This window comes from Solanum stenotomum, chromosome 2 (genome assembly GCF_019186545.1).
Source record: "Solanum stenotomum isolate F172 chromosome 2, ASM1918654v1, whole genome shotgun sequence".
Classification (NCBI taxonomy): Eukaryota; Viridiplantae; Streptophyta; class Magnoliopsida; order Solanales; family Solanaceae; genus Solanum; species Solanum stenotomum.
The window spans coordinates 148,778-285,648 of NC_064283.1; the positions used below are offsets into that span (position 1 = coordinate 148,778).

The 136,871-nt window shown below is 35.1% G+C and overlaps 23 protein-coding genes across 27 annotated transcripts; 14 read left to right on the forward strand and 9 right to left on the reverse strand.

The window, feature by feature from the left end:
• Window positions 1-1,768: 1,768 nt before the first annotated feature.
• Window positions 1,769-2,657, reverse strand: LOC125855266 (uncharacterized). Its single transcript, XM_049534972.1, has one exon. It carries the CDS (start codon window positions 2,558-2,560, stop codon window positions 1,970-1,972), a length of 591 nt encoding a protein of 196 aa, XP_049390929.1. The 5' UTR covers window positions 2,561-2,657; the 3' UTR covers window positions 1,769-1,969.
• Window positions 2,658-9,534: 6,877 nt separating this feature from the next.
• LOC125856384 (protein RGF1 INDUCIBLE TRANSCRIPTION FACTOR 1) lies at window positions 9,535-12,283 on the reverse strand. Its single transcript, XM_049535916.1, has 5 exons — window positions 12,184-12,283; window positions 10,612-10,640; window positions 10,319-10,504; window positions 10,000-10,215; window positions 9,535-9,822 (listed from the first exon to the last, which is right to left on the reverse strand). Exons 1-5 carry the CDS (start codon window positions 12,221-12,223, stop codon window positions 9,595-9,597), a joined length of 699 nt encoding a protein of 232 aa, XP_049391873.1. The 5' UTR covers window positions 12,224-12,283; the 3' UTR covers window positions 9,535-9,594.
• Window positions 12,218-14,631, reverse strand: LOC125856382 (galactan beta-1,4-galactosyltransferase GALS1). The gene is made up of 2 exons (XM_049535914.1): window positions 13,441-14,631; window positions 12,218-12,861 (listed from the first exon to the last, which is right to left on the reverse strand). Exons 1-2 carry the CDS (start codon window positions 14,460-14,462, stop codon window positions 12,501-12,503), a joined length of 1,383 nt encoding a protein of 460 aa, XP_049391871.1. The 5' UTR covers window positions 14,463-14,631; the 3' UTR covers window positions 12,218-12,500.
• Window positions 14,632-16,360: 1,729 nt separating this feature from the next.
• LOC125855146 (uncharacterized) lies at window positions 16,361-17,879 on the forward strand. Its single transcript, XM_049534828.1, has 2 exons — window positions 16,361-17,019; window positions 17,172-17,879. Exons 1-2 carry the CDS (start codon window positions 16,551-16,553, stop codon window positions 17,687-17,689), a joined length of 987 nt encoding a protein of 328 aa, XP_049390785.1. The 5' UTR covers window positions 16,361-16,550; the 3' UTR covers window positions 17,690-17,879.
• Window positions 17,880-17,928: 49 nt separating this feature from the next.
• On the reverse strand, window positions 17,929-21,724 carry LOC125855147 (chlorophyll a-b binding protein 7, chloroplastic). The gene is made up of 6 exons (XM_049534829.1): window positions 21,477-21,724; window positions 21,246-21,412; window positions 20,922-21,068; window positions 20,188-20,320; window positions 19,359-19,451; window positions 17,929-18,541 (listed from the first exon to the last, which is right to left on the reverse strand). The coding sequence occupies exons 1-6, from the start codon at window positions 21,588-21,590 to the stop codon at window positions 18,239-18,241; spliced, it is 957 nt and encodes a 318-aa protein (XP_049390786.1). The 5' UTR covers window positions 21,591-21,724; the 3' UTR covers window positions 17,929-18,238.
• Window positions 21,725-22,630: 906 nt separating this feature from the next.
• LOC125855179 (calvin cycle protein CP12-3, chloroplastic) lies at window positions 22,631-23,211 on the reverse strand. Its single transcript, XM_049534863.1, has one exon. It carries the CDS (start codon window positions 23,099-23,101, stop codon window positions 22,727-22,729), a length of 375 nt encoding a protein of 124 aa, XP_049390820.1. The 5' UTR covers window positions 23,102-23,211; the 3' UTR covers window positions 22,631-22,726.
• Window positions 23,212-25,451: 2,240 nt separating this feature from the next.
• Window positions 25,452-30,705, forward strand: LOC125855012 (mitotic spindle checkpoint protein BUBR1). The gene is made up of 11 exons (XM_049534641.1): window positions 25,452-25,803; window positions 26,013-26,072; window positions 26,196-26,340; window positions 26,435-26,592; window positions 29,059-29,140; window positions 29,227-29,293; window positions 29,365-29,419; window positions 29,660-29,828; window positions 29,925-30,010; window positions 30,203-30,283; window positions 30,364-30,705. The coding sequence occupies exons 1-11, from the start codon at window positions 25,607-25,609 to the stop codon at window positions 30,425-30,427; spliced, it is 1,164 nt and encodes a 387-aa protein (XP_049390598.1). The 5' UTR covers window positions 25,452-25,606; the 3' UTR covers window positions 30,428-30,705.
• A 2,070-nt stretch (window positions 30,706-32,775) lies between these two features.
• Window positions 32,776-34,980, forward strand: LOC125855560 (bZIP transcription factor 60). Its single transcript, XM_049535291.1, has 3 exons — window positions 32,776-33,315; window positions 34,119-34,342; window positions 34,563-34,980. Exons 1-3 carry the CDS (start codon window positions 32,918-32,920, stop codon window positions 34,808-34,810), a joined length of 870 nt encoding a protein of 289 aa, XP_049391248.1. The 5' UTR covers window positions 32,776-32,917; the 3' UTR covers window positions 34,811-34,980.
• Window positions 34,981-36,062: 1,082 nt separating this feature from the next.
• LOC125855194 (pyrophosphate--fructose 6-phosphate 1-phosphotransferase subunit alpha) lies at window positions 36,063-42,032 on the forward strand. Its single transcript, XM_049534879.1, has 19 exons — window positions 36,063-36,274; window positions 36,987-37,159; window positions 37,504-37,616; window positions 37,901-37,975; window positions 38,061-38,174; window positions 38,271-38,338; window positions 38,495-38,578; window positions 39,036-39,089; window positions 39,302-39,382; window positions 39,487-39,580; window positions 39,662-39,735; window positions 39,836-39,946; window positions 40,029-40,073; window positions 40,159-40,215; window positions 40,732-40,836; window positions 40,914-41,030; window positions 41,139-41,242; window positions 41,452-41,617; window positions 41,724-42,032. The coding sequence occupies exons 1-19, from the start codon at window positions 36,185-36,187 to the stop codon at window positions 41,847-41,849; spliced, it is 1,851 nt and encodes a 616-aa protein (XP_049390836.1). The 5' UTR covers window positions 36,063-36,184; the 3' UTR covers window positions 41,850-42,032.
• A 604-nt stretch (window positions 42,033-42,636) lies between these two features.
• On the forward strand, window positions 42,637-46,809 carry LOC125856312 (pentatricopeptide repeat-containing protein At1g25360). Its single transcript, XM_049535822.1, has 2 exons — window positions 42,637-45,512; window positions 46,044-46,809. Exon 1 carries the CDS (start codon window positions 42,647-42,649, stop codon window positions 45,059-45,061), a length of 2,415 nt encoding a protein of 804 aa, XP_049391779.1. The 5' UTR covers window positions 42,637-42,646; the 3' UTR covers window positions 45,062-45,512; window positions 46,044-46,809.
• A 325-nt stretch (window positions 46,810-47,134) lies between these two features.
• LOC125854579 (UDP-glycosyltransferase 74F2-like) lies at window positions 47,135-48,072 on the forward strand. The gene is made up of 3 exons (XM_049534159.1): window positions 47,135-47,785; window positions 47,828-47,889; window positions 48,000-48,072. The coding sequence occupies exons 1-3, from the start codon at window positions 47,135-47,137 to the stop codon at window positions 48,070-48,072; spliced, it is 786 nt and encodes a 261-aa protein (XP_049390116.1).
• Window positions 47,649-49,115, forward strand: LOC125856313 (mogroside IE synthase-like). The gene has a single exon (XM_049535823.1). It carries the CDS (start codon window positions 48,222-48,224, stop codon window positions 48,969-48,971), a length of 750 nt encoding a protein of 249 aa, XP_049391780.1. The 5' UTR covers window positions 47,649-48,221; the 3' UTR covers window positions 48,972-49,115.
• A 498-nt stretch (window positions 49,116-49,613) lies between these two features.
• On the forward strand, window positions 49,614-53,822 carry LOC125856406 (protein FAR1-RELATED SEQUENCE 5-like). The gene is made up of 2 exons (XM_049535935.1): window positions 49,614-51,936; window positions 53,410-53,822. The coding sequence occupies exons 1-2, from the start codon at window positions 49,852-49,854 to the stop codon at window positions 53,572-53,574; spliced, it is 2,250 nt and encodes a 749-aa protein (XP_049391892.1). The 5' UTR covers window positions 49,614-49,851; the 3' UTR covers window positions 53,575-53,822.
• Window positions 53,823-54,579: 757 nt separating this feature from the next.
• LOC125856861 (cell division control protein 2 homolog D) lies at window positions 54,580-56,575 on the forward strand. The gene is made up of 8 exons (XM_049536507.1): window positions 54,580-54,870; window positions 55,074-55,215; window positions 55,311-55,372; window positions 55,467-55,578; window positions 55,668-55,761; window positions 55,880-55,949; window positions 56,034-56,172; window positions 56,267-56,575. Exons 1-8 carry the CDS (start codon window positions 54,635-54,637, stop codon window positions 56,357-56,359), a joined length of 948 nt encoding a protein of 315 aa, XP_049392464.1. The 5' UTR covers window positions 54,580-54,634; the 3' UTR covers window positions 56,360-56,575.
• A 344-nt stretch (window positions 56,576-56,919) lies between these two features.
• LOC125856794 (protein PIN-LIKES 3-like) lies at window positions 56,920-61,813 on the reverse strand. 2 transcript variants are annotated; one of them, XM_049536421.1, is made up of 9 exons: window positions 61,618-61,813; window positions 61,178-61,257; window positions 60,981-61,105; window positions 59,590-59,711; window positions 59,220-59,423; window positions 58,516-58,608; window positions 57,798-57,898; window positions 57,294-57,532; window positions 56,920-57,080 (listed from the first exon to the last, which is right to left on the reverse strand). In XM_049536421.1, exons 1-9 carry the CDS (start codon window positions 61,750-61,752, stop codon window positions 56,956-56,958), a joined length of 1,224 nt encoding a protein of 407 aa, XP_049392378.1. In that variant the 5' UTR covers window positions 61,753-61,813; the 3' UTR covers window positions 56,920-56,955. The 2 variants fall into 2 exon arrangements, with proteins under 2 accessions (XP_049392378.1, XP_049392379.1); XM_049536422.1 differs by having other exon boundaries at window positions 61,178-61,232; window positions 61,618-61,761.
• A 6,689-nt stretch (window positions 61,814-68,502) lies between these two features.
• Window positions 68,503-78,470, forward strand: LOC125856374 (kinetochore protein NUF2 homolog). Its single transcript, XM_049535906.1, has 11 exons — window positions 68,503-68,755; window positions 68,836-69,054; window positions 69,621-69,711; window positions 69,794-69,973; window positions 71,379-71,468; window positions 71,885-71,992; window positions 72,636-72,689; window positions 77,219-77,333; window positions 77,409-77,566; window positions 77,648-77,743; window positions 78,247-78,470. The coding sequence occupies exons 1-11, from the start codon at window positions 68,595-68,597 to the stop codon at window positions 78,325-78,327; spliced, it is 1,353 nt and encodes a 450-aa protein (XP_049391863.1). The 5' UTR covers window positions 68,503-68,594; the 3' UTR covers window positions 78,328-78,470.
• Window positions 78,471-81,401: 2,931 nt separating this feature from the next.
• On the forward strand, window positions 81,402-93,341 carry LOC125854911 (AT-rich interactive domain-containing protein 5-like). Of its 2 annotated transcripts, none has more exons than XM_049534511.1 (14): window positions 81,402-81,714; window positions 82,122-83,008; window positions 83,110-83,264; window positions 83,351-83,390; window positions 83,876-83,928; window positions 87,706-87,751; window positions 88,502-88,591; window positions 90,035-90,157; window positions 90,261-90,312; window positions 90,512-90,584; window positions 91,059-91,125; window positions 91,209-91,259; window positions 92,282-92,374; window positions 92,950-93,341. In XM_049534511.1, the coding sequence occupies exons 2-14, from the start codon at window positions 82,130-82,132 to the stop codon at window positions 93,040-93,042; spliced, it is 1,815 nt and encodes a 604-aa protein (XP_049390468.1). In that variant the 5' UTR covers window positions 81,402-81,714; window positions 82,122-82,129; the 3' UTR covers window positions 93,043-93,341. The 2 variants fall into 2 exon arrangements, with proteins under 2 accessions (XP_049390468.1, XP_049390469.1); XM_049534512.1 differs by having other exon boundaries at window positions 81,413-81,544.
• Window positions 93,342-94,965: 1,624 nt separating this feature from the next.
• LOC125854912 (AT-hook motif nuclear-localized protein 29-like) lies at window positions 94,966-96,945 on the reverse strand. 2 transcript variants are annotated; one of them, XM_049534513.1, is made up of 2 exons: window positions 95,916-96,945; window positions 94,966-95,566 (listed from the first exon to the last, which is right to left on the reverse strand). In XM_049534513.1, exons 1-2 carry the CDS (start codon window positions 96,546-96,548, stop codon window positions 95,411-95,413), a joined length of 789 nt encoding a protein of 262 aa, XP_049390470.1. In that variant the 5' UTR covers window positions 96,549-96,945; the 3' UTR covers window positions 94,966-95,410. The 2 variants fall into 2 exon arrangements, with proteins under 2 accessions (XP_049390470.1, XP_049390471.1); XM_049534514.1 differs by having other exon boundaries at window positions 95,448-95,581.
• A 7,070-nt stretch (window positions 96,946-104,015) lies between these two features.
• LOC125855326 (uncharacterized) lies at window positions 104,016-105,045 on the reverse strand. Its single transcript, XM_049535045.1, has 3 exons — window positions 104,790-105,045; window positions 104,587-104,652; window positions 104,016-104,504 (listed from the first exon to the last, which is right to left on the reverse strand). Exons 1-3 carry the CDS (start codon window positions 104,949-104,951, stop codon window positions 104,451-104,453), a joined length of 282 nt encoding a protein of 93 aa, XP_049391002.1. The 5' UTR covers window positions 104,952-105,045; the 3' UTR covers window positions 104,016-104,450.
• A 1,895-nt stretch (window positions 105,046-106,940) lies between these two features.
• Window positions 106,941-110,326, reverse strand: LOC125856126 (3-hydroxy-3-methylglutaryl coenzyme A reductase 1-like). The gene is made up of 4 exons (XM_049535688.1): window positions 109,241-110,326; window positions 108,309-108,490; window positions 107,704-108,050; window positions 106,941-107,552 (listed from the first exon to the last, which is right to left on the reverse strand). Exons 1-4 carry the CDS (start codon window positions 110,209-110,211, stop codon window positions 107,310-107,312), a joined length of 1,743 nt encoding a protein of 580 aa, XP_049391645.1. The 5' UTR covers window positions 110,212-110,326; the 3' UTR covers window positions 106,941-107,309.
• Window positions 110,327-118,214: 7,888 nt separating this feature from the next.
• Window positions 118,215-122,358, forward strand: LOC125856753 (cinnamoyl-CoA reductase 1-like). The gene is made up of 6 exons (XM_049536374.1): window positions 118,215-118,382; window positions 118,532-118,701; window positions 119,463-119,648; window positions 119,907-120,069; window positions 121,462-121,651; window positions 122,112-122,358. The coding sequence occupies exons 1-6, from the start codon at window positions 118,259-118,261 to the stop codon at window positions 122,242-122,244; spliced, it is 966 nt and encodes a 321-aa protein (XP_049392331.1). The 5' UTR covers window positions 118,215-118,258; the 3' UTR covers window positions 122,245-122,358.
• Window positions 122,359-123,097: 739 nt separating this feature from the next.
• LOC125854723 (uncharacterized) lies at window positions 123,098-129,246 on the forward strand. Of its 2 annotated transcripts, none has more exons than XM_049534304.1 (8): window positions 123,098-124,035; window positions 124,355-124,478; window positions 125,856-125,985; window positions 126,528-126,564; window positions 126,832-126,934; window positions 127,263-127,372; window positions 127,482-127,577; window positions 128,525-129,246. In XM_049534304.1, the coding sequence occupies exons 1-6, from the start codon at window positions 123,799-123,801 to the stop codon at window positions 127,358-127,360; spliced, it is 729 nt and encodes a 242-aa protein (XP_049390261.1). In that variant the 5' UTR covers window positions 123,098-123,798; the 3' UTR covers window positions 127,361-127,372; window positions 127,482-127,577; window positions 128,525-129,246. The 2 variants fall into 2 exon arrangements, with proteins under 2 accessions (XP_049390261.1, XP_049390260.1); XM_049534303.1 differs by having other exon boundaries at window positions 123,105-124,035; window positions 126,697-126,934.
• A 1,078-nt stretch (window positions 129,247-130,324) lies between these two features.
• LOC125855604 (SWI/SNF complex subunit SWI3B) lies at window positions 130,325-134,568 on the forward strand. The gene is made up of 6 exons (XM_049535343.1): window positions 130,325-130,661; window positions 130,793-131,217; window positions 131,536-131,907; window positions 133,077-133,215; window positions 133,973-134,079; window positions 134,184-134,568. Exons 1-6 carry the CDS (start codon window positions 130,397-130,399, stop codon window positions 134,373-134,375), a joined length of 1,500 nt encoding a protein of 499 aa, XP_049391300.1. The 5' UTR covers window positions 130,325-130,396; the 3' UTR covers window positions 134,376-134,568.
• Window positions 134,569-136,871: the final 2,303 nt, after the last annotated feature.

Genomic DNA, 136,871 nt, shown 5'->3' on the forward strand with positions numbered 1-136,871 from the left:
CGGGCGATGCGTTCAAACTGATGGCATAGAGAGACAGAGGGAAAAAAATCGGTATAAAAATAAATAGTTTTTATAATTTTTTTATGGGTAGAGTTCATAATTACATGACATAAAAATAATTTAATTTGTCATTTAAAATTTATTTTATTGATAAATGTAATTGAGTGATTTTTTAAGATAAAAGTCTTAAGTTGAGTGATTCTATTGATACAAAACAAAGTTCAATAACTTTGTTAGATAATTTCTCATGGTTCAATGACCTTTTAAGATATTAACTCCATTTTTATTGAGTAAAAACACTTCAATTTTTTAAAAAAGAAAAAGTAACTTGTCCCTCAGGCTGATCGAACTTCCGATATGAAAAGTTTGTCCTGGCTCTTAACTTTTAAACTTTATTTCAAATAATTAAATTTTAATTTTAGACTTTTGAGTTTGAAGTAATTAGTAATTAGTAATTAGGATGGCATGATGAATTTTTAACCTTAAATACATGCATTGTAGTATGGTTAATTAGAAATAGGAGGGGTCCTGACTCCTAAGCATTTATTTGTGCCGCTTACAGTCGGGTCGAGACTTGTACATAATAGATTAGTAAGCCAAAGCAGCAGCTCCGCTAGGCGCTAGACTTGTACCCACGAAGAAGAATCAACAAAAAACTGTACGTTTTGATTTCTGTACTAGATTTGTCCAAACACAGATCAATAAGTTTAGATTTGAAAATCGTTGCATATTTTAATTTTAGTACTAGCTAGCTTAATTTAATTTAAAGAGCTAGACGTACGTATACGCAGGAAGAAATGACAGTACGTACTATGTCATTTTGCATAATGTTGGCAGTAGAAGAAATACTAACTGCATTCCAGAAACGGTGATCAAGTCAAACAATAATTAAAATAAAGGAGGCATGCAAAAAAAAAAAATTAAATAAGGAAAGAGGAAGTTCAAAGAAATCGGACATTATTATTCTAACGAAAGTGAAGAGCTTCTGTTAAAAATCCAGAGAATATAGTGGTATGTGATTTTTCCTCTTACAAAGCCTAATGGGTGCAAACATGTACTTGTAAAAGGATATTATTGTTTTAAAAAAGCAATGAGTCAGTTGGGTATATATAAATGTATATATATTTCAAATCGACACTCAACTATAAACTTTTCTTTAAAAAAAATCACTCATCATCTATAAAAAAAATCTTTAATATTATGCAAAAAAAAATTATATAAATTAAATTTAACTCCCAAGAATTTACTAATTGTGTAAGTTCATATAAAATACATGTTTTTCCTATCCCACCTAAACAGTTTTTCAATGGAATTGATGGAGGTATGCTGGACCACGCCAATTGCTTTAGGGTGTGAACAAATTAAATACAAAATTGAGAAACCGTTATCCTAAATTTTCAATTATATTTAATTAGCCAACCTCACCACTTTGAACGTTTTGTTCTGTTTTTGGCCCCAATACGATTCCTCATTCCCATTTATATTTAATTAGAATTATAGTAAGCGACGACTTCTCCACACGTTAATTTCTTTCTACTCCATTCCCCTTAAAATCTTCATCCATACATTGACTTGTGATAAATATGCCATGTCACATGACTCAAAAATATTTTATTTTTGATTATTTTTTATACAACGTCCAACTTTGTTTACCATTCAAACATATATATGTTGTTTCTATCATTTTCTATTTACAGATTAAATTGTGGGCATGTCTTTTCGACAATTTAATTTTGATCACCCGAAAGTCAGCAATTGCACAAAAAGGTTGATTAATAAGTAATACATAGTTGTTGTTGTACAAGCTAATTAAGTACAATTTACATACAAACGAAATTTGATCTTATGCTCTGCAACTCCCACATATATATATATTTTTGTTTTGTATTTACTATATACGTGTAGAGCGAGAGAATAGCATGTTACTCATATCTGGCAAAAGAATATATAAAATGAAGTTGCTCATTAATTAAAAAAGAACGAATCCTTCTTGAATGGTGATAAGTTTACGGAAGGATCGCACAGCCATCTTTGCCCGGCGTGAAGATAATCGCTGCAATTTTCTGACAGATGCGGATCTCATGGAAATCCCAAGTCCGACAGTGGACTTATTATTGGTTTGAGTATAATCATCTTCTTCTACTTGAAGAAGCATGGGTGAAATCCGCTTTTTACTCATGATCTTCCTAGACTTGCGGCTTTTGTTTTTGTTTTTGTTTTTGTTGAGGTCCTCAAGAGCAGCGCTAGCCTTTACGGCAAGAGCTGCCATGTCAGAAGCACTGAGTCGATACTTAAGCTTGGAGGCAGGAAGCATGAAGTAGATCTGACCGGGAAGAAGCTGATATTGGGAATCGAGTGAAGGTATGAAATCGTCGAAGTAAAGACGGTCGGAACTGCATAGGAAGCTGGAAGCATAATCAGAAGAGATGTCAGATTGAAGAACTTGAGAGACGTTGATGGGAACGCTATATTGACGGAGCTCTCCACTAATTGAGATGACGTAGCTGATCAGCTGCTTTTGATCGACGATAGTGGAGGAGGAAGACAAGCAAGCACCCATAATATACCCTTGAATTAATTAAAGCTGGAGGAGGAAGAAGAAGAGAATAATAAATCAAAATGATGTTTGTGTTGTGGACTTGTGGGTGCAAATGAGGCGGTGACCGGCCTTTTTATAAACAATTGTAGCGTTTTCCTATCTTTTTCTTAAAAGTGGGAGTGGGGTCCACGACGACTCATTCATTTTTGAATTGCTTCAACAAGGCTACAACGAGGGGGGCTGACGGAAGTGACGCCGTCATTGCCTACTGGCCAAGGATAGATTTATGATTGTTTGTGTCAGCTCCTACGCAGAAACACCATAGCCTTGAAACCCAAGCAAATAGTATATATAGGTAACCGAGTGGACAATATTTAATAGAGATAATATCACAATTCACATATTGATTCACTTAACTATCACTTAACTATCACTCATTCATTTTGATTTTTAATTCAAAAATAATTCAAATATGAGTTTTTCTCACAAAAATCACTTAACATTGATATTTAATTCAAAACTTTTTCAACTAAGAATAGTTTTTCTAATAAAATCATTTAACTATAAAGTTTTTACTTACAAAGTCACTTTATCTATTTAATTAATTTTTTATTAAAATTTGTTGATATGTAAATTTTATTTTAAACCAAAATTTTAAGAAATTAATTAAATCATTTTTAAGAAATTAAATCCCTCTGCACACCGTTGATTTTTCTATCATTTCAAATTAATACCAGTTATTGTTGTTGTTTTTTTTTTTTTTTTTTTTTTGTGGTTAAGAATCAGCATCACGTCGATCTTGGAACAATTAATAAATATCTAAATTTAAAAGCTACACACTGCTGATTAATCATGCACAAATATAAGGCCAATTGATTTAAATAGACATCTTTTTAGTGGGTTGGATTATTAAAATAATTTAAATAGATATAGTTTTATTTTTTCAGATTTAGTTTTAAATAAAAATTAAATATCAACAAATTTTAATGAAAAATCAATTAAATAGATAGAGTGACTTTATAAGTAAAAGAATTTCATAGTTGAGTGATTTTCTAATATAAAAACTTACCGTTGAATGACTTTTGAGTTACAAATTAAAGTTGAGTGATTTTCTAAGAAAAAAAATCATAGTTACATAATTTTTGAGTTAATTATTACATTTTACTAATTATATCCATTAAGCTAAAATGTAATCTACTTATTTATATACAGTACTATTTAAACTTAATTTAGAATTGTTTAAAATATTGTATAGTGCATCTATCTATCAAATAAAAATAAATATATATGGGAGTATATTAATTTTGCATTAACAAAGAGAAACAACAAAATATATAGTGATGGATTGAGTATGAGCTGTTGAATTCGTTTCCATTCCAACAACAGTTTTGAAACCAGGTAATAATTAATTACAAGAGAAAATTAATTAGGAGTTGGGTCATTTTACTCAAAAACTGTTCAAAAGGAAAGAAATCATATTCAATTTTATACAGCTACCATTTGGTGTTCTTGTCAACTCCGCCATTCACATTTGGTATACTCGATCCTCATTGAAGCAGTAAACAAGTTTAATATCAATTACGATTACGTGGCTAACGAATTACATATCTTGGGGTCCTACGCCTAATTTAGGTCAATAATCATGTGTCCTTTTTTTTTTTTTTTCTCTACGTTATTTATGAATTAAAAAAGGAAATGAAAATTAACTGTAACGAGAAAAGGTATAATTGACCTATGTAATCATTGATGACGCTCAATCCTAGTATCTTTTTTTTTTTAATCCTAATATAAAAAATAAGTGTAATTACTCAAATAGTAATCTTCTACTCTTATTAAACGCAGATTTTGGGATAGTTCACTTTTTTGTTTCCATCAATGAAATGTAGTCATGCACTCTTTCAACATATTAATTACTATCATCTTATGGTTATCTAATTTACAAAATATGCATAAATAAATATACAAATTTATATGTATAGCGCATAATATACTTGGACATGTTAATAAACTAGTTGACGGAGGGTACATTAATTTTGAAACACTTTACTTTGCATATGGGACAAATATGAATCATCAAAGGGTTGCTGCGGTTTGAACGGTTCCGTTTGGTGTTGCGAATCCCACGATATGCTGCTTGTTCTTGTCCCTTAACGCCCACCCTTAATGTTCTCTTCTTTGCACAGCTCCTTCACATGTTAGGTTTGAACAGCCGCTTACAAATTAATACTTCTTCATCAAATAACTCTTTATACATGGTTGCCACATATAATATTCATAATTAATAGCTACGACACAACTTGAATATCTAATTCATAAAAAAAAAATTAAAAAAATGCCATTTCGATTTTCCCAATCCTACAATATATCATAACGTACTGGTAACGAATTGTTATATATTGTCGGAATTGTTTTATTTCGGTCAACTCACTGTACTATCACATCATTCTGTATTTTGGGTACCAAACAATTAGTCTCAAAAATCTAGCACTACACCAAAAATGATCAACAATAATGGTTTAATTGATGCTAAATATGTTTTTTTTAGAGGTAATTAACATTTTTTATAAATGTTCATAAAGTCTATAGCAATATATGATCTAATAACAATTAACTAACGTTAACACTTTTTGTTATTCTGCTTATTTATTGAGGTTAAAAATTACCCCCCCTGTCCCAATTTATGTGACTTACTTTCCTTTTAGTCTGTCCCAAAATGAATGACATATTTATATATTAAGTAACAATTTAACTATAAAATGTTTATTTTGCTACCTTTAATGAAATGATTTATAGCCACACAAATTTCTATCATTCATTTTGGACCACAAGTTTTAAAAGTCTTCATTTCTTTTTTAAAGTCTATATCGAGTCAAACTATCTCACATAAAATGGGACGGAGAGAGTATTTTTATTGTAATGTAGTTCTCTCCTCTCTCTTCTTCAAATTACAGGACGGTAGTTGAATCATACAAATATATAATATGGATCTCTTCTACTAAATTGCATTAATTGACAGTACTCTTTTAATTTATGAAAGCCGCACGATGGCCTGTAAAATGGGAAGAGACTCCTCTCGAGTGATAATCTTTCTAGTTTCTCTCAGTGCTATTTCATATAGTTGACATGTGTTTATTTAATTTTTAATGGATCAGATTAATTTTTTTGATCAAATATTCTTAACTATGGTTATTAGTAATTCTCTCTCCTCTTATTCTTTTCTCAATCAGCAAAGAAACACTTCTTCCCCCTCCAAAACTCTCCGAAAAACAGAACAATCAAACAATTGAAGATTAAAATTATATCAATATTTTAATATTTTTACATTTATACATGAACAACTAGGGAGAGTCTCAAAAGAGAAAGACTGAAATGGAGTGATCAGCCCCAATTAAAGATTACAGTTATAAATACCACAAGAAAAGAAGACCCAAAAAATAAATGGAGAATTTCACCAAAAAAAAAATATATATGAAAAAATATTTTCCTACCCATTTTTCGTGCCATTTTCAGATCATTTAGTTGGCTTTTGTAGGCTTTTGCATAAACTCCAAATTGAAAAAATTGATGTTACGAAGAAGACTGCAGAGTTTTGTGGATCACCATTGTGACCGAACCAAACTTCAAAGAAAAGCGATTTGTTGTTAACAAAACAAATTCTTTGCTTATTGAGAAAAGATTTGTTGCAGAATTAAATGAGAAAGAAAGAGAGGAGAGAGGAGAGAGAAAGAGAAATAGTAATAACCATGGTTAATGATATTTGATCATAGTTTAAAGACTACTTTATTTAAATGAATATGAATCATTAAATTTTAAAATTGACAGATGTCATTAAATTAAATATACACTGAACCAACTGAAGAGATTAATGTACTGGAGAGGAACCTCTTCCTGTAAAGTGTAATCTACTTATTTATATACAGTACTATTTATACTTAATTCAGAATTGTTTAAAATATTGTATAGTGCATCTATCTATCAAATAAATATATATGGGAGTATATTAATTTTGCATTAACAATGAGAAATAACAAAATATATAGTGATGGATTGAGTATCAATTCCATTCCAACAATAGTAATTTTCTTCTACTCTTATTAAACACTGATTTTGGGATCATACAATTTCGTTCACTCTTTTGTTTCCATTGATTTTTAAAAAGTTATATATTAATTTCATTATAGAAATGAAATGTAGTCGTGCATTCTTTGAACATATTAATTACTACTACCATCTTACCATCATCTAATTTATAAAATATGTATAGATAAATATACAAAATTATATAATATATAAAACAATCAAAGCGTATATACTAGGACATGCTGATAAACTAGTTGACAGAGGGTACATTAATTTTGAAACACTTTACTTTGCATATGGGACAAATATGAATCATCAAGGGTTGCTGCGGTTTGGACGGTTCCGTTTGGTGTTGCGAGATCTACCCACGATATGCTGCTTGTTCTTGTCCCCTAACACACACCCTTATTGTTCTCTTCTTTGCACAACTCCTTCACATGTTAGGTTTGAAGAGCCGGTTACATCAAATAATTATTTATACGTGGTTGCCACATATACATATTCATAATTAATAGCTACCACACAAGTTGAATATTCTAATTCATAAAATTAAAATACCATTTCGATATTCCCAATCCCACAATATATCATAACGTACTAGTAACGAATTGTTATATATTGTCGGAATTGTTTTATTTCGGTCAACTCACACTATCACATTATTTTTGTATTTTGGGTACCAAACAATTAGTCTCAAGAATCTAGCACTTCACCAAAAATGATCAACAACAATAGTTTAATTGATGCTAAATATGTTTTTTTCTAGAGGCAATTAGCACTTTTTATAAATGTTCATAAAGTCTATAGCAATATATGATCCAAAAACAATTAACTAATGTCAATAAGACTTTAACACTTTTTATTATTCTGTTTATTTATTGCCATTAAAAATTATTTTTATTGTAATGTAGCTCGCTCCTCTCTCTTCTTCAAATTACAGGCTGGTAGTTGAATCATACAAATATATAATATGGATCTCTTCTACTAAATTGCATTAATTGACAGTACTCTTTTAATTTATGAAAGCCGCACGATGGCCTGGTCCAATATGTATATTTTTTTATTGGAATTCCATATTTTATTGGTACCCACTTGATTTGGTGGTTTCATAGAGAGATTGCGTATACTTAACTCTTATATATCATAAACAATGGTAATGTGCTAAATTATATGTTGATAGAATATTAATGAAGAGGACACAAATTAATTTAAAATCCTTATTCCTAACAGGGGTTTATATCATCAAATAAGCTTTGGAATGTATCTTTTTGTGTCACTTAAACCTTAAATTACAAAAAATTCTAATGTTTGTAAGAGGAGAGTTCTTCTTTTTAAGAATATTTGGTAGTTTCGACTATATATAATGTTATTTTCAGATGTTGATCACTAAGTCTTGTTTAAATGTAAAGTAGATATTTACATGGTTTGTTTATTTTAATCATATGGTTTGACATTTCACAGGGAGGGAGAGTCCCTCCAGTGAGTAACACTTGATCCAAAGCCCATCAACTGGCCCGACATCACAATTATATTGGGCTCATTAGGGAAGAGGCAAGCGATCCCTATATACCGGGATAGACCTTACACTTTTATTTAATATATATATATATATATATATATAGCACCCAATTTTCCTATCTTCCGTTGGTCAAATATTTAATTTCTTAAAACGAAATGAGATAAGTAACTCTAAGTAGTAAAGATAAGTGGTTTCAAAATGATTCTGTCCTTTAATACACCGTATTTTTACTCCATAGCAATACTTTTATAATAGTAGTTATATTATTGCTCCCCTACCATAGTTATGTATATTCAAAACAATTAATTAGACGCATGCAACCTGTGACCAAAGCTAGAAATATGGAATAAGCTGATTTTGGGGTCATCCTAATTACTAATTTTTATCCAAAATGAACTTCAACGCTTCTTCATCTAGAAATTCCGAATGTGTGATTATCAACCTTTCAATTTTTTTTAAAGAAAGAAAAGAGAGAGCAGATTCCTCACGGTCCTTATTTTCCAATTTTATTTCTAAAGAAAGATTCCAATCATGTAGCTTGTTCGTTTGTGTATATATATATATATATATATATAGTATTCTTTCTAGTTTGTGACTTGCATTATTTATATGCTTATAAATTATTTTTATTAATTGAAAGAGAAAAAAATTGGGTTTTTTAAGGGCTAGCTAGAGATAGAGAAAGGGAGAGGAGAAATTAAAGCGGCAAGTCTCTATCGAGAGTCCACCTCCGTGGCTTAATAACAGTTTTACGTGTCCTCCAAGCTTCTCTCAATTTGACATGGATGCAAAGCACTAGGCCCCACCCTCTTCTACTACTTTCTTCTTCTTTTTATTTATTATTATTCCTATTTGCTTCCCTATATAGAAGATATTAGTATGACCATGCATGGTTGGCAATATTTATATTATCTTAAAATTACTACTCCTTGTCAATTAATTAACTCTTGTCTTGTAATCTAGCTACGGTCAAACGGTTCAGTTGCACGTGCACTAGCTGTAGCGTTTAAATATTTTTTCCATTCAGGTCAAAACCCGTTTCAACATTCAACAAAGCTATTGAGGCCTGAGGATTTTGTTAATGCTTTTTTTGCCATTTATTCAACAGAGCTATTGAGGCCTGAGGATCCTTTTTTTGCCATTTAACGTTAATGGAGTAATATACCAAGTTATAGCTATAGCTAGTTAATATTATATCCACTAAAAATATCGTATTCTCAAACACATCATAAACTACGTACGTACGTATACCATTTTCTTCCCCTCTCCTTGTTTAATTACACAGCTTGTAAGTAAATTAACATATACAAAAGGATTCATTAAAACATAAATATCGATCTAGCATAGTACTCTCCTCCCTAATGCACATGTTTGTATGTATATACTATAGATATATATGTGTGACGACGGAACCGTATTGTTGTAATTTGATGAGCCGGCCGGCCTTAATGAATTATCAAAAAGGGGCACGATGTGGAATGCCTTTCCTCCTGTTTGAATTGTTGTGGTTGTAGTCAGGAGACATATTGTATGCCTCAATATTCAGATGACGAAACCCAAACGTTACTTTCTCGTCCCTGCGCTGCTTCTTCTTTGGGGTCGATGATTCATCATCCCAATATTCATTCGTCTTCGCCTTCAATGTAAATGTCAACTCTTCATCGCCTCGCCTAATACCATTCAGCTGCAATTCCAATTAATTTACCCCATCCAAAAACAATTCTTAATTAATCAATCAATATGCTCGTAAAAACTGAACATATATATATACTTGGAAAACAAAGTAAAATAGAGAGCATATATAGTTGATTTGGTTTAACCAAAATTGCATATTTCTAATTTCGAATACATACTTACGTACCTTGCAGCCGAGGGAGCAAAATCTGAAAGTGTCAAGTAGGCTGCGGCCGCAGATTTCACAAGTATTGGTAACCCCCTTTCCTGGTCTGGGCTGGGGACGCTCATTCAGAAACACAATCTTGGCGCTATTGATAATGTATGTTTGAATGCAAGATATGTCTAGGTATCTTTGAATTTCACTCACCCTCACCACATTATGGTATGACGATCTTCTTATCTATACATATAATAATAAAAACAGAGGCAGACACATATATATTATAATTATGGCTGATCATGACATATATATACGTACTACTGAATTAAGTAGAGCAACTGACTTGTACAAGGCGATGGTGTTTGTGATTGGCCAAACAGTAAGAGCAAAGAGCATTACTTCCCATGCAATCCAAACAATACATGTTGCATTCGCTCTTATTTGAATCACCGTGAATTGTGCAAGTATCGAAGTAGTTAGCCTTGAGCAGCGGCTTCAACCATGCCGGCCCAATTTCATCCTGACTCACCTATATATTAATTCAGACACAGCGAGCCCATTAATTTAATATATATATATATATATATAAACACACAATTATCTAATTTAATTTGTGGGGTTGAAAATGAAGATTACCATTATCTTACGAGTGCTAGTGATATATTCTGCAAGAGAGATCTACTTAGTTAGAAGAAATCAGATATAAGGAAATATCGGAAGAAGAAAAGTATAAGGAAATGAAAGGTAGAGGGTGAAGTGACAACTACTTACAAGGAAAGTGACACACATTTCTAAGGCGGTCACTTTTTATTAATTCAGCACACAATAATTAAAAGGATAATCATCCTCTCACTCATAACAAAATAATAATAATAATAATAATAATAATAATAATAATAATAAAAGGAAGAGGAAGATAAACATATATTATTGCTCCCTCGTATGTAAGAGTAAGTAAATGTTTTGTTGCTTAAAACAGAGAGGAGAAGAAGAGTTTTCTGTTGACCTCCTTTACTCTACATTCCTATGACTCAACAAACTTCATTTTTTTCTCTCCTTGTAAGTCTTAACTTCTGCAATAGAAAGACAGATAGATAGATAGATACCCCATCCCAGCTGCTTTCATATATTCTAAGAATAATATTTGCAATCCAACGTCAATTAATAGGTACTTTAATTCTCCCACTATACAATTTATGTGTCAACAAATATAAAAATATTTTTAAAAATTGGTTCATACTTGAGAGGATTTGTTTTTTCTTCCAACCACAAAAAATGGATAAATCATTTGAACCATGCGTTTGAATAGTTGGGCAGCAGAAGACGTTCAACACAACAGTGGATCCAATCCAAACCCCTTTCGGGCTTTAAGTAAATGAAATGGGCTTTGTTCTCTTTCACTATGCCACCGCCCATCTTATATTGCCCCCATTCATTTTTGATGGTTTAGACTCTCAATATGTTTTCTTTCTAGCTTTTGTGAATCTAACCCCATTTCATGGGTCACTATTGCAAAACTCACTTTAACTAGTCTGTCCCTCAATAATTCGCCCAACTTGCTATGGGTAAGATATACCCCAACTCATCCATTGGAAGAGATATAATAATAATAATAATGTCCAGAATACAATTAAAATATGTTCACTCAAAGGACACATACTTCACCATGGTATGAAATTTTAAAAATCAAATCTTATTGCTACCTATTATGAAAAAGAACTACGGATACAATTAAACGATAATAGTATCATTTTAAGTGGAAGGTACTAGAGAACTAATTATGCAAAAGGCAAGAGATAAGACATGTGCTCCTTCATCATTTGTTGGACGCATATAGTTATTATTACTAGTATGTATATTTTATAGTACCTATATTAAAAAGGAGCAAATTGCACCGTTGGCAAGCAGTTGTACATTGTTAATGTTGCAATATATTTATATCCACGTCAATAGAAATAATACGCCCTTTATTGCTAACAGACAAAAAACCAACTGGTGAGAGCTCGGGGTTTCTTTAATTATATATAAATTGTATAGCAGTGACATTTGATTTTATTTTATTTTAAAAAATGTCTAGTCACAAACTGCTTCTTAAATGAGTGAAAGACAACCACTAGACTCTAGAGTAACAAATGAAAAGCAGGGATTGGAATGAACATGAAAAGGAAAGAAGTGAATTGTAGTCGTAAAAGAAAATGTAACGATTACCATTTACAGACAAATCCTGGTGGGGAGTGGGGACCCTCATCTCTCTCTTTTCCCAAATCAACCAATAAACCTAACTTGGCAATTTGTGGATACAAATGAATGATTTGATATTACTAACCAAATCGAGCCAGCAGAAGTAAAGTGTGGTGACCCTGCAGGAGTTGGACGTGTTGCTTTAATTTGCTGCCAAGAATTATGAGTAGGGCACACTACAAATTAAAGATGAACACTACTCCTAAAACACTTGTTCACCAGTTCCTTCTCTTCACTGTGGTGACTGGTGAATAAAATTCTCGGTAGAATACTGTACACTGATCCTATGAGTTGTTGGTATGGTCGGGAGCTGCATTGATAGTATTTCGCTCAAAATCCTTGATGGTTTGGGTGAGTTTCTTCATGTTGTCATCATATTCGTAGGGTACCTTATCGAACCAGGTTATGTTATGCTTAGCGGATATGGGTAAAAACTCACGACACAGCTCCTCATGTACCGTGATAGAGTTGTGATAATGATAGTAGCGGATCTTGGTTTCTGTCTGGTGCAAAGTCCCTCCTACTACATTTTCCGACATGTGTACGCCTGTTGCATATGCATTTTTTGCCTGTATGGCGTACTTCCGATCTCTCCTAATGTTACTTCTCGAGTCTCTAAACAACAACTTCTCAAAGCCCCACAGCCTGTAATTAATAACAAATGGAGAGTATGAAAGGAAGATGTAAAAAGATGCTGATTTGATGGTCAGTACCTAAAAACTTTACAACAACATAACCGGGAGTTTGGATGTATGCAAACCTTATCTCTACCTTTGTCCATCCTAAACCGTCACTAACATGCCTTATATACACTAGCGTGAACGATGCTAGGGCATCTTTGACTGCATTCTTTGTAAATACAAACACAACATGCATTGAAAATTGAAGGAAAGCTTCAGAAACTTGTACATTCGTCCTTAACGTTAAAGAGAAGCTCAAATTCAACAGAAGAGGCATTGATGGTACGGAACTTAGATCAGCAACCCCTAAATGCGTCTCAAGTATCAACTACTAATAAGCCAATAGGTATTAAAAGATCAATCAATCAAGTTTTAGTTAATAAATAAATGAATGCCTTGTATAAGAGAGAAAATTAATGACAAAAAAATTGTTAAGATGAATGCCTTTATCTTTATCAAATTAATGACGAAGCAGTTATTAGGTTAACAAGAAGAGCAGTGAAAACAATTAATCAGTACAAATAGAGAAATTACGGAGAGTAACCTGGAATAGTTTTGAGAGGAATCGTTCAAGCAGAGGATGCTGGACATGGCATTTTGCTCAATGGTGAACTGAGTATTGTTGGAGAAGTCTCTTAACACAGATTCCAGAGTAGTGTTGGCATCAGGAAGATAGATGTACTCGTCCACATCAAAGTAGAAGGTCCAATTGGCAGCGTGTCGGTAGCGATGGAGGCAATCATTCACCACCAAAAACTGGTTATAATAGTAGCCATCGAACTCGGACTGGTCCCTTATATCCTGAAGCGTGACCTTACCAGTCTGTACCCACGGCTCCAGCACCGCCCTTACCTCGGATGACACCCCGCCAGCGTCGTGAAACACGAAATGGGAGCTGGGCCCGAAAAACCAGGCGTGATAGGCCATCCACTCCCTCATCCTAGAGGCACTCAAATTCCCATACAAGGAAGAACCGCAATACAAATACTCGTAGGGATATGGCGGGCTGAACTTGGACTGGTTGTAAGACCCTGGTGCTTCCTCCAATGCTGTGATTTTCTCGTATCTCTTGGGTGACTCACTATAGTAAGCGTAGAGAATGAGCTTCCCTCCCTTATTATCAAGGTTAGGATTCACAGCAAATGTGCAGTTCACAACCACCACAGTGTAGACACGTCCGTAACCCCAGTCAGGGAGGATCTTATAGGCCTTGGCCTTGAGGTTGTTAGAGGAGTTGGTATTGGTATTGGGGATCCACTGGCATTTATACCAGGGGCGGCCAAAGACGTGAAGGGGCTTGGAAGCGAGACCCACGACGGCGAAAGTAGTGGGACCACCACGATAGGCTCCCATCTGGACGAAGAGAGAGGCGGCATTGCCGTAGGTAAGGAAGGTTCGTTTGTTAGGGTCGGTAATATTAATGGAGAGTTTAGACGGATTAAGGATGGTATCGTAGTAAGGTTGGAGATTCCAAATGAGCATGACAAGAGTGAAGGCGAGCAATGTCGCTACCAATGGCCTCGTGTCCAACATTTTTCCGGCTGTATTACTTGGATTTTTAGCCATTGGGTAGCTGAAAACAGAGTGAAGAGACACCAAGACAAGACTCTATGGACCGACACTTAATTGAGACTCTGAGTTGTCGTCCGTCAATGCAATCAAATTTCTCCTTCTCCTACAACAACGCACTTGGATCTTTTCTTTATTACCAATATTGCCATCATCATCTTTTACCAACCGTAAAATATTACAGTAGCGTGATTCTAAAGAGATAAATCTATGTTATTGAATCAATTTTCACTTTTCAGTCACTACATCAAACAGGTTATCTTCTTCGCCTGCTCCCTTAATTTTAGTTTTTGTGTTGGATTTTAATTATTATTTTCTGTCAATAAAATGTATTCAATCTGCATGTGTTATAAATTGAAGAATATAGTTTTGCCAAAAGAAAAATCAGTTAGGAGCATTCTAGAGCGTGATGATCTCCCTAAAAAATTTAAATAGGATTCTGATTGACCACAAAAGTTGAGGAAGATGTAGATGACGAAACATTAGAATTCTCCTGAGAGGTTAGGGAACAAATGATGCGTTTTACTTATTACGGAAACAAATTTTCTGTTTGCTTAATCCAGGGGAAAAGATGGAAATTATGGATTGACCCCTAACTCTAGTTTAAAACATTTAATTTAATAGGGGATGTTTTCCTTGTCAAACTAGGTTTTTAAGAACAAATGTCCATATTTTTTCTTCTTCTATTACTATTACAATTAAAAAAATAATTACAATAATATTTTTGACTTGGTACTAAATTAGTGTCACGTCAAAATAGGGCATTAATGAGAAATAGAGAATGAAAATAGTACTATTAATACATAACCAAGGTGGAAAGAGGAAGAAGCAAAAGATTAATATTCAAGTTCCTGATCCTTACAGTAACGTTGTGCATATATATTGATAGTAACAAGACATAGTTAAATGTCTTAGTTACTTGAATCAAATAAACTAAAACTAGAAGGGAAAATGAATTAAAAAAAAAGCTACGGATACGCTGTAGTAGTTAAATATCCACAATTGGAATTAGCAATAATTGGGTATCATTAAGGAACACAAAGTCCAACCAACTACAGTAAATCATTAATCATATAGAATTATAGATTCGACAGCAGAGAAGGGGAATGCTCAACATCTACCATCATCTACAGTAGTAGTATTTAGTTTTTATGCAAATTGGAATAGGATAAAGATCTTCATCTTTAATTTACAATCTACACGAAGCCACTTATTGAATGTGGCAAACTCTTTTTTTTTTTTTTAATAAATAATTGTGGTGTCCAAGCCAAGCTTGCACACACTTGGACAACATATTTTGTCACCTCCTACTAGTAATGGATATCAAGTAACTTTGTCCATCAAGACTAGAACAAATGGAAAACAATCACTTAGTGTTTTCCACTGCTGAAATCCAAATTTGAGCCCTTAGGGTGCTTAACCCACTTTTTTAACCATTGCCCCACACCCTTGGGTTGAATGTGGCAAACTCTTTTAAGCAATTTCCAAAAAGAAAAATAAGATTGTGGGCATGTTAACATTTTCTACGCCTCTACTTTATACCGGAATAAGTATCTTCCCAGAAAGTGATTTTGATTCGTGCCATGGCTTTTATTGTCTATTGGGGTGTAGTAAAAAAGAGAGAGAAGGGAAAAAAGAAGACAGACTTGGTTGGAAAATACTGCTCCTTGTTATTGCAGAGAATAAAGGTTACCAAGGAGAGGGGCCTCATTCTCCCTCAAAAATCAAACTTGTCCACTAGCAAAGAAATCCTTAAAAGCTAATCTTTGACTTTATCGAGCAAATACAATTGCTTTGTGTTGGTTTCATTGATAAATCAATCAATAGTTAGTTATGCCTCAATTCCAGATTAGTTGTATCAACAACTTTATGAATTCATCTATATATCTATTCATTCAAAAGATTCGATGTAATTAGATTATTTTTACATTATCAATCAACCTACTGTTTCCGTGATTAATTTAACTTGATAATTTAGATTAAATTCTCTGTAGCCACGCATCCAAAGCAAGCATAAATATATGAGCTACCTCACACTCAACTCAATAAGGTTCTGCAGACTCTCTTTTCGAACCAAACTAAAACATGATGAACAGCACCAGCATAAAACCCCTCAGGAGATCAGGGACATCTATAGTAGCAATGAAAAGATTGAACAACACCTCATCGTTCCCGTTGGCACAAGCTCCACTCTCAGCTATCTCTGCTCTTTCCTCAGCCGCAAAGACCAAGGGTGGTAACCAGCCATCTCCCACTCCAAACTACATAGAGTTCCCAACATCGCCCCAGCCACCTGATGATCACACCGGGTATCATGCTAATCACAATGGAACCATTGTTCATCATACTCACTCAAAGCACCCGCTTGCAGAGATCACTCTCTCAGAACTATTTACCTGCTCAGGTTGCAAAGAGTTTGGCACTGGCCGTAGGTATGCATGCCAAAATTGTGATTTTCAGCTTCATCACTTCTGTGCCTTAGCTCCGCCCTCTCTTAAGGCACATCCTTTCCATGGACAGCACCAACTTGTCTTCCATGCTAAACCTAAACAAGGTACACTTGATTCCTACACAAAGTGGTACATTTTTTGGCAAGATATATGCTTCTACAAGCTTAAATGCATATATACGTTGTCTGGCATAAGTTCTGTGATCTGTATTTCCCATCTCCAGAATTTTCACATGTTCTTTTCCTAAACAAATCAGTTAAAGCTGGAATAGCGTGGCCAAGGTGTGATGTCTGCTGCAAGTCCACCAAAGGATTCACATTTAGATGCAGAGTCAACTCCTGTAATTTCCAGATGCATCCTTGTTGTGCCATGCTTTCCACCGAGATTAAATTTCCCAATCATCCGCACCTACTAAAAGTCTTACCCCCAGGAAACACTTTACTAGGTGGTGCTGGTGGTGGTAATGATCAACCAGGAATGGTATGCAGTGAGTGCAAGAAGAAAAGGTCATCAGGTCGAGTGTACAGCTGCACAGTCTGTGACTACCATCTTCATGCACTGTGTGCTAAGTCCATGATCAATGGCCTCCAAGAATATGGAATCAAGCCTCCTGAAAAGCCCAATATGCTTGGGACTGCTGCTCGTCTCGCATCTCAGGTTGTTATTGAATTTATTGGCGGTCTTATTGAAGGATTTGGAGAAGGGGTCGGAGAGGTTCTGGTTCAGAATATTGGGAGAGGAAGAAGAAGCACTAACGGAAGAAGAATTGCATGAAGCATACCCCAATGCACGGGGAGCACCATTCCCTCCCAATTAATATTTCCAAACCCCTTCCACTCCATTTTTTTTCACTAAAGAAAGTGAAACAAAATGCAAATTAAATATTCCTTATTATTATTCTTAAAGGACATGAGAATTTCCTTGTTAAATTGTTTAATATGATAACTTCCTGAAGCTTTTATGATGCATAATGAATAAATTTCTAGATATAACAAAAAGGATGCGTGTCACACAATAAATAACAACATACTTGCTTCCTTATTATTTACATCCCATCATAATCGGAAGTTTAAACAATAACAATAGTCATTTTACATCCCATTATAAACAAGACCATATAAGGTTCATTGCCATTGGTATGGACAACCTCAAATACTCTTCTGGGCACAACATGTCTTCACCTTTTCTAGGTATGACATTATTTTCAGAAGAGTTTCATATGAATTAGGAGTTCACATATTACAGCCTTAAAGATAAAGAAGACAGAACAATTATACCTGGGAGGCTTAAACCCCATTGTCAACTTTGGATAAGTGAATTCTCTTACAGAGACTTTAGAATGGAGAGCAAGTTATTGTGGAATGGATCTGAGACATGCTCCAGAAGGTTTTGCACAGGGCCTTTACCCGTAAGAGTGGCTTGGACATAAAAGCCTAACCAGGCAACCATAGCAAGGCGCCCATTTTTTATTTCTTTCACCTTTAGCTCTTCAAAAGCCATTGGATCTTTAGAGAGATTCAGTGGATCAAAAAGAACACCTCCAGGATAATTGATGTCACCAGGCAAGTAAATTCCTAACGGTTCCAAAGCCTCAATCCCACAATACCTTGCATATTCTGGTCCAACCTATGCACAGAAAAGTATGAAAGAACAGTAATTGCAAGAACAGAAGAAATCAAGTAAAATTCCCTCATTGTTCATGTGAAAAAAGCCATTTCCAAAGTCAAGTTCCAACTAGATGGTGGTTTCTTTTGTGTAGAAATGGCCAAATTATATACTACAGTTACAGAATACTGTCCTATTTCTTCTCTAGGCATGGGATTATCTCTATGAGAATTGTTTCAACATGTTCACCAGCTATAGCACACAAGCAATTATTCAATATGTCATTAGGCACTAGGATTTTAAGAGGAATAAGTAGCAAACTGTCCCTTGAATGCAAAAACAGACATTTAATTCGAACTTAAGATCAACATTTGCACTCTATCCCAATGGACCATTAAAAGTTTTTCAACAAAATCATCACTCTCAAATGCATTGCTCGATCGGCACAGTTAAATTATTATGACAAAAATGGCAGAAGGAAGCAGCCATCTATTGATCATATCCAACCAATCAAGCATCAGCTGTATGGACACATTTGAACACAAAACTACATTGTACTTCTTTTCTAGAAAGGGATTGATCTATAGAGTCACTATCTTAATCTTGGAGAACTGTATCTTGAGCTAAAAGCATTACTTCAGCTCATAGATTCACTGTACTTGCAACCATCTCCATGACTGCAAAATGCCTACCTTGTCACACAATGAGTGTATTGCAAGAGATAAAATGCACCTTTTACAAGAAGAATTCAAATAACCAGAAAGTGTTTCACACTCAACACATTCATCATTGAAATAATTACTGGAAGGATACACATAGAGCAAGTGTTTACACTCACCATCAAAAGGATTTGGCAAATGGCTATGACAATGACTCCTTGACTTCCAGCTAAATGGAGTCCAGGGATCCCTAAATAGTCAAGTGTATCTCCCTTGAAAAAATGAAAGAAATAAATAAGATAAAAAAAAGACACCTGCAATAAGCGCTGGATACTGAATTCATAAGGTCATTAGGATGTCAATAATCAAGTGGAACAACACTCTGATAAGAATATGAAATAGGTGGGTGATAGTGATACAAATTAATTATTGAAAGGAATACTTGCATGTTAAACACTGGATTCCAAGAATGAAATCTCATAAGAAAATCATATCAGAATTTAAAAATTGAAATTTTGTACGACAATTTTCGTAAAATCAATCCAAATTATGTTTACTCGGAAACCTGAGAACAAGGAAGCAACAACAACAAACCCAGTGTAATCCCACAAGTGGAGTCTTGGGAGGGTAGGATTTACACAGAACAAGGAAGTGTTGGATAATAGCTTTGCCAAGAAATAGAATTCTAGTGGATGTTTGGCTCATCATAAAACAAATCCATTTTGTACAAATAGTTGGAAGATATCAAGTTACTTTTGGAGTATTTTACTATAGTTATTTATCTTACTTGTAGCATTATCAACTCATCCGATTCTCACCTACTTGCACATTTGACATGAGTTGTTTGGGTCAACAGACAAGGTTCCGCTGAGTCGATAACTGGAGAGGTGAGATTGGAGGAAAGAACAAGCATGGGAGTTTTTGGACTCGTAATATCAATAGCTAAGGGAAGCAGCATCTATCAACCAAGGGAAGTCAAGCAACAGCGCATATATGAAAGCTACCAACCTTAAGCTTTGAGTAGCCCACTCGCCACCAAACAGGTTCCACAAACTGGAAAAGTCCTGTCAGGTTTAACAGTTCTGGAATCAAAGCACCAAGAGCAGCCAGCATAGCCCAACGTCCATGCAATATTTCATAACTGTGAGTAACCATGACAACTGAAATAAGTTCGAATAGAATTTAATAGAGCTTCTGCGCGGTTTCTGAACAAATAGTTTGTATGAATGTGTGTTTGTTGCTATTTTGAGAATGTCAAAAGATTACACAATGGGATCTCTGAACAACCACGCTGGAAAATGTTCAATCTCTCATCCCAAACATGTTTGGGAGTAGAACAACTTTCATGTCTATGTGTGGTCCTAAACCCTGACCAGATATGAATTTCGCAACTCTTTGCTCTCTTCCCCTCAAATACCAATTTATAAATTTTTTTTGGCTACATTTATGCTCAAGAAACATGTCTGCTTTTATTCCAACTAAAAGAGGATGGAATCATGTCACCAATCACCTAATCCTAACTCTCGTATTTATTTCTCACTAGGTTATCGAAAGCCCTGACTCTGTTCATTTCTTTAGTGGGAAGCTCGTCTTTAAAAGGATACATGTGCTGAAGAAGCATAAAAGGTCACAAATAATTTAATGACATATGATGTTGCATTGTTTGGGAAAATACTATACATTATCTACTCAGAACAAAAGAAATTTTGAACGAGTTAATAGAAGCAAAATCCAATCCATACTTAAAGTAGTTTTGAAGGGCCACGGGATCCTTGCTCAACCCGCAGATATCAAATCCATAGTCCCCGGGTAGCTCCCCATTAAGATAAGCAGGATAGTCATAAGAAATTGGACCAAGCCAGCGGGGGCGATCTTCTCCATACCAGATACTGCAAAGAACACAAACAAATGATAATAGTGAAAACAAAAGTGGATATGCATTACTGTATAATGTAGCAAAATTGTGAATGGATTAACATATTGATAGTGGTGGAAAGTAGACGGATGCATTACAGAGGAGAAAACAAGGGGCATGGCTTACCACGTGATAGGGATAGGATGATTACCTATCGTTTCTTGCCATTTGTGCAAGTGCTTTGAACTTTGCAGAATTCTCTACAGCAACCTTCTTTCTCTCTTCCAATCGTTTACGGAGTGTTTCGCCGAAGGTACTGTTGGCAATAGCTTTGACAGCAGTGAAAGGAATCGCTGAGAATACCAGAACGCCGGCAAGCTGAATAAAATTGATTAGTTAAGTTAAGTGGTATTGATGGCAACCAGAAGAAGCAAAAACGCACCTCTTGCCATGAAGCCTTGTGACGCGAAAAGGGATCGAGTGCACTTGCATTGCCATACAACCTTTGGTCTTTAGGGACGGAGGACGATGGATGGGGAAGCTGAAGCAGTGTCATGACTCATGACCACTTGTACAATCTCCTTTGCCCTTTCTTCTTCAGATTCACTACTTTGCGCCAAAAGTTATGACGTGGTTCCTTTCCAGCCTCAAAACCCAAAAGTAATCTCTTCATAAATATACATAGTAACTATTAGAAGAGATTCAAGTAGTTTTTAAGTTATCACACTAGGTTATTTAACTCCAAAATTTTAAAATATACTAGTACTACTATTTTTTGTTAAGTTGAAAAATGTGATTGTAGTAAATTGCTTTTTAAAATTTTTTTATAAGCGGTGTGACTTGAATGGCTAAGAGGAAAACAATCAAATCTTCTCACGTATGTGACTTTCATTTAACAAAAAGCTTGCACATTTGTTTGCCTTCTCCGGGTGGATACAATAGCAGCCTTGGTGGCTTTCCGAGGAGGGTGATAATATATTCCCCTATGTGATGTGATGAAACAAACTCCATTCCAACGCAAGCACTCTTATATATATTTATCGTTGAACACAAGTTACAGCTAGAATACACACAACAAAGTAAGAACGCACTAACTAAGGAGAGAATAACATAGAAGAGGGTAACTAGAAGGGGATGAGATACTAAAATACAGAAAGGGGATGAGAGATAACTGACAGCCAAAACTTCGACATAAAATTCTTTCTAATCCCTAGACCTTTTTAATAATAACTTACTGAACTTGAATCCCAAATAAGACCATCCAATATTTTACTCGACCCAATGATATCAACTTGACCCGTATACCCTTACAGGTTCACAACAAGTGATATGCTTGAAAACAAGTTTGCTTCATGTTTTTACCATTGATTTTTGTATATACCTTATATTTCTTTTGCTATGATTAGTGTTCCAGAGCTTTATAATGAGGCTTGAATTTAACTTCATAGTAGCTCAATATATCTACTAGTTTTGTTCGTCTTTATATGGACATGACATTTGCACTTACCTAATGCTTCATATAGCAGTGAAGACATAATTAATATAACAAACCTGAAATGCTAGTAAGTTGGAGAAGCTTGATACGCAGATGGAGGGTTTTGTACTAGTAATTAACTTTAATCATACTAAATTGGAGAGAAATACAGTAGAGGAGTAGAAGTACAACAACAGTGAAATCCGAATAATAATTAATTAATGGTCATAGGTGCGGCACTCGTCGGCGTCAGGGTTATCTTGACAGTAAGGTTCAAGGGGATCTTGATTGAGCTGAAGCTTGATACGCAGATGGGCCTTAGCCTGGCTTACTTCTTCCACCTCATCCCATGCCACCTTGCACTCGTCCGACCTGGCGTCTTCACCGCACACCTTCTTAGCTTCCTTCACTTTCTTCTCTATCATTTCCGTCAGCTGTTTCTCTCTCATCTGCGTCCCCTTATACTTTGGTACTCCTGCTGATCCTGATCCTGATCCACTCATCATCACCTTTTGCACTCCTTTCCTCGTGGATCCAGTTACACTAGCAACATGGATTGGGAATTTTGATGCCTGCTTCAAGTTCAGCGCCATCACAATTAAGTTGGAAATGAGATGAAGTTTTTGGGATCAAATTTAAGGTCTGTTGATTTCTGGGGAAAAAAAAATGTGCAGATTTCTTGTGAAATTATAACAACAATGTCATATCTCTATCACAGTCAGGGCATCATTTAGTACTGCTCAACTAACATAAATCGACATCGTGGAGTATTTCTGTGTTAGGAGATAAGGTTCCATCTTCAGTTTGGGGCCCATGGGAACACTTCTTCCACCTTTGGCTAAAAGTGGACGTGCGGTCCTTCGGTTTGATTTTATCAAATTTCAATTTGATTCTTTAGTTTTTGATTTTAGAAAAATGTGTACTATATTTCGAACTAAATTAATTCGGTTCGATTTGGTTTTTCTACTTCAATTCGATTTAATTCGGTATTTTTAAATTAATTTTTCGATATGAATGAAAAATAAAATGAGGAAAAATCAAAGTATAAGATAATTAAAAATTTAAAATTATGTTAATGAATGACGTGTCTCGTATATAACACTTATTGTGCTAACTAAAGACTATATTTATTTTTGTTAAGAACATTGTGCCTCCAACTACTTCTCTAATAAAATAAGGACAAAGACGGATTCATTTACATAATGTACATCGATAAAAACGTGTTTGGGTTCCTTTTGAAAAATCATATTTAAAGTTAATTATTGAATTGTACATTTATTGCTACTTTGATTTGTTCATGAATGATTTAATTGTTAGTTGACTTTTTATTTTTAGTTAAGAGAATGTATATATTATTTTTAAAAATTTTAATTTTTTTTTATAAAAGTTCGGTTCTTTGGTGCACCGAAGTTCTAAGACCCTTACACCGAGCACCAAATCAAAAAACTGTACTTTTAAAAAAATAACATCGACACCAAATCGAAGAATCGAATTAGTTTGATTCAATTCGATTTTTCCGTTTTTTGATATTTATGCCCACCCTACTTCTCACCAGGCTTTTAGGAGGTGTTTGGATTGGCTTGACTTATAAGTGAAAAGTTAAAAATCATAAATAGAGAATCCCAATTTTTGACTTTTGCCTTTCTTTTTTCTCAATCCAAACACCCCCTAAATCATCTTTCTCCCTCGTTTAGACGTAAGAAGTATGATTTCAAATTTCAATTCATCATTTTAAATTAAATTTATTTTTAAGTTAAACTTTTTTCACGAACATAATTTTTTTTTATATAATCTTACAAAATGACCATTATGAATATAAAAATTTTACACGTTCAAATTTTTTAATTTTTAATTTTTTATATAATCTTACAAAATGAGCAAATCATAGTTTATAAACAAAATATCAAAATATTTTATGACGATGTATAATCTATTGATACTTACATATCTTTGTATTTCTTTTACAAATAAATGTTTGAGATTATCTTCGTATTTCTTTTACAAATAAATGTTTGAGATTACAAATTTGTATTAATTTTATAATTAACCACTAGTCAATAATCGTATTAATTGATACAACCTCTTCAATTTTACAAAATATAAATATATGGAGCAAATGTTAGGAAAGGACAATTTTATATAATTGAAGATAAATATACAAATTTAATAAGTATTTATTAGTTGATCAATCTAATCGTTAAGTATATTCAAAGAATCGATAAATCAGATCACTAGGCAAATATTAAAAGATTATTTAAGAATCGCAACTTAATAAGTCAATATCAACAACATTTTTTCTAATTTGTTCTATCGATTAAATCAAATCTTATAGGAACCGAATTAGATCACTACTAATTCGGGCTTACTACTTGAAGAGGAAGATTACTCTTTGACACCATTAGAATACATATATATAATTTGATGATATCAAAGAGGAAAATTCGGTAAAAACATTACTCAATTATATATATATATATATATACACACACTCTAATGGTATCAAGAAGAAAAAATGGTGTTTTAGTGAAAAAAAATTGCTCAATTATTGTTTGATCAGAATATATAGATACCATCAAAATGAAAAAAACTTACATGCACCGTGTATACATCAAATTAATGCAATTTCCATTATTATGTGATTTGATGAAGTAAAACACATGTTAATTAATTAAGGTTAAGTAAAATAAACTATAAATTTAAACACATGACTTACATGTATTGAATTGGTGTGTACATCCGATGATATCCTATCAAAATATATAGATACCATCAAAGAATATAGATATACTTTGATGATATTATCAGTAATTCAGTGAATAGAATAAGGGACAGCCAATTAAATTGAATTGGGTCCAAGTTAATTAAATATTTTACCTAATAAGTCATATTTGTAGTAGCGCACTTGTTAAAAAACATTATCTTATATTCATGGTGGGACCAAAAATATTGGGAAAATCTGGAATTTAAAGGAGGGTGGTCGGTCCTAAACTCCAACGGCTATGAAAGGAAGGGTTTAGGGATTCATCAACACAATTTCAAATTTGAAAGAAGGCGCTCACGAAAACACCACCACAAGGAAGCAGGAAGAAGAAGAAGGAATGGAGAAGGTAGGAGATTACGTATTGGATCCAGAGACAGAGTTCTTAGCGTCGAAGCAAGAGACTGGTCACGAGTGGGAACTCTTCAAGGAAAATGTCAGACCTTTGAAGAGAGGACGCAACGTTAATCTTCTCAATGATGCTCTTAAGTCTAGTACCGATTATCAACTCAAGAAATCTCTTCTTGACAAACGAAGGTTCCTCTATTACTTTTTCTTCTTCTTCTTCTTCGCATTTTCATGACATTTACTCCTGAGGTTGATCGGAAATGAAACCACTCTGGCCATTGATCATTCCATCCCACACTAGATTTTGATTCAGATGTACACGCTAGTTGTAGAATAGTAGTAGTTGCTGCATTTTCAAAATCCCTTAATAATTTTTGAATTCAACTCTTTCTGATTAGGGCGTTGATTGGAGCAATTGACCAGTACAAAGGTGAAGATCCTCTTCTGCCATGGCTCCAGTGAGTGCTCTGCTTTTGGGATGCAAATAATTTTTCAACTCTTATATCTTCTAGTAGTATTTAATGAGTCAATCTCTGTTAATGAATAAGCTGCTGACATAAATTTTCATTAAAATTGTGAAGGTGCATCAAGTGGGTGCAAGAGGCTTTCCCTCCCGGTGGGGACAGTTCTGGACTTATAGTTATTTATGAGCAATGTGTCCGCACCTTTTGGCACGATGAACGATACAAGGATGACCTCCGTTACTTGAAAGTGTGGCTGGAATATGTGCGTTTGCTTTCTCAACATCCACTCTTTTGCCCCTAAATCTTCTCATCATGCAATTTGGTACATCAGTTTTCTTATTGATGGCTCTTTGCAGGCTGAAAATTGTATGGATGCTGAAGTCATTTATAGCTTTCTGGAGGCTAACAAAATTGGACTGACGCATTCTTCATTCTACATAGCCTATGCTTTGCACATGGAATCTCATAATAAAATTAAAACAGCAAACGAGATCTTCAATCGGGGGCTATCTATGTAAGTTGTGTTCCCATTGTGTTTCACCTGGCACTAGGCAAGTGAACATGGCTTGGTTCCAGAGATTATGCATATATGTTGTCTATGATGTGAGATGAATCATTCAAATGGGTTATTGAATTGCTGTCTGATATTTCCGTTTAAGTAGCTTTTGATATGTTAAGTCTAATTATGTCTATGGAAGTTGCATCAATTGTATGCTATCAAGTCTAATGATGTCTACGGAAATTGCATTAATTGTGAAATGATTGGTTCCTATATATGAGTAATATGATTATGAAGAACTCCTTATATCTTTTTGAATTATGAAATGATTGGTTCCTATATATGAAATATAAATCTAGGCATCAAAATATTGCTAGGATGTCACAGTGCAATTGAATCAGATAGTACCATGTCACACGATTATGTTAAGCATTTGTATATGCAAGACAGAGAAAAGAAATCAACATTTTCAACAACCTGGAAGTGTTTGAGATGTTATCATTGAGAAAGTTGTGCTCTGGATTTAATCATTTATTTAGCTAATATAGATATTTTAGGTATGGCAACATGGAAAATAGCCGCAGCCACTGTTGGGTTTTTTAAAGGTGTGAATGGAAAATGAAGAGTTGCGACTTTTATGAAGAGTTGTGACTTTAATGAAGAGTTGCGACTTTTATGAAGAGTTGTGACTTTGATGAAAAGTTGCGACTTTTATGAAGAGTTGTGACTTTTATGAAAAGTTGCGACTTTTATGAAAAGTTGTGACTTTTATGAAAGGTGGTGACCTTTCCGAAAGATTGTGACTTTTCCAAAGGTTTGTGACCTTTCCGGTAAGGCACATTAAGAACCTTTTCACACTACCCTTTGTTTTCTATAAATTGAGGGATTTCCTCTCATTTTATGAACGAATTTTCTGAACTTCTTCTTCTACTACTAAATCTAGTATTCTAAGTGTACTTTACTGCCGTTGAGTGGCTCCCTGACACCAGGGTTTTGGGTATCAATACACTGGTGATTGAGATCATTCTATCCTGGGAGGACATATTCCAAATCAAACCTCGGATACTAGAGGGGAATAATTTCCTTAAGGGGACACTGTGCATTTAGTGGGCTTGATCTTCTTTCTGCTTTTCCAGATTCTGGTATGTGTTACAGATTTTAGATTTGTGAATTAATTTATGTTCTTTTGTTCTTCACTGGTTCATTAAACTTTGGTAACTTCGTGTTTCTGTAAAGTTTGTTGGAATCAGTAAGATTCTTTAAACACAGATTGACAACAATTTTTCTTTAAGGAAAAAAAAAATATCGTATATTTTATCTAATTTGTTTCTGATTCTAGTTTCTCTACTAGTTTTAAATTTCTAGTTGTGAAAATGTTTTTAAAGGATATTGTGTCTTATCAAGTTCTTCAAAGTTTTGTTCTAAGTATCTTGGGAATACAAGACGAACAACATACACAACCTAATCATGTTAGTTTGTAACTTGTATAGCATGATTTTCTACTAAGTGCATTTCATGCCTTCAAAACAGCAAGTCTCTATGTGTTTCTAATAAAATGCTCTAGCTATCAACTGATGACATAAGAATATATTGACATCTTTTTTTCTTGTTGGCATTTACCTCATTCTTGAGGGACCTTTTATATTCTCTCTCTACTTGTTTTAACTTCTGATGGGATGTGAATGCTATGATACTGACCGAACTTGCTGGCAGAATAATGCTATAGCAAGGTGAAGAATTTAATATATTTGGCATGATATTATTGTGGATGCTCAATTGGTTTTAAAAATTACTTGACCCCCAATACCTTTAGGGGTAGTTTGGTTGTTGGATATAGAGTTATGCAGGTATTAGTTATGCAAAGATTTCAACCCTACATAAAATAATACATAGATTGACTCCTAACTTATACATGTTTTAGTTATGCGAGATTGTAAACCGGTAAGCAAAGCACCATACTTGATGTGCTGAGTTTTATACATAGCAACTAAAATGCTGCCAAAAATGGTACTAGTTATGCAGATTTTAATATGTGAATAATTCACTTCCTTACCAACAACTAAACGACCCCTTAGGCATTAGCTGCCTCAACAAGATTGTGTACGCTCTTTTTTCAAGCTTTCCTTAGCCACTACTGAGTCTTTTCCATTAAAGATACAGTTAATATAAGTACAAAACACTGGTTACACCAAGTAACCTTCCTCCTGCCTGTTCTCATCCATTTATATGCCTATTTACTGACACTCTCAGCTGATTTATGATTTAAATTTCCTCGTCTCCTCCTGAGTTTTGTATACGCTCTTTTTTCAAGCTTTCCTTTGCCACTACTGAGTCTTTTCCATTAAAGATACAGTTAATACAAGTACAAAACACTGGTTACACCAAGTAACCTTCCTCCTGCTTGTTCTCATCCATTTATAAGCCTATTTACTGACACTCTCAGCTAGTTTATGATTTAAATTTCCTTCTCCTATGAATCAGGAATGCAGAACCCGAAGAGAAATTGAAAGCATCCTACAAGAAGTTTCTCAGTCGTTCAATGGGTCGCCCCAAAGCAGCAGAGGTATCAATTATTTCAGACTGATCCTCTTCTAAAGTCCATTGTCGTTTGCTTTGATTTGAATTTGCGGCGACTTTCTTGTATTTCAGGAGGAGCTAACTGAACATCAGCTTCCAATGAGAAGCTTTGGCACACTGTTGGCTAGGGGGGAAGCTCGTAAGTGCATTTCTATATCGAAGCTTCAGGGTGTCTGCTGGCTTTGGCTAACATTGTTTTTGCCTTCGCAGGAAACCAAACAACAGGAACTTCTGAATTGTCCCGGAAGAAAATGAAACTAGATAGGTAAGTGTGAGTCACTATTCTTTTCTCCCAAGTTATGTTCTTGTGTCCCTGCATTTTTTCATAGTAACACTATGCGTTAACCAAATCTAAGTCGTTATTACTTATTCTTATCATCACATGGTTAAGCTGCTATGTCAGGCAAGAGATCAGATTCTGATGAGTTAAGGTTGCAGGAAATATTTTACTTTGTGCATGCCCAGTTCTAGTAGAAACACTGGCTCATTCTTATCCATTTTGCAGAGCTCAGGGGAGCCTATTTTCCATTTACAAAGATGCAAATGCCGGAATGTCATCAACTCTTCAATCAGAAATACCAAAGCTAGAGAACACATCATGGCACTGTCTTGGTGCCCGAGCAGATAGGAACAAGGAGAATCAGGCAATCCCTTCAAAGTGGACATCTAATAAGGTCCGTTTGAGTCCAGAGAGTTCTAAATAGAATATTTGATTTTTTGTCCAGACAGATAGGAACAAGAAAACTCATTAACAAAAATATTTCTTACAGATTCCTCAAAGACACGGGCTTAGAAATCGAGGAGCTACTACCACCACTCCGTGCCTAGAGATCTTTGTGGATGAGGAATGTGCCAAGTGAGTACATAGATACAATGGTATTTTCAGTGTGAACAACAAACACATGGTTAACAGTGTGTGTACATGCATCAAGCATATATAATAACGAGGAGATTTTCAGCTATTGTAGTAGTGTTAGTTTCTAAGATTTTCAGCACAATAGCAGGGATCCTGGATTGACTTTCTTTGTTGGCCCTTCATCTTTGGCAGAGCACAGGAGAAGGACTCTGCTGCTGGTGTAAAGGCTTCTAGTCTGCAGCTTAGACGAGGAGATGACAAAGACATAAAAAAGTAAGTATCAAGTTGGTTTCATTTTGTTTCTTCACTTCAATAAAAAGAATGCACTTTTTTGACAATGCACTTGTTTGCAGGGAGACTGAGTTGCTGAGGGAGAATCCCCTGCGTTATTTTCCACCAAGCTCATTACCAAGATGATCTCACAGAAGAAAGTCATCATTGTGTGCTGGGATTTCTCATCTCAAAGTTACTCAACTTGTATCTTAAAAAGTGTATGGAGACAATTCCTCTTTGCCAAGTGCAAGAACGTTACAGATGTTCTAAATATAGTTGAGTGGATAAAAGGAGACATTGTATATTTGGTTATGGCAGGCTTGAGCCAAATCCTCCAGTATTTTGTTATTTGGATGGAATGATTTTATATGATTGCAACAGTTATGGATGTAGTTTACAATTGTGCTTTATCATAATTAGCTCTTGGTTAAAGAGTTCTGCTTCACTTTGGTTTTTCTTTTTCTTATTTTTTATTTTGTTTTATGTTTATATAAGATGATTAATTGTGTTGTTAAAAATCCTTCTTAAATCACAGCCCCATCCAACAATTTAAAAGGGTTAAGGGTGTGTACACCGTGAATTATTTCCTTCTATTGAAAGAGTAATTTACTAGTTAGGGGTCGTTTGGTTTGAAAATGAGTTATGATGGGATAAGTTATGTTGGGATAAGTTATGTTGGGATTAGTTATGATGGGATAAGTTGTATTGGGATTATTTTTGGCATAATACATAAATTGGACCCTAAACTTGACTTCGAATGTTAAGTATGACCTCTAACTTTCAAAGTGCACAAGTAGGCACTTTAACTATCCAATTCTTAAACAAAAAAACACACGAATCCAACCTGGCATGACGCGTGGTTGAGACGCAATTCAGGCGCGTCAGGGGTATTTTTCGAGGCCCACAACAGTAAAAAAAAAGCGAAAATGACAATTTTACCCTTAATGAATCCTTTTTAAATATATCTTTATTTTTTTTCAAATCAAAATCCCATTTTTCTTCTTCTTCTTCCTAATTCTAGTACTCAAGCTTTTTTTCTCATTTTGTGCACAATTTCTGGTCGTTTTTTATGTAATGGCTTCTCATTTTTTTTTGTCATTGTGTAAAAAGAGCTATAATATGACCCTACCCTTTTGTATTTTAATTTTTTATTATTATTATAAAATACGTGTAATTTTTTAATTACGTGGCAGCCACTGAGTGGCTCAATAAGCCACGTAGGAGCGTTTGTATATCACACAATTTGGCTGTTGGATTCGCGTGTTTTTTTGTTTAAGAATTGGATAGTTAAAGTGCCTACTTGTGCACTATGAAAGTTAGAGGTCATACTTAAAATTTGAAGTCAAGTTTAGGGTCCAATTTATGTATTATGCCATTATTTTTTATTGAGTGTTTGGTTTGTTGTATTCAAAATAATAAATTTTAAGAACAATTTATTTGTTTACAAAAATGCCCTTCATTAATGTAAAAAGTGATATAACAAAAGGGTTGAAAGAGACATTTTTGTCATTTACCTATTTTATCCCGGGATTACTATACCACCCAAGGAGAGGGATAACTTATCCCGGTACTAATTATTAATCCCGGGATAAGTTATCCCGAACTTGCCAACCAAACAACAAAATAAGCGATACTATAATTTAATCCCGGGACTATTTGTTATTATACCTCACACCAAACGAGCCCTTAGAGTTTATGGACTTCAAAAGCCTGCCTTTAAAACCTTGTCATTTAATCACAAATTCCAAAAATCTTTTTATTTTTTAATTTTTTTATATCAAGGCAAATATTAATTGAACCACGGATGAAGTATATAATTTAAGAATCTTAAATAGGTACTACCTCTGTGTCTAATTACTTATCCACTTTTAAATTGATACATCTATTAAGAAAATAATTATTGGCATAGTGAATTTATTATTTTATCCCTATTAATTATGAAGTAGATGAATTAAAAACTTAAGATTTTCAAGAAGTTTTACTTTTTTTCAAAGTAATTAATTGGTATAATAGGTAAAAGTATTTTGTCCTATCTTGATTTGTCAAAATAGACAAATAATTAGGGACAACTAAAAAAGGAAAAGTGGATAAGTAATTAGGGACAAAGGGAGTAATACTTATTAGTTTAAGGATATATATTATTTTTTTCTAGAAAGAAAATCAATGAGGATTCCCATCAGTTGTTAATACTCCCTAATTACTTGATTGAAGGTATAACAGGATTTTTTTTGGTTATTTCTTGATTTATCAAAATGAATAAGTAATTAGTGATAACTAAAAAAAGGAAAAGTAGATAAGTATTCATTTATCATTTTTTTTAAAGGTCGTGTAAACGAAAATGTGGCATATTTTTAAATTTAAATTTATAATATTTATAGAAAAGGAAGGAGGTGTAATTTTCTTTTAATGGGAAAAGGGGTGCAAATAGTAATTAGTGAGGTGAGTTGTAGCGAAGTCGAATTCTTATTGGGTGGATGACGAAGTAATAAACTCGTAATTTCGTTGAAAGTGTTTGTTGCCTTAACCTCTAAGACACCTAACGTGATTATTAAATTGGGGACATCCAGAGGTCGGGTCCCAAATAGTAAGTCGGGCCCTAGTTTCTTCGCCCCCACAATCTCCGTCGAACTGGCGATGGTCGATAACTTCGATGATATCATCAACTGGGACGATGTAGATCACATCTTCCACAACGTTCTAGACAATCCCCACGATGATGATCAATTCACTCTTCATGATTCCTCCCCACAGACATTCCAGCAGATCGAGCAGCTTCTTATGAACGATGACGATGTCGGTCTTGTCTCTTTTGAAGACGCTGATCCTCAATTTGCTGCCGACTTTCTCTCGGACGTCCTCGTCGATTCCCCTCTTCACTCCGATCATTCTCACTCTCCTGCTGAGCAAGCCATTGGATTCACCGATTCCAAGGTTTCTAGTGGATCCGACGCCGATCAGGACAAACACAAGTCGCCTTCTGACGGGGACGACGAACTAAACAACCATGACCCTGTCGATAAGAAGCGCAAGAGGTATCTTTGCCCTTTTTACTTTTTAGTTTATTCAATTTAATTATTCTGCTTATTCAGATAAATAATACTACCTCTTCTGCGCTTCTCGTGCTGTATCTTGGTTGACGTACTAGCAGAAACAAATCCTAGTTTTGATAACTTATTTAGTTTAACTCATGCTTATTAAATTAAAAAATACGTCTGATACAGCTTGATCTAAATTATTGATAACCAGAAAAATCTTTGCAGTTTCTGTGTATGCAAAAACCAAATCCACATTGTGCCTTCTCAGCCAAATCGTGAATCAGTATTTCCAAGGAGTTCCTCTCTATAAGATTACCTTAATTTGACATCACACATTGACTGCATTAGCCATTCATTTCATGATTTGATTTGTGCTGTGTTAGAACATAATGTTCATTCTCTATTGATTATGAAACAAAAATATGATTCTTTTTTCCAAAGACATACAGATTTTATCAAAGCACATGATGGTGCAACTTTTCCATTAGTTTGCGATCATGAGACACCCCCCCGAAGTGGGGAACTTTCCTGAATAGAAAACTACTTCTGGACTTCTTCTTAGAAGAAGCAACCATTTTCTTAAAAGATTGCACTTATTCAATGTGTGATGTATATATTATGGAATGTGCGCATTTATCATACTTAAAATTGCATAACATCGTGTGCATTTATTTAGAGTAGTTTAATACAACCCTCTCCTCTTCTATTTCAAAATGGTGAGAGGATTGTATTTATCTAATCTGTATGTAAATAGCAGCTTAAAGAAAATCTTAGTCACAAACTTAATTTTTGGTCTCCAGGCAATTGAGGAACAGAGATGCAGCTGTGAGGTCACGAGAGAGGAAGAAGTTGTACGTTAGGGATCTTGAGTTGAAGAGTAGATACTTTGAATCAGAATGCAAAAGGCTGGGGTTTGTTCTCCAGTGTTGTCTTGCTGAAAATCAAGCTTTACGCTTCTCTTTGCAGAATAGCAGTGCTAATGGTGTTTCTATGACCAAGCAGGAGTCTGCCGTGCTCTTGTTGGGTAAGTGCATAAGAAACATTCTTGTCATTTGGCTAAAATACATTCTTTATACCACTTTTTGCTACTAAAATTTTCTGGACTTTGCTTTAGTTGATGTTTGAAGCAAGAAATAGATGGGGAATGTCTGACATTTTTCCAGTTTGCCATCTTTATGTTGAATAGAAAGATGCATTATGTTCTCTCAAATGCCTATATTAATAGATGCAATATGAATTTGCAGAATCCCTGCTGTTGGGTTCCCTGCTTTGGTTCCTGGGCATCACATGCCTGCTCATTCTACCCAGCCAAACCTGGTCAGTTCCAGAAGAAAATCAGGGAAGCAGAAACCACGGGCTTCTCCTTCCAATAAAGGAAGGAAAAAAGACTAGTCGGATTTTGTTGTTCCTGTCCTTCATGATGGGCAAAAGATGCAAAGCTTCAAGATCGAGGATGAGGTTCAACCCCCATTCCTTGGGAGTTGTGATGTGACTCGTTGTGATCAAATCCATTCCCTTAGGTGGATCATGGTTCCTTTTGAGTTCTTTAGTTTTGTGTCAGAGATTCTCTGTATGTGTCTTGCTTTGACATCTGAAGGATGTAGTTCACTGTTATTAGTTAATGACTTTTGAGCTATATATATTATCTATGCAACTTTTTAACAGTTCCAACCGAAATTCGGTTGTCTTTATTTTTGCTTTTCCTTATCTCAATATCCTTTTTGCCCATAGTGGTAGTTAGGAGCGGGACTACCAGGCCACCATTTCATCCTCCTTGCTGAATTTCCAGTACTATGAAATCATGTGAAAATGGATGATGGGATCTCTATTAATTTGGAATAACATTCAGCATCTTTAAATTATGTTCAAACTTTGATGGTGGATCAAACCACCAGCTCTATAAGGTTGCAGACAGTGATCTGTTTCTATTATTTTCCCTTCAAAGGGGGATTGAGCAATGCAAAAAGGAGGTTTGACGAGATAATAAAGACTAAGAAAGCGTATGTACTTGGGGGAGCATATTCCGCAAATGTCTGCACGCCCTCTTGTGCGTGGGCAGCATTGGAGAAAGAAGGAAATGTGCATTTTGCAATGTTTAAGATATTAAACTGGGGGCGCTGTTGGAAAATTAAAATAGAAACTGGCTCCTGATGCCATCAAAAAAGATCAAATTTTGTTGTCAAATAAGAAAAAAGCCCTGAGAAAGTTTTGTCATTGTCCCCACTCCCCATCGAGAAGTTAGGTGAGGGTATTCTAGGTGAACTCTGAATTTACGTAACTATCCTCAAGGGAATATTCCTATCTGGACTTTCAATACTCAAACCTCTTGGCTCTTTCACTAGGGTGCAAGAAACTAGAACTTCTTTTTGCAACAGAAATTGTTTATAAGTGTAAACACAACCGACAGAAGTAAAGGAAAAATCAAGTTTGACGTGGTAACATTTGTTAATACTTTTCAACACAACACAAAATATTGAAGGATTAAAAAGTAGAATATTGAGAGTAATCGATTTATGCATATTCCTTATGTTAAAACAAATTATGCTTTGGTTTATCTCTTTTTCTTTCCGCAACATACATATATATTTGCTTAATAACAGCATAAAGAGAAAGGGGGCATTTTGGTCATTGCGCAGTGGCTGTATGGTGATATAGTGGGAAATGGAAGGGCATTGATACAGAGAGTTAGAAAACTGGTTGCTGTGTTTGTTGGTTGTATCGCCCCCACTATTTATTTTTTTTATATATAAACGGAGGGAGGGACGGTCTTTTCAGAGTTAGAAACTGACAAAGAGTGAGTGTGTAGTACATTATATTGAAAACACCAAAAAGTGAGTGTGTACTGCGTAGGTGCCAAGCATCAACAATGGATGCAGATTACGGCATACCTCGAGAACTCTCTGATTTGCAGAAGCTTCGATCTCACTACCACCCTGAACTTCCTCCTTGTCTTCAGGTACAACTCTTCTATTTTTCCACTCCTTTTGCTAGATCTAACCTGCTAGATCACACTGTTTTCTATCGTCATACTACTATTTTCTTCATATCACATGTATTCTCCCATCAATCTAATTCATCTCTCTTATTACACCATTTGTTTGTTCAAGTTACTAGTAATTTGATCGATTATTTGGGAGAGTAAAAGACTATTTGAGAAAGTTGGCGTCACAGGACTTTCTACTTGTAACAAGTAATATAAATATCTTTTTCCATTTTATTCTGAAAGAGTTCACTACTGGACTTCACTCTGCTCCTGTTCCTGTTCCTGCTCCACCATATATATATATATATATATATATCCTTGCAGCCGGCTGAAAAATCATGTCTTTACATTTTCATCTGAAAAAAAGTCACCTCTTTACTTCAACTGAAGTAAACAACACATATAAACTGTCTCTGTTGCCCTTTTTGAAATAAATTATCAGCAAAAAACGCTGCTAAACTTTGACAAAATAAAACTTACAAGTTACTCAGATGTTTGCCTGACTGTCCCCAGACATTCATGGCTGTCCAACTTTTGTAGTTAAATGCATCACCACTTTGTTTGATTGTTTACATTTAGGAATTTTATCTATGATATTTAAGACCCTTAAGCAATTTGTCCTTCAGTGTTATTGTTTTAACATATTCAATCTTGACTGTATCCCGAATTGTTCTGACTTATACAGGGTACTACTGTCCGGGTAGAACTCCGTGATGCAACCACTGCAGCAGATCCCTCTGGTGAACACACAATTAAACGGTTCTTCCCACACACTTATGGTCAACCATTAGCCCATTTTCTTAGGGCAACTGCCAAGGTCCCTGATGCTCAGATAATTACTGAACATCCTGCAATTAGGTATTGCGTCAGACCATTGCTCTATAATTGTGCAGTTTACTCACAAACTAGATCAGGATTGTGATCACTGATCAGGAGATGTTTTCTAACATATTCTATGTTGATTTTATTTAGGTTTATGGATCTACCTCTGTTTTCTTGATAACATTCCTTTTGTTTTGTCTGTGATTGAAATCCTTTTCTATTTATATCCTCAAAATCTAAACCCAAGGGAAATAATAGAAAATATTGGTTTATGCATTAGAAGCTAATTCACATATAGGTTACAATAAAATGAGTGTTATCCCTAATCTCTTTGATAGGACTCAAAACTGTGCTCACTGATTATCCTCTTCTTTTCTTAGGGTTGGGGTGCTATTTTGTGGTAGACAATCTCCTGGAGGACACAATGTCATATGGGGTCTTCATGATGCTCTTAAGGTTCACAACCCCAAAAATATCTTGCTTGGGTTTTTAGGTAAGCATTTCCTTTACGTGACACATTTTCCATTTGAGAACTTTTTTATGACAATTGTTGGGACACTACAGTAATAGTTGACACAAGTGTCTATTTGCATATCTACTTTACCACCATTACCATGAGTGTCTCTTTGCATGTGTCATGTTCAATATTTCGAGGGTCATGCCCTAACGTCGAACAATATTTTTCCTTTCATACTCTAATGTTTTCAGTTTTTTAGAAACTTGATTCTCCGTAGAGAAGGCTAATGTGTTGAAGGTCTCTTTTCCAAATCTCAACAGGTGGTTCTGAAGGTTTATTTGCACAAAAAACTCTAGAGATCACCGATGATGTTCTTGCTACCTATAAGAATCAAGGTAATTCACATCTGAATGAAGTTTGCTCTTTATATTTTCGTTTGGCCTTTTTTGGCTTATTTTTGTTGCCTTTTTCCTTATTAAGGTGGATATGACATGCTGGGACGGACAAAAGATCAGATTAGAACGACTGAGCAAGTAAATGCTGCAATGGCTGCATGCAAAGCTTTGAAATTGGATGGCCTTGTCATCATTGGAGGTATTGATACTGCTACAGTTATTAATGGTATATGATGAATCTAAAAGTACATTATTCCACTTCATCTAAAGTCTAACAGTATGCATTGGCTTGAAGGAGTGACATCAAACACCGATGCTGCTCATCTGGCAGAAAAATTTGCAGAAACAAAATGCCTTACAAAAGTATGTGTTATTCCCCTTATGACATGTAAAGCAATGAATATTCTATTCTATTTTTTCTGATTTTTCCTGCTTCTAATCCAAACTTTGCATCTTATATCCGCCATATTGTCTTATTGCATTAGTATCACACCAAATTAATGTCTTTATCTTCTTTAGGTGGTTGGTGTTCCTGTTACATTAAATGGGGATCTCAAGAATCAGTTTGTTGAAGCGAACGTTGGTTTTGACACAATCTGCAAGGTATTAATACAATCACCACATAGAATTAGCTCGTAACTAACTTTCTTTTTTTCCTTGAAATGCATTGCCGTGGAGATTCTTCTTCTTCATGCTTCCCACTCCTTGGTTTAGGGTTGGTTTTTTGGTTTCTAGGTGGGCTGAGGGTTTGATTGGACCTCCTGCTTCAGTCTTCTTCTTCTTTCTTCTTGTTGTTCTTTGTAGTGGAATTGGTGGCATCATTCCTCGTTTAATGGTATATTCCCTTGGGTAGATGTAGGTTTTGCAGTGTTATATTGCACTTCAATGGACTTTTAGATGGGGAGTAGCTCTTCTTCTTCTCTTTGTGATGTTGTGGATGTTAATTGAGTTATACAAGCCTTGGACTAGCTGATGTGTCTTTTGACTTCTTGATTTCTGGAATTCTATCCAATTGTGATTTAGATCAGGGAAAAGCTAATTATATGTGGTTCCACCTCAGGTAAACTCCCAACTAATTAGCAATGTATGCACTGATGCACTCTCAGCTGAGAAGGTACCAACTCTATTCATATCCTGAAATGTTTTTCGTTGTTGCTTCTGATGTAGTAGGGTGCTGAAAATACAACATAGAATACTAATCTGGTTGTACGAAATCCTGATGGGGGATTGTCCTCACTAGTTGATTATGATTTACAGCACATGTTTCTTGTTACACCTTTGTTTTTGTCTTTCTATTAACGTACTGTGGGGATATTTCCTTTTCAGTATTACTATTTCGTTAGACTCATGGGGCGAAAGGCATCACATGTTGCATTAGAGTGCACTCTGCAGTCACATCCTAATATGGTTAGTTTTATCTCTGAGATGTTAAGCTGGTGCTGCACCTTGGACATGGTGCTTCTTATATATTGCGAGTGTTCTTGCTTAATAAATGTTGAGCGATCTTGCAGGTGATTCTTGGAGAGGAGGTAGCTGCATCAAAGCTTACTATTTTTGACATCACACAACAAATTTGTGATGCGGTTCAGGCTAGGGCTGAACATGGTATTGAAGCTACTAGGTTATCATTTTCCTTTAGAGTCATTTTTGAGTTTTCCGGTCAGCTGACTAAGGTTTTGCATTCAGATAAAAATCATGGTGTTATCCTGTTGCCTGAGGGGCTTATTGAAAGTATTCCTGAAGTATATGCTCTATTGCAGGTATGATGCAAAATAAATTGTTTAATAAGATATCTTAGCTGCTTTGTTGGAATGTGGATTTGTTATGACATTGCCTTTTCTGATTGACTATGAATTCCAGGAAATTCATGGTTTACTCAGGCAAGGTGTTTCTGCTGATAAGATTTCCTCTCAACTATCACCGTGGGCTTCTGCACTTTTCGAATTTTTGCCGCATTTTATCAGAAAGCAGGTGCAGTTTCTGTACGTGTATAAATTGACTGACTGAAGTTCCATAGGACAGAGCTTACACCCCTAGACTTGTGATTTTGCAGCTTCTCCTACACCCAGAATCAGATGACTCTGCTCAGCTATCACAGGTTACTACACTTGCTGTTTGGACGATGCTGCTTGATGATATATGAACTATCTATCAGTTGATTGTCTTTAATGTTTTCCTTACAGATTGAGACCGAGAAACTTATAGCTCATCTCGTGGAAACAGAAATGAACAAGCGATTGGTAGGTTAATGAAATCAATTAAGTATGTTGTATCTAATGATTCTTTGGGATTGCTAACAAGAGATTGAGTGTAAGTTAGAAGTACAATGTCCCGTAATGATTGAGGATGATGTTTGTGCAGATAAAGATATTTTGAACCCGAGAGTTCTAGGAAGTTACTCAAATTGTCTCTTTCTCCTATTCATGAAAAAAGATTACTTTTTTCCGTTCTGCTTGTTAACTTCAATGGGATGATGTATGATCTGCAAAGGCTCAAACATCAGGTGGATAAATTTCCCCATTGCACAAAATTTTCATATTCAGTAATTCTTTAGTTTTCCTCTGATGGAAGTCAGTCCCTGACGATCAATCATTCTTTTCTCTTTTTATTTTCATCAAGATGTTTCTTGTTACTTTGCTTTAACAGACTATTTGTAGGTGAGAGTTAAAAGGAAAAAGACTGCAGCTACATACTCTAAAGATACCTGCTCCCGATTTTTTATGTATGACTGCCCTTTTTCTTCTGTTCCTTTACAGAAAGAAGGAACTTACAAAGGAAAGAAATTTAATGCTATTTGCCATTTCTTTGGTTATCAAGCACGGGGATCATTGCCATCAAAGTTTGATTGTGACTATGCCTACGTAAGTTTTGCTGGAGTTTCTATATCTTCTTTCTAATCGTGATTTCAGATGCATAATTCCGACAAAACCAAATGCAGGTTCTTGGTCATGTTTGCTACCATATTTTAGCTGCTGGTCTTAATGGTTACATGGCTACTATTACCAACCTGAAGAATCCTGCCAACAAGTGGCATTGTGGTGCTGCCCCTATATCTGTAAGCAGCTTCTTTGAACTTTTCCGGAGATGCACCCTAAGCTTCCACTTTTTTGAAGTTGCGAATATCCAAAAATGATTTGCTCTGTTCACTGCTTCGTTACTGCAGGCAATGATGACTGTTAAGCGTTATGGTCGTGGTCCCGGTAAAGCATCAATTGGGGTACCTGCTTTGCATCCTGCTACTGTGGATTTGAGGGGCAAATCATATGAGTATGTCAAATTTCTGAATTGTTGTTTATATATATTTTCAGCTTAAAATGAATGGAACTTTTGAATTTCAAAAGGTAGGAAGTAGTAGACATCAAATAAAAAGGAGATGCTTTTAAGAAGTGGCACTCTAAACATGCATTTTGTAAGTAAACTGCTGAAGCAATACGTATCCTCTTGCAGCACCTAATTTCTCTCTTCATTCTGCGCAGGCTGTTGAGTCAAAATGCAACAAAGTTTTTGTTGGATGATGTTTATAGAAACCCAGGTCCCCTCCAGTTTGATGGCCCTGGTGCAGATGCCAAGGCCGTTAGCCTTTGTGTTGAAGACCAGGATTACATTGGCCGTATTAAGAAATTGCAGGAATACCTAGACAAGGTGCTGAATTTTGAAACATCATCTCTTTTTACCAACTTCTGTTGGCTATTCATTTAATGTCTCATTTCTGACTGTGTTATGACATGCTTTGTTATTTTATTTTCAGGTGCGTACAATTGTGAAGCCCGGTTGCTCACAAGACGTCCTGAAGGCTGCATTAAGTGCCATGGCATCTGTGACTGACATTCTTTCAGTGATATCGTCACCCTCAAGTGTGAGCACACCATTTTAGATGAGAACCTATCATCTTTTAACATTGAAAAGATTTGGAGGAACTCTTGCTTTTGCGGCTGTTTGCTTAGTTGTTTTTGTGCATTTTTCTTTTTTCAATCTTGTAAAAGCCAAATAATGTTGAGAAGATTATACTACTTTCTGAGAGTTTGTTGAGGGATCCAAATATTCCTGTGCGTTAATAAACTATTACAGTACGTACATATACTCCTTCAAATCATTTTTCTTGACGACTAAATAGTGTTTAGACAATACTTGATCGAACTTGACAGTAAAAAATACTTAGTATTAGTGTTTGGATATGAATTATATATTTAAAGTAAAAGCTGAAGATTTAGAAAACAATGGACACGAATTTTATGAGTGCAGTCAGTATTTCACTTAAAATACTCTTCAAGTACTTAAATATGCTAAGGCACTGGTCTGTTTATTCAATGGTTTTTTGAGTTTTCTTATGGTTGTTTATTTGATGAGCAAAGCCCAATTGACATATTCTTCCTGTGTTACATACCGTTAAAAAAATTGGTCAATAAATAAAGAAGATGATGTCCAACAAACCTATGTATGCCTTGTGGGAGTGTCTGCATTTGAAGTTAGAATAGGAGGAATGATACAGAAGTAGAAAAATAGTTGCCTCGAGAGCAAAATATTACTACTATTATTCTGGTGGTATTTGAATTTGCGGAGTGGGCAATTCTTGGTTGAACTCTCATCCTAGGCATCGTCGTCTTTCTCTTCAATTTCAAAAAATCCACTGCCAGGCTAGGTTCTCTTTGTTTTTCATTCCCTATATTTACCATGAAAAATGCCGTCAAAACATCTTTGCAGAACCAATCAGCCACGGGTTCCATTGCTAACTTCTACGCAGTCCAGCTCCAACTTCTTTGCCGAGAGCAAAAGCATGCCACCTCAGCGTCTGCTCTTCTTCGATCAATCCATGCCAACATGATCACCTCCGGATTCAGCCCGCGTAGCCACATCCTTAATAGCTTAATCAATTTCTATTGCAAAAATTCCGGTCTTGTTTATGCAAAGCACCTATTTGATAGAATTCCCCAACCAGATGTAGTGGCAAGAACAACTATGATTGCTGCATACTCTGCTTCCGGAGAACCCAAGCTTGCAAGAGAGGTTTTTGACAAAACCCCATTAAGTATCCGTGACACTGTTTGTTACAACGCTATGATTACAGGCTATTCACACAACAACGATGGCCATGCTGCTATAAAATTATTTCTTGATATGAGGTGGAAAAATTTTCAACCCGATGAGTATACCTACACCTCCGTACTTGCAGCCTTAGCCCTTATAGCTGATCATGAAATGCACTGCCGGCAGCTGCATTGTGCTGTTGCAAAGTCAGGCATGGCCAACTTTAAGTGTGTTGTCAATGCACTTATATCTGTTTATGTCAGATGTGCTTCGTCACCCCTAGCATCATCCTTGCTGTTGATGGACTCAGCTAGCAAGTTGTTTTATGAGATGCCAGAACGGGATGACTTGTCTTGGACTACGATTATCACAGGGTATGTGAAGAATGATGATCTTGATGCTGCTCGGAAGGTGTTTGATGGTATGGATGAGAAGTTGCTTGTGGCATGGAATGCCATGATCTCCGGATATGTGCATAAAGGTTTCATCTTTGAAGCATTAGATATGTTAAGGAAAATGTATTTAGCAGGGATGAAGCCAGATGAGTTTACCTGCACCAGTATCCTCAGTGCTTGTGCCGATGCTGGACTGTTTCTTCTAGGAAAGCAGGTGCATGCTTATGTTAGACGAACAGAAGAGAAAATTCATGTGTCTGTATATAATGCTTTAATAACATTATATTGGAAATGTGGTAGAGTTGATGATGCAAGAAAAGTTTTTGATAATCTAGTTTTTAAGGACCTTGTTTCATGGAATGCAGTTCTATCAGCATATGTGAGTGCAGGGCGGATTAATGAAGCTAAGTTATTTTTTGATGAGATGCCAGAGAAGAATTCCCTGGCATGGACAGTAATGATATCAGGATTAGCACAAAATGGACTTGGAGAAGATGGTCTCAAACTGTTCAACCAAATGAGAGTAAAGGGGATCGAGCTGTGTGACTATGCATTTGCTGGAGCTATTACATCTTGTGCAGTGCTTGGAGCACTAGAAACAGGATGCCAACTCCATGCTCAACTAATCCAGCGTGGTTATGATTCAAGCCTTTCAGCTGGAAATGCATTAGTCACATTTTATGGAAGATCTGGGGTCATTGAAGCTGCACGTAATGTGTTCCTCACTATGCCTTGTGTAGATTTGGTGTCTTGGAATGCATTGGTTGCTGCCTTGGGACAGCATGGATATGGTGTTCAAGCGGTTGAACTTTTTGAACAGATGTTAGATGAAAATATAATGCCTGATAGGATAAGCTTTCTCACGGTTATATCTGCTTGTAGTCATGCCGGATTGGTTGAAAAGGGACGACACTACTTTAATATAATGCACAGTGTTTATAAAATAAGCCCTGGAGAAGATCACTATGCCCGTTTAATTGATTTGTTGTCTCGAGCTGGAAGGTTATTAGAAGCAAAAGAAGTGATCCAGAATATGCCTTATAAACCTGGAGCACCCATTTGGGAAGCTCTTCTTGCTGGTTGCCGAACTCATAGGAACGTGGATTTGGGGGTTGAAGCAGCAGAACAACTCTTTGAGTTGACGCCACAACATGATGGAACCTACATACTTCTAGCTAACACATTCGCTGCTGCAGGCCGATGGGATGACGCTGCTAAGGTGAGAAAACTGATGAGAGACCAAGGGGTGAAAAAAGAGCCTGGATGTAGTTGGATAAAGGTTGAGAATACCGTTCATGTCTTTTTGGTGGGTGATACTGCACATCCTGAAATTCAAGTAGTGTACAACTACCTGGAGGAATTAAGGCTGAAGATGAGGAAAATGGGATATGTTCCAGACACGCAGTATGTGTTGCATGATATGGAGACTGAGCAAAAGGAGTATGCTCTTTCAACTCATAGTGAAAAGCTGGCGGTTGTATTTGGGCTCTTGAAGCTTCCTCGTGGAGCCACAATTAGGGTCTTCAAGAACCTTCGGATTTGTGGTGACTGCCACAATGCCTTCAAGTTCATGTCGAAGGTTGAGGCAAGAGAAATCATCGTCAGAGATGGAAATAGGTTTCATCATTTCAGGGATGGTGAATGCTCATGTGGGAATTACTGGTGAGATACCGGATAAGATTAGAGTCACCTATTGAGTGTCTTTGGTTCCGGAGGTTTGAATATGTCATTCTGGAACCGGTTGTATTGCCAGGGAAAAGTTGCAGCACCTTTGGACAGTAAATGTAAGTCTTCAAAGCCAGGAATGTGCTGCTATCTTGTTTGGCTGTGGCATTTTGAATACAGATCTTCACGGTGAATGTTTCTGGTTTGTGGTTTCCGGGTTGGTGAATGCTCATTGGTACCTTATTGATACTTAAATCAAGATGCATATGCCTTATAGTTATACACAACTGAGTAATTATCAAGGAAAATAAATTACCGCTCCAGAATGCTCCCACTTTGTGAATATTTGCCTTGATTAAAAACTTTGAGTGCCAAAGGGTGGAGAGACTCTCTGCTTGTTTAGTGGTAGAAGAATGATGCAGTTGCAATTTCTAGAATCCTCAAGCACAAAGGTACTAATATCAGAGAAATATGTTCCCATGAAACATGTTTCTGTGTTATGCACTTTATTGAGAGAACTGTTTTATGCACTATATATGAAATAAATTAGCTCTGTTCCTGGGGAATTCCCACCCCAGTTTTCTTACCTTAGGATTTAGATTGTAATTTGTTTTATTTAAAGTTGAATGAATTTAATTGAATGAGATTCTCTTTGTAAGGATTTGATACCTGGGTCTAATTCTACTCCAAAAAGCTAGCTCATGAGGGGAGGATTTGCCAAGTCCATATTAGCAGACCACCAGTCCATTCCCAACCAATGCCCACTCGTACACTCTTTAGGTTCAAGTTGTTATCTTTTTCGACTTTGATGAATTCATTGTTCTGCATTCTCTGTGTCATCTGGTCTTTAATTATAACCACTCACCCGATTTAGCTAGAATTTCATTTTACAAATGGTTTGTTGTGTTCCTTATCTACATGCTGAAAGTTACCTTATTTGCCTGCTTCCACTGACAGATGAGATACTTTTTCTTTTATTTCAGGAGTACAGCTTACAGTCCATGCAAAGAAGACATCTTCATGTCCTCCACTGATTCCATCTGACAACATCTACCAAATTTAATTGACTATCTTTCACGACCATTGCTTTAAATAAGCATAGGGCTGAAGGCAGACTTGGTTTGCTGCAATTGTCCTTGCGCTGGCACATCTGTCTCTTTAGCAAGTGAACTGCTTTTTCACGTGCCCTAATTGGACTTGTTGAACTCAAGAGTTGCTCTCTGCTTGTGACTGTTCTGATCAGCTGTATGCTTTGTTCAGGATGCTCTGTGCACCAGATATACTTGTATTTGAAGGAGTTTCCCCCCATTATCTGGTGCAGAGTGGCTGATCTTCTTGCTTAACTCAACTAGACCAGCCACACTTTAATCGGAGTTGTTTGAAATGGCTTTATCTAGGCTTGATCCCAGCCACTGAAAATTATTGTTTGTGGGATCACTGAAGTTTTCGTGAACAACAATTGATCTTAGCTAACTGTGAAATCAATCTCGCATTCAATTCACTCTTGAGAAGAACCAAAGGATTTGACAGAGGTTGTAGATACTAGAAGTTAAATCACTATAGTATAGATTCACTTGCCATAATTTTTCTTATCTGTTAGGGTTAGACACAGAAGTTTGTTTACTTAATCGTTGTACTTTACTCATCTCTCCTGGAATCTTACATTTGAATGCAAGCACATGTTGTAATTCTACAATTTTGTTTTATAATGGGTTCGCTAACTTTAAGCTTCTGATTGTTCTTCCTGCATCACCTGCACGTAATCCTATGTAATTGTTTTGCTTAAATGGACAACAAATATAACAACTGCCCTATTGATTACATTTTCAATAAGAAAAGACACGGACGGCTGTAGAAGATTCTTTTATTTCTAGTGTAATGGATATTGCATAGAAGGTCGTACTCGATGTTATCAATGTGAACACACATAATTTTGTTTGCTGGCTATGTTGATGTCATAGCAAAGATCATAACAGATGAAAAAGTCGTGACTTTTGGCCTCTTCTTTCCTTTCTGGTAGTAGTTATAGTCCTAACATAAATTTTCTTGCAAATTGGTTTGCAGTTGATAGACAATGGAGCAAGGAAGAGTTGAGAAAGCACATCATATTGTGGTGCTAGCAGATCAGGGACAGGGCCATATTAATCCGATGCTCCAATTCTCAAAACGCCTGGCTTCCAAAGGAATCAAAATCACTGTAGCCACCACACTCTCCAATGCAAAGTCCATGAAAACTACTTTATCTTACTCCATGATCACTTTTGAATCCATTTATGATGATTGCTCCCAAGGCGGGGTGGTAGGTCCTGGAGGTTTCAAAGGATTTCTAGACAGATTCCAGGCCAGTGGCTCAACAAACCTCACCAGATTCATCTTGGATCATGAACACCCTGTTAAGTGCCTTGTTTATGATGCTAACATTCCCTGGGCTTCCAAAATTACAACCCAATTGGGCATAGCCGGCGCGGCCTTTTTCACTCAATCATGTGCTACTGCTGCTACCTACTATCCTATGTACTGTGAGGTTTATGAAAAGACTCCTCTTTCCATGCCTAGTTTTCCGGTAATCACAGGATTGCCAAAGCTCAGGTTTCCGGATCTGCCATCTCTTGGTTGTAGCACTGGTCGGTATCCCCCAATAATCATTCACATACTTGACCAGTTTGACAACTTTGGAAAGGCAGACTGGGTCCTCTTTAACTCATTCAATAAGTTGGAAGAAGAGGTAGGTACACCATATCTCATGTGCTCTTTCAATCTTTTCTAGCTAGTCTTGATTATGTATGCACGCCAGACTTGGGGACAAGAAGTTAATAATACTTCAGGCTGGTAATGTATTGTTTTCTTGTCGAAGAACTGTAACTTTAAAGAACCTATAACTCACATTTGATTTGTTGTTCTCAAGCTTTAAAAGCTTATAACTTGCTGGAATTTTTCAGCGCCAAGTATAACTTGTTGGGACAGGTGGGGAAGAGGGACAAAGTGAAGACGGGGTTTACTCAAACGAGTTGAATAAGCAAGCCAATAAGATCAAATTGCTCTTGTTGAACCAGCTACTAATCACCAAGTCCTTTGTTTAGCCATGCTATTTATTTGATTTTAAGGAAGATGAATTGTTTGACTCACTCAGCTAATTAATCTGAATTTAGGTTGTCGAATGGATGAAGAAAGTTTGGAATGTAGTAACGATAGGTCCAACATTGCCATCATTTTATCTTGACAAACGAGTTGAAAATGATAACGAGTATGGCTTCAATATTCATAAGCCAAATTCTAGCAATTGCATGGAGTGGCTTGACAGTAAGAAAACTGGATCAGTCGTCTACGTCTCTTTTGGAAGTGCAGCAAATTTGTGTGCAGAACAAATAACAGAACTAGCTGATGCTCTCAGCCTCAGGCAAAGCAACATTATGTTCTTATGGGTGATGAAACCTGATGAACAGAGTAAGCTTCCCATCGATTTCAGCAAAGAGACATCAGGTAAGGGATTGGTTGTGACATGGTGCTCACAATTAGAGGTACTAGCACATCATGCAATCGGATGCTTCATATCACATTGTGGATGGAACTCAACCTTAGAAGCAATAAGCTTCGGTGTGCCTATAGTTGCAATGCCTCAAATATTAGACCAAATAATCAACGCGCATTTTCTAGAGAAAGTTTGGAGTGTGGGGTTGATAGCTAAAGCAATTGAGGATGAGAAAGGTGTCACTGCAAGTGAAGAGATATACAGGTGCATCAGGGAAGTTTTAGAAGGAGAGAGAGGACAAGAAATTAGAAAGAATATTACTAGCTTGAAAGAATTGGCTAAGGAGGCAATTGACACAAGTGGAAGTTCAGACAAGCATATTGATGAGTTCATTTCACAGCTTGATCCTGCCTTCTTGAGACACAGATCAAACTACAACTGAAATTGTACAATTTATCTGACTTGTCTTGTGAAGTATATTTTATGTTTGATTAAATGCTCCTGGTGTTGCTTCACATTATATCGCACACATAAATTCATACATTACTTGTGTATGTATATACTCGAGGAAAACGAAATGGAGCAATCAAACATTGTACTTATTAAACTACTACAATATTGATTTCTATGCAAACATTAAGTAGGTTTTTGAAGTTTGAACATATGCAATCAAACCTTCTTGTTTGTCTCGATATTTTTTGGCTGCTGTAACAAAACGTTGTTATAGAGAAGGCTAGTAACTCAAACGAGTTCCTCGATGGTTGTACAGACTCCCTTATACCCTCTTCCTTTTGTATCTACTCCCTAGTGACTTAGTAACTATTGTAACCATGCACAATGCTCCAAGTTTAATCTCATGTTTTACCCGGAAAATAGAAGTTTAAAATAAACAAGGAAAATAATTTTATAAAAAAACTGGTGTATCAGATAATAATATGGTATTTGATGATTAATAATTGTTTCATTCCATATGAGAAAAAAAATCCTAATTTGCTACAGTCGCATACTCTCTATTTTCTGTACAAAATTAAAAAAAAATTATGTTAAATGTAAATATAATTTAGTAAAGAGTGTGGAAAAAGTCCAAAAATTTCTGATCCCTAAACAGTAATAAAGCTCAAAATTTTGAGGAAAAAAGAAGGTCGCCATTTTTGCTGAGATTACTGAGCTTGGAGGAGGTTGCCATGCCCAAGAAAATGCCCGCGCTGTACAATTGGTCTCTCTCTTCCTGTGTGTTAGTCAATAATTTATTTTCTCTACTAACCAAATTTCTCTCTAACAAAACTTTTCGATAGTACGTTTCTGTTTCTTTTCTGCGCATTATGGAATCTGAACCCTTAAATTTGGAAAACGATGCAATGGAGTTCGATATGGGTTCTGCCGAAGAAGAAGAAGAAGATAACCTCAATGCTTCTGGTGTGGATTTAGGACAACAGTGTTCTTCTTCCGACTTAGAACCCTACGAGGGCATGGAATTCGAATCTGAGCAGGCTGCTAGGATTTTCTACAACTCCTATGCCCGCAGAGTTGGGTTTGGCACTCGGGTCAGCGCTTATCGACGTTCACGTCGTGATAACTCTATTAGTACCCGCCAATTGGTATGTTCCAAAGAGGGTTTTAACCCTAGGCCTGATAATGGTGCTCAACACAAACCCAAGCGACAGCGGATTGTCTCTAGGGTCGGCTGTAAGGCTCACTTGACTGTAAAGAAACAGACATCTGGTAAGTGGGCTATTACTAAATTCATCAAGGACCATAATCATGAGCTTGTACCCCCTGATCAAGTCCACTTGATTCGATCACATAGGCATGTTTCTGGTCCTGCCCGCAGCTTGATTGATACGCTCCAAGCTGCTGGTTTGGGCGCTACTGGTGTTATGTCTGTCCTAATAAAGCAATCTGGTGGGGTTAATAACGTTGGTTTCACAAAAGTTGATTGCCAGAATTATATGAACCAAAGCAGGCAAAGGACTCTAGGGAGTGGTGCTCACTATATTTTTGAGTATTTGAAGCAGAAGCAGGCTGAGGATCCTGATTTCTTTTATGCTGTTCAAGATGGTTCATCGGGAAACATCTTTTGGGCCGACTCAACCTCTAGAAAGAATTACTCTTATTTTGGAGATACAGTTACATTTGATACCACCTATAGGACTCACCGATACCGGGTGCCCTTTGCACCATTTATAGGAGTAAACCATCATTGTCAACCTGTTTTATTTGGCTGTGCCCTGCTTCTCAATGAATCAGAGTCATCATTCATTTGGCTATTCGAAAATTGGCTTGCTGCAATGTCTGGTTGCCATCCTATTTCTATAACTTCAGATCATGATAGGATCATCAGGTCAGCCATATTAGACGTATTTCCAGGCACTCGTCACCGCTTCTGCAAATCCAATATTTTTAGAGAAGCACAGGAGAGGCTCTCACACTCACTCCAGTCATTCCCCACTTTTGAAGCAGAATTCCAGAAATGTGTCAACTTGACTGAGACAATTGCGGAGTTTGAATTATGTTGGGGATCCCTACTTGGAAGATACAATCTGATAGATGATGAATGGCTTCAGTCAATGTACGATGCTCGACAACACTGGGTTCCAGTTTACCTTCGAGATACATTCTTTGGAGATACATCTAGTGATAGTACAAGCTCATTCTTCGATGGATATATAGATGCATCGACTAACATTCACATCCTAATGAGTCAGTATGAAAAAGCTACTGCAAGCAGGCATGAGAAGGAGGTGAAGGCGGAGTATGATACCATAAATATTGCTCCTATTTTGAAGACCCCATCTCCCATGGAAAAACAAGCAGCTAGCATTTATACTAGGGAAATATTTTTGATGTTCCAACAAGAACTAATGGAAACTTTGGCTTATCCTGCAACTGTAATTAATGATGCAGGATCAGATGTAATATATCAAGTGGTAAAATTTGGAGAGGACCATAAAGTACATTATGTCCAATATAATGTCGTTGAGAAGAAAGCTAGCTGTAGTTGCCAATTGTTTGACTTTTCAGGTATTCTTTGTAGGCACATTTTAGCTGTTTTTAGAGTGAAAAATGTTCTGAGGCTTCTATCACATAATGTACTAAAACGTTGGACAAGAAAAGCCAAGAGTGAGGTTGTATTGGATGAAGACAAACTTGGATTGCCAAGTAGCCATAACGACTCCTTCACTGATCGCTTTGAAAAGTTAAGCCTAGAAGCAACTAACTACATCAAAGAAGGAGTGGATTCGAAAAGTGTGTACCTAGTTGCTATGGATGCTTTATGTGAAGCTTCCAAGAAGGTTGCTGCTGCTATGTGCGGTACTCCAGCACAGCCACTGAGTCAAGACATGAACAAAGAAAAGGAATTCAACTTGAATGGAAATCAAACTGATTGTGATGATCCCAGCTTGCTGGTAATTTTTTTTCTTTGAACTCTTTCGTCTCCACCCAGAAATTAGTGGGAGGTTCTTTCTGCTGGTGTAATATCATGCATTTTGTTTTACCACAAGTTTGTATTAATTTTTTTGTCTTCCTTCTTGGTGATTAAGCATTGGTATGGAAGTGGAAGTAAATCAGAGAGATCGCCTATCCCTAAATCTTTTACCTATATTGTATGTTGTGGCTTTGTAGTGTTGCTAAATTGTACATTGTAACTTCTAAACATTAGTTACTGCATCAAGAATTTATGGCATTCACTGCACCCAAAGGCATGACCTAGTGGTCAATGAAGATGGAACTAAAATCATAGGAGAATAAGGTATGAATCCCAAGAGTAAAAAATGTTGGCTACTTGCGGAAGGAATTACCCTGTACTTGTACTAGTGGAAAGGTTCTGGTACCGCATGAAATAGTCAAGATGCTCTCAAATTGGTCCGTCACCATTGCTATACAAAAAAGAAAAGAAACAGGAACAGCAGCAGCGGCATTCACAAGATTTATTGCAAAGAGGAGGAGAGGACAGGGGGGTGGGGGGAACACAGGGGACCTAAATCTGTCTGTATTGAGAATTTAAAGAGGTCAAAATGCTCTATGTTTGTCGGACTCCTCAAAAATGACATCAGGTGCATGTCAGACCCTTCAAAAGTAGTGCAGTTTTGGAGGATTCAACACGGGTGTGGCAACATTTTTGGAGAGTCCGAGCAACTTAGAAAATACTCATTAGGAAAACAGAAGTGTTGGCTCTACATTTTTTCCTTTTTATTAGGATAGCCAACTTTTGCTATTGCTAAACTTAACCATTCATCGCTCAAATCATTGCTCGCCTTAAGGTTCTGATCATAAGTCATCTGCTTGCGCTTTGGTCTCTGATTTTTCATTGTTTGTGTTATTTATCTGTTTTTCTTTTTTTTTAAATATAACAAATTCAACAGTTGCAGTTTGCAACTAAGAGATGTTGAATCTGTGATAGCTGCTGAACAAGGGACTCTAAGTGAATTGTTTCTTTCTCGTCTCCAGAAGCCCATACCAAATGATTAATGAATTTTGCTTCTTGCATCTTGACACCTTGTAGATATTCACTGGTCACATCTTCACATGTGTTACTTTTATTTGGTGTCAGTAGACCTTGAGAGTATTATGAAATTTATATTTCTTAGATTGTGAATTAGTCTAATGAATTAGCATTGTCAGTGTTTGAAGGTCAGATGAAGTTCCGTTGCTACTTATGAGTTAAAATTGTGAATTAGTCTAATGAATTAAAATTCCTATGATTTTATGAGTTCAATAAGAAACATTGACCTTCGCATTAGCAATTCTGACTTGTGGTTTTATAAAGTAAATCCTGACAACTAGATTTCCCTAATAGTTTTCTGATGCTCTTTGTACCATTCATGCATTACTAATTTGAGTGTGCAACTGACACTATGCATTTCTTTTACCTTTTGTAGAGTCAAGATGAGAAAATTAAGGAATTAACGACTGCTATGGTATATGCAACTGAGACCTGTGAAGCTTATCGAGCAAAACTGTTGAGTATCTTGAGAGAAATGGAGGAGCAGAGGCTGAGAATATCTTTGAAGGTGCAGAGTATGAGGCTTAATCGAATAACTTGAGCTATAGAAGGCACTTCAAATTCTTTGTATATATACATAACCAGTGGAGAAACTTGTGACTCCCAAAGTATCTCGAGCACTTTTTGCCTCTCGGGATTGCATTTGTTATCGTCTTGCTTGTAATGTAAGAGTTTCCATCTATAGGGTTGAATTAGATCTGACCCGAGAGCTGTATTTAGGTAAAGGAGGTAACTAGGTGTTGTACGTGTATGAACTGATTTTGCATCTGCCAAGCGGCCTTTTAGGTATTGATTTATGTCGAGGAGTACTTGTATAGGCAGCAACCTGTATTTTGTAAATCCTTGTGCAAGGAATGACAAAAAAGAAGGGTTCTTTGAACAAATATGTGAAGGATCGGTCGAGAAACATGAAATAATTGCATTCTCTTGTCCACTGTCTCTGTTAGTACAAGTACGGGTTGCTCTTCATTATTAATACACACTTGTATTTTAATTATGTTCAATTAATCGATCATCTAATCATGATATATATAAACGTCACTTAATCTTTACATAACTCAAACCTTCAATCCATAACCACTTGTGTTTCAGCATCCTTCTTTATAGAAAACCTACTTCCCAATGTATTCATTCACTCACCATAAAATTATAATTTTCTTCAAATCGAAACTCTTTCAAGATAAGGTTAAAAATTATGATGTGGGTTCTTAAATCAAATTGAAGTACCTCCTTAATTTTGTAGTTTGATAGCTGGTGTACACATGCCGAGGACTAAACTGATTATTTTTTTAAAATAATTGGAAACTATTTTCATCATATTTATTCATGAAGGACCAAATGAAATCAAACTCCATACAATTAAGGACCATTTTGATAATTTTCTAACGTGGTAAAGAAAGGAAAAAAGAAACTACGTATAGGAAATTCGAAAAGTAGAGGGGTAGTTCTGGAATTAGGAAATCACAGTGAATCTCATTTGAAATTCAAAAATGGTGCCGTTGTGCAAGATGTAGGCGGTTCAGTATATAAAACGGGTCACTGAGACGCTCCATAAGAGAAATCCCCAGAAGCACACACACAAACACAGCGAGAGAGAAGAAATGGAGGCTGCTAAAAATGTTGGTAAGAGTGTATCGGCGATGGAGGCATTCGAGAAGCTGGAGAAAGTTGGGGAGGGTACCTATGGAAAGGTGTACAGAGCGAGAGATAGGGTTACTGGCAAGATTGTTGCGCTGAAGAAGACGAGGCTTCATGAGGACGAAGAAGGTGTTCCTCCAACCACTCTCCGTGAGATCTCACTCCTCAGAATGCTCTCAAGGGATCCCCACATTGTTAGGTATCCTCCTTACTCAATTTCTCGCATTTCTAGGGTTTTTCTTTTTTTTTTTTACACTTTCAATTGAGATTTCATTTCTATCTGATTGGGGCGGGTTATATCTATTTCATTTAGTTTTGTATATTTCACTCTTTAGGTTTGTCATTTGTTATTGATATCTGTATCTTGCGTTTTTATATGATGCCCTATAATTGTACAATCAGGCTGATGGATGTTAAACAAGGGCAGAACAAAGAAGGAAAGACTGTTCTTTACTTGGTCTTTGAGTACATGGATACTGATGTCAAGAAATTTATTCGTACTTTCCGTGCAAAAGGAGAAACTATGCCCCTTAAAATTGTCAAGGTTTGTAGTCTAAATGATCGGAGTTGTATGCTACTTTCTCACACATTTGTTACTCTGCAGTTTAATGTTTAATAAATTTGTGCTCTTTGAAACAGAGCTTGATGTACCAGCTCTGCAAAGGGGTTGCTTTCTGCCATGGTCATGGTGTGTTGCACAGGTAAAACCACACTTGTGCCTTTTGGTTATACACAAACTCATAAAGATGTGCTTTTCATGGTTCGTTTTGTCACTTTTTCAATTTGTTGCTGCAGGGATCTGAAACCACACAATCTTCTGATGGACCGTAAGACGAATGTGCTCAAATTAGCAGATTTTGGACTTGGCAGAGCTTATACTCTACCCATTAAGAAGTACACGCACGAGGTAATTTTACTGTTCTGCTGCAGCAGCTATCCTGATTTATCTCTGCTCTTTAGATGCCCCTGTGTGAAAATATTCCCTTTTTACTTCAGATATTAACCCTGTGGTATAGAGCCCCTGAGGTTCTTCTTGGAGCTACTCATTACTCCACAGCAGTTGACATGTGGTCTGTTGGTTGTATATTTGGTAAAACTCTTATTCATCCTTCCTCTTCCGAATGATCTTGTCCTCCTTATAGGTTGTGTAATATACTAAGCATGGTGTTATAATTGTTCTTTCTTTTGTGGTTTGTATTCAACCTCAGCTGAACTAGTGACAAACCAGGCCCTCTTCCCAGGAGACTCTGAGCTGCAACAACTGCTTCACATTTTCAGGTTTAGAGCTAAAAATCACCAGATTTGAGCTTTGTTCCTTCTTACCTTTTCCACTATTCTAATCTTAACAGAATTGCGGTGCAGATTGCTAGGTACTCCTAACGAAGAACTCTGGCCTGGGGTGAGCAAGTTAGTTAACTGGCATGAATATCCCCAATGGAAACCACAGCCACTCTCAACTGTTGTCCCTGGTCTTGATGAAGATGGGATTCACCTTCTCAGTGTAGGTTTTTCTTTTTCTCTTTTACGATTGTCTGACTTTATTAGCCTGTTCGAATGTGTGGATGATTTATGGTGTGAACAATTTGTGTTTGCAGGAGATGTTGCATTATGAGCCGTCTAGGAGGATTTCAGCTAAGAAAGCTATGGAACATCCCTATTTTGATGATCTCGACAAAACTCCTCTCTGAAAGTCAGCACAGGACCCATGTGTTGATCAACAAAACTCGTCTAACCTTGTCGCAAGCTTTTATTGCTTTTCTCAAGCATCTTTTATTAGTAGTATCAATTAGTATGATGATGCGTTTCATCTTTAAACATAGTCTTTTAATATCAACTGGACCAATGTAAGCACAACTATGTGCAATGATACATTTTGCCATCACATTACTTGGGGTGTTTAGCTGCAAATTGTCTTCAAAGTTTAATAATCGCTGTGCCTACTTTATTTTTCTTTGCTTATTATCTCTAAATGCCTTGAACAGCTGAGTACAACATGTCTTCTCCGCTTCACTACTCCAAGAATGCCTTGCTTTAGAGAAAGCAACTGTGTTTGTGTGGGTCATGTTATTAATAATTTCCTTGCGAAATGAGCATTGCTTGAAGAAACGACACTATCTTTATTTGCACTTAAATCCCCAACAAGCCTTGGAGCTTTTTTGCTGTTGATATCACTGGTTATATTAATGATTACATCTAACAGGGTTAAACTTTTAGATCCTGATTTTCGTTATCATAGTAGACTGGTGGAGTCAACTTGTTTATGTCTGATATTAAAAAAATGAAGTTAAGATACAAGCCACATGAAGAATGTTGTCCACAGAGTAAGCGCTATTGAAGCCAATGCATAAGCCCAAAACATAATCACTGAACACTCACTCTCACCAGCTCCAAATAACTGTGTTATGGTGCCTGCCAAGTGAAACAAGAATTGTGTCATCTCATCTAAGACTTTGTATTGCAACAGACACATTTACATTAATGCCACAAGTGGTTACTGTCAAGAATTGTCTTGTCCATTTAATGCAGAGCAAACATAGGGATCTTTGGGGTTTTGAAATTGTGGTCCGGCCAAAAAAAAACACGAAAAGAACAGGACAGATGATAACTAGTTGAATGTCATACCAATGTTCATTGCTGGTGGAAGTGCAAATTGAAGTAAAAGCACAAATTGATATAATGGATCATGTTGCACCAAGCCCAAGCGAATAGCTCCTTTGACTACAACGATACCAATAAGAGGAAGGGCAATGTATCTGACAACAATAATGCCAAGAAGTAGGGATTTCTGAATCCCTGAACCGGTCAAACCCTTCAAAAGGTTACCTCCCATGATCAGCGTTAGAAGTGGAATGGCTCCATCCCTGCAATCATTTCAACAAGTCAAAGATGCTTTATGGATTACATTCAGTGACGCGACCAAGTAGTACAAGTTTTGATTTTGTGACATTATCTCCAGATTGATCTACAGCTAGAAAGCATATCATATATGGCTGCAAAATGGCATTCTAAAGCGATTGCATTTTATGCAGGCACTCTCAAGGTATAACAGTTTTATTTTTTGATTGATTCTCAAAATATGAACCAATTGTTATAGTCTATTCACACAGACTAGTAGTTGTGTCATACCCTAGTAAAATAGCTGAATTTTCGATTACACGTAAAGGAGCTACATCACCAATCATCAACTTCCTTATCTGAGGTACAAGTCCAACTATAAAACCTGCAATCTGTAAAAAAAAAATTAAAAAAATAAACTGACCACTTGTTAGTGCGCTAGTGCAACTTGTGTATTTATTCAGCATGTAGATACTGGTGACTGCTAATGTCTAGAGGATCTATAAAATGCTAACATAGAATAGTCTTTTTTATCGCCAAAGAAGAATTCCTAACCTAAGTCATGTGTCTCATTGTTTTTGAAACCACATAATGACAGATGATATCAATGAACTACTCCAATGGGTGTAAGTGTGCTCATGCAGGTACAGATGCCTATAATAATCAAGGATTTACAGAATTTAGTACACATTGAAAACCACCCTACAAATTACAAACAAGGAGCTTGTACATTGATGGTTGCCAAAAGACAACCCTTCGTAAGAAGAATTCTTTGAGAACAGAAATAAAAAGAAATTTTTCCAGGGTGGATAGGTCTAAAACATGTTTTGCTATTACTCCTTAAAAAATAGGTTTGAGGTTTTATGTGATTGATTAGTTGCAACTGCATGACCAAAAAGCTTCAACGTGTCTTCCTTTTAGACACAGTATATTAGAAGCACTAAACTAGAATTAGGACAATTGTGCAATATAAACAAGTTCAGAAAAAGGAACAGCAATAGAACAATACCGCTCCAGTGGTAGAAGGGGCCAATAATCTCTTCAGGTTGATCTTCCTTGAAACATTTTCCATGAACTGCTTTAGTCCAGTACCAAGGTGGGCCTGTTACAAAAATACAAGCATCAATATCAAAAATTGATACATAATTGTGTTTATTATGATACGTAAATAACTTATGGAAAAAAAAAATATGCTTAAACAGAGAGCATCTTCATATTTGTGCAGATCCAACATTGAGCAAATTAATTGATGTGAAAACGTCAATATAAAATAAGTGAAATCTGGTATGGATGAGTGAAAATGAAATCCTGTTCGAATCGGATTCTTAGAATCCTCAAACAATCAATAATGAGACCAGAGTGCATCATTTAAACTCAAAACTGTAGTGCACCATCTCAACTATCTAATATGGCGTAATCTCAGCAGAATTGCTGAACATTAATGTTGCATAGCATTATGTGTCATAGCTCATGTGATGAATCCTTTACAACAACTTCTGGCTATAAGGTTAACCCTACTTCACCATCTCCATTTAGTCATCTACCAGTTCTAGAGGGCCTCTCTAGATCATGTTATTCAAATGCAAGTTTTCCTATCTAGCATCTTTTTCCCTAATTAGTATTTTTTCTGTCTGTGGGGTAAGGAGTGGGAGAAGACTCTGGTTGTTGCATAGCCTGTAATATCCAAGATTGAGATGTGGAGCAATAATCAACCTGAGTTTTGTGATCAAATCTAGTGGAAGGAAGCCCAAGTTGTTCTGGTGGGGCCTTCGCCGGAAGTAGTGATTCTGTTGATATAGAGCCTTCTCTCGAAGATATACTGGCGGAGGAATCATTGATCTCAACTTCCTTTGAGCTCCTACTTGATGATATTCTCACAATATTATAAACATAAGACCATAGATAAATTGCCCCTACCTGAAGTAGAACAGTCACCGGGAAAGTATCAGATTTCCTTAGCATCAAAAGTCATCGATTTTGCCAGAAAGGTATTCATGTTTATACAAGTATACTATGGCCATAAAGTTAATGTTGGAGACCAATAAAATCCTGAAACCAACTAAAGTAGTTAAGAGACACATACTGCCATCGAAAGTGAAGCATAGCTCATTCCATATGTGTGACAAACACCAGGATCCCCAAAAGGGCTCCCTTTCTCTTTACAAACGGCTGGAATAATAATGAGAAGCATGTTGCCCAAGTTTCCTGTCCATGCAAAGTAAAATTGTAATTTTATATAACTTGAATACTACGGAAGCAACTCATCTCATTGTACAAGAGAGCTCTTTCGCATCCTTGTTCATCCTATTTCTTCATGAATTATTTGAAATAAGTTAGTTGATTTATTCCCATCTGTCTAAGAATTGGTGGACAAAGTTAACGGTTACATCCACCGCTGGTAGGCGGCAGCAGGTACGAGGTGAACTAGTCAAGGTGGTGCGCAAACGGCACCTTTGTATAAAAAGAAAACAGTAGGCTTTTTTTTTCCTTTGGCTAATTTTATTTCTTGGATACTGGAAATTTCTTATGCATGTCTTAAATAATCCATTAACAATATTTTCCACACCTCCATGGCTATTAACTTTTTGGTTGAATACTCATAATGTGATTTGACCAGAAGAAAGCAGACATGCACCAAGGGTCAACACAGTGACCAGGAACATTTTTCTAAATTCTTTTGTTCAATTTTTCTCATTTCCATGACCCAAAATGTACTTGTACCTAATGAAACAAACTGCCTACATTAAAGATTACACAGTAACAAGGTATGCTACTGTCTCATTCCGAGGTAAAGTTATTTTGCCTATCACATTGGTTCTAAAAGTGTGAAAAATAAACAATTTGCTTTGCTTTCCATCTCCAACACCTTTATGGTGAAACTTGAATGATCTCACGATTCGTTTCTCTGTTTAATTAAAGTAAAATAGTATCATATCTGGAGAAAATACTCCAACCAACAAGCATTTTAAACAGAATCCATACAAAATCTTGAGAGACTCATTCCACACAGAATTGCAGAGCAGCAAAATAATTAGGCTAGTCATACTATGTTGTATATCTACTTTAACCTTGATAAGGAAATTGTTATCAATTGAGTTGATAAGGTGCAAAAAAGATTCTCATAACTCGGAATGGATTTGAAATCTCAAGATCATAGTTTAGCAGAATAAGGAAGGTTAGCTAGTAAAACAGCCTGTATCTCTCAGTTGGTTCAACCTAATTAAATATACAGAGTCAACAGTAAGATTCTCTGATCACGACTATCTTTATTTTCCAATTAATTTTTGTCCAAAACTTGGGTATTACTAGTGTTTTCGACATAGTTGCTGAGTCTATAAATTCTATTTCAGGACAGAACAACTTGTGCTAAGCTGGTCAGGTCCCTCATAAATGAAAACAAATGTGCTCATAGTTAGCATCAACTATATCATCAGAGTTACAGTTATCTTCATCAGCGAGGTTTTACGTACATACCTGCAGCACAACAGCCAACAACCAGTCCACGTAGATGTTGGGGAGGCCTTGTAATTTGAAGGACTACCCAACCAAGAATTGAACCAACAATAAAAGTGAAGAGTATATTGAAAGGCATGAACCACCTACAATTGCAACTGAGTGAATAGGAGATACATGTAAGGTTTTAGTAAATAAAATGGATATGCGAAACTCACAATTTTTTCAAGCTTTCATATGTGATTGTTTTGGCTAAGTTGCTGGAGACAAGGGCTGGATTCAATACAAAAAATACTATCTGTTCGCAGGAGAAGTATCAGCATTGAACAACAAATTAGGGCAACGTTACCTCTTTAGGAAAAGAGAAAAAGTAATAAAAGGCTAAGGTTTCACTTAAGAGTAATTCTAGATTCCCCCAAAATGTATTAAACTTGCCTTATGTCCAACAAATCATACTTACTGATCTATCTATGTGATGTGGTACAGATTAACATGAAGATATCCAACAACACAAAATTATTAACCAACTAGAGTTTCAGCGAGTTATAATTTTGATAGCAGCAACAAATTAAATCTGGAATGATATGCATGGTGCAACCAGAGAACTGAAAAGGGAGTAAATTAATTAGTTTAAAAAAGAAATACTCCATATACTGACATTATTCAAATGTTTTCTTGCATCTTGTCCCAATAAGTCGATACGATCGAGAGCAAGTAGTAATCCAAGTGCGGTAATCAAAAGGACTTTGAGGACGGGCATTGATGCAGTGATGAAGAGATCCAACAGCCCCATCTTATCTTATGTGCAATCCCAATTCTACCACATGCGAATCTACATAAAACAGTAAAGTTGTTGTCTTTCCATAATTATTATTTATATAGACAGATAGATAATAAAATAATAATAATCGGCTAGTGGAAAGAAACGATTATGAAATACATAACCTTTGTCAAATTTCGTGAATCAAGGAGTAGTTTTGAGAGAACAAATAAATTAAATCAGAGGAGAAGAAGACGAAGGCAAGTCCAGGTAGGTTCGTACTAGAAAGAAAGAGAGATGCAGAAACGTACACATGCATTAAACATACACACGCCGACGAATTTGAGATTTGGGAATGAATGCATGACAAGTGAAATTAGAATAGTGACGGGCGTTAGAATAGGAAACAGACAAACCTTTTAAATAGTCGTTCTCTCTTTTGCTTCTACCACCTACCCGCCCCCACACACACAACTTTTGGCTGCCGCCTCCCCTTACAATTTAATATGACGGAATTTATTAAATAATATTTAAAATTTATCAATCATTAAAACTAAAATGTTATATTATCTTACATACAAGATTGCATAATAATGAATATTAATAATGTAAAGAAAAAAATGATAATATAACATCTTATCATTCCTCCTTCAATCAATCTTTTTAATTTGATTTTATAATTTATCCTTTTACTTCCAGGAGGTGTTACTATTTGATATTTTTGGGAAATCAAATGAACATCAATCTGAAATATACAAATATTCTAAGTCTAACGTGTAGAAAAGCTCAGCCCTACTTTTTGCTTTACATATATCATTTTAAAGTTCCTTATTTAAATGTGTCATAAGTAATTATTAAAATGAAAAATTAAAGGGAGAATGTATCATATTGGACAACAATTCAACTTATTATATATACTTGAAAGGGAAAAATATAAGACAAAACTATTTAGTTTGTTTGGGTGTTTTTTTTTTTAAATCAGCATACTAGAGTAGTGGAGTTCAATTTGAAACTACATTTTTATTTCAATCACAGTGTCGATAAACACATATATTACTTCAAAAAAAGTATTTTCAACTTGCAGTAAATTTGAGAATATGTTCATACTTCATATTGAATATGAACAATTAATTTATTGTGTAGTTATTTATGTCTCTCGGTTAAAAAAGGCTCAAGTCTAGTCATATTTCTCTATAGGTCATCCGACACACCCTTAAACCCATGTCAAAATTTTATTATTTTTTATCTTTTTTTCCTGGTTCACTTCGAACATCAAGGTGCGATAATGTTTTTAAGGTTTTTATGTCTTACAATGGCATACCAAAGGAAACTATTCCCCTCTAGTACCCAAGGTTTAAAGGAATAGATCCTCTCAGGACATAACGATTCTATTCACGGTATTTTGATACAAAAACAATTGTGTCAGTGAGTCGCTCAACAGGAGTAAAATACATGAATATTTAATTTTGCAAAAGAATAAAAAGTTCAAAATTTGAGAAAATTCCTCTATTTATAGACAATAAAGTATAGTGTGAACAAATATTATTGTGCCTTATCGAAAATGTCACATCTTTTTGGAAAAGTTACAACCCTTCAGATAGGTCATAACCTTGCATAAAAGTCACAATTTTTCATAAAAGACGCAACTCTTCTTAAAAGTCACAATTTTTCATAAAAGTCGCAACTTTTCATAAAAGTTACAACTTTTCTTGAAAGTCACAACTTTTCATGAAACGGGAAGACTAGTTTGGAAAATAAATAAATTAAAAGGAAATCCCGATTTGTGATGGCGCCACGTAGACGGGCCTAGGATTCTCTTATATATATATATATGATAGGTTAGAAATTTTTAATTTTTAATTTTCGGTTAATTTTATTATTTTTACTTTAAAATATGTGTTTATAAGCATTTTTTTTATTTTATCCAAACATTTTAAAATTGTTTAAAAGTTATTTTAATTTAAAGTACACATAAAATAAGTCAATTAACACATGCTCTAAATAACTAAGCTTTCATAGGATCATTATTTCAAATTGACATCTCATTTAGGATTATCATTTGAGATTCCAAATTCATTCGCAATAGTTTGTCCCTAAGGGTGTTCACGGGTCGGTTTGGATCGGTTATTGGTTAAAATAAAAATTAAATCAACTTAATCGGTTTTAAAATTATCAAAATCAAATATAATATACATCTATCGATTTGGTGATTATCGGTTTCAGTTTGGTTTGGTTTGGTTATTCGGTTATTAACCATACACAAAAATAAAAGAAACAATTCATTCAAAATGTGAAAAAAGTGACAACAATCCATTCAAAACTAAAAATAGTTAGAATGACTTAAATTACTGAACTTTCGATCACTAAATTTACTATCAATAAAACTTTAAAATTTACTATATTGGCCTAGAATGAAGAGACAATAACATTTTCAGTCCCACAAAGAATTGTCACAGACACTCATATACATGAAATCAATAAGATAAATGTTTTTATCTTCGACATTTTTGCTTTCAATAAGTAAATTATAAAGAAATTTTAATGAAAATATATGTAAGATCTTTAAAGTTGTTTATAAAAACAATATATTAAGTATGTCTATTAATAAAATATATGCATATAATTCATCGGTTCGGTTCGATTATTTCTTCAAATAAAATCATAACCAAACCAAATACTATCGGTTTTCAAAAATCTAAAATCAAACCAAATCAAACCCAAATAAAATTGGTTTTATTTTATCGATTTGGTTCGATTTTTCGGTTTGGATCGATTTTTATCCAAACCGTGAACATCCCTATTTGTCCCTATCATTTATAATAATTATATTAAACAATAATTATTATTGACTAATAGATCTTTATAAATTATATTTAATTGAAAAAATTGCAATTATTGAGTATGAAGATATGCAATTCTTTTAATATGATGTCTTAAGATATTTTGATATTTTATAAATGAACTATAATTTATTCATTTGATAAAATTGTATAAGAATTGAAGAAACTTTAATTGTTTTTACAATTTCTGAAGTTTTTATAATTTATGAAAAAATAAATAACTTAAAAAATCAAATTATTTGTCCAAATACATGAAACTTCAATTTCAAATTAATTTAATTTTAAACTATATCCTAACGGAAATTTCGACTTCAACATTACAATGTACTAAAAGAGTGTTATCATAACTAGAGTTGTCAATATGGGCTAACCCACCCCATCCGGGCTAACCTATACAAACTTTGAAATTTAACGGGTCAGGCTGGGCAAGCCTATTTTTTGTGTGGGCCAGAAAATGGTTGTCCCAGCCCTCAAGTACGTGGGCTACAGGCTTTGACAGGCCAACTCTCTTTTTTTAAAAATATATTTTTTATAATTTTTTAAATTAAATTATAATTTAAAATATATTATCATAAATATTGACAAGACAATATTATATGGTGTTACTACTTGTTAATCAAATCCACAAATAAAATTATCTTTATAATATTTATTAAGTTCCAAGTAAAAACATAAATAACTAAATAGAAATATTAAGCTAGTTATTTTCCAATAATCATAATAAAACACAAAAATCATGACAATATTCCATAGGCTATGGCCAATATAGTGATTCCCTAGAAGTTTTAAGGAATTTTAATTTTATGTAGTACATATTTTATAAACATAATTTGTATTTAAATTGTAATATTTTAAACTTTAAACAGATTTTGAGTTTAGACTCTTGTTATTTATAATACTCTATTTTATTTTTATTTTTTAATTAATTTTTATTTGATCCATGGGACGGCCCTATTCATATTTCATAAGCCCAAAAAATTGGCAGGCTTATTCAGATCGGGCTAAATTTTTTTTTTCTTAAATGGGCTCAAAAAATAATAGTCTAATCCTATCAAATTACGAATTAAATCAAACCGGTCTAATAGGCCTAGCCCATATTGACGGTTCTAATGATAACATACAAAAGGGTATTTTACGATCATGATGAAAAAAACCAGACATCCTGGTCTCACTGCCTGTCACCATCTTCTTCTTCTTTATTGGCCATGAGAAAATTAATGACCGTCTTTTTTGGTTCAATTATTTTTAAAATCATTTATGTGTACATTGCCTTTTGCAGATCCACGCTAGTATTTTTTTAATTATTTATGTGTCTAATTTATTTTGTTTTACTTTTCTCGTATGGTTAGTTCATTATTTATCGAAAAAGAAAAATTACATGTATAAATAAATATACACTAGTTATTTAGTTAATATATCTGTAGTTTACCTTAATTACAATTTGTGATCTATTTTTAATTATAATTATGCGGCTTAATTTTTTAGTTTTGTATAATTCGCACGTTTGTATAATTTAGAATTTGTATAATATAATTTGTATAACTGTTTACACTTCAGATGTTTGTAATTGTATAAATTCGTTATTTTAAGTTTATACAAAAATAACTGAATTATACAAATGTACCCGTGAATTATACAAACGAGACAACTTAAACTATAGCTACAACCCGTAAATATGCAAACTATAGCTATAAAACATAATTAAATTTATTATAATGGCTATTTGCAAAAATTCTCCTATTGAAAATATTATTGATGGGCTCTATATTGACCAAAAGAAATTTTGAATCATCCGTAATAACTTACTGGATCATACCTATAGCCTGTACATTTTCCACAACATTTTGTATAGCATTTAGGAATTACAAAACAAAAATTCACAGTTTTTCTCTATTTTTTGTATGTGTTATTTCATGAATTTATTAGAATATAATATACTAAGTGGTTTTTTTTGTCCAAATTTTCTTAGAATAATTTGTAATGACCTGGTTAATGATATTCACATCCTCTACATCATTCACTCCAATTTTTCTAGCATTTAGGTGTTGGAAAACAAAAATTCAGGATTTTCTCAAATTTTTATGTGTGTATATCCATGAACTTTTGAAAATATTATTGTCGACTCTTTTTGGTTCAATTTTTTTTGAACCATCGACCTGTTGAACCATATTCCTCTAAAAGATCTAAGCCTTTTTTTTCTTCAATATTTTAGGGCCACTGAATAAGAATTCAAAATTTTATTAATTTTTTGTATGTCAGTTCCTTAATTTTTGAAAATATACTGGCCGATTTTATTTGACCCAATTTTTTTTAAAGATAATCCATAATAACTTAGTAAAGGGTGGTTGAGTATAAGTAGGCGTTTGGCCATGCAATACCATGCGATATCATATCACGATATGGTATCGTGAGATGGAATCTACGTTTGGACATGCGATTTTACGTTGATTTCATCTCATGATCCCATATCATGAGAAGTGATACCATATTCTCCAAAAACCATGATATGGAATTATATGGTGATTCTATATCATGATTTGAGATATTTTAATACAATAATTGATCTATAAGTTTATATTTTGTTAAAACAATCTCACATTTATATCTACTAACCATTTGTTTCATATGTAAATAAAATTTATAATCACATAATTACTTTTTAAAATGTATTATTCTCACCAACATAAAATTTATTATTTTCACCAATATATAGTCACTTTAACTCACACCTCACGATTGTGAAACTTTTCAATATTCACTTGAAATAATTAACCGGCATGTTAAAATAGTTGCCGAGACAATTAGCAAGATGGCACCAACATTTATACAACCAAAAGATATGACTGGTGTACATTCCAAATTTCGACATAATCCTCAATTTTGGCCTTGGTTTAAGGTAAAATTTCAATCACATTAATAAATTTATTTTATGGCCTTAATAAGTGAACATTTATATTTTATGTGTAAGTTATTAGTATTTAGTTACATATTTCCTATTAACTTTGTTTAAAGAGATAATATTTATTTTATGACTTTGCATTGTCTTGGAAGTACTATTTTTATGTTGTTGATGCTGGTTTCCGAAACACAAAAGGATTTTTAGCTCCATACAAAGGACTACGCTATCATTTGCAAGATTACCGAGGAAGTGAAAGAAAGCCTTAAAATGCCAAAGAACTATTTAATTATAGGCATTCATCTCTGCGCAATGTGATTGAATGGACTTTCGGAGCTTGAAAAAATAGATTTAGAATACTGAAACAATGCATGAACCATTATGATATTGATACACAAGTGAAAATTGTCATAACTTGTGCAGTGTTACATAATTATTTGCGAGAATACCAAAGTAGTGATGAAATATTTATGGTCTATAAACATGAAGATATAGTTACAGAGGATATTGACCAACAAATGAATAAAAGTAACAATGTTGGTTCGTCTTCTCGGTCACATGATCGAGAAATGCAAGTTCAACGTGAGGAAATTGTACGTACTATGTGGGAGTATTATATTAAAGACCAATACACTTCAATTTATGTTCAGTTTTTTTTATTAAATTAAAGTTAGATGAAACAATTACTTAAGTGGAGAACAAATAACTTTGTAATAATTTATTATGCGATTTTATAATTTTTTGTTTATTTGATAAGATTGAATAAACAATTGGGACTATTTTAATAGTTTTACAATTTATGTGATTTTTATGTTTATGAGAAAATATACAACACAAAAATTTCATATCGCATGTCCAAACAAACCTTCAATTTCATCTCATGATTCCATATCATAATACCATATCATGATACCATATCGCATGACCCACCTTAATCCCCCATTCTTTTGCCATTTGAAAAAGTTGTAATAAAATGATTATTTTACCCTTGGGCTTCGAAAATCAGTAATTTATATTTATGGTAAATAAATTTGTACTTTGGTGGAATCGAGAGGGAAAATTGGAATTTTAAATTGGATTTCGCCCGCTTCAGTTGAACCCTAATCCGAAGGTGGTGATTTCCAAAACAAGAGAGTGAAATGTCGAGATTTGATTACCCAACACTCCCTCGACAAGACATCATCGCTGTATTAGCGGAAGCTCAAATAGCGTGTGTCTCCGACGAAGATCTCATCAAACCCACCCCCGACTTTGTCACCAAACTCTACTCCAGCATTCTTCTCCATATCGACACTCTACAGTATTTAATAACCCAACCTTTACTTGTCTCAATCAATCAATCAATCAATTTTATTTCTAATTACTTTCTCTTGTCTTTAGGGATGATCATGACCAGCTGGATTTCTCCGCTCTGGAGCACCTTGAGAACCCGGATCTTCATGTCGACTCTTTTCGGACCATTAATTTGTTTCATAAGATAAGGGACATGTTGGCTGCTTTGGATTGTCCAGAGATATTTACTCTAAGGGATTTGATCAAGCCTGACCCTGATCGCACCCGCTTCTTTGTCGGAGCCATCCTCAACTTTTGTCTTCACAGGTCAGTAGATACTTTTGTGTTTTCAAAGGGCCGTCTTTGTTAACTCAGGCAAACATATCTCTCTAGTTAACTAATGGATGAACATTCATTGTTCACTATCTCATTCATCAACCTGCAACAGATCAAAAGCTTACACAAACTTTGTCTTTCCAAGTTTGGCACACATATATGCTTCTCTGTTTGTTTTGAAAGGGCTAGCTAATGGACCAGTTGCTGTCTTTGTTTACTGAGGCAAAGATATATGTGTTTTATCTTGCTTAATTTGACAAACAATCATTGTTCACCATCTCATTCATCAACCTGCAAAGAGATTAAAAAATTCGGACAAACTTTGTCTTTCTAGTTTACATAAGTTTGGCAAGCAAATATGCTTCTCTGTTTGTTTATGATAAATGAAAATACTTTGCAGAAAAAATGCTTCCAATTAATAGCTGGAATGGAGAAGTTTACTAGCTTTTGCCTGAGATTTTCTTTTCTTTTGTCCTTCAACTGAATTATCACCCCGTCTCACCCCAAAACAAAGTGTTGCTCAATTTTTCTCTTTAATGTGTTGTTGAAAAGTTTAGGGACACTAAATTAAATGCTATAAGGCCGATTGTGGAAGATCTGACTCTCATTGATGAACAACGGCTTGCTCTGGAGGCTAGAATATCTCAGGTATCTGAAGTAGTAGAAAACATTTTTACAGGAAGCTTCTTTCTCAAAGTTTCTCTCAAGTTACTTACACTGTGCCTCACAGTTAAATGAAGAGATTGCAGTACAAAATGAATCAAGAGAAAGGGAGATGCCTTTGGTTCAAGAAATAGATTCTAATGTTAAGGAACTGAGGCAAACAATTTCTGGTCTTAACAATCACCAAATGTCCTTGAAGGCCTCAATAAGAAAACTTAAGGAGAGGGCTAAAGAGATAGATGAAAAGGTCAGTTGTTTGGCTTTTTTCTCCTTTTAATGTCATATTTATTATTTCATGAATTACTAATAGCCTAACACTGGATTATCTGTCTGATGAAGAATATTTGCCATATGTTTGGTGTTGGCTTACTTTAGGTCCTATGTTTCTAGGGATCTTTTTAGCCCAGTCAAAGATTTGTATGATAGAGATTTACATCAGTGGAAAATATAGAGAATTGTTGAGTATTCTTGAGCATAATTGGTTGCTCACAACTTGAATTTATTATTACAAAGTGAGGACTAATTTTTTTCTTTCACTCACATTCTTGCAACTTTGTTTATTGCTTTCTCTTATTTCTCACTTGCTCCTCACACTTCTCACTTGATGACTCACTTCATGCTTGCCTTCTTGCTTACTTAAGCACACATACATCTCAAATGACCATCCTTATTTATAGGTGGTGATGGAAAAATTTAGTTGAGTATTCTAGAATAGCCCCCAAGGCCTAGCTCAAGTGGCAAAAGGTGGAGGATTTGTGGTTTAGGTCGCAGGTTCAAGCCCCACACCATGCAAAGCGAAGCCCGGTATTTAAGTGGAGAAGGGTAGAGGGGCGGGCCCATTATCCACCGAGTTTAGAAGGCTGTGATTGGTCCAAAGGGCGGGTCACATACATATTTCTCGGTTATAAAAAAAAAAAGTATTCTAGAATAAACCCTTCCACTTATTTAAGGAATTGCCCTTCCTAGAATATTTCTAGACTTCTCTCTCTAGAATTTTCATTCTAGAGCTCTTATTTCAAAAAAATAAGTCTCGAATATTTTAGATTCTTCTTTGAAATATCCTGGATATTAAGTTGGTGATGATTGTTCAACAAAAACTTTTAGTACTTCTATATTTTGTAAAATATTGGCTTGAGATGAGTATAAATGGAGCAACATTGTCAATGAGGATTCATATGACCGATGTCAACTTGCTTGGAATTTAAGTGCAATTGCTGTATAATGGTAGTGTTTGAGCCATCTTGTGCACACCTCGACTATATCTCATGTACTTGCCATCTCCTACCAACAAAAGGACAGAGTAACTTTACCTATCAAGGTTTAGACATATGGGAAGAAATCACCTAGTGTTTTGTTGGGTTTGGACCCTGGTCTCCATGAGTTTCACCCACTTTATTAACGCTAGGCCACACCATTGGGCGTAGTTATTGTTTATCGCATATTATTGAATACAAGCTAGATCATAGTTTCTTTGATCACTGTATTATAGAATTTAGTATTTTTGTTTCCTCTCATCTACATCTTTCCTCTATGCAATTTAAATTCAATTTTACATTGTTACTTATTTTAATACTCATCTAGGAGTCATGCCGGTTTCAAAAAGATATCTGTGTTATGAACTAATATTCCATTTGCATTTGGTCTCCTTCCAGATTTCTAATGCAGACTTTGCATTGGTACAAGCTGTTCATGACAATGCCAATTTGCGTTCTAAGATTGTCCAATCACCGGATAAGCTACAGGTATGAGTTATTACTGACTGTTGAGCTGGTTTTAAAAGAGTATGCATCAACTATGTCTTCTGGATATCTTGTGCAAGTGATGTGGTTTGTTATTTGTCAAGGGTGCTATGACATTGAGCATGCTGGTATATTAATATTGTACATAATTGCAAATATGACTGATTTACATGCTGTAACTAAAGTATCTAATCTGGATTTCTTACATTTCTCTTGCTTTGACAAACCTATGACATATCTACCTCCTGTTCTGAGGCATGGTTCCAGTTTCTCTAAGTTGAGATTCTTTCTTTTAGCTAGATCATTTCAGATTCTGTTTGTGAAATTAATTGCAAGTTTTCTGCACTTGCTCCTCTAACATCAAGTTGCTGCAGCCTTTTCGTTTCATGTGTTAATTTTTTGACTATTGAATTTTGTAGAGAGCACTGGAGGAAAAGAAATCATTTCAAGCTGAGATAAGGAATGCTGAAAGAGCAGCAATGCAGTCTTTTCAAAATAAAACTGCAATTCTTGAGGTTTATACAAAGGTACTGTTCATCCAATACAACCTTTATACTATATTTTCAACTCATAAATTGCATCTATTCACTTTTTTATGCTCAATAAATGAGAAACGGCATAGTTATTAGTATGTAAAAGAGAAGTTGCAGGAGATTTATAAAAAGTGGAATGTTGTGCTAGCCTCTCATTGTCATGACATGCCCCTTTGAAAAAATGCAGTACGTGGCCAGGAACAAACAGCCTGTTTGGCGAAATCACCCTTTTTCTACATTAGCATGAGCAAAAGGCCATAAGTATTTAGTTATGTGTCCAATTGATTGGATAATTATTTATTAGGTCTTAGCAACTTATCAAATGAGGTAAGAATATTTGATTGACATGTGTGGACAGTTTGCAGCTGGACATCTCATAAGTTATTTCTTGAATAGGAAATTGTGGAAGAAAGAATTTGAGTGAATCTACCTCCTAAAATCAAATTTTCTCGTTATGGAGAAGAGTTGGCTGGGGTGATTGGAACTAAAATTTTGCAAGCATGCTTGCATGTAAAAGCTATACCTTCATAGCAATTGTACTGAAATTGTTAATATATACAACTTTGAGTGGAAGTGCTTGATGACATTCTCTCATTTTGTTTTTCTTAATTATTGTTAAATTTTGTCTCTTTGTCAGGCTTACAAGAAAATGTCCAAGAACTTCAATCAGATGCAGGCTATACAGGAGCAGGTTATCATGCATGTCTTGTTTTGGGATAAAATTTGTCATTACTGCATTTTCAGTGCATACTTCTTAATTTCTCATAATAAATTATTTTACCTGAATGCATTTACTATTGTAAAGAAGACAAGTGAAAGTTAGATAATCAGAATAAGGAAAAGAAATAATTTATGAATACCTAACATATTTGCTTATTTAGATAACAAGGAACCAAATTACTTTGATCTACTAGATGAAGAAACAGTCATTTGAAGTGGAAGGAAAATAAATATATAGATCTATCTATGATGTAAACAATTTAAGATGAATGCACGGACATCTTATATATAAGATGTCCGTGCATTCATCTTAAATTGTGTGAAAATATATTCTGAATCTCGGTTGATGACAGGGAGCTATCCAAATTTCACATCAACACGTGCCACTTGTAAGTGTTTTATAGCAGTCGTGAGGAAAATAACAACTGAGTCCAAGAATCATAAAAGTGCCCTTTAAAGTTGTGAGACGTCACTTTCTATAGACTATTAGAACAGAAATAAGTATATTATATATACATTCCTACCTAGAATAGGAATAAGAATAGGAATAGGAATCCTAGTTGGAAAAGGATTCCAATGTGGTGTCTATAAATAGGGTCTCAATGTAACAATTTAGATACACAATTCAATAATATTTTTCCCATATATTTCTCACATGGTATCAGAGCGTTGGTGAGAAACTTCAAGTCACCGTGTCAAATTCCGGCGACGACGGTTGGGACTGATTTGTGTCATCTTTCGTTCTGAAAGTGTTGTGCGAAAGACAACACCATTACGAGGCTCGGGAAGCTCAAGAGACCAAACCCTAGTTAGATCCATCGGAAAAAAACCCCTCACGCACCGTTCGAAGGCAGAAGTTTTCCGGCGAGATCCGGGTCATGCGTTGGCGCGTAAGTGCTGCTCCGGTCAATTTTTTTCGAGCTGTTTTCTTCTGTTGGGGTTGTCCAGTATTTTCGATCATAACCCATTCAGTTTTCTCCAGATCCGATCACTGGAATTAGGGTTCCGGCGATTTTCAGGCAGTTTCCGGCAAGTTCCCGGCGAAAACAGAATTTTCAGACCACTGTAGTGCAGTTTCAGGCAAGTTCCCGGTGAAATCAGAATTTTCTGACCACTGTAGGCAGATTCCAGCAGCTTCCAAAATTTTCAGACCACTGTAGGTAGTTTCCAGCGAGTTCCTTACTATTTTCAAGTCAAATTTCGAAATATGTCTTTCGGGTGTGATGTTTTTGGCTCCAAAAATATGTGGATTGGAAGGAAATTCAAGCCATATAATCACTTCAGAACTATTAATGGGAAGTTCAAACGATTTAGCTTGGGATTCTTCAGTTGAATTATGGTGCAAGGGTCAAGGTGTTCAAGATCACTTAAATAACAATGCTTGCGTGGTAGATGAAAAGACAAAAGGCTAATGACGAAGGTGCAAAAGCCAAAGCACAATGGGAGAAAGTGGATGCCCAATTATGTAGTTTCCTATGGCGCTCTATTGATTCTAAGTTGATGCCCTTGTTTTGCCCATTTCAGACATGTTATTTAGTTTGGGAAAAGGCACTTACTTTATACACTAATGACATATCTCTATTCTATGATGTGATATCTCGGTTGACCAACTTAAAAAAAAAGAATCCGATATATCTATTTACTTGGGACAAGTACAGATAGTCATGGAGGAATTTGAAACGTTGATGCCTAACACTACAACAACAACAACAACATGCCCAGTGAAATCCCACTAGGTGGGGTTTGGGGAGGGTAAAGTGTACGCAGACTTGCCACTACCTCATGGAGGTAGAGAGGCTGTTTCCGGGAGACACTACAAATGTGGAAAAGCAACAAGAGCAAAGGCACACATTGTTTCTAGTTCTTACACTTGCTGGACTTCCTACTAACCATAACTCTGTGCGTGACCAGATTCTAGCCAGTTCTACGGTTCCCTTAATTGATGAATTATTCTCTCGTCTACTTCGTCACCTTCCAGTCACAAAGAAGTTTCATCACCTACTGTTGACTCCTCTATTCTCGCATCTCAAACCATATAAAAGCATTCATACCAGTCTATGGAGAATCGGTGAGGGGGAGGGCGTTTTGAGTCTCTGCCTTACTATACATCTTCTGATCATCCTGATGTATCTATGGTCTTACCCATACCTCAAGTTTTACCTGTACCAACTTTTGAAGAATCTACGGTTACTTCTACATCTCCTATTGTAGTGCCACCACTCCTAATTTATCATCGCCGTCCGCGTCCAGCCCTAGTCCCAAATGATTCATGTCATGCGCCAACTCTTACTGCAGACTTGCCTCCTCCTAGCCAATCGCTTGCACTTCAAAAAGGTATACGATCCACTCGAAATACTAACCCTCGATATACCTTCTTGAGTTATCATTGTCTATCATCACCCCATCATGTCTTTGTATCGTCTTTGTCCTTTATTTCTATTCCTAAGACTACAGGTGAAACACTTTCTCATTCTAAATGGAGGAAGGCTATGGTTGATGAGATGTCTGCTTTGCATAAGTGGAGCTTGTCTCCCTTGCAGGTAAATCTATTGTTGGTTGTCATTGGGTTTATGCAGTCAAAATTGGTCCAGATGGTCAGGTTGATCGGCTTAAGGCTCACCTTGTTGCCAAAGAGTATACTCAGATATTTGGGCTAGATTATAGTGACACTTTCGCTCTTGTGGCTAAAATAACATATGTCCGTCTTTTTCTATCTATGGTTGTCGTTCGTCATTGGCCTTTTCATTAGTTGGACATTACGAATGCTTTTCTACATGGTGATCTTGAGGAAGAAGTCTATATGGAGCAACCACCTGATTTTGTTGCTCACGGGGAGTCTAGTAACCTTGTATGTCAATTGCGTAGGTCAGACCATATAGTAGTCATCCAGCAAGAAAGGGAAAGATCACTTAGCGCAGTGGAATAGGAAATAGAGTGTCGAGCACAACTTTCGTGTCACCAAAAATCCTTTTTCGTTTATTGGGAGACTGAATGAAAAAGGGTCGCGACCAGTCTCTTTGTAGTAGTAATAGCGGGAAAGAAGAAACGATTTGGTCTCAATAAAAAAGCCTATGAAAAGAAAAGAAAATGGAATTGAAAGTACCTTGCCTTAGACTTCGAGTTGACAGAGAGGAATGACTGAACTCTGAAACACTCCTAGAGCTTGGTTTGGGAAGTTCAGCACAATAATTCAACAGTTTGGCATGACTTGTAGTGGTGCTGATCACTCTGTGTTTTATCTACATTCTACACCAAATCAGTATATCTATTTGGTTGTTTACGTTGATGATATTGTTATCACTGGTAATGATCAAGATGGTATCATCAAATTGAAGCAACATCTCTTTAAGCACTTTCAGACTAAAGACCTTGGCATATTGAAGTATTTTCTAGGTATTGAGGTTGCTTAGTCTAGATCAGGTATTGTTATTTCTCAACGCAAGTATGCCTTGAACATTTTTGAGGAGACAAGATTGATGGGATGTAGACCTATTGACACTCCTATGGATTCAAAATTTAAACTCCTTCCAGGACAAGGGGAGCCACTTAGTAATCCTGAAAGGTATAGACAGCTCATTGGAAAGTTGAATTATCTCACAGTGACTAGACCTGACATCTCTTTTTTTGTGAGTGTTGTAAGTCAGTTTATGACTTCCTCTTGTGATAGTCATTGGGAAGCAGTTGTTCGTATCATGCGATATATAAAGTCAGTTCACGGTAAAGGACTACTCTATGAGGATCAAGGCCATGAGCATATCACTGGATATATAGACGCTGATTGGGCAGGATCACCCTCTGATAGACGTTCGATATCCGGATATTGTATTTTAGTAGAAGGTAATTTGGTGTCGTTGAAGAGTAAGAAATAGAGTGTGGTTGCTCGATCTAATGCATAATCAGAATATCGAGCAATGGCGGCAGCAACTTGTGAGCTAGTTTGGATCAAACAATTGCTGGGAGAACTAAAATTTGGCGAAATTGATTAGATGGAACTTGTGTGTGATAATCAAGCAACTCTTCATATCGCATCAAATCCAGTGTTTCATGAAAGGACTAAGCACATTGAAATTGACTGTCACTTTGTCAAAGAAAAGCTACTCTCAAGAGATATTGTTACGAAATTTGTGAAGTCAAATGATCAGCTTGCAGATATCTTCACCAAGTCCCTCACAGGTCCTCGTATTAATTACATCTGTAACAAGCTAGGTACATATGATTTATATGCACCAGCGGGGAGCGTTAGAACAAAAATTAGTATATACATTCCTACCTAGAATAGGAATCCTAGTTGAAAAAGGATTCCAATGTAGTGTCTATAAATACGGTTTCAATGTAACAATTTAGATGCACAATTCAATAATATTTTTCCCATATATTTCTCACATAGACCATGGTTGTCATGAGTTCTACACTAATTTTCCCCTGGATAGTTGTCATTCTAAGCAAAGCAGTCATGAATGCCTTTAAATTTTGCCTAAATCATATGAATGATACTCGCAGGTTAATTCAACTAAATCTATTGAGAAAGATGTTAAGGTTCTCAAACTAAAGCTGAGTGATGAAGAAGTACAAGAAAAGTCCCTTGAAGCTAAACTAGTTGAAAGGCAAGGAAAAGGTAGCCGTAGCTGTTTTTATTACGTTCATTTGTAGTTTCCTCTTAAGTCCGATGCTAATATCATATATTATCCAGCGGACCAATTGGAAGAATTAAGAAAGCAATTAGAGAAAGAAAGAAATCTTAGTTTTGAGGAGGCTGCCAAAGAATTGAAAAATGTAAAGTTGGAAGTGGAATCAAAGAGGCATGGTCTTGAAGCTAGGCAAAATGACTTGGAAGGTGTACTTGCAGAGGTACTGTTATCATGTCTTGATTTTCTAAAACAGTATATCTTGTTTGAGCTTGCTCCTTACCAAAATCACCTCTTCCATTAGGCGGATGCAATAACTGAAAAAATTAACTCAGTAAGGGAGTCTGGAGCATCAAAATGCCAAGAATTGGACCGTAATTGCGAAGAAGTCATAGCAGAGGTACAACTATCTCAACATCTATGTTCTACATATCTATTTTGGTGAATAAAACAGGGATTCGAACAATGGGGAGCTAATATAATTGAGGCCTAGTTTGCCAATGGCTATTTTAATCTTTGTTTACTATTATTTGGATCAGTCTCTCTCTCTCTCTCACGCACTTGTTTTTTCCCCTCTTGATGCTCTCCCTCTGGGTTATTAATAGACACACGATAAGCAGATCGCAGGAGGGTTAACTATGCAAAAGTGCTTATTTTGTTGGAATGAATTGGACTTGTAACTCCAAGCCTACTTTTCTATGCGTATTTGTGTAAATTTTTTCTTCTTACTTTTCCTCTGATATTATTGTTTTACGTTGCTACACTGCAACTTCTCGTCGCCTAACTCAGAAAGCAAATATAAGTGTTTTTTTTTGCCACAGTAACATATATGTAGAAGCAATAGAATTACATTATATCGCCTTCTTAGTATTGTCTGATTGCTTTAACGTGTTCTAATGTCAGTTTTATCGCCACTCAAACTCAATCAAAGACTTGCTACCGGACATTGAAGTGGACGAGACAAGTGTTGAGAAAAGGAGTTGATCTTTAACTATATCTTACTCTTATATATATATATCTTCTTATCTTATCTTCTTATTTATTAGAATTATTATTATTGTTAGAATTAGAAGTGGGAGTTTAAGAGGAGGAACAATGCATTCACTAATTGTAAAAAAGGTAGAGGAGTTGTACTCTTTTGTTGAATTGTTTTGGACCTATTTGGTGCAATTGAATTGTTGTGTTTCTCTTATTGACATGTGTGTTTCACTTTACTACATATAGATGAATCCCATCATGTTCTTATGAGTTTATTCATGTTATTCTCTGTTATATAATTTGAAAAAAATTAAAGCTGTTGGGTTCTTTATTTTCAATTAGTACAACAAAATTCATAGAAGTGGAGAAAGTATTTTGAAAGTAAATGGTTCTTTGCATGAAATTAAACTGTTGGGAGTGAAATTGGTCCCAAGTCCTGGTGAATTCTTTGAACATTGTTGGTAGAAATTTTGTTCGTATCTTTATGTTTCTTCTCTGTGTATATATTTTTGTGAAAAAAATAGTATGATAATTGATAGCTAATGAAAGTTGTAATTGTTAAAATGATTGGGAAAATTTCAAAAGGTGAAAAAAAGCAAACAAACCTAGAGTTAGAGTTAAATGGGTGTTCAATTGTTGCATACTAATCACACCTACATAGTTGCAGATTTAAGCACATATCTATATTAGCAATACTCATATATTCCTTTGTCCAATAATACTTGTTCATTATTTACTTTGAATACTTTTTAAGAAATTATAAATAAAAGGTTAATTTTACTGTCATCTTTTGAATATAATAAATACAATTTCTTAAAAAATGTAATAGAGAAATAACTATAATTAATGATAAGGGTAAATTAGGAACTAAGTGTAAAATTATCCATTGATTTTATAAAGTGAACAACTACTGTTGGACGGAGGAAGTACCATTTTACCCAATAAAATTATGAAAATTCGTGAACTAATTCATTCTATCTATGATATACAACTTCCATTGTGTAGGGTACAATTCATATAGCAGTGTTTCCATAAAGTCAAAGCAAACTTAATCCTCCTTCATTTTGACAAATGTATTTTAGGTCTCTTTTCATTTTGAGGTCTAAGAAGCTGGACATTGCACAACCTTGAGAAAAAAAAAAAAAGGATGGTACTATATGGTGAGGTGAGTAAAAAATGTAGCAACAAACATGGTGATAAGAGCGATGATGATTTTGATATTGGTACATTGGCCTTAAGCAGAAGAAACTTGCATCAAAATCATCTTCATATAGTTCTGGGAGAAGTTTTAACTTTAAGGGTGTATATCGTAGGACTGAATTAAGTTTTATTGTGCCTTTTATGCCCATGGTTGTTGAGGAAGTAGAAATCATGAAAATTGTTGACTTAAATTGTTCATCCATTAATCTAATAATGTACATTAATATTCCTCACTTTTTTTTTTTTTGGGAAGTGACTACTTCAGATTTGATGGGGAAAAATTTAACTGAAAAACGTGATATACTCTCTATTTGGTGAAGGTTTTTGAATACTTTGACAGCATACCTTTTTTAAGTGAATTCTAGAAATTTACACTTCAAATTTAATCATTCTCTACTATATTCACGCCTAAAATCACTCTATGGCATCACCAATTATCCCCATAACTTTATTTTTGAATTTCAAACCTTTTCTATTTTTTGATTTATCAATTGCAAGTTATTGAAGAGAAGGTATTTCTTCATCTTCTTCTTCTTTCATTTTTTTCTTTCCACTTCATCAAGTATCAAATTTTTTAATTTTTTTTTTTTAGCTTTTTCATCTACAAATTTAGTTGAAGAAAGATGCATCTTCAACTTCAAAATCGATTGTGGAAAAAGGCCCAAAAAAGGGGGCAAAAGGTCGAGTTGCCGGTGGCTTCGGTACGTAAGGATTTCTGAGTCGAGATCCATGGGTGACGCCATTGTTGAAAGTGAAAAAAATCTACGGAAGCTGAAACAAAGCAAAAGAGAAAGTGTAGAGGATTTCTTCATTTTTTTTTTCAGCAGATCAGATTGTTGATTTTTTTTTCTCGATTTTTTGTTGTTCATCATTTTCTGATACATACGGTTTTAGTTTTTTTAATGTATCTAGTTGTTTTTCTTTCTTAGATTAATGTATAATGCATTCGTTTAATGTATCTACTTGATTTTGATTATTAAATTAATGTATAATTTGTTCGTTTCACATTTATAATATATTACAATTTTATCATGTACAATATATCGTGTTCAAAAATTAATTTTGATACATAACCCTAATTTATTGAAACACAATTTGGTATGTATCACGATGATAGTTATGTATTGGATACACAACTATTACAAATTTCATTATCTTTTACCGTCGATACGTACACCTTGCCTTATTCTACTAGTAGAAGGTTATGTATCTGTAGACACTATCAAATATTACTGTTGATACATAAACACTAATATTTATAACAAAATCTATTTATATCATATTCATAGACCATAGTTATGTATATGATACATAACTTTGTTATGTATAACATAGTTATGTATCAAATGTTGCGATGAATCACATGTTGTTAAGTATTTTTGAAATACTGTTTTATAAATAAATCAATGTATATTATATTCATAGGTTTTTTATATGATACATAACTATATTAAATTGTCGACTTTTTTTTTAATATATCATGATTACTTGGATGAGATTTGAGAGAAGAAAATTTGAAATTTGAATTGTTTGGAGTTGACATTTGGGAGAGATTGATATCAATTAAATTTGCATGATTTGAAAAACTGACATTTAATTTTATAATTAATTTCCTTTTTAATCTCTACAAACTAGTTGTATAATGTAATCAAATGTGATGTAGCGGAATGTATCCGAATGACAACAATTTTAGAAGATTTTTGTATGTTGAATAAGAATAGAAATAAAAGATAATTTACTTTTTACACTATCAATTCTTAAAAAATTTACATATATTTATTTATTTACAAATAAAAGATGTGTATCGATATAAAAGGAAAAGTTAAATAGTGAAAAGAATAATTATAGTCGGATTGTCCAGGTGTTTAGCAGTTGGAGGCTGGAGGCAAAGGTTACGGTGGGCGCGCGTTCTCTTTGGGTCACACAGAGTGAGAGTCCGGCGGTCTGACGTTAGAGAGTTGAGAAGAGATAAACATGCAGCAATATAGCTAAGCTCATACAAATTCAAAAAAAAAAAAAAAATGTACTTTCCTTGTTTAATTCAATAACTCCAGCATTTACATTATTATTATTATTTCTTTTTTTGTTCATTCCGATTTATTCGCCTCCCATAACTTATACCTTCTCCTTAATCTCCGACTGTAACCAAACCCTACACGCCTATTCACAATCAACGCTCTCACCTTCATCCAGGTATATCTCTCTCACCTACATTGTAATTTCTTTTCTGTTTATTTATGCAACCAAGTTCTCACCTTTTCCCTTTCTGTTGATCGGTGAAACTTGTTTCTTCTCTTCTCTTGCTGGTTACAACTATGCTCGAAAAAGCCAACAAAATTCCTTTTTTTTTTTTTTTTTTTTTTTTTTGCTTTTTAAAAATTTTGGGTTATTTTTTTTTTTTGAGAATCTTATTAGACGAAACTAGGGTTCTGTTGTGGAACCCAATGCGATTCGTTTGAGTTTTCCTTTCTTCTCTTCGATGTATTTGTTTGTTTTTGTTTGAGTTTTCAATTCCCAATATTTAATTTCAGCTTGTCTTTTGAGCTGTATGTTAGAATTTGAATTTTAATACATATGATCATCTGCTGCATGCCAATTAGTTATCAGAATGGATAAGACTGACGTGGAGATGGAGGATGCTGAAAACAAGGTCCATGATGTCCAAAACAGTGTGGTAGAGTCGATTGATTCCAGTTTGAAACCTGAAGGGCCTGCTGTTGCTGGCCAACAGTCCACTGAGTCACTGGTGGAGTGCCAAGAAAATGCTAAAACAGGGACAGAAGACCAAAATAACCACCCCGAGAGTGGGGATAAGAGCCCAATTCCTGCTGAAAATGGGAACGGAGAGCAGAACAGTAATGTCGTGGAAGGTGAAGGCAATGCTAACGATGATACAATGAACCAGAATGATTCAAAGGCTGTGGTAGAGGACCAGAGGAATGCTGCAAGTGAGACAGCGACTATAGGCCAGCCGGAGACTCAAGGCAATACAGCAGTTGATGACCAAAATAATGCTACAGGTGGAACAGAAGGAGAAACCATAATTGAGGAGAAAAAAGAAGGGGTTCCTGATGCAGATGTGGCATTGAAGAAGGAAGAACCTATTGGAAATGTTGCACACCATGATACTAGAGGTGTAGATATGCAGGTACATGAGGAGCTACCTGCTAATGAAGTAGGTGACAGTGGAAAAGAGGTGAAGGAAGCTCATCAGGCTGAGAACTCAATCAAAGATGTTCATCAAAATGGGATTGATATGATGGTCGATGAACAGAAGAAAGTGGAACATAAAACTAATACTGCAAGTGTTATCTCTGATCGTGATGATAGATCAAATGAGTTGTCAGAGACAAAAGATGATGTTAAGAATACTGCTACTGCAAAGATGCCTGAGCCAGCCACTCCGAATTTGTCGGTGAAATGTGACACTGCAAACACTGGACAGCATACTGGGGAAGCATCAAATAAGATCTTTGATGAATCAAAGGTATCTTGTGCTGATACTCTCTGTGGAAGGGTTTGATGTGTAGATTTTGTGGCAACTAATTTAATGTTTCTAAATTGATCAATTATCTGCTCAAATTATAGATGGCTGACGACGAGGATGAAGATGAGGATTGGAATGATGATGGATCACCAGAGGATCAAGCAGCTTTTATGAGAGACCTTGAAATTTTTTACCGGGAGAGAGCAATTGAATTTAAACCACCCAAGTTTTATGGCATTCCTCTTAATTGCCTGAAGTAAGTGTCTGATGTTTTCCGATTGCGCAGATCTTTCATTTTGCTTCAGGTACATATATGATTCTTACCATGAAATTGGCTGATAGGTTGTGGAGATCTGTGATCAGATTGGGTGGCTATGATCGGGTAGGTCTTTGTCTTCTTAACTTGTATGTGACAATATTTTACTTGTGTTATACAAGTTTATCGAGTCCCTTACTTGACAATTTAAGCATTTTTTCACTTCAAAAACAATTCCACATACCAAAATAAATAAATTCCCGGGGTGCTGTAAAGGTCAAGGTCAAACAATTCCACTTTTTTGACAGTTTGGCATCAGGATGCGCTGTAAACCTAAAATAAATGAACAAAAATGTCCCCTTTTGTCAAAAGAAAGATTGTGTGAATCTCCTCATTTTTAATTTTTTTTTTCTATTTCAAAAACATGAGGTGATTCACACGATCTTAAAGAATATACTGTTCATACTTTGTTTGTTTCAGTGAAACTATTGCGGCTGCTAGGTTAATGATTTGTGTGCATATCTTGTACTGCTGAGAGATGAATATCATGTTATTGACTTATCGTCATGCTATTTGTGACGATCTAGTATTAAATCGATTTAATTATCTAGGTTACTGGCTCCAAGTTGTGGAGGCAAGTTGGCGAATCGTTTAATCCCCCCAAGTAAGCATCTTAATCTAATGAATCCTTTTTCTTTATGAGTGTTGAACTTAAAGCATGAACTTCCACCAATACAATAAAAAACGTAGCTCTACCTTTTCAAATGACAAGTTCTCCCATGTATGTTATGGAGATAAGGCATTGACAATTGCAGACATTTTATTTATATTTGCATGTGAGATACATATTGTGCATCCAAAATTAAGGTAATTGGCTGAAGATTATGTATGAGGTATAATTCTGGAAGGCGACGGAAATAGAGGCTAAATTTAATAATCAAGAATAATGATTTACAATTTATAAAGAAAGGTCTTGTATGCAAGGATATAGAACTCGGGTCAAGAATTGGGACCAAAAGGGCCCTTTTGTTTGTTTATTTTGGAGAGCAGGGTGGTGCAGTTCACTCAGAATTGTGTAGTCACCGTTGATGCTGCTTTTGTAGTGTCAGTGTAGCTGAAGTCCTCTAGCATTCTATTGAGGGGACTGGGTTATTCGTTAGGACTTACTTTAGGTAGCTATTTTTGTTATTTGTTTGTTCGGACTTATTTTATTTTATTTATTCCCTTTTATTTTAATATATACAAGTATTAGGAGTAACAGATTATATAAAATCAGAATGCTTAGATTCTTTTTCTTATAAATAGAACTAGAGTCATCTTTTAAATTATTCAACCTTTATTTTTCTTTTTGATAAGTAGGGGTCAAAATATGAATGTAAGGGTGGGGAATGATTCTAGTTGTCAGAAGGAGGGAGCAAGACTGCTCTGAACTAATCCAGGTCCTACGACGAAAGAGACATTGACTGGAACATCAAAAAATAACCCCATTTCAAAGTTAAATCAACAACTGAGTGAGTTGAGTTTTGTGGGGGGCTTGGGGCAGATGTGCGGGTGCTAATGCGAGGAGTGATATAGTTGAGTGGTTTGAGTGGGGATGGGGAAGATAAACCTCAACCACTAGTAATCATGTAAGGAGGGAGGAAGATGTATTAATGGACGGGGGATAAATTTCTCATGTTTGGGGAATTTCTAGGAGTAAGATATTGCAACGGACGTTCTTGGTTAAATGTCAGTCTTAAGACTTGATAGTACAGTCATAGCCCAAATATGGACGGGATGGAGGATAAAGTCATGGAATTATTGAATGAAATTGGAAAAGAATTTAGGGGTGTTCGGTTAGGTTATTGGAGAGTGGGAGAGGAACGAGGGATGATATCTCAAACAGGGGTGGGTGATATTGTGGTGTATGAGGAGGCACAAGAGGATTGGGATGGGTTGTAAGGAGGGCGAGTTAGAGGGAGCGGGAAAGGGTAAATTTTTTGTCGATAAATAGTAAGATCATTACGTGGAACATGAGGGGGATGAATGACCCAAACAAAAGGACCATCATCAAGGTGGGGATTAAGAAATGGGGAGCAGACTTGGTATGTTTCCAAGATACTAAGATGGAAGCAGTGACCAAGAGAGATGGGTAAAACATGATTTTATCCCGACAAGAGAGAGTGCAGGGGTATTTTATTACTATGAGATGAGAAAAAATTGGAGGTCACGGAAACAAAGAAAGGGGAGTTTATGATAGCAGCTCATGTTAGGGATATAGAAACCTGGAAGGTGTGGGAATTTGGAGGAGTGTATGGTCTGATGTGGGTAGGAACAAAAAGGGTTTTTTGGGAGGAGATGGCTCTTTCTTTAGTGGAATGGGAAATTCCATAGGTTCTTGGAGGGATTTTAATACTATTAAGTTCCAGGAAGAAAGGTTGGAGTGTAGATCGGTGACTAGGGCTATGGATGAATTCTCGAAGTTTATTGACAACTATTTTCTTATTGATCTTCCTTTGACAGGAACATTATTTACATGTTTTAAAGTGGGGGATTCAACATCACTCTCTATACTTGATAGATTCTTAGTGTCCAATTCATGAGGAGTTAGTTCAAAATGTGACACAAGTTCCTTTGCCTAGACTAATTTTGGATCATTCTCCAATTATGTTAGATGAAAGTAGAAGCAGACACATGAAACCCCCTTTTATATTATAGAACACGTAGCTGAAAACAATAAATTTTGGAGATAGAGTGACATGATGGTGGAACAGTTACTCGATCACAGGAAAACCTTCATTTTGCCTAGCAAAACCAAGAACCGAACCGAACTTTAGAAAATAGAACCGTTACAGAATCGAAGAACTGTATCCATAGAACTGAAGAATTCAGTCTTTTTTTTTTTTTATATTTATGCCCAGCCTTAGCACGCACTATGAAGAGAGGTGATAGGGAAAAATATGGAATTATGGAAGGGTGGTGGAGAGTTAAAACATTACTACTCCTTTTGGTGTGGGCTTTGCGGAAATATCTTGCAGGGGTGTGAGGAATTTAGTGGTAACAAATTCAGAAGATACCAGAAGGAAATGTTCGTTGGGATCTTCAGTTGAGGAGAAATTTTCAAGACTGAGAGAAGGAGAAATTGTGAGAATTGCTTGAGATGCTGTACAAACAAACTCCTTCCTTAGATATTCATGTTTCTTGGAGATGAGAGTTGGGGAATGGTGTTTGCTTTGCAGTAAAGTCTCTTTATGCCAAGATGCCTCACTAGAGATGAGACAATTATCCCACACGATGCAATATGGATTCCCAGGGCACTAAGAAAGGTATTTTTTTTTGTATGGTTGGCAACCAGAGGAGTGATTTTGGCAGCCGAGAATATGAGGAAATGGAGGATTAGATATGTTAGTTGGTGCTTTATGTGCAAAAACTCGAGAGAGGATATGGATCTCCTTCTACTACATTGTCAGGTTGCTTCAAGGTTATAGTGAGTGATTCTGAGATTGTTTGGACTACTGTGGACTATGTTGGGGACGATACATGATGCTTTATTACACTGACGTATTAAAAGGCAGAAGAGAAGGTACAGAGCATGAGACATCACTCCATTAACTCTTATCTAGGTAGTGTGGAGAGAAAGAAATAAGTGAGTTTTTGTGTAGGTTCTTTTTTCTGGTATATACTACTTGTATACAGGAATTTTCCCCCTATTATTAATGAAATTATTGCTTCCTTGATTAATAAAAACAACACCAAGTTGACTGTCAATCAAGTAACTTCTTATGTTATTGATATGGCACTTTTCCCGTTAATAAGACAAACAAACTTTGATTGTTTGTTCCCATGCCAAAAAGATCTCTTCTAAGTTTATCCATTTGCTTTGGGACGGAAGCTGGGCAGGAGAAAGGCATAGTGCTCCTTCTCTATAAAATGAATATTACTTTTGAAACATGTGGTACATGAGGATACCAACCAAACACATATATAATATATCAAAAGGGAAAAGCACAGAAGCACAAAATACAATGAATTGTTCTCTTTTTGATAAAATACAGGACGACGTGTTCTAGTTAGACAGAAAAAGGTGTGGTCTAATCAAGAGAATAACAGCTCTATATACGTGCCTCTTCAGTGTTACCTGATCGATATCAGTCTTGCAGCCTAATATTTGGTAAGCATGTATTGGTTCTCAACAATTAGAGATGTTGGGGTGTTACTATGTAAGAACGCCATGTAGTTAGACCCATGAAAGTCAGATGTCTCCAAAAGGAAGAGTGAGAGCTAATAAGGATAAAATGAAAGGTGGCAATGACCAGAACCTATTCCGATACTCAAACAAGATAAGAAGTTACTTGACTAACAGTCAACTTAAGAGAACAAAACAGAAGCTTCTATCAGTTCTTATTGTAGTATCTTTAATTTTGATTTTTTCCCTTTTAGGATAATCATTCTTCTCTTTCAGGACTTGCACAACTGTGTCCTGGACATTCCGCATTTTTTATGAGAAGGTAATAAACCCAAGACCCCTTTTGTAGCTATTAGTATATTTTTGCCATTGTTGTCCATTAAGTGTAGCTTGTAAAATGATATCTTTGCACCTTAAATAATCTTTCCAATGTGGATTGTTGTGAAGAGCTTGGTAAAATTACACAGCGGCAGTAATGATATTTTTTTTCCTGTTGATGGTCTATAAATGTCGCTCCCTCCCTAATATTGTTTTGCTTCTCGGGCCTTCTTTAAATGGAAACCTTTACTATTGACTCGTAATATTTTTAATATTGCTCTGCATCAAGAGTTACCCAGAATCCAATTTCATTCTTATATAATTTTTTTTTTTAAATTAGTAATGTTAATTTCATTCTTATATAATTTCTAACCTGTTTACAACCTTTTCATTCCCGTTTGGACTCACTTATCTTTAGTCTATTATACAACTTAAAACTAATGATAAGATGCATGCCTACTCAAAGTAATAGAGGCAAAATGGAGAAATAATGTGGTATTATTCCTATTTCTATTTATGTGGTTCTTTCACTTCTTAATTAATACATTTCTGATATTCATACACTTCTTAATTCTACTGTCTTGCCATTTTAAACCAAAATCAGATTTTTAAGTCTGATTTAACAACACCTTTGCTTGTCTCTGCATATTTGGTTGTTTTTCTTCTCATTGTTATATTATCTGGAAAACCTATTCATTTCTTACTTTTGACTTTATATACCTTCTTTTGTTATCCAATGTTTTCTGCATTATAGGCTCTTTTAGAATATGAAAGGCATAAGACGCAAAGCGGCAAGCTTCAACTTCCTATTGCTGCTCTTCCTGAAGCAGGTGTTGACAATGAGGTATGCTTGTGTTTGCATTCAGCTCCTCATTTGTACTAACTGTGTATCTTCTAATTGAAACACTAGTCGAGTCAACTGGCAATTGACTCTATTGCAAAAAAAAAAAAAACAGCACCACTTAAGCGCTAATCTGTACAAAGATTGAATGACTACAGATTCTATCTATTGGAAGGACATACGGTTCAACAATGTATTAAAATGATACATTTTTTTAAATTTCACCACAAAGCCCAAAAGCTCTAGCCTTTTGAACTTTATGCAAGAAATGCCGTTTTTCCTTCAATACATCCAGAATTTGCTTTTCTCACATTGTCCTCCGTCCGGCCTGGAGCTGCTTTTCATTCTTTGTCCTTGCAAACTGCTAATGGCCTCTTTTAAGCTGCTTGGCCCTACCCATTTTACTCCAAAAGGGCAAGTAAATATGAACCAAGTCATAGGGGATACAAAAATTTTAAGTTAGGTATATTGGGACTTCTTCCCTTGAAGATTCACACATGTAACATTACTACAGATTGCTAATGGAGCCTCTCTTTTTTTTTCTCCTTCTACTCTAAAGATAAATCTGGTTGATTTTTAGTTGATAGCTGAGAATAATAGTTGTAGTATCAGAGTGAATACGTGTTGGCTTGTGATCAACAGGGGAAGTAGAAAGCACATTCTTTGGAGTGACATTAATGTCTAGGCGTTAGATAGACATACCATACTGAGATGTTTACTTGTTTTATTTTATTAAATCTTGCTTTGAATGAGCCAAATAGAAAATGCAATATTTTGGAATGTATTAGTTACAATTTATGAAGTATTAAGATATTAAATCCTTTGCCCCAGCAACATCATGCCCCACAGCTTAATGTCAAACTCACAAGAAAGATCACAGGACCTCTATGAAAACAAATATTTTTCCTTTTATTATCCTAACTTAAATATTAAGTAATTGTTTTCCAATTCTTAGAAAGAGCATCTTGCCCAAGCTATTCATTTTCCCATCCATAGTTTTTTTAAAGGTCTTACTCTTGGTATAACTATCTAATTTATTCTCTACCAATTTATTACATGTATTTGTGACTGAAGAAGTTTTTGAAGTTTTGATGTCTTTAGTTCTCTGCAGCTTTTGATAAAGTCTGCTTCACCCCTACCCCCCAAAAACGCTTCGGTGAGTCTTATAAATAGATTTGTTTCTGCTTTCATAGAGATAGGCTCATGTAGAATATCTTTCCTTCATATCAATCAACCAGTTGGCCGTCTCGAGTTCTCTATACCTTTTATTAAGTCTGCTTCACCCTTACCCCCCAAAAACGCTTCGATGAGTCTTATAAATAGAGTTGTGTCTGATTTGATAGACATAGGTTCATGTAGATCATCTTTCCTTCATATTAATCAACTAGTTGGCCTCTTAGGCATATATGGATGTATAAAATAAACCATCTTGAAATAATTCTGCAGGGAAATGGTAATCAAACTCCTGGATCAGGCAGGGCGAGAAGAGATGCTGCTGCTCGTGCTATGCAAGGATGGCATGAGCAACGTCTTCTTGGTTGTGGCGAGGTTGGGGAGCCAATTGTAAAGGTCTGCTGAAATTATAGAACTCAAGAAACATTTATTGGTCGTGTTTACCTTTGACCACGTCTCTTGACATGTATTACTATTTTTGTTATGAATCTCTTGATAGGACAAGAATGCCAACAATACACCAAAGCGTGAGAAGAATTTCAAAAGCATTGGTAATTGCTATTTCTGTTTTTTCTTTTACCAACCTTATGAAGATATCTCAATTTGAAGTATCATATCCAGCAAATCGCTGGTTGGTTGTGGGCCTAGTGGCTATCAAGGAGATGATAGTATGATACATGGACACGACAAAACGGATGATATCTGTTTCCTTAAGAAGTCAGATAATTCTGATCTTGTACTTGCATTCAGGTTCTATAAAACACAAGAGACCAAATGAAGTGGAACACCCTTCGAAAGTGGCACGAACAGAAACATCTAAGCAGTTAAGTTGTTCTTTGTGTTGATTGTCTCATGTAACAGTTTTCTTTATCAAAATTAGTTCATCTTGTCGGAAGGCGCTTGGTTTAAAAATCTTAGTTCAATGTAGCTACTCAAACTCCACAATTTGCAAATGTTGGTTTCATCTCCATGCATGTTTTTTATTTATTTTTGTTCATTTGTAAAAGATTTCAATTTTCAACTTTGTCCTTGCAGCATCCATACATGTTGATTTGCTGAGTAGTCATATCATTTCACCTGATGTGTTGATCCCACATAGTTTTTCTTTTCTGGAAAAACTAATTATCATAGGCTTCTGAGATTTGATCTTTTAGTTTGAGATATATAAGCCTTTACTGTTACTTTGGAGCCTGGGTTGTAAATGGATGTTGCTGTATGATTGCGCAGTATTGCTCTGCCATTTCTTTTCTTCTTTCCTCTTGCCCAGTTGTGAAACTAAATTAATTTTATTTGCCAGGTTGGTTACAACAGTTGTTGATTTGGGACCTCCAGCTGATTGGGTAAAGATCAACGTGCGAGAAACAGTAAGTTCCTCTCTGATTTCCAAGTATTTCTACTTTATGTTTACTCGCTTTTCCATTGACTCGTAATGTTTCTTCACAAACAGAGAGATTGTTTTGAGATCTATGCTCTGGTGCCTGGGCTTTTGAGAGAGGAGGTATGTACCTCTCGCACCACGTGTTTCAAGTTTTCACTTTGTTGTCATGTTTTATTGTATACAAATTCCCCCCCCCCAAGGTAAAAGTGGAAGTGTACAAATGTCATCTTTATGATAGTTTTCTAAAACATATGATTTCAATATTAGACTACATTCCGTCTGTGCTATGTAAAGCACATATCATTTGGAACCACTTTGAAGGAATCCATGCGAGAATTGTGCTTCTGTTTCATATGGGTGCTTGACCTTCACCGCAAGCTTCGTCTAGGTAAACGGGCAAAGCGGCCTCCTTAAAATGATAAAACTCAGAGGAGGAGAATTGTTTATTTTGGAAAGGAATGAGGTTCTGAACAAAGATGGTAGTCTATGAACTTCGACCTATGCTATACACAAAATGAGGACGTATTTGTGAACCATATCTTTTCATATCCTACGGACATCATACTTGAGCCCTTTTCACAGTATATCCCATCTGCGTCTTTTACTTCCTTTTTGGGCATTGGTTTTTTCGTACATGTGAATAGATCTGTTTTTGTTGTTGCTATTTATTGGCATAGAACTGTTTCCATTTTATCTGATTGCTTCAAGGGATGGATTAAGTTAGTGAGCGGGATAGACATGTGCATATCATCGGTTGATAAAACCCTCGTTTCATATTTTGCAGTTGTAAAGTAGTGAAAGAAAATAATTTCAAGGTTCATTGAAGCTGATCACCTTTTTTTTTTTTTTTGAAATTGGTAACTTTGAAGCTGATCACCTTTTTAAAAGAGATTTTCCGTGATGCACCAGTGGTTTTGTAGAATATGATATATGGCTGATGCAATTCTTAGTGCTTACTATTCAAACTCTGACAAGTATAAGATGTTTATTTTTCGTTAAACCATCCATGTTATATTTCCGAGGACAAAAATATAGTGGCTATTGATTGATCTGAATCATTATTATTTATTAGCATATTCTTGCAGTGAATTATGGTTTATATTGATCCAAACGTTTTCATTCCTTATTTCTTGGGTGACCAGGTGCGAGTTCAATCTGATCCTGCTGGCCGTCTGGTCATAACTGGTCAGCCGGAGCAACTTGACAACCCTTGGGGTATTACCGCCTTCAAAAAGGTAAGTTTTGCTATTTTATTGATCTACTTCAATATGAATTCTCGTTCTACAACTATCATGATTTTCCATCATCTGTGCCTTTTGCTGGAAGTCTAAGACTGATGATATCTAGGAAAAGAGAAACTAGTGCGTGTTTGTGCCAAGAGAAGTCGGAAAAAAAAAAATTCTTTGTTCAAGTTCCTCCATAATTATTTATTTGAATGGAGTCCAATTTTTTTCAGAAAAAGAGAGCTATTTACTTTTCTGAGATAACGGATATAAGCTAAATGCGGTTCCAATTTATAAATGGCTCCCCATCTTTCTTACTGGTGTGAATGTCATGTTCACAGAAAGAATGGTCCTTTTCAATTTTAGTATCCCTTTTATTGGCATGGGAGAAATATTAAAGGTAAGTATAACCAACAAGTGCCTATGAGGTTTCCGGTTGTTCAGTTGCTATCTGTTTGATCAAACCAAATGATATAATCTTGGTCTTGTGATATCCAAACTATACATTGAGATGTAAATACTCGTGTTATTTTTCAATTCTGATGAAACAAGGAGTATCCATTTATGACTTGCATTGGTTTTCTCAGGTAGTAAGCCTGCCAGCTAGAATCGATCCTCTTCAGACTTCTGCTGTTGTTAGCCTCCATGGACGGCTCTTTGTTCGTGTACCATTTGCATAGTGAAAGCGGGATTTTTGAACATTTGGCTAAACTTGATTGACAAAGCATGGATGCTGATAGTTGAACAACATTGATAGTCAGATTGTGAATGCTAGGGCCTTAGATTGTTGAATCTGTGTATGATGATTAGTTTGATCAAATTAGTTGTTGACGTTCTGTGGGTCAAAATTTGACAGTAAAAGGAGGCATGTCCAGCTACAGCCCCCGCTGCGACACATTTTTTTACTCTGGGAATTGAGGGAATTTGCTAGAACCTTTTTGTTCTGAGATTAATATTGATACTTATTTATTTCTAGTTAGCATTTGACTGTACATCCGATGTCCAGCTTGACCTGAGGTCACTTATTTGCAAAGGTGTGTGTGAGAGAGAGATATGGGGAGAAAACTAGCGTTTTTTGTTGAAAAATCAGTTCATTATACGTAAGATGAGTTAATAGTGTATAGACAAGTGAGGCTTGCTTTCGTGATTGATCACTCCACCATCAAGTGATAAGTTGAGGATTCTAGTCATGATACAATTGGTCATCCTTCGAAAAAAAAGAAAAAAAGAGTAAATTGTGGAGGGGTTCAAATGGGTTAACAATGTCCAAGTAAATAGTTAATTAGTGGTTGATTGTGGAGGTGCTAAAGTGTTTGTCCTGTGTCGTGTGAAATCAGTAAAAACAAAAAGGAGTGGAGTATTGGTGAATTGTGAGTATGTGTTGAATTTCCATTGCAGATGTAGTCAGAGCATCTTATCAGAAAATTGCAGATATCCTTATCACTTTCTCTTTCTCAATAATATCCAACCCAAATGTTGTTTTCGTTTTCCCTCGTTATTCTCTAAACAAAGGTCCACCGCTCTACACATTGTATATAAACCAGGAATTCCATAAATTTAGTGTTTTAAAAAAAATGACCTACTTTGACTTGAAACGAAATTTAAGAAAAGAAATAAGACTTTTTAATCTTGTGATTTTAACTTAAAATTATGTTAAATGTATCAAAATGTCCTTTAATCTTGTGATTTTAAACATGTCACGTGAAAAGTTAAAGTGTATCCAAAAAAGGAAAGAAGACATTCTTTTTAAAATAGACTAAAAAGAAAATTGGGCATTCTTTCTCAAATAGAGGGAGTATAATAACTTCTTGTCTACCAAATCATAAACTAATACCTTTTTTTAATTGGAATATTATTATTTCATGCACAACTTTAATTTTGCAAACTTCAAAACTCATGAAGAAATTGAAGTTGCGTTGTGTAGCAGACACTGCAATTTATGTGCTTATGTGTCATAATTAAATAGATGATATATACATACAATGCATGCAGTCAATATTGATTCCTCGATGCCTGGTTTCCTCTTAACTTCTTTGTGATCTCAGTTTGTTTTTCAGTTTCTCCAACATATTGGAGAACGCAACTCTCTTTAATTAATTAATTATTAATATCACAACGAGTAGATCTACTCTTTATGCTTGCCAGCCGTTAGCTTCCACTTAACAATACATATCATAATGCACATATATATCTAATCAAGAACTCAAAAAATCAATCAACGTAACCTCTACTATCATACAAACATATATAGATTGTACATTCTTCAACAAAAATTACGTATTGTTTGGTCTTTATGGTATCTCAGTTAAACCAAGACCAAAATCAAAGTAAGTATGTTATGGCCCATACCAAACTCCAGTGACAAAAGAAAAAGGGAGGAGCAACAAACAACACATATAATGAAGATTTTCTTCAGCAATATGATAAAAAAACAGATGAGAAAGACAGTATGTCAATAAAAGATCAAGTTCAAGTCCAAACAAGGGATCGGTCAATATCTGAAAACTCACCCTCAAAGCTCTAGTTTATCTTTTAATGCTAAGTAATTTGCACCATTACATACGTAAATCTAAGATTACAATAAAACAAATTCTAATTAATAATAGATACATGAAAAAATCAATGGAAAACGGCACATGAAGTTTAGACAATCAAGATGAGCTAGCATTGTTAGGTGTGATATATAGTACTTGTACAAACACTATATATTTATTCATTTATATAGACATGAAATGCAAGGTAGCTACTCACTCACCTTTGGAATAATGCTCTCAATGCTTTGCCCTTGAATTGCAAATTTCTTCCTCATAGTAAATTATGATTGCCTCTCGCTTCAATACCGTTAGTGGAATTGAAAAAAATGTAGTGTTTGCTAACCACAACTGGCTATGCAAATATTCCTATTATTTTCTGCACCAGCTACTCCATCGACTCTATCTTTGATCCAAACTATTATAATCATATGAAAGCTAATTGAGTGGTAGTAATTATTAACACTCACGAAAATCATGCAACTGGTTCACTCTAACTTGCAATGCAATGTATATACTAAAATGGGGGCCTTTCATTTGCAGCATTGCCACCCCATCCAAGCAACTCAGCTGAGAATGAGTAATTATTCCCAAAAGCCATATTTCCACCTTCGCCAGTTCCAGCCTCTCCACCACCGGTTACTCCTGATGACTGTGAGGCAGCTGGCTGTACCTATTCAAATTCATACTAAGGCACTTTGGTAAAATATATACTGTATTACTATAAGGCACAATGAGAAATTTATTGAAAATATTAAGCACACGAATAATTTACAAAGCTGGATCCACTCTTATTATATAATAACAACATTACATTACAAGAGGCGTTTTAAAGGGAGTAAATTCAATTTGGTAACAGTGTTCGATTATGGATATTAATTGAAAAATCAGATATGTGAAATTCCTATATAGAAAGAGGGGGGTTTATATTTTGAACCAATTGTTTATATGAAAAAACAAGTGAAACTAGTATAGTAATAATAATATTTACAATGTGCTAGTAATTAATTAATTAATTATACCTGTGTAGTAGGGGTACCAACACCAACACCAACACCAACACCAGAAGCATTAGCATTAGCAGCAGCAGCAGCATCTTCTTCCTCCAACGGAAGTCGTTCAAATACAGCATTAGCAAAAGAGGCAGCCATTAAAACGACCGGACCTGATGCCATCAAAGGCCCTACAACGGATCCTCCAACAACTTGTCCTTGTCCACCTGACAAAAATATAGAGATTCCGCTGGAGCCAGGCGGTGCAGGCGGAGGAAGCACCGTACCTGAGAGGGATAGTATCTCGAAACGTCCGTGAAGAGTGACTACAGTTGCAGCAGGGGAAGCAGGCTGACGGATGTTGACGTTGGCAACAGTGCCGCTACCACTAAGAATACAAACACCTCTCCCTCTCCGCCTTGCGTAATTGGAGATACTTTCCATGATATCAACATCAGTAGAAACTTCAAGCACGTGAGATCGGAGTGCATTAGGCGTATCTCTGGTGACGATTATTGGAGGCTTGGGCTTATTTTTAGATCCAGGCGGACGGCCTCTAGGCCGGCGATTTGAAGAAGTTCCTGGAGCTCCGCCTCCGGAACTTGCACCAGCATCACTGTCAGATTCACCGCGGCTCAATCCCAAACTATAATTAAAATCCATCTATTCTAAATTGCAACAGATTAAAATGGTTCGACTAACAATAGTTGAGCGTCAATCTATAAATCAATCGGATCTAGTAAGTTGCAGTATTTGGCGGATCGGAAAAAAACAACCTTAGAAAATGAGTAGGGAAGCTAAATAGAAAATTAATTAGAACACGGAGTACTAGTGTAGAACGTAACTATAGCCATCATCAGGATTGATTTACAAGTAAACCAAAATGGAAAAACAGCAGCTAGCTAGCACTAGTGGTCTTTTGCCGTTTTAAGACTTGAGACAACTGGAAGTGGGTAAAAGATGCTAAATGTTGAAGAAGAAGTAAACAAGAGCAAGTTGCAAAAGAGAAAAGCAGTAGGAGGCCGAGTATTGAATAGAAACAAAAGGAGAGGAGATTTTTGAGGGCAAGTGGAGTGGGTAAATATATATATATTGGAATGGAATGGGATGTGCGGCTGCAGTCAAATCAGTCGCTGATGATGAGGTTCAACCCATTACACACCATCTTCCATCCCTAGCTAGCTAACTTTTCACCTAAGCAATGCTTCTTTTAATATCATAATAGTATTTACCTAATTAGTATTATTATTTTATATAAAATGAAGGAGGAAGTCACGATGTATCAAAACTATTTGAGTTATTAGTATATAAAATGATTAAACGTGAAATATTTTTCTTCGATCGGTTAATAATAAGTACATATGTTCGATTGATTGAAAGAGGTTAGTCATTTTGTAATTAAACAATATAATAATTAATTCAACAACCCTATCAGATGGTCATCGTCAAATCAATAAACAAATAGGAGTAATACTAATAATATTCTTTTCTATAGTAGAGTGAGTATACCACAATTCATGTGTGTGCTTTTTTCTTCTTTTAATTTTGGCTTTTATCATGTGATGCGACTTGCGAGTGAGTATTAATTCTTCCCGGCCGTAGCTATAAATCTCACTATTTGATTAATAGTAATGAGTAATAAAATAAAAGAAGAGAAGAAATGAAGTTGGCAGTTTGTTTGTGCAATGGGCTCTGTGTGTGTGTGGTGGCAGCATGACACGTATGAAGCAGACAGACAGAAGCCACGTGCGGTCAAAGTAGGCGACCGTGTGACGTGGTGTCAGCTTAACGTTATACCCACGTGGATTTTGTCGGTACTTGTTCTTTACTCGAAACTATACATACAACCCCGCACCCTTTCCTTTTTCTTTGTTTTTTTATTACTCCACTTATTATAAATAAAAAACGTTAATGGTTTCATATAACTTAACTGAAAATACATCATATCTATACACAAAGAAAGAAAGAAAGAAAGAATGTGTTGAAAATTGTAACATTTTAGTTAGTTATTCAATCTTCAGTTAATAATTAATGAGATGGAGTAGTCGGATTCTTCTATAACAAAAAAAGGAAAGGTACTAAGTACTAACTAAATGGGAAAATTAATGTCCCAGGGCCAGGGGGGATCAAATGAATGGATAGGGTCTTCTCTTACATCTCCAAAAAAAGGCAATAACATATAAACCAGAAAAGAAGTATATTAGTACTACGTACTTGAGGATGGGGATGGGAGTGGGGGTCCCTTATTATTATTATTATTTAGGTAAACATGAAATGGGAATGATGCATGCACATAATTTGAAACATATCGGGTGCCCTCCATTCCCATTATATATACTAGGTCCCTCTCTTACCATTTACCTCGCTTTTTCAGGTTTAAACTAACAAATTTTCATTTCTATAATTTTTAAATATTTAAATTTATTTTTATTAAAAAAAAATTATATTGGAACTAAGAGGGTATTACAGTCAACATACATGCAATAAAAGAAGACACAAGTAAACACGCCAACCCCAAGAGGTATGGGTTTGACAGTGACTTTCCTTTCAACCCAAAATCATAATAAGAGGTTTTTCCTTTTTTTTAATTATATCTCCAACATGTTCTTTTTATATATATAAAAATCTAATCAGCCAAACATATAAAATTACTTTTAATATTGAATAATAGTGAAAGTCAAACAAAAAACCTTTATCTATGCTATAAAATAATACTGCATGTAATCATCTTATTTAAAATTTTAAAGGATTAAGATGATACATTTTTATTTATTTTATTATATATTTTTTTATTGCCAATTATTTTTTTTAAAAAAAAACATGTAACTCTGCTCGTCTTTGGAGATTCAATTCGTGGCTTTGTAGGCCAACCAGAAATTATGACAAACGTCTTTATATATGTCACAAAGCATATTGGCTTAGGTAATATGATATAAAATTCTCAAACTTTTTATATGCGTTTTGAACATTTATTTGAGTTGAAGTGAGAAAAAATAATATTTGAAGTTGAAATTACGAAAGTTGATATGCTCCTCATGAAACGAATTGTACGGTTTATTTTATTTTGTTTTCAGGAGAATAAAAGGATATTATTATTAATGATTATAAAAGAATAAATCAGAAGTAACAATTACAATATTATTAATGCATATATAGAAAGACGACAAGTAGTCTTTTAATAAAGTATATACTAAATAATAGAGTGATGATATATGTTTGGTATATATCCACTTTAGTTAGATTATATATTTAAACAAAAAAAGTTGGGAGTAGGATATGCTTATATATATGTGTAGTGACTAGTGCCTCTTGTTTATAAAATGGACTTATTTGAGTTCCAAGCCAATCACGAAACACTCAAACTTGTTCTTTTCTCACTTAGAAAATGCCTATAAAATAAAGTAATGTTACTACTAATAAGAAATGTATATTAGGCCTTCACCAACTATAATAGCTTAGGCAATCACAGATTGCCATTTCACTCAATATAGTATAATATATAGTTATAATAATGTTAATTATATTAAACTGTGGAATCGCCGCACACTTTTGATTTATCTGGATATTTTTTTAAAGCTTATCTTATTTAATTATTTCTTCAAGCAATCACGTCCACCTCTTTTTTTTCAGACCTCTGTAAAAGTAATAGAAGCTCTTTTTTTATTTGTTAAAAGCGTATTAGGAAGGAAGCCACTAATGTCAAATATATATATATATATACCTTAAAAAGATAGTATATATTACATGCTAAATGGTATAATCGTTAAGAATAGTATGTTCTTTTTCAAAAACTTGACCAAATAAGCTATAATTAATTCTTGTCACAAACAAAAGGTATTGTTTATTACATGCTATAATTAAACATTAAAGTACATTGATTTTTTTAATTTTTTAAAAAATAAACACCTATATATGGAGTAAATAATATACTATATATTCTCGATCAACCAAATAAATCCTTATTCTGGGGCGTAAAGAAAATCTATAGTATGGCACTGTTGGGAAATTACCAAATAAGATGATATGACAGCAATATATATTATGTAATTGGGAAGTGACGTTAGCTAGCTAAGAAGAAAAGAATTAATGCCCTTAAACATTCTCAATATAAAATTTAAAAAGGATAAAGCAAGTTGCACTTAATAATTTAATAAATATCGTAGAAGTTAGATGCTCCTCTCCTGTATAATTTTGCTTCTTTGTCGGCTTGTTTTCTCAAATATTTATTCCTCTCCTTTTACCTTTTTCTCCATCATAGTAAAGTAATTAGTAGTAAAATTTAGGTTATTCTTCTTTCCTATAGAAGCATGTTTTAGGTGATATATATATTTCCATTAGCATAATACTATTGAACATCAGCTTCCATTATTATTTGCTTTACATCTACACAACTTATTCTTTCAATTGTTATTATGGGTTTAAGTTTAAGATCGATCCCTATGACCTAAGATTCCATTTTATCATCAATTCAATCTCCAATCTCTATATATACTTATATGTCTCGTTATTTCATCCGTTGAAATAGTCATGTCAATCTCACAAGTCCTCCAAGAAAACTTTAAATCAAACTAGTTTGCAGTTTCTAGATCATACGGACTTGGCTAAACTAGCATTGATCCAAGAAATTATACATTTTGTCTTTATATTACATCCAACTATCCATCTCATTTTGTAAACTTCAATCATTACGTACAACTATGGATATAAATTAAATGTTTAGAAACAAACATAACTAAATTAACCATTTAAAATGATATATCACACACAACCATCCTAGCTTTGAACAAAATTTGTGACTTCTTGTATGGATTTCTTTCATACAAAGATCTGGTGCGTCAACATATACTGAGAGAGAGAGAGAGAGAGAGAGAGAGAGAGAGTTACTCGCTCTTTTCTTGTGGCACGCCTTACTTAGCATGAGCTCAATGCACTAGGCATCCCTTTCTTTTTTTTGGACTGTTTAATTAGGACGATGGGACCATGCACAAGTCAAGATGTAACCCAAATTAGAGATGTGATAATGGCACAAGCATTAATCAGATGCACAAAAGGTCAAAGTTAGATATATATATATATAATGCGAATCTACTCATTCACTCACCTAACTGCATCAAAATTCAAAATGATTATTATCTGTTTCTTCACCCTTTTTTTCTCCAGTGTAGCTCACCTTAATTAATTGTGGTTAGGTAATTCCAGTTGTCTAATCATTCTCTCTGCATTTCCTTCAAAACTAACCATTCTGGCATAACCAGGTAATTATTGTTTACCTTTGTAACTTCTTGACCAACAACGGCTTTATGCAAAATGTGAGAGGAGACATTAATAGAACAAACTAAACATGTATTAAGCTGACATTTCCCAATCTAGCTACTAATCAGAAACAATTTTAAGCTCAAACAGTGAAACACGAAAATATAACAAATAGAAACTCAGAACAAAAAGAGCATGAAATTCCAATCTCCATAAACAAAAGGTCCATGCTTCCTCGTACAACAGGGAGTATTATAGTTCCCACGAAAGTACTTTTGTCCTAAATGGAGAATTGGACCAGATAGAACATTCAAATCAAGTTCTAGCAGAGACTGAATCATAATATACTAATCTAACATATCATCAAAAAATAAGGTCCCAACATCCAAATTCTAAGGAAAGATTATTGGGTTAAGAGAGAACAAGGAAAACCAAAGAGCAGATGTCCAAAATTTAGAGAGTCTAAAGGAAGCTATGACCAACAATTCGGGAAAACACAGAGAGCATGATTTGGCTCAAAGACAATAAACCCAATCTATCACCACCATAAACACAACATATAAGCATGTTCTTCTATCTTTGACTTCAGATATCTTCTGCAGGATTGCAAAGGAGTTCCCACCAAAAACGGCCAACAATTTCATATCAGCAAAGTGCAGGACCAGCATTCAGCAAGAATGGCCTGTCCATTATATATCTATTGTTCTCTATGACTATTAGTGATAAGCTATTTGAAGCAAGCAGAAAGAACTATGCAATTAAGAAAATCACTGAGATTCTCATTACCATAAAGTTTTTCTTTAAAAAAAAACAAACAAAAGTATACAGGCTTTCGCTCTTTGTTGAGTGTAGATTTCAAGACTCTATAAAAGCTTTTTGCAATATGGACAAGCTTTATGAAGCAACTCTATGCCAACAAAGATGGTAAACTCTAGCTCAATATTAAGAAACACACAACCACCTAACATTCATACTTCACAGGAATGATTCATTATGGAGAATCCAGAACAATACCTCGTCAGTATCACAATCGATATGGATGGTGAACTGGCAGAAATCAGATAAGTTTAAGCAAAATTATAATAATGCCACCATCGTACGCTGTCCTTTCTTCTCCATTGCACATTTTCCTATTTCTTGCTTTGTCTTAGACAGTGTGACAACATCATGGTTTCGAAAATTTAGTCAAACATCAAATTTGATTTACTGTCAATGGCAGAACTAATTGGCTAAGTAGGCATAAATGACGTGTAGCTCTCTTTTCAGCCAAGTCTGGCTACCTCGGTATCTAAAGAGTACTTGTCCTCTCTCCATTCCTTTAACTTGGGAGTTTAAGACATTCCTTTTTCACCATGATTTTATCATCTTCTTTTTCTCATATTTTAAATGCCAACTTATATGATTGCAATATCTTTTATTCTCCATCTATCCCAATTTATGCAGCACACATTCCTTTTTAGTTTCTCCAACAAGAATAACATCTTTCTATATTTAAAACAATTTAACTTTAGATTTACTATTTTACCTTAACGAAATGATTTATAGCCACTTGTTTTAGATCACAAGTTTCAAAACGCTCTAATTTTTGTTATACTCCATGCCAGGTCAAACAATGTCACATGGAGGGAATAATTCTCTAGCTTTATATTTGGAAAAAGAAAACTAATCAATTACTGCCTAACCTAGACCAACTTAATCAGTTTTACCCACAACACCGAATTAGGTGATTCTTTTTTCCAATGAAGGTAGTATTACTCTATGTAATAGAATCACTGGGTATGATTACACAATTTCCGGTTGAAAGAAGCACTCATGCACATAAATCCAATCTTATAAGATAATAAAGGAAACTTATTATGAAAATGTTTGGATGGATTCGACTTAACATAAATGGCTGAGCACAGCCCCAGAGCTTCAAAGAGAATGATACAAAAATTTGTTAAGTATAGCATTCAAGTCATTCATGTTGATAAAATAACAAAGTATAAGCAGAGAATGAAGGAGTAAATGTACGCAAAGAAATTCTAAGATAAATACATACAGAACCAGCCTGCACTCCATTAAAGTCATGTAGGATCAAAAAGGGTACATAATTTTCCAGCATCAAACCAGTCAACACTTTGAAATAAATAAGTTGGGATAGTTTCCTAAACCAGTCAAAACTTTGAAATATATCAGAAGTAAAACATTAAATCAAAACCTAAACATCTCAATACTAAGGTTATATCAAGATAAACTAAGAACGTTGAGGTCTAAGGTTGACATACCTCAGAAGTAACTAGAGGAAAATATTACAGGTACCCTTTATTGAAGTGTGTGATCGTCTCTCCAAAAGTTTAAGTTGTTAGAAAGAACCCAAATCTATTTACATAATTATGTCTCAACATACCCTTTCACGTGCAGTCGGAGTATTTTTCATGGGCCAAGCACATGGAATTTATTTTTGATAATGGGTGATGATGAGATTGAACATACGACCTCTACTTGCCTCTAATAACATGTTGAAGTGTCTAGCCATCTCATTTAAAAGTTCAAAATGTTATGACACCGTCCACCTTTATTTACTTAAATAATTATATCCCAACATCCTTCATAATTTATCTACATAAGATGTCAAATTTTAAGCATATGTATGGTAGAAGCAGAAGTGATACACTTCTAGCACTAGTTCAATAAAATGAACATGAATCCTACTACTAATAATACTTCTTAAGCAAATAAAACGTAGATATTTATTTAGATTTTTACCCTACAAGTATACGGTTCATTATCCATCAAATATAATTGGCTGTTAATGGGAACTCTTGAAGAGAAAAGGCATTGACTTCACTAAATCTCAACTAAAGCTGGCCCTCCCTACATTATGGGAAATTGAAATTGGAAATTCAAAATAGCAAGATTCTTGAAATTTGATGACCGTTAATACAAAATCCTTATGGAGTAATTAACATAAGAATAGAAGCTAGTCGAACCAATACATATAAACTTTGAACAATGAACAAAAATGTTCATGTAGCTAAGATAAAAGGAAATAAAACATCATGTTGATAAACCAGTATAATGCTATTCAAGAACCTCACCTTGAAAACAAAAAACAAAATACATGCTACATTATATCCACAAAAACTTAAAGCTTACATGATTTTCTTTTCTAGGTATAGATAATTATTTGCCCCCATAAAAAAAAAATGAGTTCAGAAGTATAATTATATAAGCTCCCTATACGCCAATGAGCAGCAGTAACTCCATAAGGATTTACAATTCCCTGAGCATTCATTATGCAAGCTAACTTACAGAATGGCATGGAATTCTCTATTCTTCAGCTCTTTTAGCTTTGTTCTTGTTACCGTATATCAATCCAGTTTCCTGCCAAAATTCATGAAATGGATAAGACCAATACTGAATACAGCACAGACAACCGTTGATGGAAATCAAAAGGGCACAGTACCTGCGGATCAGGAATGGGTTTTCGCTTTTCAACATAACGATAAGCATCTGATGCAGCCGCCTTTTCCTGTCACCCAAAAATTAAAGAAAAAAATACTACTTGTAAATTGCCCGAATTAAAGTAGACAGAGTATTCATAAAACTTGACTTATCAATTGATTGACTTGTAAATACACAAAAAAGAAATTGATAATTGAGAAATACCTGTTGCTGTCTCTTGAGTTCCTGAGATGGCTTGACCCAGAGAAAGTAAGCTAAAGTACCGGCGACAACCCAAGATGCCAAATTGCTTCCACCCCTTAAACCTCCGGTTAAGTTTCCGACAAAGGATCTAACATTACCTGCCGATTTCCTCCAACTGGCCATTCCAATTCCAATTCCAATTCCTTAACAAAAATCAGTTTGGAGCAGCAGCTCATGCAGAAATTTATGGAATCAATCCACAGTTGAATGTCTCTGGTGAATTGGGTTTAACTTAACGGCCCATCGAGTAACGGGCTCAATTGGTTTGGATTTCTACCTAGCCTGCTCCATCATCATAAATAACCAAGTTATACTTCAGCTTCAGCCCAAATTAAATCAACCTGAAAGCCCATTCCATCAGGTGCACTTTTGGTCCTCTCCCAAACTTTTGTCTATTTATTAACATCGATTTTGTCTACAATTTTAAGTATGGAATGCTCAATCGTCTTTTTATATATTTAATAGAGATAATAACTTCATGTGAGAAGAAGAGCACCTTGTTTTGTTTGGTAGAAATATTATGACATCTAAACTAAGAACACATTATAACATATGACGTTGCAAGAAAAAAAAATTATATTATTGCATGTGAAAACGACGTAATGAACCTCTCGATTTTAATTGCAATAATATTTCTACCAAACAGAACAAGGTGGTCATTCTTTACTTTTTCTCCATGTGAGAAATGGAGAATAAGACGTGAAAATAAAAAGGATCAAATTAGTGAGGGATAAGTGGTAAATATAAAACGATAATAAGAATATTTTATCTTTAAAACGTAATTTTCTGCTTCTGTTTTTTGAAAGAAAATAAAAAACTTTCTCCCAAACAAGCCATAATAATAATTATAATAGATATTCCAGTTGCCTAACAAAAGTTAGTAGGCTGTATTTTCACGTTACTAATTCATCTAATGTCCTTTTCCTTTTTCTAAAATAAGGTGGAGGGATTCAAGCAAATTGTTATTTGTATGAAAATATGATGATTAATCCGCGGCTCCGTCCAGAGATTATTGTTAATTAATTAAGAGAACTAATTAGATTTAACAACTATCTACAACAGTCTAAAGGACACGTAATTAATTAATTGTAATCCATGAACTTTGAATTTAAATTATACAACTGTACAAAAAGGTGTGTGTCACGTTGGCCCCATAAGGGACAATGATATGTTCAAAAGATTTAGTAGTTACTAGTATGTTGTATACGAGTAATCAAATCTTAAAATAAAAATTATTGGGTAGAGCACAATATTTTGTACTTAATCACGATACTCTTGGACGGATTTAAACCACCGTAGTAGATTTGGTCGTACCTGCTAATTTCAATAGCTCTAATTTTATTATTATATCTTAGATGACTATGCTGATGAATATACAGCACAACATGAGCAGTTGGAATTGGTAAAAACGAAAAACTTTGGTTCCACCAATGAATGTTCACTCCAACAAAGCAACATTGGGTCCAACACCACATGTTTGTATTATTGTCAATTATTCTTTTTCGTTTTAATTTATTTGTCATTGTTTCGATTTAATAAAAAATTTAAGAAAGAAAAATAATAATTGAATTGTAGTTTTAAATATATCACGTAAAAAATTAAACGAAAAAAAATATTTTTTTTTGAAATAGACTAAAAAGGATGATAAAATAGAAAAAAATATTAATTGAAAATGATGACAGACTAACAGATCAGAAAAGGGGCCATAGTGCTTGAACCTTCGTAGTGACACTATGATACAATGATCTATGAATTAATTTGATATAAATATTGAGTCTTTCGAATAAATCATTAACAAAGTGGAAAGAAGCAAATATCATTACGTGCATTGAACGTAGATAATGTTGGACCACTCATTTTTAGTGGGTCGGGTCCCCCTCAGGTAGGCCTTTTGCCAAACCAATGTTTAGTCAGTTGGCACTTTGTTTCCCAAATGAATATAGTTCCACTTGCCTAATCACATATAGTACCAAATCAAAACTTAGCGCTCCCATTAACACAAAATATGTTCGTAAATTACAAATTTTTAGCAGTACGTTCACGCTCTAAATTACATCAAGCACCACTCATTTGATGTCTATTCACAAGGATCAGAATAGACTACGAATACTTTTCACTTGGTACTTACACATAACAAAACTGTACAATGAAATAATAACAAATACCAAAACTTCAGAACATCCCAAAAACAACAATACACCAATGCTGGAAATTTAGACTAAATACAGACCAAAGGGGTGACAAGCAAGATTGGGGTAACAAAATGCAACTTGAATAATGCTTTAGCGGGGACGTTGAAGTAGAGTCAAACCATGTTAGCTTTGTCTACCCTGACCTCACATGGCTTGCAAAAAGTTACAGCGAAGCAGATGTGCACTGCTTGCTCCATCCCCTCCCTACCTCAGTTTCAACTTTAACTTCTTGTCTCCTACCACATATTTCAAGTTGATTTGCAAGGAACTTGCTAATAGTTTCAAGATTTTATGAGGTAACTGTGCTCATATCCCTGATTGATCTGTTATATTTCATGTGGCTTTTAACAAGTTGGCCAGATGCAATGGCAGACATCAGTGACAGCTCCCCAGCCAATACAGAACCGGCCACTATGGCTGCCAGGAGCCTTGAGTTGGATGCAGGGGATTCTCTGCATGCACCCTTAACACCGAGCAGATTCAGGCATGCCGATTGAGAAGCAAGTTGAGTCCCACCACCAACAGTACCAACCTAGACAAACCATGCTTGTTTGTCAGAATAAATATTGCATCCCAAGTAACAAAGAAATTTTTGCAGTACACAGATTTATCACATATAAAGTGTGACTTGTCACCATATTATAGCTATCAAAGTCAAATATAAACTATAGAATGAAAATTACCTCAATGCACGGCATGGTGACGGATATGTGAAGATCCTTCCCATCATTGATAGCCTCCATCATGGTAATGCAATGAGAACTCTCTATATTTTGTGCTGGATCCTGCCCAGTGGCTATGAAAATGGCAGAGACGATATTGGCAGCATGGGCATTAAACCCACCGAGAGCTCCAGCAATAGCAGAGCCGGTAAGATTCTTGATCATGTTCAGCTCTACAAGAGCAGATACAGAAGTTTTCAATACTTTCTCTACTACTTCACCAGAAATCATTGCTTCACATACAACTGACTTTCCACGCCCTTGAATCCAGTTCACAGCAGCAGGCTTCTTATCAGAACAGAAATTCCCTGCAACATGAGACAAGTAGCAGTCAGTAGAGATGCAAGAGCTTCATGAATGATTACGACAAATACAACGGCTGGCAAATAACCTTCTGTCAGAGTTCACCTAGATACATCTAGGAGCTTAATTTAGAAGCACTTGTTAAATTTTGGCACCTCAAAGCAAGAAATTTGACTTTTTGGGTTTGTGTTAATTTAGAAGCACTTGTTAAATTAGTATTAATTGCAACAAGCCATCATTGGATAAAAGTTACAATAGCTCACCTGATATACCACCTACTTCCATGTCTGGGAACTCATCCTGAAGAAACTCGAGAACGTTCTGAACACCCTTTGATACCATGTTCATTCCCATGGCATCCCCTGTGCCACAGCTGAACCTGATGTAAAGATTTCTCCCTGCAAGTGAGCACTGGATCTTCTGGAGCCTGGCAAATCTGCTCGATCTGCATCCAAATAGGAAGAATATGGAAAGTCAAGAATCTAAAAGATGAACAAGAGAATATTATAACTACTACTAACCCTCAATCTTACAGGGATCTGTATATGAACCATCATTATCCCTGCTGCTCCATTTAGACTCATTTCATTTCAATATTGATTAGATTAGGGGTTTTCTAACTCTAGAGGTTCTCTACATTTCATTCAAATCGCTGAACATACTAAGACTCCAAGTAAATACTGGATATTAGTGCAAGTATGCTAAGCATACCAACTCTTGGCCATTTTCAAAATGGATAAAATATTGCTCCCTACTAGTTGGTTTTGCTCATATGAATCTCTTGCTTTTATTGAATTCTATTTTTTGCCAAGTTTGGCATATATTCTAACAACTTATTGAGCAGTGAAGATCTAAAAAATCAAGTTCATGAAAAAAAAAATGCAGAATTAATGAACTGAAGAGTGTATACAGTAAAGCCAATATCTCATTTCTGAATAAAAAAAGTCATATTTGCCTAACAGTTATCTGATGTTGATTTAACACCAACATAATCAATAATTATAAAGATTGTATTTTTTTTTAACAGCAAGCTGCCAGGAATCTGAAGCTAATGGGGGTAAATACAGCAGTTTTCAGATAAGAAGAACAAAAAATACAACATTTTTATGGACTAAGAAAGTGACAAGATAAATTTAAAATCTGATATAGAAAGTAACGTTGGAGGAATTAAAATTTTCTGTGGAAAAGGACTTACTTGTTGAAAACCACGGCTAAGGTATCAAAATTAGCAGGTTCCTCCAAGAAGAAGAGTAATTCCGACGCCCTGCTGGCCGTCGGGAACTTCACAACGGGGGCCCTGGTCATGCCGTCCCTGAAAAGAACGCTAGTAGCTCCGCCAGAGGCATAGATAGCTTTACAACCTCTGTTAGTACTGGCAACTAAACACCCTTCTGTAGTTGCCATGGGGACGGAATATTCACATCCGTTAAGCAACAAAGGTCCAGCAATCCCGACTGGAATTTGAACGTACCCTATGGGCATCTCACAGCACTGGCCTAAAATGGACTCGTAATCAAAACCATCAAGAGGCAAACCAGCTAGAGACCTACCCGTTAGCCTCTGAACCGCTTCGCGCCGAATGGAAGCAGCTCGGTGACAATCCCCGAGCCGAGATTCGAGGGAATAAGAAGGAATATCACCAGAAACAACAGATTTGACAAGGTCTTCATCGTCTTGAGAGGGAAGAGGTGTGGGAGTATCCATGAATCTAGATACAGAAGTGGAAATGGATGAATTGAGACAAGGAGCAGGGCGGCGATCTTGGTTAAGAAGGAAGCGAGTTTCGTCTTCGTCTTCAATATCCCAGGCGTCGTGAGATGCACGTGCAATAAATGACTGTACGAAATCAATGCCAAAAAAACCGAGGAGGTAAATGAAAGAGGCAATGAGAGAGAGAATGGCAGCGAGTTCGGAGAGAGTGACGACGTGGAGAGGGGTGGAGCTGCGGATCTTATCACGCCAGCGATGGAGAAGGTAATAAGCAACGGAGAAGAAGAGAGTGAAGAAAATGGCGTTGGTTAGGTAGAGAGGGAGAGGAAGAGCATCGGAAGCTTTAGGGGCAGGGGAAGGAGATCGACGAATGGCGGCGGAAGAAGATTTTTGAGGTTGTTTTAGAAGATGGTGATTCCGGTGAGAGGGCTTGGGAGGTCTCCGACGGAGATCCATTCCGGCAGAAAAGAGAAGAAAAGCAAAAAGAAAATTGAAAAGTGGGGAACGGAGGAGCGATGTATTCGGGGAAATTGGAGAGAAGTTATAGTAATGGAGGGAGGGAGGGAGAGTAGGGACAGGTAACAGCTGAGTATATGCCTGGCACTTCGTTGGGCGCTTTTTTCTACTCTAAACTTTCTCCTAATTACTTTATTAGTAATTTAATCAAATTATATTTATGTCTATCAATATTTGTAGTAATATTTTATAGTATTGGGATGGCAATTCGAAATAAATTAATTAGAGACCATGATATTGTATACTTATTTCCTTACTTAACTAAACAAGTTTTGTCAGAATTAGAATGTGGCTGTTGTCTTTTGCGTTGGTAAATACAGTACCTAATTTGACATTACATATTATTTCATTTACCTCATTATATTCGATCGGATATGTATAATATATACAAGAATAATTTGAATTTCTCTTTCTTAAATAGTTACGGTACATTAAATTTACTTTGTTGTTACAAAATTGGGTTATATATATTTATTTATCTTTGTTGACTAATACTCACCATTTTTAACATGAATACGAAGAAAAATGAGACGTAATTTTGACTTTAACTATGCAAAATAATTTAGATTTACTGTTATTTTGCTCACCTATGCCACATGTCTATATGAGTCATCATCATAGTAATAAGTTATTTGTTGGATATTTTATAATATATAGAGATCTAAAATTGAATAGACACATCTGTTTGAGAAAGAACATTACTCTTATGAAAAGTCATATGTTCATAAAAGAACATGAACTTTATGAAAAGTCATCTGTTCATGAAAAAACATGACTCTTATAAAGAGTGATCTCTTAAGTTCTATAAATATAAAGATTCTCTAGAAGTAGTCTCAGGAAAATCTGTATGTATACCCAAGGGCTTTGCTTTATCCTTGAAGAGAAAGAGAATTGTTTGTATTTGCCCAAATATGTATATGGGCAATATCTCTTTAAAAAAAGTGATTACATGTCACAAAGCTATCGTCTTCTTCAAATTATATTTCCTACTATTTTTTTTCCTAACAATTTTAAAGAGATATTGGTTTGAAGTAGGTAAACAAGACAAGATCCTTGAATTCTTGAGGAAGTGGGGCAGTAAGAAAAAATTTATTTGAGTGATTTAAAGTATGATTCTAAGGCAGCAAGTCATGTGACAAAAGTGAGTCAACAATGAATCACGAAGGAAATGACATATATCGGGTTCTGCTTTCTTAACTTCTCTTATTATTTATTTTTGAAATTTTTTATAAATAATTTTTCATAAACGTTAGGATAAATAATTCACTTGTTATGATCTTGAAATGCATTTTAAATAAGTCTAGGAATAACATATTTGGTATGCTTATTATAAATTTGTTATTTGGGACAAAAAAAATCTATTATGGCATAATTGTGTTGCATAAAGATCATGTGAATTTTATTCTCGAGTTATGAGATTATATATGAATTCTTTATTTTGATGGATAATATCTATACTTGAAAGTTATAAAAATAATTTGAAATTAAGAGAAATGATAATTTTATTAGATTATTTTGTGTTCATTAAAGGTTGAAGACTTTGTCTTCTTATTAAATGCTCATGTGTTATGGTATTGGAATGTTATAAACTTGACAACAAGGTGATCTACTAATGTTAATTATATGTGCACACAAGTTATGAAAAGAACATTTGAAACATTTAGGGATCGTTTAGTAGGCCGCATTAGAAGAAATAGTTCATGTATTATGTATGATATTGTTTAGTACTGTGTTTGATAGAAATTTGGGCCTATATATAACTAATTCATGTATTAGTTATATATCCTATATGGTATTATATGATGTATTACTAATACTTCAATACTATATGAAGTATATTGTTACGCCCCGAGCTACCCCCCGAGACGCGGACACGGGACCTAGGACCACAAGTGACCCCAAGCTAACCCTGCTGGCATGATCATGAGCATACTAAATATAATCTGCATAATAGAAACTGTGCGGAAGCTAAATCATAAATAAATCTGAAAAATGGGGAATGCCCATATACTATAACTGAGATATATGAAAACTGATGAGTTTAATACAAAGAAGTTATTAACTCAATACTAAGCTGAATCTATCTATGTCTGAAATAAGCCTCTAAACTGACTAGAAATGTTGGGACATGCCCCAACTAGATCTAGCAAAACTGAAACTAAAGACTAAAAGCGATAAAGATAAACATGTCACTAGTCCTCGAAGAATGAGGACTCACCACTGATGCTGCTGAACTGAAGATCGAGAATCGATCTAAGCGTGATCTGGATACTGAGAACCTGAACCGACATCACGAGAAGATGTAGCGCACGTATGCGTCAGTACTTGAAAGGTACTGAGCATGCAAGATGGAGTAAAGCTGAAATAACATATAACTGAACAAAGCAATAAAACAATGAAATAATCTGGACATGATATAGATACTGAAAATACTGAATACTGAGCTAACTAATGCAATGACCAAATTTATAACATGCTGAGACTGAATACTGACTGTACTGAAATATGGTCAATGCAATAGAGTCTGACTGAACTGTGGGAGCTACTAATAACCGACATAAAACCACATGAGCTAAATGTGGAGTCCGATGTATACGCCCCATCGAGAGGACCCAATATACCCTGCCAGAGGTATAGAGGCATGCTGGCGTGATCACTAAACTGATGTTGCCCACAGAGGGGACTTACACCTACGTGGCTCGTAGTTCTGGACTATATGGGTACGCTGAAACCCTAGTCCAACTCGGTATTATGCTACTCCCAATAGATTAAGTGGTTAACACATTATGACTGAGTTTCTGTAAATACTGGATAGCTCGAAACTGAACATGCAAACTGAGAATGCAACAATTAATCTGATAATGATGCATTCATAAACTGAGACATGTATAACTGAATACTAAAATATTTGACCTAGCATGTGTAATTCAAGAACTAAAGAAATACATAGCTAGGGTTTTGAAATTCATGCGATAAACTGAGCAATAACATGATAATCTGATTTGGAACATTTAAATAACTAACTCATGATGATCTGTTCAAATTCTAGAAACCCTAGGTTTGTTCATAATCATGGAATCAAGAATCTGACTGAATTCTAGGGACCTAATGGGCAAAAGGAACCCACTAGTGAAATTCCACATACCTGGTGACGAATTCCACGGAGAAATCTTTTGATTTCGGGGCTGGAACTGAAGGAAACTTGTTGCGTTCTTGAACTAGGGTTCTTGACTTTTTTTCTCCTTTTAGCGTTCTAATTCTTCTAAGTTTGATTAATGATTTGACTTAGGTAAGTTCTAGTTATGTTTCTAGGCTTAAACTGATTAAAACCTCATGATTTAGGGTTTAAACGACGTATCTTAGGGGTTAAACGAAATAGGAAAAGACCAAAAGACCCCTGAATTAACTGCTGTCGGAGTGACTGACGGAATGGACTGACGGTCCGTCAATCAATCGACGGTCCGTCGATTGGGTCCGTAGGTCGAGTCTGCCCGACAGGGCTTCACTAAAACGGGCATAAATTTTTACTCGGATGTCGAAATTTAGCAAACTCGGTGGCGTTGGAAAGATAATTCAATTATATCTCTAACCATAGGTTATGGGACACATAATTCGTTTTGTGCTAAAAGTTATGACCATCTGAAGTTGACCCATCAGAATTTTCAGCTAACTGGCTGCTAACCTTCGATCTACAGTCAGACCTACGGACCGTGGATCGAACGACGGTCTATGCTGGTCAACCGTAGTTCATGTCAGAGGCTGGGTAAAGGAGGTCTTGATCCACGGACACAGACCACGGACCGTGGTCTGATCTACGGACCGTGGGTTTGTCCGTGGATCGAGACTTAGTCAATTTTTTTTCTGAGCTGGCTGGGGAGGGGTTGCAGTGGCGAACCACGGACCACCAGCACGGACCGTGGTCTGACCTACAAACCGTAGATGGTGACTGTAAGTTGCACCTGCAACTTCTCAAAATCTGCATTTTTGTCTATTTTGAATACGGGGTGTTACATATATAAAAGTTGAATTATATGCATTTGAGCTTGTCATAATATAAGAAGCTCGTTATAAAATTGAGAAAATGGTCAAATGACCTCCCAATCTATTAGTCAATTCTCGACTACACACTCATAATTTGACCCAATTTGACATGTAAGCAAGTATGGGAGCTTATAAATTATATATTAATTAAATGGATAGCAATGAGAGATTTACATATTCTTTTTTCTAACATAAAGTGGGTATCACCAAATCATATATATTTTAGAGAAAATTTCAGAAATAACAAATATAATAGACATAATAATACTTGATAGCTATAGTTTCGATAATTATGCTCTATAGCAATAATTATGTTTGCTATGGAGGTTGTTATTTGTATATTTTGCTTGCTCGTTTGTATTTTGGATTGCGAATATACAAATATGATAATTATGTACAAATTTTGTATTCATACATTTAGGAATTTTCAGAACTCTGTTTGTACATTTTGCTTGCCAATATACAAACAGAGTAATTTATTTGAATATTTCATAAACTGTATACAAATAGCTAGGCTAAACATATACAAAATTCTGATTTATACAATCATACAAACTATACAAAATTAAATAAATAGCAAGATTTAAAGAAACTATGACGGCAAATCACAATTTTCTGAAACAACGTAGCTATAGTTTTTAATATCATTTAAATATTTGCTATACAATTTTCCCTATATTTTATTAGAGATTTGTTTGATTTATATGCTTAGTTACTCAATTTTTTTATTTTATTTTTATAGAATTGATGTGCCCGTGATTAAAGATATAAGAATGATATAAATAAAATAATAATAAAAGAATTGTTAGGTAGAGATTAATTATTATTTTTTAAACCTTTTATCTTTAATTACTTTCATTCCATGTATTTTTATTTTACATTCAATTTCACATAAAATAATATATAGAATTCCACCTAAGTTCAACCACAAAAGGATTATTTTGTTTTTGTTGAAAGGGAGAAAGTATATATAGTTATTCTTTTCGTATGTTGCGATTTAGTAAGAAGCAATAAATGACACAACCAATGTTGTAATTAAGTTTCTCACAAAAATGGAAAGAAAAAATAATTCTTCTAGAGTATAAATCAAAGAAAAGTTAATTGGAGGTTGTTGATATATATGGCGAATTCTATTTTCATATTAAACATTGTTTTGACAATTGTAAACCAACACGGAAAAGGATATATAGTTAATGGGCTAGTCTCTCTATATAATATAAAGACGTTGCAAATAAGCTTTTCATTGTTTTAGTAAACTAATAGTGAACAACTCACCAATTCTAATGGACACAACCATAATTAGAAAGTGGCATTTAATTTCCGTGGAGAATAGCAGCGTCGTGACAATATTGTATATGTTCGCCTTCAACGTAACTCATCCAGGTTCGTTCATTCCGTTGCCACGGGTCGCTTTAATATGCGGCAATGGGCAATCACCAATTCACACATTAGGTTTAACGGTGAATTGGTAAAGAATGCATGCATGCACTTGATTCGCCCTTCATCACATGATAATCAGAGACGTACACTCAATTTTCACCCTAAGCTTAGTACGTTCTCCATACTATCTAAGGCCCGACATTCAGAGTTATAATTTTCACATTCAGCAGATACAATTCATGTGCTTGTAATTGATCAACTACTTTTTTGGTTTATTTCACTACTTTTGGATGTTCAAATATATATGGCAATTTCCAATTACATACATCTGATTAATTCTATTCATATTAATTGCTCTTTTAATATTCACATGAACATCAATAATGTACTTAATTAAATTCATATTCATGCTTGGAATTATAGATCGACTTCACATAATCCTTATCCCATTACGAGTGTTATTTTCTCTTATTAATATTGGGAGTCGATGATCACCTATGTATCTATTCTACATGTATGTTGAAGTAAAGTGAAATTATCTGCAACTCTTTCTTGATAACTATATATGGGATAACCTTAGATATAGTTATCCAATCACTTCCAATTCAAGTGATGTCTATATATCATTATTAAATTAAAGTACACAAACATAATTATTTTATAAGAATATTTTATTATGTGTGTATAAAGATGAACTATAATTCCAGCGTCTAAATTTTAACACCATTTTATTATGATATGTTTGATTTTGTTTAGCATGCTTCTCCAGTCACAGCTGCGTGCTGTGGACGTGAATGTACAGTTGCATGCTACACTATATATTTCAACACAATAAAATGTGAATGTACTTGAATTTTAACAAGGAATATAATTGTTGGACAAATAATTGTAACATATTGATAATCACCAACAAGACTCCTATATGAGTCGCTACAACTATGTAAGATAATTTTGTAATTAGTTTTGAAGAAAGTAACCGCTAATATGAGTTTATATGAAAAATCTTAAGATGTAAAGCATTTTGGTTTAAGTTCTAACTTGGGCTAATTAATTAATACTATATCATTAAAATATTTTACAATAATTATAGTGTTGATGTATGGATGATTGTAATGGTTAATAGCGAGAGCGTGTTTGGATTGACTTAAAAAGGTAGTTTTTAAGTCAAATAATAAGTCAAACTGATTGTAAGTCAAAAAATAAAAATTAGGGGGAACCTACTTTTAATTTTTGATTTATTTAAGTCTTTTTTGACCTTATCAAATACTTCCTAACTTATTTTGAGTTATTTTTGATTTATCTTAAGTTATTTTTCATATTTGTCAAACACTTTCAGAAGTAAAAAATTGACTTAAAAGTAGATTTGACCAACTTTTAAGTCAATCTAAACACCCTCTAGTCATTAGTAATAATAATATGTTTTATTTTATCAATTATGATTTATATTTTCTTTTTTCATTAATTTTATTTTGAATCTTGACATTTTAGAGCCATTTTTACTTCAACCATTGACACTCCTTCAATTGGTTTGACTGTTTGTAGATATGCTAAACCATTACAAAGTCATTAAGATATTGACATTATAGAGCCATTTTTACTTCAACCAATGACACTCCTTTTATCGGTTTGACCATTTGTAGACATGCCAAAACAATTATAGAGACAATAAGATATTGACTTATTATTTATTGATTGTTATCGTTTTGGTTATCGGTTTTAATCGTTAAGATTTGACACAAAAAAATTATTGAAAATCACTTAGAAACAAGGTGACAAACCAAATGAACCATGCAAATGAGTTTACAAATTGTATCTTGCTCAAAAGCAAACACTTCTACATTGTTGAATAAACCAAGAGTTTGAGACGACCATAAATAAAAGTATGAAATGAAACTCTAAGTCAAAGACTTTATATACAAAATGGTATATATATAATTATTTAATTTACTATCGGGATATCGGTTAAACCATTAGAAAAAAAAATCCTCAAACTCTTAAGAACCAATAAGCCTATAACAAAAAATATCAAAATCGCTAAATCAATAACTCATTAGCGATAAACCACGACTCTAATTGACTTTGAATATTTAAAGGATTAAAATCAATAAATATATATTCTAATTAAGGGACTAAAAATAAGTATATAATTAAAAGAACAAATTTGATAAGTTTTGAATAAATTAAAGGATTAAATCTATAAAAATACTCACTTCGTTCACTTTTAATTGTTATATTGTGTTTTTTGAAAGTCAATTTGACTAATTTTAAAGTTAAATTAGATTAGATTAATTTGATATTTTAAACAAAAAATATAAATATTAAAAAACTATATAAAAAATACTATAAATTAATTTTTTTTTATATATCAATATGATAAAAAATACACTTTAAAAGGTTCATCAAAGTTGTTATAACTAAACTAAAATAAAATAAGATACAATTAAAATTGAACATTTAATAATTAAGATACTATTTTAGAAGTAGTCCACCGTTTAGTGTGAATGTTCCGGATGAGCTATTTGGAGTAAATACGAGAAACAAAAGAAGAAATTATAATCGCAGAGGCATGGCGTTGATGGCGGAGAAATCCAGAGTGTGTGTAACTGGCGCAGGTGGATACGTGGCTTCATCGCTAGTGAAGCTTCTCCTTTCTAAAGACTACATTGTTCATGGCACCGTCAGAGATCCTTGTAAGTTTTCCTCTTTTTTTTAATACCTAAAAACACACTGTTTTTGTTCTTCTTCTTAGTTTTCAAACTAGGAGTTCTAAGTTTAGACCTTTATTTCAATGGAATTGAAGATCCCTAAGAAATCAATCTCAATTCGATTTAATTTGCAGCTGATGACAAGTATGCTCATTTGAAGAACCTTGATAAAGCTGCTGAGAACCTTAAGCTCTTCAAGGCAGACTTGCTAGATCCCAACTCGCTTGCTGGAGCCATCAAAGGATGCAATGGAGTATTTCATGTTGCTTGTCCAGTTCCTTCGGGATCTGTACCAAATCCCGAGGTATGAATCTGCTACCACCTATTAAATTATTGATTAAGCTAGGATCTCTAAATATCTAAAACAAAGTAAACTAATAAACCGGGACAAGCCAATGAATTCAAGGTTGTGACGTTTTGTCTAGTGATCAATGAAGTGGATGCAAACCTTGCACCAGGGTTCAAATCTCAGTAGTAACAAAAATACTTTGGTGATTTTCTCCATATGGTTGAACCTTGGTGCAGAATTACCTGGTATGGGTGCTAGACTGCTAGTGGGAGGTAGAAGGTACCCGGTGGAAGAGTCCAAGTGCACACAAGTTTTGCCCTGACACCATACATGTCCTGTGGTTTAGATGTTATTAGCTTATTCACTTCGTTGATATTAATCACATCCTGTGGTTTCATCTCCAGACATTAGTGGAATCTTTATGAGCAGTCTAGAATAGTGATCTTAGCACATATTATTAGTTGTTGAAAGCACTTAGAGGTGTCTTTCTACAAAATGAAGGATAGGATAGTGAATTTATATTGGGATTTTATATGATGTAATGTTCAAAAAGATCTTTTCACGGTGATTAATACTTGCAGTAAGAGACACTTCTATGGAGCTCCCCTATTTGAGTGCCTAAGACATTGGGAAATCTGGTGCATCCAGGAGACAATTGTATAGTGATCAAATAATCTGCATTTCTAGGTTGCTTTCAAAACAACTATTGCTCTAGTTCTGCACCAAAAAAAAAAAAGAAAGTAAAATTCTTCATATGTTCAATGTCTTGATTGCAGGTAGAACTTGTTGAGCCTGCAGTGAACGGCACACTTAATGTTCTGAAGGCATGCTCTGAAGAAAACATCAAGAGGGTTGTGTTTGTGTCTTCTGTTGCTGCTGCTTCCTTGGACCCCAACTGGCCGAAGGGCCAAGTGAAGGACGAGACTTGTTGGTCGGACAGTGAATACTGCAAAGCAACTAATGTAGCTTCTTTTAACGATGCGAGTTTGCGAATTTCACTTCTGTGTACATTTAAGATTATTAGTCATGTTTCTTACATATGATACTTAGTGTTGGTAAAATAATATATGATCTGTATCTTGAATACCTAATTTACTTGAGCAGTGTCCTGTTTGATTGGCTTAGTTATTGTAAGATGAATTTGCATTTGACTCTTGAATGCTTATTTTGCTAGAGCAGCTTCCTATCTGATTGCATTTTGTGGTTCCAAATGCATGCAGAACTGGTACTGTTTTTCTAAAACGATGGCTGAGAAAGAAGCTTGGTCATATGCAAAGAAAAGTGGACTTGATATGGTAACTGTGCTCCCAGCACTTGTTGTAGGGCCAATGTTACAGAAGACAACAAATGCCAGTAGCTTGGCTCTCATTAAGCTGCTGAAAGGTACCAAGAAACCATAGTTGTACTTCACTGTTTTAATGTTTCTGCATCATTTCTTCTACTTCTACATTTCTGCTTGCGTGAGTTGCTCATTGGCGAGTAATCAGAATTCACTTTTCCCACAAGCTTCTTAATTGTTTTTCCTTGAGAGCACGAACTGTTGTTCATACATTTAGCATGCAGTTTTGTGTTTTGTTAATTTTTTTACGTATGCTTTAAAGTGTTAGGTTGATATATATGTGTAACTATAACAAAGTTTTGTCATATATGACTTTTGGTTATCCAAGTTACTTGGTGGTTGACTATAAGTAAGAGATCATTGAAAGCATAAACAGTGATGTCTAGTTATCTTTGAGGCATATTAGCTAAGCTGCAAGAGGAAATTTCTAGAATATTGTTTGTCCATGTAGGTGGACTAACCGGAAATCCTGAATCGGTGTGCAGCTTTTTGGCGCATATGAGACACTGAGTTTAGGTTTATTGTAGTTTTTCATGCTTTATATGTTAGTTAGTGGCAGCTAAGACTTTTTGTCCATAACATTTGGTTAAATTTATTATTTCAAATTCAGTGCACTAGTGAGTGAGTTCTTCCTTATGTATACATTCACTTTATACCCCTAGATGCTTTGGACAACTGCCTAAAGCCTCTCTATTTTAAATTACTTGCACAATTATTTGATATGACAGAGAGACTAAGTTATGTGCTGTATTGGTCATTTGGTAAAGCTTAGTAGGCCAGTTTGTGATAGTGCTGGTTAGAAGCATTTCTCAGGTGTTTTTTTGGTCATCCTTCTACTCTAGTGTTTCAAGCATCGCTTTTGCTATGGATTCTCGAGTGTATTGCCTTGTTAGATAAATGACCTCCTAGCTACTGTGCACCAACAGCTATGTACTAAGCTTCATGTTTAATGGTAGTAAATGTTAATTTCTGTGTAGAACGAGTTGACCTATTAGTCATGGATATTATAAATAACTGGTTCAGAGTCTAAGAATATAGAACATTTGCTGAAATAAACAAAGTTTCACCTAAAGGTGTATACCTCACTCCATCACTCCATACCCATTTTTTCTATTTCAGAGTGAAAATAAACAAAATTTCACCTAAAGGGATATAACCCCCCCNCCCCCCCCCCCCCCCCCCCCACACACACACACACACATTTTTTCTATTTCAGTGAGAACAAGGTATTTGCTCTTTCTCCATTCACCTCGAGATTTATTACCTAAAAGGAGCACAAGCACTTAAGTAATTATATCTACTTATTTTTGTATCATCTGAGTTGCTTTGCATTTTTTTATGCTAAAGGTTTCATGTGTTGTTTCTGTGCTTTTTATGTATACTTTTTTTGCTTGAAGTGACTGATGCCATTTCTTCTCTTTGTGTTGTTGATACAGAAGGATACGAAGAGCTGGAAAACAAGAAACGGTTTTTGGTAGACGTACGTGATGTAGCTGAAGCCTTACTGCTAGTGTATGAGAGACCTGAAGCTGAAGGTAGATACTTGTGCGCAGCTCATACTGTGAAATCAGAAGATTTAGTTGCCATGCTGAAGAAACACTATCCCAACTACAACTATCCTAAATGGTGAATTTCTCTCCTTTCCACTTTATGCTTCTTTATTGGGAATCTAGTGTCCTATTTCCTGTGTCTAGTTTAAGAGTTGCAGGGAAAAAAAAGCAGCTTAAGGAAATTGGGACTTCTCTTATGGGTATTTCATTTCTTATTTCCAGTGTGTCTGGTTAAGAAATTACAAAAAGCTGTGTAGTGAACTTAGTCTATTTGATTAAGTGTATTGATAAATATCCTAGTGTTACCTTGCCCAGTAGTGATATTGTCCACTTTGGGTCTAGGACCACACAACTTTAAAATGCGTTACATGGAGATATGCTGGAAAAAACCTTAGACCCTAGTGACACATTTTAAATCTGTGTAGACCTAGGCTCAAATTGGACAATATCACTAGTGGACTGCGCTCTTACGCTTCTGCATAGAAGTTGCTCGTATATCTAAACCTGTTGTCCTAAATGTACTTTTTATTGTACAGTTTTACCGATATGACGGTGGATACAAGTTTTAGTTCAGAGAAGCTGCAGAAGTTGGGTTGGCCATATAGGCCACTGGAGGAAACTCTAGTTGATGCAGTTGAAAGTTACAAACAAAAGGGCTTTCTGGATTGAAGTTTGCTTGTTGTAATACTTTGTACTAAATAGTTGCTATGCATGTCTTTCAAGTTCATACACTTGCAAACTAATATCTATAATACATAGTCTGGAATAAGGAGGTTACACTATACCCCTTTTGAGTTCTATCCAGTTATTTTATTTTGCTCTCAGTTGGGATACAAATTGCTCTCAACTTAAAAAAAGTACAACCTTGTATTTCTATTCCTAGAGCTTATGAGAATGTATCTTTAGTAGCTGGTGTTTCTAGTGAAGGTGCTTGGCGAATTTGTCTATCGTTACTTTAATTGGTGAGCTTTTGGACATTTTCGATATGAACTGAACATTTGGACTAGGTATTGCCAAGAAACTGAAAATCAAGACAAATTGAAGAACCTTCCCTAGAGAATAGGTACTATAAGCACACATTTCTGTTGTGCGACAGAGAACAAGCAAATTCTGAAGTTGTAGTAAACATTACTCCACTATTGAACAACTGTTCATTTAGGTGACACTATACATTGAAATTTAAAGATTCAAATTATAAGTTGCTACAGTTGGCATACTATATAAGAAGGGGGCAGGTAGGGAAGTGTTGGAATGAAAATCACAAAAAATGGGGCTAATAAAGTGAAAAAGAATGACAAATTGGAGGAACACAAAGTAGGACCATCAGAGTATGAAATGAGCTTTTTACGGAGTAATAATAAACTCGTATCCACTATATCAGTTTTACATTTCAATTTACAAAATAATCATATAGACACCTTCAAAAGATATATATGCTTACTTATCAGCTGAATTTTAAGTCTGGGATTTTAAAAAAAATTTGTTGAAGAAGATGGCCAGCTGCCCAAAGCTGACCTGCCACTGCCATGCTAAAAAAGAGAGTATAAAGCCGTTAAGGAGATGTTTTTTCTTTTGACAGTGTAATTAAAAACGATGATGATTGAGTCACTTGCTTCTCCTTCTATACCTCTTCTACTATGCTCTGTTTTTCTCTCTCTCCATCATTTCTCACCAATTCCAATTCCAATTCCAATTCTTCAAAATCCTTTCTTTTTTTACTGTTCCACTTCTTAGGATCCACCATGAATGCTTATTACCCTCTGTTTTATTCATAACTTTTTCTCTCTCTCTTCTTGTATCATCATGACCCAGTTTCTTCACCTTTTTACCCCACCCAACCCCTCTTCTGCTTCTTCTTACTCTGCTCTCTTGTACAGCTGATCCACAACACCCCCTCTTCTCCAAAACCCCACCTTGACCCCCCTTCTGCCTTTTGACCTACTCCTCTCTTTTTTTCCACCCTCAATTCTAGGGTTTCCTTTTTTTTTCTCTTGATCCTTTGTGTTCCGCTCTTCCTCTTCCTGCTGCTCTATAGCTCTCTCCTCAAACACCCTTTTCTTGTTTTGTATATACATGTACCATCTTTTCTGCCATTTTTAGGGGGTTTTCTGTTTATAAGAGGTGGGGTTTTCACTGGATCAACTTTAGTATAACGTGAATAGCTTCTGTTTTCTGGTCTACTTAGTTCTCCTGTATCTTCTTAATCAAATTGGGTAGTGGGTTATGGCGTATCAACAGCAGCCACCAGCTCAGGGTTCAGGTTCCTCTGCTGCTGGTAGTGGGGTTCCATTCTTTAATTCTCCTTTTGGGGACACAACCTTCACTAAGGTCTTTGTTGGAGGTCTTGCTTGGGAAACTCAGAGTGACACCCTCAGACGATTCTTTGAGCAGTTTGGTGAAATCCTCGAGGCTGTTGTCATCACTGATAAAAATACTGGCCGATCCAAAGGCTATGGCTTTGTGAGTGTCCTTCAATTGCCTTCAATGTTTTATAGTACTACTTGTTTACTGAATTTGAAAAGGATACAGCTTTTTTACTATCTTTTGTTTTCTTTTCATTTTACGGATCAAAAATGGTTCTTTTTTGAAATTCCATCTTAATCTCCCATTTTTTTTATAGCTAGGTGATATAACATCCCTTATTTGCACTGTCTATTGTCGGTCACTTCTGGCTAAACCATTTAAATTGTCTGTCTTTTACTTAGCTATTAAGCTGCATCTAGGAATTTGGATAACTGAATGACATAATTTCCGCATGGTATTTTTTTGGAGGGTTTAGGTGACTTTCCGGGACCCTGAGTCTACAAGGAGGGCATGTGCTGATCCTGCTCCAATTATCGATGGGAGACGGGCAAATTGTAATTTGGCTTCGTTAGGGCGACCTCGGCCTTCTGTGCAATTTGGTATTGTAGCTTATTTTGGTTGAATGCTCTGTTATATTTCTATAACAATAATAATAGTGTTGGACCATGGAGTTGCTTTTGCATATCTTGGGCGTCTGATGAGCTCTATATTATATGTAGTGTTGCTGGATGGCTTGTTCTCCCTTCACTTTCAATTGTATTAAGCTTGTAGATTGCTTTTAATTTGTGCACATGCATGCACTCCCAGCTAATACAAGACAATGTATGACCCATCTTAAGCTATGAACTATCATTGGTGGAGATTTTTTTTTCTTTGATGACCGTGGTGTCCGGGCCAGCTTTCGCGCACCTTGACTAATTCCACGTGATACTTGCCACCTCCCACCAGCAACAACATTGGTGGAGATATTATTGAGATGGTGCAATGGAAAATTGAGGGAGAAAGGTAAGAAAGTGCATTTAAGTTGTTACAAGTAAAAATAATTTGAGAAGATAAGCCTTAGGATTGATACACAGTGGCAGAATGACGACAGTACGAGGAGTAATAAGATGCTAAGATCTGGAAAATAGAGTTGAAGTTCTGTATTGTGATAATCTCTCATCAAACTGAAGTAGACAAATGCATTAGACATGTTTGCTTGTTGGGGATTTTGTATAATTTTATCTTTAAGAGATTGTGGTACGTGGTTTAAAATGAGAAATAAAGTGATGTGAATAGGTCTCCTTGATCAGACGACTGAACATCATGAAGTGCATGTAATCAATAACTTTGCTTCAGAACACTCTCTAGTCTTTTTTCCTGAACTTACAAGAATTCATCCCTCATCACAAAGTGACACAGTGATCTTTGCCCCTTCAATAATTTCCTTGTTTGCATGGCTGTTTTTTTTGTAACATAACAGGTGCAAATATGTTTTGACAACCTTTTGGCTTGGCCCTATACCATCTACCTTCTTGGTGGATGACGGAGATTTTCTCTTCGACTTCTCCAAAATTGATTGTGTGGAAAAGAATACATTGCTAGCACACTTAATCAATTACTTATGTGACCTTTTGCATAATCAATGTGAGAGCTCTTTCCTTGGCTTCTCTCTAACACATTGATAATCTTTGAAACTAGAAGCTGCAAAGTTCCATTACAGGCCCTTTTATATGAAAAATTGTAAAGCTGCCTGAGAATTGTTGTAAAAACATCTATAAGGATCACCTCCTTTTCGAAGGATCCTGCAAATATCGATTCGTGGCTGGTTATGTGTTTGACTGAGATCTCAGATGTTTAGCTTAAAATAATGACACCTAACCATTTTATACCTTTTCAGGGCACATCCTACCCTGATAAAAGGGAAAGAACTGAAAAGAAAAAGGATGCTCGTTCTTTGAAGTGCATTAGCTTACTTCCACTTTTATTTGGTACAGGACGTCTGAGGTCATCGACTCCATTTCCAGCAGGGCTACCCGCTGCTCGGGGTGCTTATTCTGGAGGTTTTGGCTACCAGCAACCGGTTTCTTATGGCTACCAACAAGGCTTGATGTATTCTCCTTATGGGTAAGCTGTGTGTCACAGGCATGCTTACTCTCCACAATCTATATATAAATTTGGAAGAAAGATGACTATTTATAGACTATGCAAGCACTGATTCATTTATGGGTTATAGTAGAATCATAGAGGAAAACATCCAGGAACAAGGTGAAAGGAAGGTTCAGTTAATTAACGTTGGAGCATACTGTCTCCTAGTTGTTGCTATCGATTCTTGAATTGTCGTTGCATTTAGGATTATAAGTTTGTGGGAGGCCCAAGCTTGAGTCCGTTCATTATTGAATTTCATGAGTTTCTTATTTGCATGCCGAACAAGTAGTTTCTCTCTTTTTACTGAGAAACAGGAAAATTTCATCCTATTCACTGAGAGAGAACCATTTTACTTAATTTGCTGAATTTACTTTAAAAATAGTTAATTTAATTGATAGACCTTAGGACTTCATGTCAATCAGTCATTTGTTTGTACATTTTATCACGTAGCGTAGTTGTGTGTATTGCATTTAAAAGCACAACTTTTAGAAGATACAGTTACCTCTGTATTACTAATGCAGGTATGCGACATATGGTGCGGATTACGTTTACCCTCAGGTTAGTAGCGCTGCATAAATGGAGACATTACAATACATCCCTTTCTTTTTGCTGCAGTAAAAAGGTTCAAGTGTCCTTTTGTCTTGACTATGAGGACTCATTTTTGATGCATACTGTAATTTTATCCGATAGGGTGTTTACAATCCTTATGGAGGTCAACAGTACCTTCCTATATATGGTGTACCTGGAACTGTTAACGCAACAATGTATCCTTACGGCCAGCTAAGTCAGACTGTTCCTGGAAGTCACAGTTATACGACATTGCAGGGTTATGCAGTGCCAGGACATCAGATTCTTCAGTTTGGTGGGCCCGGTGTCAATGCAATGACAGCTTCATCCATTCCAACTATTCAAGCACCATACCAAACAGGCAGATCTCTTTTATTTGTGTCTTATATATGCATGCATGGTTGCCTTGCATATCATATTATCATTGACATTAATCTGCGTTCCAAATTTATCAAGATGTCTGACATCTAGAAAAAACAGCCTCCCACAAAGAGAGGGGTAAGGGGCTGCGTATACCCCACCCACCCCAGACCCCACTTGTGGGGTCACACTGGGTATGTTGTTGCTGTATGACATCTATAAAACATGCTGGAACCTCATCTATTTCTGTTGCCTCAGTTCCAAGTCTTGCATAAGATTGCAAGTATGAAGTTGGCAGTATCATAATGCAACTGTTTTTTTATTTTTAGGTGTCGGAGCGCCTGTTACACCACAGACACAGTTTATACTACCTACTCATTCTCCTCAATTTATGCAAGGTAGCGGTTCTGACCAAAATGCAGGGTGAGATTTTATCAAGGTAAGTGGTAATTCAGACCCGACTGATGAAATAGCCGCGACATATTTGCTTCTGCAAGTTGCAACCACAATTTCTTTGTTGATGTTTGTGTTCTACTTTTGACTTTTAGGTACTAGATTGCAGCAGGACTAACAGCAGCAGTATTGCTACTTGAGAGGCAGGCTTTTAATCTAGCCTTGCAAATTATTCACTTTGCATTCTCGAGGTACTAGATTTGGCTTTGTTTTAACCTCAATTGTTTCCCTTGAGTTTGTCCGTGCTTCCCTACCCCCTTCTGCATCTTTATCGATTATTCTTTTTTTTTTTGGGTGTGTGTGTGTGGTGGTGGTGGTTAAGTTCAATTGCATTTATGAGGTAATATGAGGACCAAAACAGAAAGCAGGTATCTTCTCTATGCAAATGACCGTATGTTAAAATCATTATATGGCTTCACTTATCCAAAAAGAAAAAAGAAAGCATCATTATAGGACCTCTTTCTTGGCGGGGACCTTCTTTGCCTGATTAAGAATACTGGGTTTGGGTTAAATGTTACCTGTTGTGTTACAAGAACTCCCAAAGATGGTTTTCAATTTTCAGTAAATTCTTGATGATGATCTTCCTCGAATTGCAACCTACTGTGTCTGACAGGTATAATTACACATCAGATGGAGATGACAGATATTTGGTAGTTCTTTCTCGTTGTTGTCTTTATCTTGCTACGCACATTTGATTTTTGAAGTGTTTAATAGTAGTCAATGTTGTATCTTCTTATCGTAGTGATTTTAACAATCTCTAATGGCGTTCAAAGAAGTAGTCTCTTTCATGATTAGTTCAATTACTTTTTTCATTTGATGCCAGCTTATATTTGCATTAAGTATTTGAATTTGTTTAAAGGTCCTTTATGTGGTAAGCAGTCCCGTTTTAGTGCCATTTGCATGTCATCAATATGAATTGAAGCTGCTGAGGAGAATTAATGAAACTCTGAAATAATCTACTAATTTGATATGCAGCCCTTTAAAAAAAGGAAAAAGAAACTAAAAGTAAGTTGTGTATGTAGATTATGGAAGATATATGGACTGCAGCAAGGTTATTCTTCTCCTAGACATCACATATTAAAAAGCTATCAAACCTTTTCTACTATTTGTAGTCTTAACGTCATTTGCCTTGATGCAGGTTATAAAAAGTCAGACCCACCATGAGAGCTCAATGTCTGAGTCGCTTCTGATGATTGAGTGAGGAAACATGGAAGTTGCGGATTGCACTTCCTTCAACATCATGTATCTAGGCCCTTGCATTCTGCTGGTGTCAGGATAACTGGCAGAGAGTCAGTGTCATCATGCATTGGAGGGATACTGGAATAGGTTTCTGGCTCCCTCCTTGTAGCAATAAACTTTGTAAAAAATTCATGTCAGAATCAATCTATGATTCAGTTATAGTTAAAAACTCCCAGAATATGCTTTTGGGTGTGTAGATAGTCACTGTCTTGCGTGCTGGTGCATCATGCACCGTGTTTGAAAGTATTCTCAAGTCTTGTGCATAAAAAACAAACAAGCTTTAGTCTTAAAGTTCAGATTCATTCTGTAATTTGGATTGATGATTCTTGAAGCAAGAAGCTTCAGGTTCATAAGTTATTATCACCAAGGTTGGTGTGACATGACCATAATTTGGAACATTTTGGGTGCAAATCAGTGTTGCATCATTTATTTGTCTTCATCCTGTTTGGTAGAAGAAGAAACTCACAGCAGACTTTGCTACTGAATACAAGAATGCAATAATCCTCTCAAGTTTATATTCCCTTTTTCCCAATTCTGTTGAATATTAACATCAACCATGTCAATGTCTCAAATTTGTGTTTGTTGATTCTTTTCCTATTCAAATCTAGTGTTGTTGTTTCATGATTTAAGTGTCAACCAAATTTGATAGTTGCTTATTTCTTAAATAGAAATAAAGGATAGTTTAGTGATTTAGGTTATATTAGTTGTCTTTCTTAAGGACTGCAAATAAATTCACTTCTTCATAGAAGGTATTATTCTGAAGAAATGTTTAGAGGTATCAATCGGTTGATCCGATTTTATATATTATCGGTTTAGTTTATTGATTTTTAAATACATCAAACCAATAAGATATTTTTTTTTAACAATTTTCATTCTTAACAGATTGATTTTTGGTTTAACAAATAAGAAAATGAAATATATGACTTTTTAAATAATTTGATGCGACAAGACAATAATGTAATTTTACAAAACACTCATAAAATAAAAACAATAATAACTAACATGAAAAGAACAATACAAGTGCAACACATAGAGTTCTTATTTTAGATTTTGACATTTTGTATGATATGAAGTTGTAAATTCAAAGTCACTATGAAATGTGAATTGAAGACTAAAGGCAAGTGTTGTAACAGAAGTAAGGTAAGGGCAAATACAGTAACAAGTAAGGTACCAAAATTATATTTAGTTATTTATATAGGGGTAAAGTAGCAGATTACTATAGTTTTAAGTAGTAAATTAATGGGTTACCGAATTATCTAATAACCTTATATTAAAAATCAAAATTGAATTGATACCATGACAAATTTTACATATATATATATATATATTAAATTATTAAAAACTCATTAATCCATTAAATAATTGAGAGATTATATTATTTAAATGGCCGCACCGGTGTTTACACCAAACCAATATATGCATGTCATGTGCTTCAATTTATAGTTCATTTTACTTAACCATAATTAATAATGAAAATTGTATTGACTTGATGTATGCACCGGTGCGAGTAAGTTTTTTCTAAGTTATTCATATAAAATTAATAGGAGGTTTGAGTTGTAATTTAGAAGATGAAACCAATTAATATATGCACAAGTGAATTAAATGTGTTTTTTTTAATTATAAAAGACACAAGCAAACCCATTTACCGTATTAATTATTGAGAAACAAAAAAAAAAAAAAAACTATTGGTCAAAATAAAATTTAAACCGGTTGTGCGTTTCATCTCACAAATGCCCTGAGACGACACTTGTCTAAATTCTAAAGCTTCAACATGCCGGAATCCGGCGAAATCAAGTCACCGGCGGCTAAATCTGACCCTCAAACTACCTCTCCGCCACCGTCTCAAACACCATCGCAACCACAGACACAGCCGCAGCAACCTCAAGCGGCAGCTTTGCCACTAAAGCGTCCCCAACAACTGGAATCGTCCCCAAACCCAACCACCCCTTCAGTCACCGATCCCAAAGACGTCACTCCCATCACTATCTCCTCCCGAATTACTGAACCTGATTTCATATATATTCCCAGTTATTCCCGTAAGTCCCATCTACTTTTCAGCTTTTCTTTTAAAATTTGGTTCTCATTTTTCTGTATTTTTAGGGTGGAATGGGTATAGATGATTCGTATAGTCACTTGATTAATTGATGTTTGGGTGTTCTTCTTTTAGGTTGGTTTTCATGGAATAGCATTCATGAATGTGAGGTTCGCTTTCTTCCTGAATTCTTTGATGGAAGGTCGCCTTCTAAGAACCCTAAGACATACAAATACTATAGGAATACTATTATTCGTAGATTCAGAGATAACCCCACTAAAAAGATAACCTTTACTGAGGCTCGCAAGACCATTGTTGGAGACGTGGGCTCAATTCGTAGGGTTTTCGATTTCTCAGAGACATGGGGTTTGATTAATTACACTGCTAACTCTTCCAAGTCTCTGATCAAGTGGGAAGAAAAAGAGTCTAAGTCAACGTCTGCCTCAGCTCCGCAAAATGCCGACGCTAATGGAACGTCCACTGATTTTACTCTCCCCAAGAAAAGAATCTGCAATCTCTGCAAAACAGTTTGCAGGATTGCTTGTTTCGCTTCTGATAAGGTGATTGCAACTGTCTTCTACTTTAGAGTGTTTGGTTTATCTTGTTTATTCGTAAGTTAGAAGGATTAATTGGTATCTAACAACCTTTTGAATCAAGTTTGAATCTTTTAACTTCTCCTCAGTTGATTATACTTACTTTAGCTCTCACATCTCAGTCTATAGCTTCATACTTTTCATAGCTCATGGTTTCTATTTAAAAAGTTCTCTTCTTTTATTTTTTTTGCTTAATCCTAAATGGCAATTTACTTGAGGTGTTGGTAGGGCTTGTTGCTATTGTCGAAGATGAGTTTACTTCAATTTTTGTTTGTTTAAATGCAGTATGATTTGACTCTTTGTGCAAGATGCTATGTTAGTAATGATAATAGAGTCGGCGTGAATAATTCAGAGCTTCGGCGAGTTGAGATTAGTGAGGAAGTTAAGACAGATTGGACTGACAAAGAGACTTTGCACCTTTTAGAAGCTCTTATGCATTATGGCGATGATTGGAAGAAGGTTGCTGAGCATGTTGGTGGCAGAAGCACAAAGGAATGTGTGGCTAGATTTGTAAAGCTTCCTTTCGGTGAGCAGTTTATGGGCCCTCCTGAATCTGCAGAAGTGGATAGTGAATCCATGTCTGAAACTATGTATCTTCAGTCCAAGAGAAGGCGCCTCACACCCTTTGCTGATACAAGCAACCCAATTATAGCTCAGGTACTCAGTCACATTTCTTATTACATGGATGTTTTAGGGCGTTAGATTAGTATTTTAGGAAGCGAGAAGTGGAAAAAAGCGACGAGGGCTCGCTTCACAGAAGCGTGAAGCGAAGCGCACACTTCTTTCAAATAAAGCGGTATTTAGTATAAAAATAAAAATTATTAAATAACTGGATAGAGGTAACATATTCTTAGATTAAAAAGTAAACAGATTGTCAATAATCCTCATAAGTCATAACATATAAAGCAAATACATAACCAAATCACAAAGGATCAAACTCCTATTCTTCATTGTGAAATTGAATAAGAAAATACAACTTACTACAAGCACAAATAAAAGAGTAACTCAGTAACAGAACAACAAAAAAACTATGAAAAAAAAATATAGAGACAGAGCAGAGCAGCAGCCAGCAAAAACAAAAAAAAAAGAAGAAAAAAACAGAGCATCAGTCAACCAAAGAGAAGAAGAGAACTAACCTGTAGAGTGTAGCAGCAGTCGCGACAGTCGACCAAGGAGGGAAAATAATTGGAAAGATGTTGCCCAAGTATATTTACAGAAATTAAAAAAAAAGAACTTACAGAAATTTTAAAAAAGAGTTTTTTGTTGCCTTTGCTTTCAGTGTGCTTCTCGCTTCGCCTACTGAAGCGCTCGCTTTTTCAGCAGCGCCTAGCTTCATAGCTTAAAAGCGCTGTGCTTGCGCCTCGCGCTTTAAGTGCACTTTTTGTCGCTTTTCACAACAACACTGCATTAGATATACATGTTCTATATAGTATCGTGGACCATGAATATCAAAAAGAAACTGGACATCAGTTAAGTGCTTGTGCATCGAATATTCCCTTGGATACTTTGCAAGATCAATGTAGTTGCTGAAGAAATTCCAATTTCTACACGATCAAGGGAACCTCGTTTCTCATCAGACTTTGAATTGTTTACGTAGGTCTAGGGATGTTCTGCTGAAGCAATTCCAATTTCTACACGATCAAGGAAACTTCGCTTCTCATCTTACTTTGATATGTTTATATAGATCTAGGGCCATTCTTCTTCCTTATGACTAAGAGTCTTTTGGGCTGCTGATTTCTTGAAGTGGACAAGTTGATTAATTAGGTCTTTAGTATTAGTCAAGTCAGATCTCAATTGATTACTCTTGTTTTTGAATCTTGCTGCAGGCTGCTTTCCTCTCTGCTCTTGCAGGAAAAGAGGTTGCAGAATTAGCAGCACATGCTGCTGTTACAGCTTTGTCTGAGATTGATGAAGGAATAACAACAGGGAGTCTAGCATCTCTACTCTGTGGTGCGGAGCGGCAAGGTATCAGTCACCACTTATTATTTGTTGTGGTTTCGACAGAGAAATCCTTATTACTGCAAACTTTAGACATATGGGGTGTCAGTTTCTTAAGAAAGGAGTTTGTTTAAAGTGAAATCTGATGCAACTCTTGTCTCTTTGTTTGTGCAGTAGTATTAGCACATTTGCAATGTTAACTAATGTGCCTTCTTGGCTGCATTCTTTCTGGGAGTGTCTGACAACAACTTTTGGAATGTAAAATGCTAAGGGCCATGTTTATTGACATCCTTGTTTCACGTACAAGGATGTCTTCTGAAATTTTTGTCTAGCCTCTTTGTTCCAACAGGATTGGCGGGCATTAATGACCTTGATACTCAATTAACTTAAGAGTGATTAGACTACATGAGAACTTCATCGATAACAAGATCAAGATAAGAGGGGCTTTTGGTATTCCAATTTCGAGTGTTCTAACCTCGATTTACTCCCCCCCACCCCCCTCTTCCCTTTTTTTTTTGGTCTTTTTTATTTGGGCTTCACCCCAAACAGTACCTACCAAAAAGACTGGTTTATGGATTTTTCACTTGGTACTTGAATCTCCATTGGCCTTTTAGCAAACTTTCTCTAATTGCAAAGCTCCCTCATAGCAGAATTGTTGGCAAATGAAGCAGATCTTCGGGGAACTATGATAAAATAAAATAGTGAGAAGGATGATGAGATATTCATTTTCCAACTTTACAACAGTGACTTCCTTCTTTAAATGACACGGTCTTATACTATGCAGAATCGGATGGAAAGGATAAACTCGAAAGACCTCTTGTTGAAGCCATGGCTCAGTTTGAGAAGGAGGCACTGGACGTGGAGAGAGCCGTCTCTGATGTGGCAATTGAGGTATGCTCTTACATGAAATTGAGTGGTAAATATTCCATGATTCTTTTGATGAGGTCATCAGGGCTAATCAATTTTGTGATCTTTGTACATGTTTCCTTTCTCAGACAAAGGAAATTGAGGACAGCATTGCTCATTTTGAGGAACGTGATTTACAGATGGAAAAGGAGTGGCAACAGCTGATACAACTTAAGAACCTGATCTTCATTGATCAACTTACTTTACTAGTAAATAAATCTGGTGCTCCAAAAGCTGGAGAAACCATTAGGGAGGAGGTGATAGATGTTAAGACAGAATGACAAATCCCTTTGGCATAATCTGGTCTCTTAGTTATTTGTCAAATATTAAGCAGTAGCAAATTCATATAGCAGAAGGAATTTATTTGGCTTCTAACCCCTGTGGTCTCCCTCCCAGCCCCCTATATTTCCCTGACTTACATGTTGTATTAGAACTTGTAATTTACATTTTTATTGTGTTTAATGGAAACTGTAACTGCAATACCTTTATTTCCAGTTCCTTGTTGGCATGCGTTTAAGGGTTATGGCATTGCAGTAAAAAGAGAGTTGATGTGGTTTTGAAAACTCTAAATTCCCCCAATAGACAATAGAAAGGTTGCTCACATGAGTTTGATCAATCACAAATATGTTGTCCAAATAAGTAGAAAGGCTCTTCTCTAACATTTCCAAATGAATCGCTACAAAAGTAGTTTTGGTGCAAGAAGATGAGTGTATGCTTCTTGTGTGGGATGGAACTGAGACTGACACTCCACCAGTTGCTAAGTGAGTGGTATCCATGTTTTTACTTCACCACCACGGTTCTGCACATTGTTGCCAGATTTTCTCCTCAGAAATTTACATTCTAGAACAACATACTATTGTATTAGAGTTGGACCAAACTTTGGTAAAATAAGCATGTGTCACTTCTCATAAATGCAACTTGTATGTTAATTTGACATTGGCGGAGAATTAAATATACTCAACAAATTAAGCCAGAATGTAACAAGTAGCTGGTCAGAGGTGTACCATGTGATTCCTTGCACCACCAGAATGTAACTTCATGCTGGTCAGAGGTTTTGAGTTTCATTTTCTCCTCACAAATTTACATATATTTTCTAGCATGTCACAAATTTACATAAATTAACTAGTAGTTACCACCTCTCCTAACATTGTAGTAACTACTAGTTAATTTATACCCTTTTTCTTTTCTTTCATGCATGAAAAAATCCTTTTAAGTTGTTTTTCTTTCATTTTAAACCCACCATATATATTTTCATATTCTGCAACAAAATCATATCAATATACGCTCTAAGACTTGCAAGTTATATAGATAGGTCTTTTACTCCTTTTGTTTTAGTTTTAGACTTCGACAGGCGTTACGGAGTACTTCTAAACTATTCATTTTAAGAAAACTTATATTTTGTTTTTCTATAATAAAATAGTCGACCTAATTGGACTCGAGATGAGTAACGGTCTTACTAAACTAAAACAACTGTTATTGAAAATTGTTTTTATAATTTGTTCAGGAAAATTAAACAAGTCTGCTACAAGTAATTTCAATGAACTTCTTATAATTGGAAATTGTTTTTATAATTAGTTTTTTCATGATTTAAAAGTTCTTATTTTATCACAATTTTCATATATTTTAGAAATTAATATTATAAACATAACAAATAGTAATAATTAAGAAAATTAGTAGTAAATTACAATTTATCTATTGTAGATTCTTTTAATAAAGAGTAAAAAGTTCCATCAACATTTCTAAGGGCATAAATTGGTAGAAAATTTGAATTTTTTTATTAATTAAAAAAAAAAAAAAGGCCAAAGAATTTTGTTCATTACAAACAGACCATAAGATTAATTAATCAACATATTTAAATGTAAAAATTCAGTTCTTGATGAAAAAAAAGAGGAAGGAAAAACCAAGAGGATTGAAATAAAAGAAAAATATGTTTGTTGACTTTATGATATATCACGCCATCTAAATTATAGAGAATTGAATGAAAAAAAAGAAGAAGAAATATAATGAAAAGAACCAAAAAGAATGAATCTTTGACCATATGCCACATCATTAATTCTTTATACTATGAATCTTTGACCAAACAATTATGCCACATCATTAATTCTTTATACTATAAATCTATTTCCTTAGTATGCATTCCAAAATTTTCAATTCTATCCAATGTTTTGTTGTAGAATAATTATAACCTTACCTTCACTTCCATTGATTTTTGGTGTGTATACTTACTCATTTATGCCGAACTAATAAATATATATATTAAGTAATTAATCTCATTTTATGCAAGTAAATAAATGACTTTTCAAAATATTTGACATTTTTCTAATTATAAATACACAGTTCATTTGTTCATTCTATACCAATAAAACAAATTTTCTCTTCTAATCTTTTCAAGGACTTTCTCAGTCCTTGTATGCTATCTTCCGGTTCTTCACTATTTTCAGTAAGAAAAAATAATCTTTTTAATTATGTTTTCTTATGTTCTATTTATATAGATCTTTTAATTAATGTTTTTTTATAAGAGAAAAAAAGATGATTTTTGATCGTTTATGTCTTATGCTAAAAAAAAAATTAAACAAATTTTACTCGATCTTCTTGTAATTTTTTAGTTATGGGATTTAAACATAGTTTTTTCTCTTATGTTTTCCTTCTATTTTCTTATGTTCTATCTATTTATATAGATCTTTTTATGCTTTTCTATAAGAAAAAATGAAGAGGATTTTTGAATGTTTGATTGTTTAATTTAAACAAATTTTACTCTTATCTTGTTGTAATTTTTT

Excerpts from the sequence above, each read along its gene's own strand:
- LOC125855266 (XM_049534972.1), bottom strand. The coding sequence starts at position 2,560 with ATGGGTGCTTGCTTGTCTTCCTCCTCCACTATCGTCGATCAAAAGCAG.
- LOC125856384 (XM_049535916.1), bottom strand. The coding sequence starts at position 12,223 with ATGAGGGTCCCCACTCCCCACCAGGATTTGTCTGTAAATG. Across the intron at positions 10,505-10,611 it reads CTAGCACTCGTAAGATAATG|GTGAGTCAGGATGAAATTGG; the intron begins GTAATCTTCATT and ends ATTAATATATAG. Across the intron at positions 10,216-10,318 it reads AACACCATCGCCTTGTACAA|ATAAGAAGATCGTCATACCA; the intron begins GTCAGTTGCTCT and ends TTATATGTATAG.
- LOC125856382 (XM_049535914.1), bottom strand. The coding sequence starts at position 14,462 with ATGGCTAAAAATCCAAGTAATACAGCCGGAAAAATGTTGGACACGAGG. Across the intron at positions 12,862-13,440 it reads TCCTCTCAAAACTATTCCAG|GCTGTGGGGCTTTGAGAAGT; the intron begins GTTACTCTCCGT and ends TATTAATTACAG.
- LOC125855146 (XM_049534828.1), top strand. The coding sequence starts at position 16,551 with ATGATGAACAGCACCAGCATAAAACCCCTCAGGAGATCAGGGACATCT. Across the intron at positions 17,020-17,171 it reads CCATGCTAAACCTAAACAAG|TTAAAGCTGGAATAGCGTGG; the intron begins GTACACTTGATT and ends TAAACAAATCAG.
- LOC125855147 (XM_049534829.1), bottom strand. The coding sequence starts at position 21,590 with ATGACACTGCTTCAGCTTCCCCATCCATCGTCCTCCGTCCCTAAAGAC. Across the intron at positions 21,413-21,476 it reads ACAAGGCTTCATGGCAAGAG|CTTGCCGGCGTTCTGGTATT; the intron begins GTGCGTTTTTGC and ends AATTTTATTCAG. Across the intron at positions 20,321-20,921 it reads GCCCTTCAAAACTACTTTAA|TTATGAAATATTGCATGGAC; the intron begins GTATGGATTGGA and ends GGTTACTCACAG.
- LOC125855179 (XM_049534863.1), bottom strand. The coding sequence starts at position 23,101 with ATGGCGCTGAACTTGAAGCAGGCATCAAAATTCCCAATCCATGTTGCT.
- LOC125855012 (XM_049534641.1), top strand. The coding sequence starts at position 25,607 with ATGGAGAAGGTAGGAGATTACGTATTGGATCCAGAGACAGAGTTCTTA. Across the intron at positions 26,593-29,058 it reads TTCAATCGGGGGCTATCTAT|GAATGCAGAACCCGAAGAGA; the intron begins GTAAGTTGTGTT and ends CCTATGAATCAG. Across the intron at positions 29,420-29,659 it reads AAGAAAATGAAACTAGATAG|AGCTCAGGGGAGCCTATTTT; the intron begins GTAAGTGTGAGT and ends TCCATTTTGCAG.
- LOC125855560 (XM_049535291.1), top strand. The coding sequence starts at position 32,918 with ATGGTCGATAACTTCGATGATATCATCAACTGGGACGATGTAGATCAC. Across the intron at positions 33,316-34,118 it reads GTCGATAAGAAGCGCAAGAG|GCAATTGAGGAACAGAGATG; the intron begins GTATCTTTGCCC and ends TTTGGTCTCCAG. Across the intron at positions 34,343-34,562 it reads GTCTGCCGTGCTCTTGTTGG|AATCCCTGCTGTTGGGTTCC; the intron begins GTAAGTGCATAA and ends ATGAATTTGCAG.
- LOC125855194 (XM_049534879.1), top strand. The coding sequence starts at position 36,185 with ATGGATGCAGATTACGGCATACCTCGAGAACTCTCTGATTTGCAGAAG. Across the intron at positions 38,175-38,270 it reads TGGCCTTGTCATCATTGGAG|GAGTGACATCAAACACCGAT; the intron begins GTATTGATACTG and ends ATTGGCTTGAAG. Across the intron at positions 40,074-40,158 it reads ACTCTGCTCAGCTATCACAG|ATTGAGACCGAGAAACTTAT; the intron begins GTTACTACACTT and ends TTTTCCTTACAG.
- LOC125856312 (XM_049535822.1), top strand. The coding sequence starts at position 42,647 with ATGAAAAATGCCGTCAAAACATCTTTGCAGAACCAATCAGCCACGGGT.
- LOC125854579 (XM_049534159.1), top strand. The coding sequence starts at position 47,135 with ATGGAGCAAGGAAGAGTTGAGAAAGCACATCATATTGTGGTGCTAGCA. Across the intron at positions 47,786-47,827 it reads TCAATAAGTTGGAAGAAGAG|CTAGTCTTGATTATGTATGC; the intron begins GTAGGTACACCA and ends AATCTTTTCTAG. Across the intron at positions 47,890-47,999 it reads GTTAATAATACTTCAGGCTG|CGCCAAGTATAACTTGTTGG; the intron begins GTAATGTATTGT and ends GGAATTTTTCAG.
- LOC125856313 (XM_049535823.1), top strand. The coding sequence starts at position 48,222 with ATGAAGAAAGTTTGGAATGTAGTAACGATAGGTCCAACATTGCCATCA.
- LOC125856406 (XM_049535935.1), top strand. The coding sequence starts at position 49,852 with ATGGAATCTGAACCCTTAAATTTGGAAAACGATGCAATGGAGTTCGAT. Across the intron at positions 51,937-53,409 it reads GTGATGATCCCAGCTTGCTG|AGTCAAGATGAGAAAATTAA; the intron begins GTAATTTTTTTT and ends TACCTTTTGTAG.
- LOC125856861 (XM_049536507.1), top strand. The coding sequence starts at position 54,635 with ATGGAGGCTGCTAAAAATGTTGGTAAGAGTGTATCGGCGATGGAGGCA. Across the intron at positions 55,216-55,310 it reads TGCCCCTTAAAATTGTCAAG|AGCTTGATGTACCAGCTCTG; the intron begins GTTTGTAGTCTA and ends TCTTTGAAACAG. Across the intron at positions 56,173-56,266 it reads ATGGGATTCACCTTCTCAGT|GAGATGTTGCATTATGAGCC; the intron begins GTAGGTTTTTCT and ends TTGTGTTTGCAG.
- LOC125856794 (XM_049536421.1), bottom strand. The coding sequence starts at position 61,752 with ATGGGGCTGTTGGATCTCTTCATCACTGCATCAATGCCCGTCCTCAAA. Across the intron at positions 59,712-60,980 it reads TGTTGGCTGTTGTGCTGCAG|GAAACTTGGGCAACATGCTT; the intron begins GTATGTACGTAA and ends TTGCATGGACAG. Across the intron at positions 57,533-57,797 it reads AATTCAGCTATTTTACTAGG|GGATGGAGCCATTCCACTTC; the intron begins GTATGACACAAC and ends AAATGATTGCAG.
- LOC125856374 (XM_049535906.1), top strand. The coding sequence starts at position 68,595 with ATGTCGAGATTTGATTACCCAACACTCCCTCGACAAGACATCATCGCT. Across the intron at positions 71,469-71,884 it reads AATCACCGGATAAGCTACAG|AGAGCACTGGAGGAAAAGAA; the intron begins GTATGAGTTATT and ends TGAATTTTGTAG. Across the intron at positions 72,690-77,218 it reads TGCAGGCTATACAGGAGCAG|GTTAATTCAACTAAATCTAT; the intron begins GTTATCATGCAT and ends TGATACTCGCAG.
- LOC125854911 (XM_049534511.1), top strand. The coding sequence starts at position 82,130 with ATGGATAAGACTGACGTGGAGATGGAGGATGCTGAAAACAAGGTCCAT. Across the intron at positions 90,158-90,260 it reads TTGGGGAGCCAATTGTAAAG|GACAAGAATGCCAACAATAC; the intron begins GTCTGCTGAAAT and ends ATCTCTTGATAG. Across the intron at positions 90,313-90,511 it reads GAAGAATTTCAAAAGCATTG|GTTCTATAAAACACAAGAGA; the intron begins GTAATTGCTATT and ends ACTTGCATTCAG.
- LOC125854912 (XM_049534513.1), bottom strand. The coding sequence starts at position 96,548 with ATGGATTTTAATTATAGTTTGGGATTGAGCCGCGGTGAATCTGACAGT. Across the intron at positions 95,567-95,915 it reads TTGGTACCCCTACTACACAG|GTACAGCCAGCTGCCTCACA; the intron begins GTATAATTAATT and ends GAATTTGAATAG.
- LOC125855326 (XM_049535045.1), bottom strand. The coding sequence starts at position 104,951 with ATGGCCAGTTGGAGGAAATCGGCAGGTAATGTTAGATCCTTTGTCGGA. Across the intron at positions 104,653-104,789 it reads AACTCAAGAGACAGCAACAG|GAAAAGGCGGCTGCATCAGA; the intron begins GTATTTCTCAAT and ends TTTGGGTGACAG. Across the intron at positions 104,505-104,586 it reads AACCCATTCCTGATCCGCAG|GAAACTGGATTGATATACGG; the intron begins GTACTGTGCCCT and ends GAATTTTGGCAG.
- LOC125856126 (XM_049535688.1), bottom strand. The coding sequence starts at position 110,211 with ATGGATCTCCGTCGGAGACCTCCCAAGCCCTCTCACCGGAATCACCAT. Across the intron at positions 108,491-109,240 it reads TTAGCCGTGGTTTTCAACAA|ATCGAGCAGATTTGCCAGGC; the intron begins GTAAGTCCTTTT and ends ATTTGGATGCAG. Across the intron at positions 107,553-107,703 it reads TCACCATGCCGTGCATTGAG|GTTGGTACTGTTGGTGGTGG; the intron begins GTAATTTTCATT and ends TGGTTTGTCTAG.
- LOC125856753 (XM_049536374.1), top strand. The coding sequence starts at position 118,259 with ATGGCGTTGATGGCGGAGAAATCCAGAGTGTGTGTAACTGGCGCAGGT. Across the intron at positions 118,383-118,531 it reads TGGCACCGTCAGAGATCCTT|CTGATGACAAGTATGCTCAT; the intron begins GTAAGTTTTCCT and ends TTTAATTTGCAG. Across the intron at positions 121,652-122,111 it reads AACTACAACTATCCTAAATG|TTTTACCGATATGACGGTGG; the intron begins GTGAATTTCTCT and ends TTTATTGTACAG.
- LOC125854723 (XM_049534303.1), top strand. The coding sequence starts at position 123,799 with ATGGCGTATCAACAGCAGCCACCAGCTCAGGGTTCAGGTTCCTCTGCT. Across the intron at positions 124,479-125,855 it reads TCGGCCTTCTGTGCAATTTG|GACGTCTGAGGTCATCGACT; the intron begins GTATTGTAGCTT and ends TATTTGGTACAG. Across the intron at positions 126,935-127,262 it reads TCAAGCACCATACCAAACAG|GTGTCGGAGCGCCTGTTACA; the intron begins GCAGATCTCTTT and ends TTTTATTTTTAG.
- LOC125855604 (XM_049535343.1), top strand. The coding sequence starts at position 130,397 with ATGCCGGAATCCGGCGAAATCAAGTCACCGGCGGCTAAATCTGACCCT. Across the intron at positions 130,662-130,792 it reads ATATATTCCCAGTTATTCCC|GTTGGTTTTCATGGAATAGC; the intron begins GTAAGTCCCATC and ends TTCTTCTTTTAG. Across the intron at positions 134,080-134,183 it reads TCTCTGATGTGGCAATTGAG|ACAAAGGAAATTGAGGACAG; the intron begins GTATGCTCTTAC and ends TTCCTTTCTCAG.